Source organism: Centruroides vittatus, unplaced genomic scaffold, assembly GCF_030686945.1.
Source record: "Centruroides vittatus isolate TY-2023 unplaced genomic scaffold, ASM3068694v2 contig_341, whole genome shotgun sequence".
Classification (NCBI taxonomy): domain Eukaryota; kingdom Metazoa; phylum Arthropoda; class Arachnida; order Scorpiones; family Buthidae; genus Centruroides; species Centruroides vittatus.
The window spans coordinates 2,892,577-3,036,755 of record NW_027122166.1 but is presented as its reverse complement, the minus strand read 5'-3'; the positions used below and the strand labels follow the sequence as shown (position 1 = coordinate 3,036,755).

At 29.0% G+C, this 144,179-nt stretch overlaps 3 protein-coding genes across 19 annotated transcripts; all 3 read right to left on the bottom strand.

Moving 5' to 3' along the window:
* Window positions 1-2,069: 2,069 nt before the first annotated feature.
* On the bottom strand, window positions 2,070-8,458 carry LOC136974118 (sn-1-specific diacylglycerol lipase ABHD11-like). Its single transcript, XM_067268927.1, has 6 exons — window positions 8,442-8,458; window positions 8,212-8,368; window positions 7,638-7,808; window positions 6,617-6,799; window positions 5,016-5,206; window positions 2,070-2,272 (listed from the first exon to the last, which is right to left on the bottom strand). Exons 1-6 carry the CDS (start codon window positions 8,456-8,458, stop codon window positions 2,134-2,136), a joined length of 858 nt encoding a protein of 285 aa, XP_067125028.1. The 3' UTR covers window positions 2,070-2,133.
* An 18,710-nt stretch (window positions 8,459-27,168) lies between these two features.
* On the bottom strand, window positions 27,169-85,510 carry LOC136974106 (tropomyosin-like). Of its 17 annotated transcripts, none has more exons than XM_067268910.1 (10): window positions 85,245-85,510; window positions 85,022-85,147; window positions 65,585-65,718; window positions 43,858-43,975; window positions 39,061-39,131; window positions 35,655-35,730; window positions 34,553-34,615; window positions 32,555-32,624; window positions 28,402-28,527; window positions 27,712-27,953 (listed from the first exon to the last, which is right to left on the bottom strand). In XM_067268910.1, exons 1-9 carry the CDS (start codon window positions 85,356-85,358, stop codon window positions 28,445-28,447), a joined length of 855 nt encoding a protein of 284 aa, XP_067125011.1. In that variant the 5' UTR covers window positions 85,359-85,510; the 3' UTR covers window positions 27,712-27,953; window positions 28,402-28,444. The 17 variants fall into 17 exon arrangements, with proteins under 17 accessions (XP_067125012.1, XP_067125010.1, XP_067125007.1 ...); XM_067268912.1 differs by lacking the exon at window positions 34,553-34,615 and adding an exon at window positions 34,445-34,507; XM_067268907.1 differs by lacking the exon at window positions 39,061-39,131 and adding an exon at window positions 38,680-38,750 and having other exon boundaries at window positions 85,245-85,508.
* Window positions 85,511-98,360: 12,850 nt separating this feature from the next.
* LOC136974105 (peptidyl-glycine alpha-amidating monooxygenase B-like) lies at window positions 98,361-140,513 on the bottom strand. Its single transcript, XM_067268899.1, has 22 exons — window positions 140,315-140,513; window positions 127,328-127,491; window positions 127,206-127,260; window positions 127,037-127,136; window positions 126,877-126,959; window positions 126,723-126,803; window positions 115,870-115,918; window positions 113,689-113,756; window positions 110,301-110,467; window positions 103,682-103,732; window positions 103,474-103,526; window positions 103,071-103,396; window positions 102,848-102,971; window positions 102,642-102,758; window positions 102,501-102,570; window positions 102,049-102,191; window positions 101,879-101,955; window positions 101,599-101,799; window positions 101,186-101,301; window positions 100,980-101,076; window positions 100,614-100,868; window positions 98,361-100,537 (listed from the first exon to the last, which is right to left on the bottom strand). Exons 2-22 carry the CDS (start codon window positions 127,478-127,480, stop codon window positions 100,335-100,337), a joined length of 2,589 nt encoding a protein of 862 aa, XP_067125000.1. The 5' UTR covers window positions 127,481-127,491; window positions 140,315-140,513; the 3' UTR covers window positions 98,361-100,334.
* Between the last annotated feature and the right edge of the window lie 3,666 nt (window positions 140,514-144,179).

The window sequence follows — 144,179 nt, the reverse complement described above, 5'->3', positions numbered from 1 at the left end:
TCAAACGTTTTGTTTCAACTAATCTGTTTGTTATTTGTTATTCTTATTGTCATTATTCTTTCTATTAGAATCTGGTGTTATATTATCGTTCGAAGATGTGTGATATGCAGGAGGCTAGGGGTTCTGACCTTCCTGACCACTTCATCTGCGCGGGCTGGCGAAACCCGATATCCTTGTCTGTTGGATGGCTTAGGAGGGCAAAAGTGAGTGGGGAGGTCGTGAGCACGTGGACAGGCGTCTTTCCGGGAAAAGAGATCGACAGGTCGACAGGTTAACAAGTAAAACATTTATTGATTAACTAAGGTTAACATACAAAGATCGGTTACATGTCTATCGACTAGCTATTACTCGAGTATATGCGGTTAAATGCGGTTTACAAATTCTAAAAAGGCGGCTATGAATTGAGCCTATTCTGTTCTAAAGGAGAGAGAGAGTTCACAGAGTTCTAACAAATACCTATGTGAGACTGGACGGTATGGCTGAAGTATGGCGGTCGCCGACGGTATGGAAGATTTGCCGTTGAATGTCTTCTCCGACGGGATTCGAGTCGGAAGCATGGAGGTTGACTGGCATAAGTACAATAATAACTTCAGTGTGTTGACGCGTCCTGAGCGTCCAGTAGCACGCACTTTTATAGCACTAGTGTGGGTAAGCAGTCCGTTGTTGACGATAACTTGCAATTCTTGACAGCTAAGTGTCAACTTTCCCACCTAACTGTTGATAGTTGGAGGAAACCTCTGCTCCGCTTCTCTGGGAGAAGTTTTTTCTAAGAGGGATGTTTATAACAATTTCGAACGGAAAGGAAAGAAAGTTTTCTTTCATTTAATAATTTTCTAAAATCCGCAGTCTCACAAAGATATTTTTGAAATTTGGTTATTAGATAAAGAAAATCGATCTAAAATTATTTGGGATGTAATCAGTCGGGTATTTTAAGTTTTTGGAAAAATATGACGAATAAACTACTTAATACTGGTTTTCTATGTCATGGTGAAACCAAAAAATCTTATTTTTCGGTTGTTTAATCGTAAGACGCACGTTGGTTCCTATCGTCATCTTTCAAAACAAACGAATACAGATTTCAAAAATATCGCGAGATTTTAACTAGAAAAATATTTCGAAAGTAAACGAATAGAGATCTTCACAGACTCTTGGTGATTCCAATTCCATACATCACAAGGAAGCTTGTATTTGTTGGGAGGAGATCGTGGTTTATTCGAAAATTGCATCGCTTCCGCAACAAGAATCAAGTTTAAAGTGAAAGTGACGAGTGCGGCACTTAAAGTGAAATCACTTATCTGATTCATTAAAAGTGGGTTTTGAAAATTACTTCTTTTTCACTAGAATTTCGGTTTTTTAACGCTTCGCCACATTTATTCTCTTCGCAGATCGACTTGTTTAAGTACAAACTATGAAGTACATTCATAAAGTCGTCAGTTTAAAACTAAATTTGATATTTGTTTAATTAAAAATTGATAAATAATGGGTCTTGCATTTTTTGAGATCCCGAACTAGAGTGCGTTAGTCAGGTGCTACTAAGTGTTCAGTGGCGTTATCCATTCGGCCATGGTGTGTCTCAAAATATTTTAGAATTGGGATAAGAATTTATACGATTTTTCTCATATCTTATAAAATAAAAATAATACTTTATTTTAATTTTAAAGTTTACATATTTATATCAATTTCTTGAGTAAATCTATACATTGTATTTCTATAAATAACTGAGGTGTTGACATTGGAAAGTAGCGATGAAATTCTACTTTTCACTTTTTTTGTGTGAAAAAAATAGTAAATGACAATGCTAGTAGCGCTGATAAAAGTAGTTAGTCTAGCAGTAATACAGAAAAAATTGAACACGTTGCCGCTACTTGTCATCAGTAGTGATTATCACTAGGAAATCCAATATTTCCATATTGGATTTCCTATGATGAAGATATTTACAGAAAAAAATGGTTCCTAATATTTAAAATTAAATTTTGAACATAGAGTGTAAGGTTTCAATTTGCTAGTGTTTGCGATCACTTTCTTACGGACAAGGTGATAGCAAATCCTTTTTTCTTTCCCGAAAAAGTTTCAATTTTGGCACTTGCTACCTTTCGCATGTCAATGCCCCAATTTTATAGCTTCGATAGACCACTAAATACTTGATATGTATTCAGAAATAATATTTCTGAGTTCATCCGGTTTGTCCATGTGAATCCAATTGCTGCAATTTTCTATGCATTTAAAAGAAGCATTGGAAAAGTGTTTTTTCAAACTTCCATAATCATCCGATCTGAAAAATAGACAAAAATTAATTATTTTGATTGTTAAATTCGAGAAATACAAATACCATTCAATTTTTTTTTTGAAAAAATTAGTAAATAAATTTAAACATAGTTACTCAAAATTTAACTATATCATCCAAAATGGGCAGACGTTCCATTAAGAAAAAAATCGAAAGTTGCCGAAAGAAACAATTTACTCACATATAATACAATAAGCTGTGAAACTAACAAATCGGTTCAATTAAAAATTGAGATAATCTGTCTTCTATTTATGTTAGTTGTCTGCTCAAAGAGTTATTCTTTTGAGTGATAATTATGTTATTAACAATATTTTCATTCCATTAATACGAGCTAATCGACTGGCTGATATCGCTAATACAATCAGTAGCAAATATTTCAATATGCAAAAATTTGTAGAGGTTTTGCACATTTTCTACTAATTGAGCTGCAATTTGAAAAACTTGTATGCCTAAGAATTCTCACTGTTGTCTGTCTTTCTTGTGGGCATTACAAGGATATCTTTTTAAGTCTATCGTGGAATTGGACAAACCCACAATGGTATGATTGGATAGCGAGAATGGGATTCGACATATCCGAGTCAAACAATCTCCAAAAGATTTACTGATATTTTTATACGATAGACGGATAGAGGTATCAGCCTACTACTCTGGAGTCCCACAGCAGTAGACTGATACCTTAATCGTCTCGACCAACCCGACCTCAATTACACTTTTTAAAATATAGATTAAAACAAAAGGAAAACTCAAAAATATTTTGAAAAAACATAATTTTACTGAATTAATAAAATAATGTTTAAAACAAAAATTGTATGCGAAAGAACTCATTATCAAACAAATTATGCTGATGATATCATTGTAAATGGTGTATTTCTTTCTATCGATTGAACTAAATTCAGAGAAACTCGGAAGAGAAACGTTGTAATTATAGAAGAAATTTTCATAATATTCTTTAATAAATGTCGTTCATTTAAAATTTATTTTGTATACTAGTACTTTCTATATATTAACAGGACTTATTATACTGGTAAATTATGGATGCAGATATTTAGTCTTACAGATCAAAATTAATGTTCTTTATTTAGTTCACCTGAACACATACACTTTAAACATGTGTTTCGGAGTTGTTCGTCCCTCCTCAGTAGGCCTTTAATTGTAGAAAGTGTCATTTAAAGGCCTGCTGAGGAGGCACGAACAAGTCCGAAACACATGCTTAAAGTGTATGTGTTCAGGTGAACTAAATAAAGAACGTTATTTTTGATCTGTAAGACTAAATATCTGCATCCATAATTTCCAGTATAATAAGTCCTGTTAATATATAGAAAGTACTAGTGTACAAAATAAATTTTAAATAGAGTTAAAAAGGACACAAAGGCGTAATAATTAAATGTCGTTCATGTCCATTCGTAAAACAAATGTTATATTCAAAACATATGATCGATATAATACTAATTTATGACAATGGTTTAGTTGTAGTTATTGTAAAAACTACAGCATTTACTAACTGGAAGTGTTTCGAGTAAAGTTTAAAAACTATTACATAAAATAACAATACAACCCCGATTATCCGAGTCCCGATTAACCGAATACCGTGTTATCCGAGGCGAACCTGTACAGATTAAGAGGGTGCACTACTTTTTTACACCGTAATTTATAAAAGAAGCAATAAAACGATAACACATATTACAAAATGATTTTTTTCGGTCACTTTTTATCATTTAACTTTAATTTGAAGCAAATCATTTATATTAAGATATAACTAAAATAATACACATTTTAAACCTTTTTTTTAACACTTTCCGCCCTGTGGGCACTAAGAGGGCCTCTTTTAGTAGGCCCATTATGGGTTCGGCCAGGCCCACAATGGGGCGACCGGGTGGTGAGGGACGGGGCCCGACATATCCGAACGGACCACCCCCGAAAAATTCCTGGGGATTTTTCGACCCGTTCGGATTCGATTCCGGGTCTCCCAGAGCGGTAGGCTGCCACCTTGACCGCTCGGCCATCCGGACGCCACATTTTAAACCTTAGAAATATAGTACTTACCATCTTTATAATAAATGATGTAAAAATAGTTGTCCTTATATATGATTAAATTCATTTAGGTATAAAAAAAAACTTAAAAGTGATATATCTTATAAATCTTTTATATTATTAATTTTGAATCCGAAATTTCCGTGGCCGTCCGTTTTCTCCAAGTTTTCGGTTATCCGAGGTAGCATCGGTCTATATTACTTAGAATAATCAGAGTTCTATGGACGTCTGCAGAGGGGGAAAACAGAGCAATTGCCTCCTGGGATCAAGTAAAATATTTCGCAAATTATAATCCTAAAAGTAATTGAAATATGGATCTTTACACCCTCCACCATGAGATGCATCGACGTGCACTGTGTAATCTACTTGTGAAAAATCCCAAAAATTAAAATTTATTGATGTAATTATTTCTCTCCAAACTTTGCCCACCTGAAAAATTTTCTGCAGACGCCCAAGTAAAGTTTTACTATATTTGAAAATGACTGTCATCTTTCGTCTTTCTTCTGCATTCATTGAATTATTATAATTCATCTTTTATTTACTTTCATGTTAGAAAAATTATTTTTGTCTTATTAAATTACTTAAAAGTGATACGAAATAAATATGATAATATTAATCAAATTAAACGTAATTACTTATTATTTGTGATCATACTAGAATAAATTAATCATTGTTACATGAGTAAAACAAGAATACTTACGCGATTGATTCAGAGGTAGAGGTGTGAATCATTAAAGTTCTACCGTGATAAACGCCGTGTAAAGGATAGATGTTTTCAAAAATTTTATCCAGAATTACAGACATTTCTATCGCCTTCAAGTGTACTTTCCAGTTTATCCCAAAAGTATCTTCTCGTAGATTCGACAGGATTATATCACGAAGTGCCGGAATCTAAAATTAGAAAACGAGAGAAACTTCCATAGGGTTTCAAACTTTCTAACTTGTTAAATTGATTTATAAATAAGCATTTTCACAAAATATTTTCTTAAATTTCTAAAAGATACTTGTGATAGTTCATGAACATGTAAAAATATATACATAGACTACGAGGTATATTCAAGTTATAACACCTCCGAATTTTTTTTCTCGGGACTGAAAGCAGATAGAAACATGCGGTTTGTTTTAAAATACGCCTGCACCCGTTGTGAATGCGTGGCAGAGATGGCAGAACTGTACGGCACACAGAACTCTAGCGGTAGAGGCGAGAGTACGGACTGTTTTTGATTCTTCAAATGGCGACATTTTCATTACAAGAACAGCGTGTAATCATTCGTTTTCTCCATTTGAGTGGCGTGACACCGATTGAAATTCATCGCCAGTTGAGCGAGACATGTGGTGATGGTGTCATGGATGTGTCTAAGGTGCGTTCGTGGATGCGACAGTTCAAAGAAGGCAGAACGTCGCGTGACAACAAACCAAGACAATCGCGGCCTCGCACCAGCTTGTCTAACGATACGATAGAGCGAGTGGAGAAAACTGTTTTGGAGGATTGCCGAATGAGTGTGGAACACATCGCATTTAAAGTTGTCATTTCCGTAGGATCTGTGCACACAATCCTGCACGAAGACCTGAAAATGCAAAAGGTGTCCTCCATGTAGGGTGCCACGAATGCTGACGGACGACCACAAGGCTGCGCACGTGGCATGTTGCCAGACAATGTTGACATCATCACCACATGTCTCACTCAACAGGTGGTGAATATCAATCAGTGTCACGCCACTCAAATGGAGAAAACGAATGATTACACGCTGTTCTTGTAATGAAAACGTCGCTATTTTAAGTATCAAAAACAGTCCATACTCTTGCCGCTGCCGCTAGAGTTCTGTGTGCCGTACAGTTCTGCCATCTCTGTCACGCATTCACAACGAGTGCACGCGTATTTTAAAACAAACCGCACGTTTCTATCTGTTTCCAGTCCCGAGAAAAAAAAATCGGAGGTGTTATAACCTGAATGCACCTCGTATATTAAGATCATCGAGAGGAAGAGATGGGGATTTTTCTTCGGGCCAGAGAAAACTTAGGTGGTGGTTCATATTCCCATAAATTACAGTTTATAAAAAAAATCTATAAAATTGCCTTTCATTAATAAAGAAACACTTTACGTATTTTATCTGTTGGAAAAAAATAGAAAAAAAAGAGTTTTATAAAGGGCAAAAGGGCACTCTACCTTCCGCTCTTCTGCATAATAAAAAATGCGCATTAAGAATAATTTGTAAATTCTATCATTTATTCAAATAATTCGATTTTTAAAACGAAAATTGCATTCTCCAAGTACTGTATATCTTAGAGAATAAACCTTACCTCTATTTTTTCTTGAAAATATTCTTCAAATATCTCTCTTGCCTTTCTAAAAGAGTTAGTTTTTCGAACGAAAAGCATAGCTCGATACATATGAAATGCAATATGGCCTACTCTACTAATTTCGTTTTCTGGATATCTCAATGGAGATGCTTCAATCAGTATCAGTTGTTTAATCAGTTGCGGCTAAACACAATAAAAAATCAAATTAATAAATTTGCAAATAATGAAACGTCGAAGCAATATTTGTCATACTAAAATTTATGCAACAAGTGCTGATTACCTACTAATATAATTAACTGATTGTTGCAAGAAGAGTCGTAACAATGCTTTTGTCGCCCTTGGCAAATACATAAACTGCAGCTTTTTTAAAACTTATTTTAATTACCAGAATTATGAATACATGTATTATAAAAAAATACTTTAATTGCAAATAAAAATTTATTATAGGAAAACAAAACATAATTTCAAAATAAGATATTCAGTATGCGCGGCGTGAGCCTGAATTATGTACAGGTACCTACAACTCCGATGTTCAGATATATATGGAGCCACAAATTTTGAATTAAATTTTTATAAGAAACAAGGATTCTCAGTACCAGCTCTTAGGCTTATCTATCAGGCCGGTGCGCAGCGTCGCCGTGCGCTGACGAGAAATCACAAAGACATACTGGGGCGGCACGAATTATGGTAAAGGGCGCCTGATATTTTGTTTTTTAGTCCTCAACTGATAAATTTTTACGAGGCGTTAGAGGCGATTGACGTCCCTACGCCTTGTATCTTTGGGACTTACCTCGTTGCCAATGCATTGCAACGGCTCTGGTTTCAAGCACATTATTACTTACACAGTATTTAAAATTATAACATTATTTAATATCAAAATAAGTTAATATTAAAATAACTAAAATAATATTAAAATAAGTAAAAAATATTAATTTTTTACCCTATGTTATATTAAACTTCAATCACTTCAGAGTAAATTAATGCAAAGAGTTAAAGAATTACAACTGATATTTGTACGCACTCTCTTGAAAGCCAAATCAATAGCTGCCGTTCCTCCAAAATTGTGTCCAATTAAGATAACTTGTTGGCCAATTTTCTGCAGAAAATTATTCAAGTCTTCGATATTATCCTCGTGGTTAATCGTCGACACTTTCGGGCTATCTCCGTGATTTCGCATGTCAACAGCATAGACCTATATAAAAGAAATTCATTTTTATTTTTTGAATGCTGAAATCCATTATGAAGAGAAAATAATACTTTACTTTAATCTTCTACTATGTAATTAAAGAGTACTACTTCGTCCTAAAATGCTCTTATTTTTATCTAATTATACATTTACCTAAAGAAACGGATCTTAATTGCAAAATATTACTTTCTCAACATTCAGAAAATTATTTTGAGGTGTAAAACATTCCATTCTAGATAATTTCAGATGGCCGAAGCGATTAATAAGTCAAATAACCCAGCAACTTTATGAGAATGGACTCTCCGGGTATGTCGAGCCACCCCATACCATTGTGAGTTTGACCGAACTGATATGATTTAAAAAGTTCTTTTAGTTTCCAAGAAGTCCAAATAAAACAAAATTCGTTTACCTTAGTGGATAAAGTATTTGCTAGAGAGATAGCAATTTCTTTCCAATTTTCTTTATTGTCGAATAAACCGTGAAAAATCACAATTGGTGTGTTAAGAGAACTTCCACTGTTATCTTCGTCACCGTACAAAGTATAAGCCAAATCTTCTGATTCTTCTCTAAAGAAAATTTATATACCATAGAAATTTTCAGATTATTTTAAATTTACAAAAATAAAAAGCAAAGAGTTACCCTGTGAAATCTTCCATCTAAATGCTTGAAGGTGTTTCGGTAATAATGATGTTTGTGTATGGAGGAGGTAAGTTTTATAAAATAATTACATTACTGGCGAAAGTTATTAGAACATGGGGCCTTCCTCGCAGAAGAAACGGATCTTAACCTGTATTAATAATGTACTTAGTGAATTAATTTATGAAATATTATGTTAGATGTAATTAAAGGAAATAATTACAAAAATTTACGATTATTTCCTGAAATTACGTCAGCACACTATTTCATTAAATCATTAAAAAAATTCTAAACTTGTTTAAATAACGTTAATTATATTTTTTTAAATTATTAATTACAAATTATTGTAGGAAATTTATATTTTTACATTAATCATTTACGCATTTAGATAAAAATCATAATTGAAACAGTTTGTATGATTCACTTTCCCACACTTTTACGGATTTATATAATCAAACCTCGATATTGTGGATCCCAGACGGGGTTCGAACTTTAGTAACCTTCGAAATTCTTGTGTAAACAACAAGACTCGGAACCGTTCGAGTAGGTGTCAAATTTCTGTCAAGGGCTTAGCGGAAGACAAACTCTAACACGAGCGCTCATAAATAGGTAGATCATTGACCCGCGAGTCTATAAAATGTTGGCCGAGATAAACCTTTTCGAACAATAAAGGAGGGAATTTTTGATAAATGAAAGATGAAAATCATCGTTAAAATTCTTAGACGTCAAAAATGGCATAACAACGGCCTGAATTATGAGTGCAGGTGTTGGTGTTTTATAAACAATTGCCGGGCAGAGTCGATAAAGAGGTATCAAATAGACACTTCGAATCGGACTTTTCCCGCGACCAGAAGAGGCTTCGTCTTGCACCTGGAGACAAAGGAGAGACCAATCGGGAAGCGAGGAATGGGACAGGGACCAATCAGAAATGCGAATAGAGGGGAAAAAACTATTAAAAAATCTGGTTTTAAGGTCGAAGGACAGTTTCCTCTGGATTAAGCCAAGAGTCTCCTCGTTATTCGGATAACAGTCGTGATCCGTATTGAGTTGTGTCGTCGCTCAAGATAGAACTCCGTTGCACCATTTCCCCGATCGTCCGTCTGTCCAGTGATCTCATCTCGTCCGCCCCAGGGCTGCGACCGACGCCGAAGTTCTCGTCTGGATTAGTGAAGGACTGTCGATTAACGATGTAAGCATTAATGTTAACAAATAAACGGTTTTCGTGTGAAAAACACTTGTCATCCTTTGCCTCCTCCGTCACGATCTACATACAACCCTCCTTTCGGTTTATCTTGGCGCGGGATTAGCTGATCCCATCTAAAAGACGGCAACTTAACACGCGTGCCGAGGAATGGGTTTCCAAGTCACCTATCTCCACCGGGTCGGCAACCTTACAATATAGTTTTCCGACAAAGTGTCATCTTCATAAAGCACGTGTCTGAATGAAATTTCTCTGTAAATACCTCAGAACTCTCATTATCCATGAGTTATTATATGTAGAATTTTGCGTTGTAAATGACATTTTATCACTAAATCAAGTGCCTCATTATTATTTATTATTATCAGTATCATTATTATCATAGTGAAGTATATAGTATCATAGTAATATGATATTTATACCGTTTGAAATACTTTAATTTTCTCGATTAACTGCCAATTTCAGAGGCGAATAAATGGTACGATAAATCAAAACTTGATATTAATAACTGAAGACCTGAGGACTATAACCGGGCTTAGAGGTCTGTCGGATGAAATTAAGTTATAAACAGTTTCTTTTTTAATGATTTTCAGGGCGTGGAATAAGAATCCCCACCATGATTTTGCCTCTAAACCCAACTATCATCCTGTGAGAGAGGTTTCTAATAAGAAAAGAGGCTGATTCACAGAATACTATAAGTGCATTTCAGCAGCAAATACAAGAAGTTTAGTAACGATAACAAAGTAGAACCGGGCTCTCAACAAGTTGCACCGATGGAAACGTTTGGTTCACATTACGTGACAACGAAAGCTGTAATGGTGGCTGCCACGTTTGCTGGTCAGCGATATCCTCGGCCAAGGGGGAAAACCTATGGCACGTTACCCAAAGTGGCACGTTACCCAAAGTGGCACGTTAGGAGAATTCATCTAGAACGTAACATATCATGTGACTTCGATTTATCACGTCTTTTTCTATCATCTTTTGGTTTATCACCTGATCATTCTTTTTTCCAATCAGCTTTTTTACATTTACTCTGACATTGAAGAACACAAGGACCGCTATTTAGAAACTGCAGCTCACAGTTCTACGACTCCATGTCCACCAGAATCATTTAGTAAAAGAGAGAAATGACAGAGTTCAAAATCACTGTTAATGAGACAATGATTATTCGTTGCCAGTATTCCTATTCGACATTAGAAGAGTACGCTACCTCTGTTTAAAGAAAAATGACCATCCTGAAGTAGTATTTCCAAAGAAAAAATATGATGGACAAAACACAGTTGTAAATCCAGCAAAGCTCGGTTATCTTTAGAAGCAGATGGAGTTCATGCCTGCAGAGAAAATGGATTTCTGGACAAGTTTCTTTGCCAAATAACCTCAGTCCAACAACTTCAAGAACCTGGGGAATCGGAGCGTGTAAGAGACTAAAACGAGTCTCCTTTCAAATCGATTAGTTCATCAGCTGTAATGTTACTAAGGCGTAATGCATTTTTCCCTAAGCCCAGGTATAATCGTGTAAGAGATTTTTCGTCTATTTTAAATACTTTTATTCGTGTAAACAGCAAGGAAACGGATATTTCGGTTTTGTATAATACCCAGATTATAGAACTATATTTTGATAAGACTTTACGGTAATAAATGTACTGGCATAAAAAAAAGTTACGGATTTTGACAATCTTCTATCGCTTGTGTAAAATTTCAAAGGAAAAAATAAAATAAAATAAAATAAACCACTCTAAGCCTAGTTATAATGCTCTGATCTTCAACTTTTTGTAAATTATCTTCTTTTCCATTCAAACGACAAGTAGATTAAATGAAAAGATAATTCGTATTCAAGATAGGAATTCAATTCAAATTATGCAGAATTATTATTCGAGATATTAATTATATTATATAAATGCTGACATTTATCATAAAAATTTGAATATTTATCTGAAATAAAATGTTCAATGTCAGAGTAAATACGTTAAATAACTACAAATCAACTAGATATAAAATAATTCGAAATTTGAGCTGAAATATTTAGTTAAAAATTTTCCTTATTTATCAACTTGAAGATAAATAAGGAAAATTTTTAACTAAATATTTACCTTATCATTGAAACACGGAAAAATATACAAGGAAGTCATTTTTCTAATTATAGATATTAGATATTTAAAAAACTCAAGGAAAGACTTAAAATAATTTTAACACCAAAATTGGACTGTAATTATCTTAATTTTTCGATTTTTGAAATTTCATTAAAATGTAAGCTAAATTCACAATTTATTAAAATATATTTTTCGACGGACAGATGGCCAAGGTGGTTAAGTCGCCAACATTGTGGGGCAACCGGAATCAAATCCTGACAGTCGTAAATCCTCAGACGGTTATTACGGTGCCGACTGGGGACACACCAGCGTCCACGGCCAGAAAATATAATAATAACCGTCGATGGTTATATCTTAGACTTATATATGCTAAAAGAGGAGATCGGACCGAGGTAGCGTAACTGGCAACGCGTCCGCACAGTAAGCGGGATTTGCGGGTTCGAGTCCCGCTTCGAGCCGATTCTTTTCTTCCAGATTAATCTAAATTAATTAATTGAATATTATAATTATTAATTTTAATAAGAGACGGCGCCTATTTGACTGGATTGAATTTGAATTTTAATAAGAGACTGCTTTCAATCTCTTTTCGCACGCTCTTTAATAAGTTGAAAATTGTGCAATGCATTTACGGCAGTTGTAGGTGTACGAGTATTTGATTATATCTCAACAAATATATAGGTTATTTTTGAAACATTTAATCCGTTTTGCAGATAAAGCGCCACTAAGTTGAAACTTTGAGCTACAAAAATTCGTAGGTAGTGGCGCTTCAAACTCAAGACGCCGGATAGCGCCTTGGCACTTTTTAATTTACCACTACATCTCTGGTTCTGTGTTTTAGCCGTGGGCATCCACAGGGGGTAGCAAAGCTTTGAGATAAGTACCATACATTAGTAAATTTTTTATTTGATTTTTTTGAATTTTTCACAAATAGTTTATAGCATCAAAACGTTCCATAGCCGAGAGTATAAGATTACATATCTCAATTACTTTTACGGTCATTTGTGAAATATTTTTTTTTACTCTATCCCAAGTCCCTATTCCCTCTATCCAAGGACGGGCAAATGCTCCGTTTGCCCTGATCTGCAGCACTAATGGTCCTAGCCTTAGTTATTACTATACTGCACACGATCCGCACGTAAAAAATTGGTCTTTTTATATCTGCTTTCCATCGATTCCAGCTTATTAAAATGCTGGAGTAGCTGGAACACCACTTTTTCTAAGATGACTGATTTTTTGCTCGTTACTGTAAGTTCCCTTATAATAGAATCGATATTATAAAGTATAATTGTTATTTTTACAACATTAATTTTAAGAAAACAGAGAAGAATATTATTTAAATATATTTATTTTTATAACTTATAATAACTTTACGTGCGTATTAGTGAACATATTTTTTTCTCTGAAAGATCTTAAATTTAACGTACAAATAAAAGACACTAAAATTAATCATTTTATCATAACTGTTAGGTTAAGTTTTTATATTTTCGCAAAATTCGATACATTATATGCGGTCTAGACTATGCAGACAATGCTGCACAGACAATTTTGTGCCAGCGTACGCAGCAGTATGCTGCTTTCAATCTCTTTTCGCACGCTCTTTAATAAGTTGAAAATTGTGCAATGCATAACAACAATACTGTGTTAAGGTTGATTGAAAAACATGCAAAAACGTTAATGAAGACGTTATTGCTCAAAATCGATATTCAAAATGATTCCTGTGCCTATTATATTTATTTTACAGACATGTACTGTATTTTTACTTTGGGTCTTTAGCCCACTACGTATCTAAATTCTGATTCGTGTAATTATTAACGGACAATTTCGGATTATCGACTACATTTTAGAGAATGCTGGATTAACGAATTTCTGCTGTACATCATTTTTTTTATGATATACAAAAATTCACGTGGCTTTATGTCTATTACGAATTTTATCGTTTTTCTACAACATTTTTATTATTAGATTCTTTCATTATTTGCAAACTGTAATTTTCAAATTGAATTGTTAAATTATTTAGCATAAAACCTCCAATTTCACTCCAATTAAAAGTATTATTGCTGTCACTTTGTATATCGCATCTCTTCGTCGATGCCGATCCACTTCCTAATTGCAGAAGACCGGACGAAACCGAATAAAATGCACTTATCACCTGAAAATGTGAAAATTCGCATGAATTAAACGAGAAATTCTAATTAAATTAAAACAGAACAGTAATTTGCAAACTGGCAAGATTTCATTAAGCATACGAAATTAAGAAATTTATTATATAATATTTAAAACGTTAAATTTGATGAATTTAGGTTAGTCAAATCAAATATTGTTATTAGGGTTTCTCATTTCCCGATCTTTTGCTTGATTAATTCTATCCCGGGATTTCCCGGGATAGAATTAATTATTTTTAAGATATACAAAATATCTTGAAATCAAATGATATAATTAGTTTTCATTTTTTAAATTAATTTAATACTTTTGCAACCTCAAAAATCATATTAATAATGCTGTGTAAGATATACATTAAAAATTACCTTTGAATTACGTAAAAATTTTCACAAATAGAAAAAATTTATTAACGTTTGCTGGAAACTGCATACAACAACAACAAAAATGCTTTGAATTGAGTTGAAAATTTAAAAAAATAATGAACTTAGATCAAACTTCTAACTTAAAAAGTAATTTTCATTTTTTAAATAAAACAATACAAAATATTGTATATTTTTATAATAAGATTTTAAAAAGCAAATGGTCAATACTCCCATCACTCAATCTGATTCTTATTTTAGTAATGGAAAGTTCCGCTACCGAGAATGTTCTTTCCGATTCAATTGATATGAGTGGAATCGTGTTTAATGCATTTAAGAGAAGACAGATGTTATGTGTTTTTTCATCTGTAGCCTGGAAGATTTCTAGTTCGTTTTCGAGATTGTAGTACTTCTATACTGTGTTCTATACTCTAGTATTCTTGATTTGTCTACCTTGGCTGCTTTAATAGCGGCATCGAGCTTATGGCCGGATAATTCGGCAATTCGTTTGGCTTTAATAATTAGGTTTATGAAAAAAAACTTCATACTTGCAGACTTCGTACTCGTTTGTATCCTGGCCGAATTTGCGCAACCTGGCGTTACAGCTACGCAGTTATTGAAGCTACTGGGCATGGTTAAAAATTAAGACAGCGTAAGCACAATTATTACAGATATTACAGGTTCTGACAAGTAAAGAATTTTCAGAGTCCTGCCACGAATAAGCTACGTATTGATTATTGACCATTTGTGACGTGCCATAACGAGGGAAAATTAAAAAAAAAGTAATAAGTAGGTTTAAAATTAATAAATATAAATGTATTCTGACAGTTTATGAGTCAATTATACCTTCTATTGACAAAATTTCCACAATCTTAACATAAGTTAAAAAAAAAAAAAAAAAAAAAAAAAAAGTGAACTTTTAAGAAATTCGCGAGATTTCCTGGGATGAGAAGAATTTCGCGGATATTTCCCGGGTTAAAAAAACAACCGTGATCCCGAGATCCCATTTGAGAAACCTTAATTGTTATGAGTAACTCTAATATGCTTTGAGTAACTCTAGTATATACTGTACTTCTACTTTATTTATCTATTAATTTATTGATAAATTAATATAGTGATAGTGCTAATTATGTCCAAAAATTTATGTTTCCTATTTAAATGAGACAAAAATTTAGAAATTAAAAATACTAACTCTTATGATAAAATGCTTCTTGACATAGAAGAACCCTCCCACCGATATCCCAATCGGACATTTCCCGAATCTTTTCATGAAATTTAAGAGCTATAAAATAATTTAATAAGGATTTAAAACACTAAAGATATTGATTTTAAGAGAAGTAAATCCAAGTATTTATCACCTTCAATTTGTCTTGTAAAGTTCTGAGTGAAGAAGAAAATATATTAACTTCGATAAAATTTCCGTAAAGCTGTAATTGAAATACAAGATTAAGTTAATTAAACCATGATATGTATATATTGATTTTAATTAATTTATTAACTTTGGACTTAAAAATGGAATTAAATTAAACTATATCATTACTACATACGACTTTGTATATTTTCTTTTTTTATTTATAAGCAATTTTCAGCATAAATTCACAATATGGTTATAATTTTAGAGAAAGGCTTAATAATTACTGCAATGTATTATTACTCTTCCATAAATTCTTATAATTTATGTTTCATAATTACGAACACTAACAACTAATATAATGCAATACTAATATAAAAAGATCCAGCAATGAGTTGAGTAACTTTCCTGGAGAAAAAATTAAATTGCGTGTAATGTCATCTGTTATGATATTTTAATTTTAAAAAATTCTATATTATTAATTTTTATAAAATGGTAAAAATCTTTTTGGGGGACAGAGATGAGTTTTATTTAAAAAAATAATGAATGTTAATAACGAGTAAAATCTTCATTAAGTCCCACCTCACTCGAAATGACCTTTTATCTCTCCATCCCTCAACCTTTAACTATCAAAATATAATCCCGTCAACCCCCAAACACATAAATCTCCTTGCAAATTTTCATAAATTTTCAGCAAAAGGCTCAAGAGTTATTAAGCTTCAAAATTGTGCCAAGCGTACACACACAGATACACACATACATGCTCAGTCACCATACTTTACCTCTGTTAAATATACTGTAACAGTTGGGAAAGTAAAATAGTATTTTTATCCTCATTTTCTTATTACTATCTTTACGAAAAAGTTTAGGTTCAAAGTAATGGTTATCGCGTGAAAAACAGAATACGGTACATCTTAGTGGGTTTACTCGCTTACGGGTCCCAATGTATGTTAGGTCCCTATAAAAAGTAAACAGATCCACCATACAATTTTAAATTCAATTTTCAAAAGTAAATAAAAACAGAAGCTAAATACTTTTGATACATTATGAGGATCCACATTAGATTGGAATCCAGGTATCTCGCAGTATTATTTAATCAAAAACGAAATTATTTTTTCAACAGTTATATTAACTAGGATACTGTATATACTGGGCTATGACCGAGCCTTGCTTTCTTAAAGACCTAATTTCATTGCTCTGTATTAATAATCTTTTTCTATATCTGTATCGGTTAATAAATTCATGATAAATATTGTGAAATTTAAAACTAAAATTATACATACCTTCGCTATCAGCCGGGAAGAAAGAAAGAAAAAAGCAATAAAAATGGAAAAGAATATTAAACAAACAAGAGCGAAAGGAATCTTCAACTTCATGTTTGTATATATTATAGTATACAAAGAGATGGATATTATGTAAACACACATTAAATATAAAAATGGCAGAACATGTTTCCAAGTATCGTTCATCCGATCAAAACAATCTAAAATTTCAGTGTGTTTGATCAATACTTCATCCAATATAAACTTTTTATTTCTGGATTTTTTAATTGCATCTCTAACAATTCCTGTCAAATAATCCAACCTGTAATAAAGGATTGTACCGATCAAATACATTTGAACAATTATTAATATAACTATAACCGAACCTTCGATTGTTTCCCATGTCATAAACAACGTACAGAATAAGGCAACCGAGTCCGATCCATTTATATCATATATAGGAAACAAAAACATTTCTGCAATAATAATAATGACGAAGGAAATCCCGAATATATTAAATAATGCAATAATTGATATAATTTCAAAAGTTTTTGATAAACTAATTTCATTGTTGTAGCTGCTCTTCTTGTAATAAAAATCGAGTTTCCTTCTCTTACAAATGCCAAATTGAATAGCAGAGTGCAGAAAGAACAAGAAGAATATGTATTTTAGTATTATTAAGTTTTCTCCAAATACCAGCAACCAATCGCTGCAAATTACGCCAGTCTCGAAGATATCCAGAGTGAATCTAAAGATAGCCAAACACCAAAATACTTCGATTAGATTCGTGTAGACATGATAGAAACTGGAAGAAAATTTTCCTGTTTTCCACATCAAAAAAATCTTTGTAACATGTGCAATCTTCAATAATGTTAATGCCAAATACTTTGCAGGCTTGTAAACTTGAAGACATTAAACAAACGGGACATCCATTATACGATCCAATATCCATTTTTATTGAATGTCGATTAGGTCAGGAATAGTCGACTGTAGCAAGAAACGAATGATATTTTTCAAAGAAATATGAACTTTCTTAAAAATTGTTTTGAGAAAAGTTCGCAATTAATCATCAGCTTCAATATAATATCAGTTTTTATTCAAGGTTTAGAAGATTATTTTGTATTTAAATTGAAGTATACTTTATACGGGAGATTATACCTTATATGCGATCAAAACTCTGAGAAATATGGCCCTTTGTTAGGAAAAGTTATGGGAAAATATCGAACAATCGATAGAATTTAACATCGTATAAAGCGCCGCAAGAACTTAAATTTCCTCGATAATGTTTGGAATGTTAAGTGGTCCGATATTAAATTATGATGATGGAAATGTTTGAATTTTTCTCTGTGAGAAATTCACAACTTCAATCGATATTTGATGCTTTGCTTGATTGAATAAATTTTGTTATTCCTCTCTTTGATATTCAAAAACGACTTTGGCTATTTTTTTAAAAGTAAGTCATCCTCGTGGATTATAAAATATTTTCAATATTTTTAATGATGCTTTCTGTTACAAAATACAGTTTGTTTTCTTCAAGTTTCATATTATTAAATACCAATTTCAAATATTTCATCTTTGACATCTTTTCCATAATATGACAAATAAAGATTTCATATCAGAATGAAAAAATAATTCATTTCTTAAATATAGTAGAGCGTCATTTATCCGAATCAATTGGGACTGGGATTGTTCGGATAACCGATTCTGTACGAAAAAATATATTAACCTATCCCATGTTGAAATTTTTCTCCATTGAAATTTTTCTCCATTGCGTGTTGCTTCGCGTTGAATTTTCGTCGATTTTAAGCCCAACGAAAATTTTTATAATAATAATCGTGGCTATTGTATCATTAAAAATTATTTATTTGTTTTGTACAAACAAAATAAATATATTTAAAAATATATACTTTAGAAGTTAATCTAGTATCAAAAACGTTCGATTCAGCACGACAGTCTGACTGGAAAGCTTTCGGTTAACCGACGTTTCTGTTGATCGGCTTTCGAATAAACGACGCTCTATTGTATGACCTTTCTTCTATAATGAATGTGTAATAATATCCTCATTAATGTAAGGTTTATGTTATCTTAGGAATTTAAACCTTCGAATTCACAGTTCTTTCTTTAATTATTGGAACAAATTTGAATGCAAATTATTAATTTATCTACTGTGACATCATTGACAAAATCGATATTTTCATTTAAATATGCTCACCAGTGGCCAAGTTCATAGAACTACCGAACACTCGTAGTTGATCATGGGTTCGCGCCCGATCAACGAGCACGAAGTGGAGTTTTCCGGATATTTTTCACTTATCTGTTTGTTTAAGTTATGACAACGCAACACTTGGGCGATCTGCCTAGGGGATGCCTTCCGGGAGGTCTTTTTAAGGGTAAATGGCCCTTATTCAGGCCTGACAGTGTGGAGAAAACCCGGAAAACTCCACGTGGTCAGCCCATCCTGGCCAGGCGCGAACCCACGACCGTGTTCAGGGAACAAAACCGCTTGGCCACTGGTAGCAGAGGCGTAGCGAATAAAACTGGCGCCCGAGACTTTATTGGCGCCCCTCTCCCTTCCAGAAACACATAGCAGGGATGGCAACATATAGACCGCGGTCGACCGGTCGACCGCAAAGATTTCGAAAGTAGCCCGCGAAGCTAAAGTTGAACAATTTGCTTTCACTTAAATTAATGTTTAAAAATCTTAATTCGATAATTTATTCTTACAATAATAGACTGTCTGTGCAACGTACCCATACAGTTTGTATTTATCCCGATGAACAATGCAAATGAATGTTAACTTTTAAATTAATTGTAGTCGCAACGCATGCGCATATACATGACAATCGCATAAAATGGCGAAAAATCATGTCAGACAGTAACGTGACAGCCCCTGGCTTCAATCCACTTGTTATACCCTACTCACACTGTACATTTTAAGCGGGATTAAGATTTAAGCAGAATTAAGTTAAGTCGCATTGTCGAAAACAAGATTAACTACTCGTTCACACTAGGTAATTAAAGCGAATTATTCGCTTAGCCCTCAAGTAGGTGTACTCAATATTACATTTTAAATAAAATCAAACTTTTGCTTATTTTTCATAAATCATCATAAATTAATTTATATTTAGTAATTTAAAATATAAATAACTTATTTAAAATGCATAAGACGTCAGTTAGGAATTATTAACATTTATTATCAGTGATGTCGTCGTCGTTGGCAGCACGATTCTCTCAATGTCTATGTCCCTTTAGCGATAGAACTGTGATAAGAATGGATTTTTTGACAGAAATTTATATATATATATATATATATATTTTCGTAAACAAGAAATTATATTATTATTTAAACTTCTTGTACCGAAGCAGCATATACATGCTAACAGAGGAGAGTATCGTTTGTTCGAACATTTGTACCTGTACATCTGCTTCCGGCATTATTTTTGAACTTGTGGCGGACCTCGGGGAAAGCTTGAAGCGACTTAACCTTCTTTGAGAAAGAGATTTAAGCTGAGCCGGTTGTTGGTAGTTAAACCGGTTTAACGTTAAGTCAGTTCCGTTCATATTTCATACCTTAAGCTGGCTTAAAATGTACTGTACAGTACAGTGTGAATAGGGTATTACTCCTTGTTTGTGAACTTTAATTTACTTTCAATTTTAGTTTTTTTTTATTTATTCATACAGCGAACAGAAGCAGGTATGTTAGTTTAGTAATTAATGTTTTAAATGTTATTAATATTTAACTCTATTATTTTAGAATGAATAAACCAAGTACAAGCCGAAAAAATAAAAACTTATCATTATTAATTATTTATTAAAATATCTATGAAACATCCTAAAATTGTATGCTCATATTCATAGTCGCCCGCAGACTATATTTTACCGAAAAAGTAGCCCCTAAGGGATAAAAGTTTGGCCACACCTGACATATAGTTTGTCTTGGAGACCATTCGGGCGCCCCTCGCAGAGAGGCGCCAGGTGCATGATACACCCCCTTCGCTACGCCACTGACTGGTGGGCCAAATTTTCACTTATCTAACACCTAAATAAGGGTATTTTCCCATAGAAAATCCTCCCCGTGTTACCAATCTGCCCCGAAATGTCAGGCATGCTTACAATGGGGCAAATTATAATTATGGTAAAAAGATTTTTTTAATACAGTACTCTTTCGTATTAAAACGTTTCATATATATTTTAACCGTAAAGATATTGAAACATCACAATTTTCCTAATCGTTATGAAAAGAATTGGGGTGTACTATAGATTACTCCCTATGGAATTTCAGGACTTTGATTATATATTTGAACTCAGGGGACCGAGACGAGTTCAACGGTACCCTATTTTTGGACCGGAGACGAAAAATAAAGTTATAACACTTTTTAAGTTACCGCATTTTTTTAATGCTCTCATGCAGACGGCACCGTAGTTGCTAGTACAGTAGAGGGTCGAAAATCGGCACCCTGGTAATCGGAATCGCCCGATAATCGGCACGATTTTCAGTCGGACTGTGTCGTGCTGAATCGAACGTTTTTGATACTAGATTTACTTCTAAAGTATAATTTTCATGTTTTTATATTCTTCAATATATTTATTTTGTTTGTACAAAATGAAGAAATAATTTTTAACGATACGATAGCCTCGATTATTATGATAAAAATTTTCGTTAGGCTTAAAATCGACGAAAATTCAACGCGAAGCGACACGCAACGGAGAAAAATTCAACAGGAAGCGACACGCAACGAAGAAAAATTTGAACATCGGACAGGTTAATATTTTTTTCGTACATAGACCGTAATCGGAACAAATCCCTAATCTGAACAACCCCAGTCCCCAATTGATGCCGATTTTCGATACAGACCTTGATTTTCGACTCTCTACTGTATTGCCATCTTGCGGTAAAGTCTGCAAACCGTGACGTCGGACTACGGTCATCTCCCGGAACGTTAAACACGCGATACGAGAGCGGAGAGAGCGACGCGACTTCCGATCATCGCGCGATCGCCATTTCGGTTAATGTTACTTATGGCAGCGAACATGGCGGCCCGACTGACCTCTCGTATGGACGCCACCACACGCCGCCATGTGTTAAACTAGTGATCGATTCACGGTAGTTCTTGAACAAAGTAAAAAAAGGGGGGAAACGTCTACTAAAGGCAATTTTAACGGCAAGCGACGGGACTCCCGATCGCGATAGCGAGGCCGACTTAGCGGAGAGCGACGCGACTCCCTATCATCGCGCGATCGCCGGAAAAAAGTATGATAACTTTTTTATTTTTCGTCTCCGGTCCAAAAGTAGAGTATCGTTGAACTCGTCTCGGTCCCCTGAGTTCAGATATATACCCAAACACACGAAATTCCATAGGGAGTAATCTATAGTATACCCAAGAATTGAATAAATATTTCATTCAATTATACAGGGTGTCTCAAAAATGTACCGACAAACTTTTAGGGGAAGGAGATAACATCTAAAGCAGTGTTTCCCAAACTTTTGACATCTGTGTACCCTTTGTATAATTTTCTTAATGCTGAGTACCCCTCGTCAAAAAAATTGCATATACTTTAAATCAAAAACCAAAGATAACGAGGATATTCCATTTCTATATGCTGCTGCAATTGAAAAATCGAAAAAGCCAAAATAGAAGACTATGTGGAAAATATTGTTCCTAGATATAGCGATATGGACTTTAGGTCTCATTTTCGTCTTTCTAGAAGCACTGTCAAAGTAAGACTCTGCTAAGAATCGTTAGTTGTAGTAACTAGCTACAGAAAAATTGGTTTATTCGGCATTTTTAGCTTTCTATTAATACTAAAGGCACATAACAAACCTTTCCTGTTAGAAAAATCTCACAAAAGCTAAAAATACACACGCGCACATTGTAACAATTCAATGTGTAGATACTGGAGGTTTTTGTGTGACACTGTTGTCTTGGCCATAAGGTGGAGGAATACACAGAATCACAGCACCCGGCGAAACCGCTAAGAAGTAACGAAGTTTTTTATTATTTTTCTATGTTCGTAATCGAAAAAAAGTAAACTGCTTGTTGCACCAGGAACAGCCGAAGCACGGTGCAGCGTGTACCCCCACTAAACTCTTTCCGTACCCCTGGGGGTACGCGTACCACACTTTGGGAAACACTGATCTAAAGAAATGAGAATTGCATAGGAACACATAACTGGAAACGTCACCGTAAGTCAATAGGCGGCCGTACCTTTCACCATCCGGCATGACCGCCACAAACTATCTGATCTTTCTGTAAGGTTCTACTGGCCTTACTTGAAGATGTTCCAGCAAATATGAAACACAACATGTGGTTCCAACACGATGGGGCACCTCTCCATTATGGAATGGATGTTTGTGCGCATTTGAACAGGTCTTTCCCATATTGATGGAATAGCTGTAGTGGACTGGCTCTCTGGCCGTAGCCCACGCTCACCTGATTTATCAAGCCTCGATTTCTTTCTATGGGGGACCCTCAAGGCTATGGTGTATGACGCCTGTGAAGTCTGAAATGGATCTAGTGGCAAGACTCGTCTGCGCTGCTGCTACAATGAAAGAAACTCCGGTGTGTTCGAACGTGTCCGGTAATCAATGCTCCGTCGGTTTCTAGTATGCATCGCGTCTAATGGTGGAAACTTCGAGCATCTCTTGTAACATTATGAACTGGTACGCCATTTGTACTAATTATGTCCAATAAATGTTTCCCATTAATCACTGTCTTGTGCCTTTTCAGATCTTCTACCTCTACTACCACTTTCCACTGACGTTTCCGGTTATGAGTTCCTATGTAATTCTCATTCCTTTAGATCAGGCCTGGCCAACCCAAATTGTTTCGCGGGCCACTTTGATCACGCGTAACATTACGGTGGGCCACAATTTAGGCAAACATGCTTTTAAAAAGTAAAACAAATACAAAATGAATAAGATTTTATTGTTATACCAAGAGTTCGTACTCGCACTTGCGCATTATAACAATGACATATGCAAATTTTCATTTATTTAATTGTTTTGGTATACACATAACGGGAAACAAAAGTTTAATAGATATATCGCTACTTTGGAAGAAAACCGGCATAACTCAAAATAACTAGTTTTGAGAAAATCCCATTCAAAGATTTAACTGAATATCTCTTATCACTTATTCAACACTCATATAACTGTTTCCTAATGGCCAAAAACGCAAGTTACTTTTATGACACTTACACATCAAAATTTAGTACATTTTCATTTTGATTATGACAATCAAAAAATCGAAATTTTTGAGTTGTGCCGGTGTTCTTCCAAAGTAGCGATATAATATCGCTTAGCGAGCCACACAATTTAACGTGACGGGCCGCGGGTTGGCCAGGCCTGCTTTAATGTTATCTACTTCCCCTAAAAGTTTGTCCGTACATTTTTGAGACACCCTGTATATGCAATAGGCTTGCCCCTTTTATCTTCATGAAACAATTTGTAAAAGGAAAGCCAAATCCTGTAAGTTTAAAATTATTTGTATTTTCATCTCCTGTATTGTACACGTTACATGGTTTTACCAAGGAAAGGATCGGAAGATATTAAACAATAAAAAGTTGGTGCAAGTGCATTGCTAATGTTAACAGATTTAATTCAAGGCCAAACCTGATATTTTGCTAGATTCTTTACAAGTACAGTAGAGCATCGATTATCCGACTTAATTGGGGACTGGGGTTGGTCGGATAACCGAAAAGTATGAAAAAATACATTATTAGTATAGTGTATTAGGCCTGGTTTAAATACTAGCCTCCCTTTCATGGCCGAGCCAGTGCTGCCAGCTAAAACATGCAAAAATTTAACAAAAATAATATTAAAGTAGCCAAGACATAACCAAATATTGTAGCGCCACATCACTAGCGGACATTTGAATTTGCCGACTAGAACGCGGTCGGTTAATCCATGCTCTACTGTATTCCTCTTCGAAACTAATAAAGATATTACTTCCACTATTAAAACAATAAATGCAAATCACTTGTAAACATAATAGTAATAGTGTTTTTCGAAATGTCAAATTGGATATACGCACGAGAGGCCACAAATTTAGAAAAGTTTAATTTTAAAAACAATTTAAAATATTCCTGTATTTAACAAAAAAACCAACAGAAAAATAATTAATAAAACTTAAATTGGAATCCGAAATTTAACATATTGTGCTATCGTTATTTATTGAAAACATTGTTATGCAACGTATAATACATTAATGGTCAATTTTTCGATAAAAATGGGAAAAACTATCGTTAATTAAAAAAAATTGACAAGAGCTTCGCTTTATTTCGAATGTTGAGTAACACGCGCTTTACGTTTTTACAATGAAAAATTTCCCATTGACTTAACATGGGAATGACTTTTGACCCACGATCTCTTCTGTCACGACACGCCATTTTATTAATTCAATTAATCTGCAAAATTTTGTTCGAATCGGTTGAGTCGTTACTTCGCAAGACGTGTTTCGGGATCTGTCAACTTGAGTTGCTACCAAGCACTTCAATTGAAGTATTTTTGTTTTGGATTTTGTACCAACATTTTAAAAATTCTACTAAAATGAAAAAATTATTTTACAATTATCAATTATGATACACTCAGATTTATTATTGGAATCTGTCTGTAAAAAATGGTACAGATTGATAATTATTACAGTTGGTAACATTGTAAAGTGAAAAAGAATTTTTTAACACAATAAAAGCGTATTGCAAAACACTAGAACATGACTACATAGATAATAAATGAACTAAATATTTAAAGTATAAACCAAACAAAAACGAAACAAAAACTAAAAAGAAATTAATTTTCTTGTCAAAACGTTCTGTTTCTTTTAAAAAATTAATTAAAACTAAGAAAATTAAATTAGTTACGCTTAAGATTCTCGCTTTTACTATCCAACTGGTTCCAGAAACACATAAAGCGAGCAAAAGTAAATAAATTATCTGTCATGTTATTAATCTTAAATGATGTTACAAAATTTTTTCCTGCAACTAAATTCCTGAGATTATCATGAACTTAGGCGACGTGCATTTATTGCCACCACTTCGAGATTGGAGGAGGGTGTTGATGAATGCTGACACGGAGAGGTCATCAGTGTTTGCGTATACAAAATAATTCATTTATTTTGGAATATTCTGTTGTTAATTGATATTTATTGCACATATGATTGCGCAAATGTGGAGGGGGAGGCAATGGTGTCGACGAATTGTATACAGAAGAGGGTTGGGAGTAAAAAATGAAGCAAAATCTGTCGCCTCAATACGTGCACCCCACCTTATAGATTCAAAGCTGACAATAATAAAGCAGTTCATTCTGTATAAATTCTCTCTAGTTCCAGAAATAACTCAGATGTTAACATTTTTTGGTACATTTGTGTACTATCTTGTTATGAATATTTATGCCAGTTGTGTTCTTGGAAATTATTAAAAGAATTTAATATAAGACATTTCTAAATGTTTATTTGTCTTATCTATCTTTAAATCATTTACTTAACAGAATGAGTGTGGATGTCTCTCTTCCAAAATCTACATTGAAAGTTACACAGAGGATTTGTGAAAAAATTATATTTTGATAAATAATTTTATAGGGATCATTTGTCCTATATGAAATTTTGATTCAAATTTGATAACAATTATAAGACCTTTTTAAGTTCAAATTATTCCTTTCTACCATACCTATTTTGAGTTGACTTATATCTCTCTGTTATTATATAAAGTTCAATTTACAATTTCTTCAGTCTTCTGATATTAACAGTTCAATGGATCAATGATGCCTACTCTCTAAACAAAGGATGACATATTTTGGCTATTTTTTTATAACCTTTCATATTCTATTCTTCTTTTTACCTGGACTTTAACTGCAGCAACAAAGCTCAAATTGGATAAACAATAGAACTTGATACTCCATCTAATCTTTGAAGTATTATCCAAGTATTTCAAGTGTTAATAAGTACTATCCAAGCTCTCCCATGCTGCTTAATCTGACAAGAATGTGCTTCAGTGAGAAATAGTAATTGCAAAGTTAAATTTAAATCAATATACTGTATACACATAAGTTATGTACTCTAAGAGAGTTTCTATTTGTATTCATTTTGGAATTATTTTAAAAATGCATTTGATTTTTACCTTTTGTATTTAGTGATCGTATTGTTTAACATCAATAAAGTGACTATAAAACTTTTACATGTTATATATTTCATATAAAAAGTTATTCTACTATATTATACTTGAATTTAATATAAAATGCAGGTTTCATAAAATATCATTTTGCAATAATCTTGCAGTTTAAAATTTTTTATAATAAACAAAAACGTGAAAAAAGAAACTCTACACAAGAATTTATTGACAAAGGAATGGTACAAAGAAATTTTAAATCAAAACGATACAGTCGTTTTCACACTTAACATATGTAAAAACTGCATCATAATTTTTTTGTTTTGTTTTTTTTTTTTTACTTTTAATAAAGGTAAGCTAACAAGCACAAGTCACTTTGTAATAATTACAAGGCTAATCAAATTTTTTTTTGCATACATTATGAATCTCCAGCATAAAACATTTCTAAGCATCCTTAAAGGCAGTGTTAGTATCAGTAGGCAATAAAAAAATTTCAGTATTATCACACCATTACCATAAACCATCTACTAGACAGACCATTTACCTGAATGTACAACCTTTAAGACTTTTTCTTTTGTGATATTGTTAAATTGGCAATTTTTGTTTTTTTTTTTAATATATATGTATAATATATACTTGTATGTATTTTAATTAAGTATGCAAAGTAGCAAAATTTGGCATTATTGGCATACTTAGTGACACCACATCATCATTCAAATAAAATTTTATAATCACTGAAATCAATACGCTAATCAATATTTAGTGCCCAACAGGTCATTGGGCAATTTTAGACAGATAAAAATATTACAGTTACTGTACTTGTCAACTGTGCCAAATAAAGTGGAATTTATGTATGTATATATATATATAGGTATGTATATAGATACATAGACAGACAGTACAAAGGCTCCTCAATAACCAGTAAGTTCAGCAAAAGTCTGGTCCATTTCATCAGAGATGGTCTTGTATTTTTCTTTTTCCTGAACAAGGTCATCTGAAAATATAATAATATATTGTAAAATTCAAATACCCAAATTAAATAATGGTGAAAAATATATTAAGTGGGTTGGTAAATTAGTGAATATCTACTATACATTCCATTTCATACATTCAAATTAGATAAATTAATTGAGTTATTTAAATTTAATAGCATTTGGCCATGACATACATAGTAATTATCAAGCCATAATGTTCTGCATAACTAACATTTATTAATAATAACAAAATTACTATCATGCAAATATTATTAAAATAAACATTTTACTTTTAATGTATTAACATTAACTAAACTCTCTTATTCTCATGCAAAAACAGTTTTCTAAAATGTTATTGTTTTAAACTATTACTCAAATGGGGATAATTAAATTAATCATTACAGAGACTTTACAATTATGTGTAATGAAATTAATTAATTAGTATGTTAGAAATAACATGCAGCAAACCTTCTACAAGGATCATCACACATAACATATAGGCAAGATGAGGTCACATGGACTGAATATCCTTCAAAGTAGTTTCCACCTCCTCCTGTAGAAGGTGGTTCTTTTCTCGTTCAGCAAGCAAATCATCTGCAATGTATACAGCAGGCAACTCAATTTGTAGATATTATTGTTTTATTAAAAATTACAACAGGAGGAAAATTTATGACATACATTAACAATATCAAAATCAGCCAGTTACAATTAACCAAATACAAATTAATATTACCAGGTTATTTTGCAAAAAGTATATATATACTTTTTTGCAAAATAACCTAATTGATGATAACACATTGATAATTATAGCAATTATTAATTTATATTTGGAAAATCTGTACCAGTGGTTGTCAACCTAATTAACTACTTGAAGAATTTTCAGATTTAATTTTCTAAAGTTTGGTTTCTAATTTCATAACCAACATAATGCCCATCGCATCCTGTGTCTCAGCATTATGCATAATTCTCTTACGTGTGTGATTTCTATGCCCGTCTCCGCACATTGACACACGTGTGAGTAACTCTAGCATGCTCCATATTGTAGGGATGCTATACTCTCTATCACTATATCTCCTATTGCATCTTCCTCCTGAGTAACAGTATAACCGCTAACATATAATCTATATACTATATTCCATACCCACCATAATTAAATATAAATAAAAAAAAACATAAACAAAAGTACAAAATATGACGTGTCCGCAATGTAGTATCAGGCTAAGCTTACGATACTCACTCACACATGCCTATCTGAAGCGTTATTATATCTACATTGAAAGCGCTACGATTTATATATACTCAATGACACGACTTCGTAATAGGTGAAAACCGTAGATTAAATAAGCATCTGCACCATCGCTAGACTGATCTGACTGAGCGACTTTTCTGCCTCCTTCTAGACGACTCTGTCGTAGTCGATGGTTCACTATCTAACCTGATACTATACTACTCGTATTCATACTAATACTTGCGCGACTCTATACTCCAGTGTCCACCTCTGCTCAATTGATAACAGAACTATTACAACCTACATCGTGGTTAGCAACACTCCGAGCACATCACTTCGATAAGTTCAGCTCATATCTTCTAAACGCGGCCTATGTCAACTGAATGAAAGGCACAGATATTATCAGAACAAATTATACGTAGCATATCGTCTCGATATACTCACACGAATGCATATCACGCTCGCATACTAGACAGTCGCTCTAACCTACGCAAGATCTCCTAATTGTGCACTATCTCTACGCAGTCATCATATACTGTATGATTCCTCTTCATCTGGAGCATGCTCTGACTGAGATCGTCGCCATATTATAGTTACTCACATCCACTATGATCTACTACCTCTATTAATATATCCTCATCTCTAACTAACCTGTGCTCACGTGGTGTGTGTACTCATTCAGAGTCTCACAGTTGCATAGAAGCACCACAATAGTACGTTCTATTGATGTCTCTCTCTCTATTGCGTGTTGCTTGTGATCGTGTGTTTTTGATAATTATTTCACATGTCGGTTTAAACTTTTAAATAGCCTAATAGTTAAAATTCATTAAAGATAGTAATATCATCTCAATGACACTAGATGCAGCTCTTAAGAAGAAACCGTCTTATTCTGCTGCACTACCTCGAATCATTCCTACTAGACATTCTATAAATATCTAAATCTGTGTGAAACATCGCGATAAAATTAATGCCTAGCTTCACACGATCTGATAGACTACGCATCCCTTATTACGAACATCTCATGCTCCTTCCTCATAATCTATAGTCCTCTACGATCGCGATCTTCGTCCTCTCAACGAAGACCTACTACTCTTAGTCTCTCCACTCCACTGCACAATATCTGACTCGTCTATGAGTACTAGCTTAAGTATCATCAAAATCACTAGCTTCATCTCTAATTACAATCATTCTCCTCTCGAAGGTCCTTTTTAGTGTGAATCTACTTTGTAAAAAATTACTTATACGTGTACTGATAATTTAAAATACACAGGCTATGCCAAAAAATCACTTCTACTCATCATAATCCTCTCTCTCTCACGCTTGTGTGTGTGGTGTTACCCTGCGTATCCAATATAATTCTACTACTTCTATATTATATTTCTATGTGATATACAGTCTTATATACCTTTTCTTACCTATGTATAGCATTTGTTAAAAAATAACTTCCACAACTCAGAGGGCTCTAGAGCCATGTTCTACTGCTTGAAAGGAAACAACATTTGGACAATAGGTACATCAGATGATGCAATTGCTATTTATTAAATAAAAAATAAATTGCAATTGTACAAAAGTCACCAATAGATGGCACTGAAACTATGAAATTGGGGTCTGAACCTGTTCCATCACTATAGACCAGGGATGGGCAAGCAAGAGTTCAGTGGGAGCCAAAATGTAGGTTTTGCAAAATGCATGGGAACTGCAGTTCTATATTGTCATGGTGGATAGTATGGTAAGGCGCATGATTTTATTATATAATATAAATATAATATAAAACAAATATTGAATTTTTTTAATAAACATATTTTCACAAAATTATAAAAATAAAATTGTAAAAATAATAATAAAAAGCAGAAATTAACACTTTCAGTAAGAGCCGCATGTAACTCAAAAAGAGCCGCATTTGCCCATGTCTGCTATAGACAGTATCTTAACACATTAAGTTCTGGGATCGTCAATGTTGTCAAACAATGTGGGTGGTGCACCATTTTGCATGAATGTAGCAATATTCATGAAAGATTGTGCGCTAGCTCTGTTCAACATATGTTAAGGTGGATTTTAATAGATGAACGGGGATCAGCCATTACTTCCAAACAGCTTGGCCTCCTCCTTCACTTGATCTCTCTCCATGTGACTTCTGGTTACAAGATTTCTAGATGGACCAGGTCTATCATAAAAGATGTGTATCTGTGTCAGATACAAAGGACAGCATTTGTTTTCACGTTCTCTTGATTAAAGCAAACTCGTTGCATTCAGCAATAAAAAACACACTTTTGTGAATAGAGAACATTGTTGAAAACAGTGGAGGACATATTGAACATTTATAATTGCGATTTGAATAGCTCTAACACCACCTATTGGTGACTTTTTGTACAAAAAATTTTTATTTAACAAATGGTGAATGCATCATCTGAAATACCTGTTGTCCAAATGTTTCATTTTGAGCAGTAAAACATGCCCCAGTGCCCCCTGAGTTGGAGAAGTTATTTTTTAACAATCCTGTCTACCTTCTGTTACAGTTGTGATTAGATAGGAATTGATGGGAGTGGGAAAAATGAAAAACTGTAATTTCAAATATATATATATTTGAAATTACAGTTTATATACAGTTTATATTTTGAAATTACAGTTTAATTATTATTATATATATATATATATATATAATAATAATAAACTGTAATTACTGTAATAAACTGTAATATATATATATAGTAAATAAAATATGTTTTTTTAACCAAATATTGTATGATGTTGGCAATATCCATCAGGAACAGGTTTATGTTGCCAATAATAGGAAATATAATGTCTAAAAGTCAGTTTGCCAAAAGAAAATTAATATAATTTTGATTGTACAGTAAAATGAATAATATAAAGAAAAAACATGTTTCACAAATAACAGGAGAATGTCAATGTTTATTGTAACTATAACTGAAGAACTTGTATTGTTTATAATGTAGAAATCTCAGTTATCCAGTTTTACAACTATTGTTGTTTTTTATATAAGTTAAACATTAAACTGGTTTATTAAATTGAAACTACTGTATTCCAATAATATCAGTTTTGTATATTACAATCAAAATTAATATCAAAAACTGTTAATGTTGAAATCAATCAGAATGACTTGTCATCTTATTAAAAACATGCTTATTATTTTTTTCATTTTTATTTGCAAAATTAAAACAAAATCACCTATCATTATATCAAATTCATATTAACAACATTCTACTTTGTTCATAATTTTAATGTGTTTAATAGCTTATGAAATTTTTCTTAAAATCTTATCAAAATAGGTTTTAAATTTTTTATAAACAAAAGCATTAAGTATAAATATAAATCACATGCAAAATTTTGTTATTAAAATAATACATTGTACTTTTTGCATTCTTGACCACTTACCTTCAAGTCTATCAACTTCTTTTTGAAGTTTCTGTACTGATCTTTCAGCGAATTCAGCCCTTGCTTCAGCCTAATAAATTCAAAAACAAATTTAAAATAATAAAATGAACTTAAATAATATAAAATGTTCAAAATGATTTTCAAAAATTATGTAACTTACTGGCATAGAAAAGGTAAAAATCAATACTGAAATAAGATATATGCTGTAGAAATATTTTTAGCCTAACTAATCTTAGATATTCTAATATTTTATCTGGCAAAATTACAATACAGATGTCCAACAGATGTTAATTTCTTTACATGCACAATTAAAAATATTAAAATTATAAAAAATTTCATTTTCTGCCATTATAGAATGTAATACTCCTTTTCAAATATGTCTTTACTAAATTATAAAACATTTACTTTAATTAACATAGAACTCAAATTAAAATAATGAAGTAAAAAAAATTCTTCAAACAACTTCAAATTCTTCATGTTCAGTTCTCTGTGTATATATATATATATATATATATAACACATATACATATATATATATATATATCTTTTTATATACCAGCATTTTCTCCAGAACTTTTTAGGTGATTGACTTACAATGTTAGCTAGTTGACATTGCAAATGTACTTATAAATATCAATTAATAAGAACAAAACAGTGCACATACTAAAATACTCAAGTGTATGCTAATCTGTAGTCTGGTTATCCTTATTTTATTTATTATTATTATTTTTTTTAAAGTAAAAATAAAAATTACTTTTAACTGGTTGGATAATCAACCAACTAAACTAGCTAATACATAACCAATCAATCACTTTTGTTAGACATTCAAAAGTGCCGAAGATGAGGAACTGTAACTTCAAGGATTTTTTTTCTTTGTAATAAATTTTTAAACTCACATTATTGTAAACTGTACAATTTCTTTTAATTTTTATAATTTGTCTTCCAAATATTAGCATAAAATTTTTAGATTACAGTTAACTGAATTTAATAAAAAACAAGTAATAATTATCTATATAAACAGGTAAAAATTAATTCAAGAATATCATCTTAATTACAACAAATCTTGCAATAACAATTTTACAAGGTATGCTGTTATTGTACAAGATGAGATTTTATGAAATAATTTTTAATCTTTTATTATATTGTTGATTTTGAATATTTAAATGATTTTAATTCAGGAAATATTTTAATGCATGTTTATTAAGTAAAAATTAATTCTTTTGTATGCTAAATTATCCTTTAATGTAAGTTTCTCTACAATAATACTTGAAAAAAGTTTGTGAAATAGCTTTTGTTTCAAGTTTATATAGCTATTTATAAGTGAAATTTATAAGTGTCTACAATTATATTAACTAATTCTAAAAAGTTGATTCTAAATGAAAAATATTTATACAAAAATAACAGTGCAACTAATGAATTAATGAAAAATAATATAATAATTAAAATATTACTTTCAATGAATTATAAAAGTATATTTTCCATTAATTCTTGATTAATCTGTTTAGATTTAACTTTATTTTTTTAGATTAGGAATTTTGCTCACATTTTCAATTATTATAAAATCTTATGAATTTAACTAATAATAACTGAAATTATGACATCAAATTAAAAATTTATTTTATTAATTTGCTCGTCAACAAAAATGTGATGTAGCATATATCAATTGCTAAATCATCATTAAAAATCTAATGACAACCACAACATAATATATCATAATATGTTATGTTCTGATATAATTGAATATATGTAAAGTATATATATTTTTTCAAAGTTTAAGTGAAGTTAAGTGACATTCTAATTATGCTGCACTGTATTTTTGAAAAGAATTAAATTTAATATTTGAAAACATTAGATACGAAAACTTTTTCTTTCTTAACTAATACTTCCTACCTCCTGGAGTCTGTGTGTCAACTGACGAATCGTTGTTTCGTACGAATCTTCTTTTTGCAGTGCCTAAATAGTGACAATAAAATTTTTAGAAAATATATTGTATCTCACCTCTTTTAGTTTGGCAGTCACGGATCTGATTTGTGTTTCAAAGCCTTCTTCCCTTTGATGAGCCTGAATAGATAAAGAGCAGAGCCAACCCAATTAGGTAGGCAAAGAAGAAAAAGTAAAGAAAAAAAAAGCATGGATTTAAAAGAACAAAAAGAAAATTCTTAAAATATGAAAATGAATGCATTGGCAAAGAGATCATTTGTCTAAAACAAAAGACAAATAAACAAACGGAAATAAGGCAAAATCTGCAATATTACTAAAACAAAATTTAACTATGTTAAAAATGTGATCTCAAATTATAGCCAAATGCTTTAAAATTAACAAAACAGAAACCGTCCATGCATTTAAGGTAAAGCCTTTTCCTTCTAGGAACTTATTAAAGAATTATGAAAGCAAAGGTGTGAAATAAAGGAAAGGAATATGACTGCCAAATTAACTTAATAAATAATTCATGCATATTTTATAAATCATTATATACACAGTCAATTCCCATTTAGTCATGATGATAAATCACTAAAGAATAGCTTTAATCAGAAATTTGCACTTTAAAAATCTGTTTTTAAGCTTAAAACAAATATATTTTGTTAAATTTCAAATACCAAATCAACTTTTAACTGTAGCCATGAAAATAATAATTAAAGATAGCTGTAAAGTATGGGAATTGGCTATATATGAATTTTATTATAATTAATTTTCATTATAGCAGTTTTTAATTAACAATTAATAATTATTCTGCTATATATAAATAATACAAATTATTGATAGTTAAATAATATTAGAACTATATTAATTTAGTCAATTAAATTTCAAAATATTCAAAAATATTACATAATAAATGTTGGGTTAAAATCAAAACCCCAACCACATTTCATTTTCTGGTAGCAAATGTGGTAGCAATTCAGACTTTTACACTTTGCAAGTCTTGTAATATTGCTAATAAACATTAAAAATTTATGCAAATAAAAGAAAATTCATGCTCAAAATTTTAGCAAAATAATAAAAGACAAAATAACATTGCAAAAAACATGCAAAAATACAAAATGCAAATTTATAAACAAATTTTTATACTTCTCCATATTTATGTATAAATCATTTCCTTTACCTTTTCTTCACTCACTTCCAAGGATTTCAAATTATTGCCAACTACACGAAGTTCCTCTTCAAGCTCTACAATTTTGCTACAGTAAAAAATAATTTACTTATTTATTCAATAATAAATTTTATTACTGGCTAATGAAAACAATGAAATTTTATGAAATTCTCAATAATTTTTGAATTATTAACTATGTAAGTACAGTGGGGCAAAGCAATCATGCAAAATTTATTTTACAAAAACATGATATAATATTTTCAAGAAAGATTAAATTATAAAAAGAACTAATACAAAGGAAATGATTAAAACACACATTAATGATTATATTTTATACATGAAGAAATATTAAACTGAATAATAACTTAATGTGCATTTTATGTAAGAGAAAAAAATCTTAAATCTAAACTATAGGCTTTTTGAGCTACATTTACACTAATTTTTTAATTAATGAAATGAAATTTGGCCTATACATTAACTAGTTGGGCCACTATATTGTGGTAACCTTAATCAGAAATTTATCTTGAATTTAATTAAATTATTTTTAAAAATTCTGGAAAACAAATCAACCAAGAGCAGAACTCAGACAGGCAACATCTGTTTACACTGTACAGATGCATTATTGTCATCTAATTAAACATTTAACATAAATGTAGTCTGAAAATTAGCAGTTTAGATCTATATTAATTAATCCAATCTTTTTTCTTTTTCTGTTTGTATTTTTATTAAAATAATATAGTTAAAAAACTAACATAATTTGACTTCTACATAATGAAACTAAGACATTTTTAAATTTCTAATCAAATATGAATTTAGAGCAATGATTTAAGAAGAGCTTTTTTTATTTTCACATATCTTAACTTTAGATCTTTGGAATTTGGATGATGAAGTGAGAATATATGGTAAAAATTATTATTTCTTTAATTAAAAATTTGCTTTCTGTGTATTTATAATTTAGGTAATTAAATTTTATTATAAACTGTACAAATTATTTTAAATTTATATCCATGAACAAGTTTTCACCAATTTATTTTTCTTTTTACAGGTATACCTCGACTTACGTCAGTAATTGGTTCCAGGAGAGGCGACGTAAGTCGAATTAACTTGTGTAGTTACGACGTAAGTCGTAGTTTCGACTTACGTCGTAACTAAACGCCAATAATGGAGGAAACGCCAATAATGAGCACTTAAAGACCGCTAAATAAGACGACAACACAGATGTTTTCGTGTTTCCTTCTCTAGGATTTATGATGATTATATTAACATTTACTGTAAATGTACATATTTTAATATGATTTTATGTTCTTTCAACGCTTTTCTAGTGATATTACGACTTCAATGTTTATGGCGGACGGATTTAAAGTCAAATAAACTGACTTAAACTTGATTTTTATTTTTCCATATACTTTTTTGACAAACGACGTAAAATCGGGAATGATGTAACTCGAGAGGGATGTAAGTCGAGGTATAGCTGTATTTGAATGAACTTTTTGCATTACATCACCTTAGTATATTTAAAAATTAATATTGTTCAATTCTAGATGATCTGTTAGCTATTCTACTAGAGTAAAGAAATAATAATTATTTTTATTAAAGTAAGCAGATTTTAATGACAAGTAACCCTTTCTATATATTTGTTAAAGAAACAGTAGATCGTGTTATTTAATTAATATCACATTTGTTGAGAACATTCTTTTGAAAGATATAGTTGATTAAAAATAAGCATCAATCATTAAATCTTTTTCCTTCACACTGATTTTGGACTAATAAAAAAATAAAATTTAAAATAACTGTATTTTAATGTAAAAATGTTAATTATTAATTGGAAAGCAAACAGATCTTCATACATGCTAAAAACAATTCAAGAAATCAAGTTTAGGCAGGATAAAATGTTTTATATTGCATAAACCCATCTTGAACTATTTTTAGTGTGTACAAAAATTTGTTTGTTTATTCATGGAGTTGTTAATATTGCAATCTTAATTGTACAACATTTTCAAAAAGTTTATGCAATTTTTATATTTATAAAAATATTCATTATCTACATTTTTCTTCTATGAGAAAAGTTGTTCTTTGTTATTAATTACAGCAAAATTAACAAAATTTAAAAACAAGTTATACTGATTTTTATGGGCAAATACTGCTTACTTTTATGATTGTTTTTTCATTAAACAGTTAACAGTTCAAAGCTGTTTTATATTATTTTTATTTTTTTTCTTTAAACTAAACCAACAATGGAAAACAACCTTCTCACTGAATAAACATATTTTGCTTGCTATATATATAATATATAGGATTGTCCATTTTAATCAATCTGCTGGAAGAACTCGAAAAAGACACATCCTACAAAAAAGTCGTTAAACCAAAAATGTTAGACTTTAAGGGAGCCACAAGATGGTCTATCAGTTTCATCATAGATGGTGCTACAATTGGTGAAAGTGAGGTCAACTTCATTTTCTTACAGAGAACTCTCATTTTTTATTGCATATTATGATTCTACACAAAAGCAAACTTTTATCTAAAAATCTTTTTTGGAAAGGTACACTTATCAGAAGTTACAAGTGTTTAAAGTTCTATACAGTTGTCACACTATACAGTTGTCACACTATACATGTCACACTATACATGGATGAATCTTTTGATATTTGTAAAGTTCAGTGGAAAAAAACGTTTTAGAAAAATCATTAAGAAACTATCATCTGGTGGAATCATTCCTTTTCTCAACTAATGAACTTATAGTGCCATCATGTGTTGAAGCCATCAAGCTTGTGATAAAGAACAGATGTTGATCATGATTCTACCAAATAATAATCGTTTCCTAATGATTTTTAAAGCCCTTTTCATCCTGTTTTTGTAATATGTATATTTTTGAATTATTCCAGTGGATTGATTAAAATGAACCACCCTGTATATATTTATATCAACAATTTAAAAGAAAATAGTAATATAGAAAAGGTTACATTTGATGAGAACATATGACCCCTTGTTTTATAATTCTAAATGTAAGCTGTCATTATTTATATATTATTAATCTCACCTCTCTCCAGCAGCAGCTCTCTCTTCTGCACGCTCTAAATCAGCTTCCAGCATTGCAATTCTGCGTGCCATCTATTATTCATCATATCCACATGCACATGCATAAGCGGGTATCGGGTATTGTTGAAGGTTAGAAGGAAAGAAAAGCAACAAATATGTTAGTATAAACATGTCTACAAATATCTATGTAAACAACACACAACTATAATTAATTTAACATGCCTACTAAGGGAGAGAGTGAATTGTCTTATACATTTTGATTTTGATGTGTTATACACATTTATTAGCAATTAGAAACTGTTAAACATTGCAGGTAAGCATAATTATTTTTATGCTTAACAATAAATTTTTGTTATCTGACATCAATTGGCCAGAAACTTACGATTCCCCAGTTTCTGCACGCTCTTCAGCACGTTCCAGATCGGCCTCAACCATGGCCAACTTGCGAGCCACCTATATAAAAGTCAATATCGTTACAGCCCAGAAATCTGCTTTGCAATGAAGAATATCTTACCTCGCACTTTACTGAATAACCATTACTTTTCTTTATATAATTATTTCGACAAAAATAATTTTTTTTAAGTCAGTTATTCAATACATATCTCAATCAAACATTACAATTAATACATCTTTTTGTTCTAATCAGATTTTTTATTAAAGAATTATAATAAAGGACTTATTTTAATTCTTTTTTTAAAAATATGCATAAAGTGTCAGGTAAACTTAATTAATATATAATATTGAATATTGAAAAAAAATTAAAAAATAATTATTTTAACTCAAGACTTATTTTAATATTTAGTAATTATAGTTAAAGAAATTATGTTAATTTTAAAACTTCATGCAAGCAAATATCAGGACTATAAACGACATTGCTACACAAAACACCCCCTTTACATGAGAAACAAACATATAAACATTTTTTTTTTACAAAATGATTAATAAATAATCAGAATGGAGAATAATATAACATTAAGTTTAGTACTGTGACTAATAATATTTATTCAGAAATAAGCTTTCCAAAAAGAATTAGTTTGTTCTTTAAGATTATTGTTGGAAAATTTAAATATACCTCAAAATTCATACTATAGCTAAAAACAGTTAAAATACTTGTGTAAAATTTAATAAAGTTACACATAGTATATTTCTAAAATTTATATAAGTTTCTACATTCTGCTGAATCCAATATTGTTGTTTACTTTGTGAAATAAACCAAAAAAAAACTATTTAATTCATAAAATCAGCACAGACTGCCAAACTCACAAAACAGGCTAATTTTAAATTGTTTGTTTTTGAATTGCTATATATTGAAAACAGCAAATCAATTGCTGATCTCAAAAAATGAGCATGCCCTGATCACATGTAACATATATAAACAAATTTATGTGATATAACAAGTAATCAAATTTCAATAAAAATATGATAAATAAATGTCACTGAGATGTGTAACTAAGACCATTCTGGTTATTTACTGATTATTGTATAATATAGTTTACACTAAACAATTAATGTTATTTTTAATCATTCATTACTATTGAAAAGCTAATATCTAAATGTTAAATATAATTTTAATTCTAAAACAGGATTTTTAGGTTAGAATGATTTCTTTAACATCACATGTATATATTTGTTACAACTGCCATATCATTGCAGCTGTATTACAACAACAATAATATTAATCTACACATTTAAAGTTAAAAAAAACCCAAAATAACAACTTTATATAATGCTAATTGTATATTCTCTAAAAATTTAAATTTTTCACTTATAATTTAATTATCCAAATATTGATGCAATTTACTGCAGTTCTTTTAATTCACAATAATTTTCCAAATGATGTAAATCATTGAGAAAAGTTTTTAAATTGTGATTCCAATTAATTACTTAAACATAAATTCAAAGTAATGAATTTAGAAAATAGCAATAGTCTTTAAAAAAGATAAATAGTTGGCTTCTGTTAATAATGGTATTAAATTATTTAGATGAATTTCTGAATTTTCTATATTAACTGCAATTACAGGTTTCCTTTATTATGATTTTATTAAGCTATATTAAATTATATTTAAATAACAGTTGGAATATCAATAATACATTATTGGCATACATTGTATTACATATATTATTAATGATATTTTACAGGTATACCTCACCTTACATCGGTAATTGGTTCCAGGAGAGGCGATGAAAGTCGAATTTACTTGTCACTAGGCTAAACCACAAATTACCTTGCCCAGTTCTGTATTTTATTTATAAATGCATTTTTAATAATATATGGTTAATAAGAATCTATTTTAAGCTTACAAACAAATAAATTTTAGTTTTTAATATAGTACAGAAAAAGTAATCTAAATTTACGAATACATGTACATACAGTACATACTTGTAAATGTACATGTTTACAATTTGGTGATGTTTACAGTACATCGTGGACTCTTTATTTGTATATGTGGTTTCTTTAAGACATTATAAAATAAAATGATTTTGTAAGGTTAAATAACAAATACAGTTATTAAAATTATTTTGTGATAGTAGAAAATAAACTAATTTATGTTAAATTTACTAATATTGAGTGGCACTGACAATGATGCCAAATGGTAGATATTGGAACTACCATGGAAAATGCCAATAATGAGCACTTAAAGACTGCTAAATAAGACAACACAGAAGCACAGATGTTTTCATGTTTCATTCTCTAGGATTTATGATGATTATATTAACATTTACTGTAAATGTACATATTTTAATATGATTTTGTGTGCTTTTAACGCTTTTCTAGTGATATCACGACTTCAATATTTGTGACGTACAGATGTAAAGTCAAATAAAATGACTTAAACTTGATTTTTATTTTTCCATATACTTTTTTGACAAACGACATATAATCGAGAATGACGTAACTCGAGGTATACCTGTATATTGATTTTAAAGGATTGTATTTATTTAACATTCAAAAATATAAATTAATAGAAAAAAACACAATCATCAAAGCAATATCTATCAATAATTAGATTTTACTTAAACATTAACCCTTGCCGCTGCTTAAAAATGCTTCTATTGCAATAAAGAAGTTGGCAGTAAATATAAACAACTTCTCTTTTGTTTAAAGATTCCAATATTCATTAATTGCAATTAATATATCATTAAGCTTTAACTCTCTTCTATTCATGAAGCATAGAACTAAGGACTTTTTTATATTGAAATATGAACTACTTATAAAATCCAAAAATGTAGTAGTAAGTTGTAAAATTTTTATGTTATGTAGTACAATATCTGTAATCCCAATACTTCGTCTGTTCAATTTTCTCTGCTATATATCCATAAAAAGTAATTGAAAAAATATCCTGATCATAAAATTAGTGAATGATTCATCACATTTTTAACTATACATAAATATTTGAACTGATAACAAGTTTTTCTATTAATGACTGTGTAGGTAGTAGTTGGTACTTTTAACATTCAAAGAGAATATCTTTATTCCATTAAGTAGGCTAGAGTTTCCAGAGTAGTTTTTTTTTTATTTAAAATACAAAATTCTAATAGAAATTAATTATTATTTAATAATTCAACAGCAGATTTGACACAGTTAATCCTATCTTCTTGATACAGTTTAATTTGGTTTTGTTGTAGTTCAGTTAAATGATCAATAATTGAACAGTATTTCAGTAAAATATAATTATTTAATTTAAAATTTGGATGAAAATGTGATATTAAAATGTAAAATTATCACACATTATCCCTTATCTTTATGAACTTGAAAAAGATAGACTTATCCAAAGTCTCACTGTCTGAACTAATAGTTTGCTTAAATTAATAATATATTTTCAGATCTGCAACTTTATTTTAGGTTACTATCATGTTAAAAACTTAAAATAGTTTAAATTTATTTATCACAAAAAATCTTTTGGAATTAATCTGGAAAAAATATATGAAAGAAGCATTTCTTTCATGTATTTTTTTACAAATTTAATTCCAAAAGATTTTCCATGATATATAAATTTAAACTATTACAAAGAGGTTATATCTATTCTTAAATATTCATATGCTATATCGAATTTCCATATTCCTTATCAGCAAACTGCAAGTCAAAGTTTACTGTTACATCACTGTAACTATCAAACTAAAAGCTGATAATGTTATCAATATATTGTGTTTATATATTTTTTCTCTATGTTAATCTAAAAGAAATGATTACTGTCTGAATAGAGAATTATTTCAACAACTAAAAGTGAAACCAAATAATGAAAAGTGTCTAAACACATTTAACTTAATAATACTTATATAATTTTTACCAGCTAAAATGATTTAGCAACATTTTATTAATTCCATTCCTTAAGATGTTGCCATCTCTTATAAATAAATTTGAAATACATCTATAGTAGAATCTATAATAAATAATATAATGTCTATAATATAAATACTGTATCAAAACTGTTATAAGTAATACAGGAATATATTGAAAAGATCCATTGTACAATTTAAATTTAAACTGAATATGTACTAAATTATTATAAATAAAGAGAACATTAGTTATAAATATCTATGAAATAAATCTAATTTTTATACAATAATTGAAAAATTTCAGTTAGTTTCAAAAATCTTTCTACAGTTATGTGATAAAATCCATGCATTAGTTTCATGGGTTTATTAAATTATCTTTGGAAAAATACGTTATATAAACTAAATCATGCATGATGAGGTACATTAATTTGACAAATGTGGTTAGGTGAATTCAATATCAGACATGTAAAAAGTTTTATTATTCTGGGCAATGTCCTATCACCTCATCATATTTTCTGTCTGCATCTTCAGCCATTGTTCTTGCTTCTTTCAACTGAAATTCCAATCCATTCATTCTTTCTTCATCTGTAATACTCCTGTGTTCAAGCATCTTGCGCATTCTAAGTAAGGAAATAATCATGCTAACATTCTTCATGATCTATTTTTTTAACTTGAACCCACAATAAAGTATTTGATATTGGATAATGCTTAAATTATTTCAAATAATAATACATCGTAGATAAAAAAATATTAACCATTTCAAATAAATGATGATAAGCAATTTCTAAATCAAAATCACATTTCAATTCACTTTCTTTTCAAGAAAATATCTTAAAAACTAGACAATGTTTTTATCAAGGATATTTAATAACTACATAGCATTTACCTTGCTTTTACTTACCTCTTCATATTTTTTATCAGATTCTTCAGCAATCAACCTAGCTTGACCTAGTTGAGTTTCTAATAATGCTATCCGGTCATCTTCCATATTAGTACGGTTTTCCAAGGCTTTTCTGATGCTACAGAAATCATAGAGCAACAAAAACATGCAGACATGCAAATTGCACAAGTTATAATACTACAAGATTATTATAAATATTTTAAAGCATAAAAAATTTTCTATGGTTTATTGTTAGTGGCAGGTTTACTTCTGCTTAAAACTAAAACTTATTCTTTCAACAAGCTTTAAAAACACTACTTCAGAAAGGATAATTCTTTTACTTTCCATTAACTTACTTAATGTTTTTTACTGTATATTATTAAATTACACTTTTCTAGAAATATGAGAACATTAATTTTGACATAATGGATATTTAAAATAGATAATTAGACATGATTCCCAATTATGTAACATATAATGAATATAAAGGTCATTTGCAAACATTTTCATTCATAATGAAATTATAAAAACCTGTTCTTCAAAGACAGAATATATAAAAGATCAAGATTTTCAACAAAATTGGAAGTTTAACAACAGTGAGATCAAATAATATAATCATTGCTTATATATAATATTATATAATAAATGATTCATCTTTTATATAAACTTTTAATACACCATCAATGGTTTATTACAACAAATAATAGAACATAATCAAAACAGTTCAGGTTAAATTAATATTTAATGAATTATAAAATTGATTTAACAACTGAATTGTGATAGTGTGTGTGTGTGTGTGTGTGTTTGTCCTTCATGCATTACCATACCATTTATCCGATTGCCATGAAACTTTGGGAAGTTGTTTAATACACTCCCACAAAGGTTTCTGGCATATGTGAAGACCACCATTTCCCCCCTTCAAAAATATATTTATATATGGATTAAGGCTTTTATGTCCAACAGATGGCGCTAACTTCCGACGACCTAAGTTTGCTTTTCTGTGAAGCATTGTTTTTCTGTGAGAACGGACTAAACCAGATCATTTTCTATCTATCTATATAAATAAAATATAACGTTCGTTTGTTCCTACCGATTCCTTTGAAATTTTGACGCTACGTTGCATTCGAATACGCACGTGTTTTTATATAATACACATGTCGAAATTCCCCCACTGGGGGGAGAGGGACAGGATTAAGGCTTACTGTGAAGAACTCGGCTTCTATTTATACTATTTTGCATGCGTTTTTTGCGTTTTTAATTGCGTTTTAATAGGTTACGTCAACAGAATATATACTAAAAAGAGATTTTTCGATATTTCCTTGCGGGGGAGAGGGACAGGATTAAGGCTTACTGTGAAGAACTCAACTTTTATTATACTATTTTAGACGTGTGTTTGATTGCGTTTTAATAGGGTACGTCAACAGAATATACACTAAAAAGGGATTTTTCGATATTCCCTTGCGAGGGAGAGGGACAGAATTAAGGCTTACTGTGAAGAACTCGGCTTTTATTATACTATTTTAGACGTGTGTTTGATTGCGTTTTAATAGGTTACGTCAACAGAATATATACTAAAAAGAGATTTTTCGATATTTCCTTGCGGGGGAGAGGGACAGGATTAAGGCTTACTGTGAAGAACTCAACTTTTATTATACTATTTTAGACGTGTGTTTGATTGCGTTTTAATAGGGTACGTCAACAGAATATACACTAAAAAGGGATTTTTCGATATTCCCTTGCGAGGGAGAGGGACAGAATTAAGGCTTACTGTGAAGAACTCGGCTTTTATTATACTATTTTAGACGTGTGTTTGATTGCGTTTTAATAGGGTACGTCAACAGAATATACACTAAAAAAGGATTTTTCGATATTCCCTTGCGAGGGAGAGGGACAGGATTAAGGCTTACTGTGAAGAAACTCGGCTTTTATTTATACTATTTTAGACGTGTGTTTGATTGCGTTTTAATAGGGTACGTCAACAGAATATACACTAAAAAAGGGATTTTTCGATATTCCCTTGCGAGGGAGAGGGACAGGATTAAGGCTTACTGTGAAGAACTCGGCTTCTATTTATACTATTTTACATGCGGTTTTTTGCGTTTTTAATTGCGTTTTAATAGGTGACGTCAACAGAATATACACTAAAAAAGGGATTTTTCGATATTCCCCAGCGGGGAAAGGGACAGAATTAAGGCTTACCGTGAAGAACTCGGCTTCTATTTATACTATTTTACATGCGGTTTTTTGCGTTTTTAATTGCGTTTTAATAGGTGACGTCAACAGAATATACACTAAAAAAGGGATTTTTCGATATTCCCCAGCGGGGAAAGGGACAGAATTAAGGCTTACCGTGAAGAACTCGGCTTCTATTTATACTATTTTACATGCGGTTTTTTGCGTTTTTAATTGCGTTTTAATAGGTGACGTCAACAGAATATACACTAAAAAAGGGATTTTTCGATATTCCCCAGCGGGGAAAGGGACAGAATTAAGGCTTACCGTGAAGAACTCGGCTTCTATTTATACTATTTTACATGCGGTTTTTTGCGTTTTTAATTGCGTTTTAATAGGTGACGTCAACAGAATATACACTAAAAAAGGGATTTTTCGATATTCCCCAGCGGGGAAAGGGACAGAATTAAGGCTTACCGTGAAGAACTCGGCTTCTATTTATACTATTTTACATGCGGTTTTTTGCGTTTTTAATTGCGTTTTAATAGGTGACGTCAACAGAATATACACTAAAAAAGGGATTTTTCGATATTCCCAGCGGGGAAAGGGACAGAATTAAGGCTTACCGTGAAGAACTCGGCTTCTATTTATACTATTTTACATGCGGTTTTTTGCGTTTTTAATTGCGTTTTAATAGGTGACGTCAACAGAATATACACTAAAAAAGGGATTTTTCGATATTCCCCAGCGGGGAAAGGGACAGAATTAAGGCTTACCGTGAAGAACTCGGCTTCTATTTATACTATTTTACATGCGGTTTTTTGCGTTTTTAATTGCGTTTTAATAGGTGACGTCAACAGAATATACACTAAAAAGGGATTTTTTGAAATTCCCCCCATGGGGGAAGTGTTACACATTTATAATAGATACATTTTGAGCCACAACAACGCGTGGCCGGGTCAGCTTAATATTTAATGAATTATAAAATTGATTTAACAACTGAATTAGACAGAATTATAAATTTTCTAAAAAAAACAAGAATTCAATTATCAGTATGAAAATGAAAATTTGTATATAAATTTCATAGAAATATCTTATAATATTTCTATGAAAATCAAATATTTTTAATAATCTTAACATTTACAGCATTCTTGCTTTTTTCTTTTCTTTGAATGCTATCAGAGGGAAATTTCTAGATTTAACATAGAGACTTATCTTTAAAATTTTATCCACTAGTAATGCTCCCTCTAATGCAATTTTTCTAATGTTTTAAGATTCTAACTGAAATATTTCAAAATATCTCTAATATTTTTCTTAATTTATCTTCTGGATTTATTTCACAAATTTAACCAATCTTTCAGGCAAAGTAAATGACCTCTAGTTCTAGTAATCTTGTTATGAAATAGAATAATATTAACTCACTTTTCTATACAGTTACTTCCTGTTCTTTATCATTTATAACTGGTCAGAAAGCATTCTTCAAAAAGTTTTTTTAAATATAGTTTCCTTGTCTATCTGAAAGTTTTCTTTGAAAAATTCTTAAGTAATTGCATGGTTTTATGATGGGCAAATAGACGATGAATCTTATCTGAATTCTTACATTAATTAGAAAATCAGTTTAGGCTACATTCACGAGTTTGTTAAACTTCTCTATCTCATGAACAATGGTTGATTCTATGCATACATTTTAACTTAATATTTGGGCCTACTTTTTCATGCTCTAAATTATAAAATTTTGCAGAACATGGGTGCTACAAACAGTTTTTCCACTGAATTTTATGCAATTCAGTATTTGTCGCAAACTCTTTTATTATTATTATAATATTAATTTATAAATCTTAAACAATTTCCCAGACAATATAATTCTGCATTTGCTCATAAAATTACATCATTCTGTTTCATTTTCAACTTTAATTTAGAGTAAGAGAATTTGTAAATAAATATTTTACAATCCACAGCTATTTATATTATTATGGACATAATGCATAGTAAATGAATATTGCCCTCTTTTTCTAACAGAGACAGCCATGGTACTCAAAACTGATTCGTTTTATAAAATTTTTTTTTAAACTTTCAGTTCCAAAAAATCTTGAACTATTCTGAAACCAAACTAAAATAACTATCAATTTATTCCTAGATACAAATTAAAAAAAGTCAAGGTTCATAACTAGTCCTCTTCTTCATTTATGTATTTAAACTTACTTTGTTCATGTTTTCCATATCAATACCACAGGTTAGTTGATTTAAAAAATTATGTTATTTTCTATTCCATAACTGCTCACAATTTCCTTCAAATTTTAAAATTTCATATACTCATCATGGTTTACAAAGTTATTTTGAAAGAATACATTTTTCTTAATATTTCTCTCACTTTTTACATCTGTTGTTTTAGGAAGAAACATCTATAAGATACTAATCAGTTTATTTTCTTATTTTGTTTGCATTATTTATCTGTATATCTTTATACATACAGTAATATACAGTATATATAATATGTACTGTATAATGTTTAATATTTTCTTATAAATATTTTGTATATGCTTTTATTTTATTTATTTATTTATGAACATTATAAATTTTAAATAATGATGATAATCTGATTATCAATAATTAATGAATGGAATGATGACAAATTATAGATAAAATAATTGAATGAATAACAGCATTTGAGTATATACTATTTTAAGCTACAATAAAACATTAATGGCATTCAGTTTCACCTGAATCTAGAACTTTACTTTCTTCTTCAAAAATATTAAGAATACTGTCAGATATCAAAATTTCTCTCTTAATCTAAAATGAGCAAATTATTAAACCAAGTTATTGTACTTTTCTTTATTCACTGCTATATAGAACATAGAATATTGTAGAGATTACCATTAAACTTAAAAAATATATTTTCAAATACAAAAGACAATTTTGTGAAAACCACCGAGAGAAAACTGACATTAAACTATATAATGTAGAAGAACTGCTGTAATGTAAATATAAAGTAAACAAAAAATATTAAGCAAGAAATAAAAAATGTTTGCTCAAACAGCTGGAGTTACATCATCATTTTGGCAATAAGATTTTATTGGGAAAACACGATTAATAAGTTATGATTTCCAGTATTTATTATGTAAAGAGAGCTATGTTTTATATTGCATGCCATTTGTCATTTTTATTTGCAAATATCTACAGATATAAAGTGACAGTATCATTCTCCCTAGATAGCTGAAACTGGAATTATACAACCTTCACAAAATTACTTTCTTTAAATTATAGAGAACAAATTTTCTACATTGCACTACAATTTATTTTTGGTCCTTCGCTGAAAAAGGAAAATCTAATTATGACCATTTGATATTTATTGTTTTTATTGTTCATAAAAAAAGGAACAAAAGACATTCTAAATTGTGAAAAATCTGAGTAAATATGACTATAATATTATTTATTTATTTTTTTTTATTGCTGTTGCTGTCATTATATGTTATTTTAATGCACGGTTTTTGTTCTAAAATGTTCAAATGATTTATTACACAAATTACATTATGTACAAAATAATAATTTTTAGATTTCATCATTATAATAGTTTAGAATTTCATTTCATGTGAAATTATTGATTAGGAATTTATGCATTGCTAATATATTTTTAGTATTTACATATTAATCTGAAACATTTGATTTAAATGTAATTTTTGAAATGACTTTATAAACTAACTCTGATTTTTTTAATGTGTAGTTTAGACATAATAAATATAATAATATTTCACTCAAAATATAACCTAATAACGAAATGATTCATTCAAAATGTAGGGCATGCATAATAATTACAGTTATAATCTAAATTACACTATACTTTCATCAGATTATATTTTAAAAATAATCAAAAATTATAATTTATATTTAGAAAATATGATTTTATCATCTTTTCCAATTGTTCTCACATAGTTACAATTTTATAATTTTCAGAAAATGAAAAGTAAAAGAAATAAATATTAGTTTACTTTTTATATTATTAATTGGGTCAATCATTAACATTTGTAAGTAAATTAATTAATTACAGGGAAAAATCATGCTAATTCTACTTATAAAAACCATTACTTATAATATTTACAGAAGCAGAAATACTTATAAATTCAGAAATAATTACAGTTGCATAAAAATTGAAGTTAGTAGATCAAACAATGATCTATTAACCTATAAATTTAGATCAAGGATATTATTTGTAATCACAGAGAAAGTAATTCCTAAATGATTTTTAAGATCTAAAAAAACACTGCTTAAAGAATTGATAATCAAATAAATAAATAAAAAAAAAAAAGGTTTTGTAAAATCCTACATAAGAGTTATGAGAAAACTGACATTCAGAAATGGGTAAGGACAAATTTTTTAATTAAAAATAATTTATTCTTAAAGGACAAATCCTAAATTTTCAATACCATACACTTGATTTTTGTTGTTGCAATCTAAATTCATTAAAAGTAGTGCAGTTAACTTATTCTTTTCACTAAATTATTTGAATTAGCCTAATAAATTTTTTCAATCAAAATTTTGTTTAGAAAGTCCTTATTGATAAATTAATAAAATTGAAAAAAAGTTATGTATTGAACAGGAAAATGCTTTGATATTCTGTGACATTTGAATAAATTATAGACATTTTTATTCTGTTAAATTAACAAAATAAAAAAAAATTTCCTCAAAATATATTTTTAAAATGAATTTTTTTAATTTTCAAGGAAAAATGATAACATTTAGTATTTATATTTAATATTGAAATTATTAAATATCAACTTGTGTAATAATTATAAAGCATTTTCTTAAATATATAATTTCCAATGACTTAAAAGACCACGAACAAATTTCTAGTTACTACGCAAATTATTTAAAAGTTAATAATATTCAGTTAAGTAAAAACTATAAATAAATCATATAATGTAAATATTTGAGAAAGTAATTTTTCATATTATAAAATATTAGGGAATAACATATACAATTTAAAAATAAATTCAAATGTTCGGTAAAAGTTATGTTTAGAATAAACAAATTCCAAAATAAAACTTTAATTTTCAGAACATAAAAAATGAAAAGGTTATAAAACTATAATATTAAATAAATAAATAAATGCCAGTAATATGTGATAACTACAAATAAATCAAGCTATAAATCAAACAATAAATATTTTTAATAAAAAATTTAAGCATAAACAATAATTGCCAATAATTATATAATTAATTATATCTCCATAAATTCTTGCTTAAGAATATTTATAAAACTGAGTTCAAACAACTAAAAATACTCCAAACAATACTATTATCATCTTCATAGATAAAAATATAAAACATCAAATAACCCAATTCTTGATTAATACCAAACAATCTGACAGTTAAACATAATAGAGTCAATACAATCTGGCAGATTGGCAGATTATTCAGTACTAATCTTCATGGATTTCAAGTACATTGAAAAGTGTAATGCAATAAAGATTAACAGCATCAACATTATATATAATTTAATATTTACTAGAATTTTCCAACATTTCATTTTTACATTTAAGATTTACATTAGTTTCTTACTGTAAGGACATGTAAATTAATCAGATGCTGTTATCCTGAAGATAATTGAATTTTATAGTATTAAATAATATTTGTTGACCCAATCATTAATGAGCTATCAGAATTTTAAAATGAAATAAAAAATTAATATATTACATATGTTTATGTGTTGAAAGATATCAAGTCAAAGTTAACAAATATAAATCAAGAATAAATACACTGTAAGAAAATAAAATATGATTGCAACTGGATTAAAATAATCTCTTATAATATTAGTGAAAAATCATAAAAGTAATATCAGAAGTGTTTTAATGGTACTAAAATCATTTTAAATATACACTTCTGAGTTATAAATTTATATTCAGGAACAAGAAAAGCAGAATAAAGTTGCTCTAGTAAAATAACTACAATACATAAAGCAACATTTTTCTACAGAAATACAAGAAATAAAACTCAAGAACTGTTTAAACAGCATAATAAAATTTTTAACAGTGGAAAAATACTAAGAATTATCTAAATATCTGATTTATTGAACTGTCTTTTGATAAAATTTTTTAAAAGAACAAAGTCAAAATTGTACAAGACACAAGACTGAAATTATTGCAAAATTATATATGACATGTAATTTCTTTTTATTTATGTTATATATAAAATACTAAAAAAACTTATTTATATTGCTTAATGACATTAAGCAATATCAAAAAAAAGCAATGGCTGAAATATATACCTATATTTACATCAATAAACAATGCATTATTTATGTTTCATAATTAAAATTTTTAAGATTTAACATTACTTAAGTTAAATCAATATTTCAAAATATACTTTAATAATATTATGTTCATTTTTGAAATAGTAATTATAAAAATAAATGTTTTGTAGATAATTAACTAAAGAGACTATTTTTGTAAAAAAATTTTTATTACATGACATCAACATTCATTGAATATTGTAAATTTATCTGTTTGTCAAAAATAATATTTAAAGTAAAAAATAATGATGGCATACATCATTAATGAGATGAAACAAAAAAATAAATAAATTCAGTCTGTGTTCAAATTTTTTAAACATAAAAGTAAACATACAAAAAGAGCAAATAAATAAGTTTCAGTTATGTATTTCAATGTTTAAAAAAGATTTAACTCCAATACACTGAATCCATTTTGTATTTCAGCATAATATTTATTTTATTAGTTGTTTTATTTCAAGAGCGTTTTTTAATTTATGACAAACAAAAAATACTTTCTAATTAAAAAAAATTTAATTTACTGAAACATTAAAAATTTGACAAAATAAAAATTTTATTTATAATTAATTAACTAATTATTCTCTCTTTTATGTTTTTTTAAATATACCAAATTTGCAATATATATAAAAAGGCAGATTTAATAAATTGATAATTTCTAGTAAGATATTTCAAAAGTTAGAAAAGTTCATATTATAAAAAATTTTTATATCTACAAAGCTTGATCCAAATTAAACCAATGAATCAAACAAAATTTTTATACAGTCATAACTCGATACTTGAACGGTTCGAAGCCCAAACAAATTGGTACCAGACCAAAAATTTCGAAAAAAAAAAATGCCCCTGTTCCTGAACAAAATTTTGGTACTCAAACAGGAAAGCACATCAAGCCAGTGGCGGCATCAGTTACGAGACAGTCATTGTTTCGCATGCATATTAACTTATGCTGTGCTATATTTTTTGGATTAGCATCTTTTTCTTTTGATTTATTAGCCCTTAAACATGGGTCCCAAGAAGAATAAAAGTGAAAGTGGTCAAGTGGAAAGGAAAACAGAGAACAATCGAACTGAAAAAAAAAAATCATTGCTAAACACAAAAATGGAGTGCGTGTTTCGGATCTTGCTGTCCAATATTCTACGGCTAAGTCGACAATATCGACTATTTTAAAGAATAAAGAAACAACAAAAAGAGCAACAAAAGGAGTAACTACGTTGACCTCAGATACTTGAAGGAGTGGAGAAGTTGCTACTTATTTTTATAAATGAGAAACAGTTACAAAGTGATAGCATTAGTGAGACATTTATTTGCAAAAAGGCACTAGAAATCTATGACAATTTAGTGAAGAAAACTCCTGGTACAAGTACGAGTGCTTTTGTATTCAAGGCTAGTAGAGGGTGGTTTGAAAATTTTAAGAACCGAAGTGGAATACATAACGTAGTAAGGCATGGAGAAAGAGCTAGTTCAGACAAGGAAGGGGCTGAGAAATTTTTTGCTGAGTTTAGTAAACTTATGATGGAAGAAGGTTATGCACCTCAACAGGTGTTAAATGCAGGCGAAACTGGGCTATTTTGGAAGAAAATGCCGAAGAGAACCTATATTACAAAGGAAGAAAAAGCACTACCAGGGCACAAGCCAATGAAAGATAGGCTTACTCTTTTGCTGTGTGGTAACGCAAGTGGAGATTTTAAGGTTAAGCCATTGTTGGTTTATCACTCCGATAACCCAAGGGTGTTCAAAAGGAACAATATTATGAAGAGTAAATTGCCTGTTATGTGGCGTGCTAATTCAAAGGCCTGGATGACACGGCAATTTTTTGTTGAGTGGGTGCATGAAGTTTTTGCACCAAGTGTGAAAGAATATTTGCAAGAAAAGAACTTGCCAATATTCCTGTAAGGTGAGCAGGAGCATTATCTAGTAGGAGAAGGCATTTTGCCTTCTCCTACTAGATAATGCTCCTGCTTACCCTCCAGGCTTGGAGAAGGATTTAGTCGAAGAATTCGACTTTATTCAGGTTAAATATCTGCCACCTAACACAACCCCTTTGCTACAACCAATGGATCAACAGGTCATTTCTAATTTCAAGAAATTGTACACTAAATCCTTGTTTCGAAAGTGTTTTGAAGTCACTAATGACACTCTGTTAACTTTGAAAGAATTTTGAAAAAATCATTTCCATATTCTTAATTGCGTTCATCTTACTGACAATGCATGGAACCAAGTGACATACTGCACCATAAATTCAGCATGAAGGGAACTCTGGCCCGACTGTACCAGAGCGAGATTTTGAGGGCTTTAATGAAGAAATTGTGGATGACATTGTTTCTATTGGACAAAGCATAGGCTTGGAGGTCAACAATGAGGATATTGAAGAGCTCGTGGAAGACCACAGTACCGAGCTTACTACAGGAGAGTTGGAACAACTTCAAAATGAGCAACAAAGGATTTTGGCTGAGGATATGTCTTCGAGGAAGGACGAAGGGAAGGAGGATATCCCAAGTTCAGTGATTAAAGAAATTTGTGCTAAGTGGGGGGATGTGCAAGTTTTTGTTGAAAAATCTCAGCCTGATACCATGGTAGCCAATAGGGCTGTACACCTTTTCAATGAAAATGTCACATCTCATTTCCATAAAATTCTGCAAAAAAACAAGACTGTTGCTTCTGCGCAACAGACAATGTTGCGCAGAAGCAACAGACAATGAATAAGTTTTTAATTAAAGATTTACCTGCCCAAAAGCGACAGAAAAGGGAAGCAACCCCCGAAGTTCCATTACCAGATGTTTTTATGGAAGGGGATTCCACTTTTCGGCAGTAACTCCTGCTCTTCCTCCTCACACCTCCATCCACTTACGCCATCATATCGCAATCAAAAAGGTAAGTTTTTGTATGTTAAAATGACTTCTTTAATGTTTTTACTATTTATTGAGAGTTATACAGGGTGGGCCAGCGAAAACGAAACGGCAGAGTGTTCGTGTTCGTCCAAGCAAAGCGCTCGGACAGGTCGATTTTATTCTCGAGGAGACATCTTTTGCAATAAAGTTTTTGCGATTTTGAATACAACAGACAACAAAAAATTTTAAAAACTCATTTATTTTGTATTAACTAAAAAAGCATTTATTTCGAAAAAAATGATTGTTTAGTTAATATTCAGAATCGCAAAAACTTTATTGCAAAAGATGTCCCCTCGAGAGTAAAATCGACCTGTCCGAGCGCTTTGCTTGGACGAACACGAACACTCTGCCGTTTCGTTTTCGCTGGCCCACCCTGTATATGTGTCATTTACTGCTTGCCTAAAAACTAAATATCATTTATACTCTAATCTGTTATGTTACTAGAGAATCAACTGGGGATTGGAATGCATTAATCCATTTTATATTATTTGTAATGGGCAAAAATGATTTGGAGTCCAAACATATTGGTACTCAAACCTCTTTCTGGAACGGATTATGTTCGAGTACCAAGGTACCACTGTATTTACATGATGCTACTATGTTATTGTTGAATTATTTAACAATCTTATACTTTTGAATCAACTCTGATTACATTCATTTCCACAAATTACTGCATTTATCAGAAACAATACTGTATTAAGTAATTCCAGCTAACCATGTATAGTTAGTTAGTTCCATAATTTGTTTAAAAACTTATTTCAAATTTTCTTCACAATTTATACTGAAAATGAATTTTACTTTACTTGTATACATTCCAGAACATTTCCCAATATATAATAATGTTTCCTATTTTCAAGACAAGGTTTTAAATTCTGTTAACTGGATCAAATGTGATCTTTCTGATAGATTTAAAAATTTAGATCAAAACTGAATTCTACCTAACATGTTTCAAAGTTTTTGAAAATATAGTAGTTAACAGGAAACTTGGTAACTGATTAAACATTTCCTTTTTCTCAATTTTATAATTTCATTTATTTTTAAATTGTTTATACCAGTCTATTAAATTCCATTGTATTCTTATTCTTTAAACATTTAACATCTATAATTTGTTATCTTAATTCTATAAAAGGAAAAAAATGCATGGGAGTTTTTCAATGTAAAATTGTATTGCCTAAGAATACATTATTTCAAACAATGAAAACTAAAATCAAATTCTTCAATATCTAAATACTTTTTTAACAGAAAAATTGCCATATTATTCCAATTCTAATAGGGCATGAATATCAATTCTTTAAATGTTATATCTTAGTAATTTAGATAGTAATTTTTTTATTAACTAATCATCAACCGACTTGTTAAACTATATCAACCTAACAAAATATTTTAAATCAAAAAGAATAGAAATTTAAATATAATCTTTTAAATTTTATTCATTTTAAGATAATAAAAAACTGTCTACATTCTTTCAGAGCAAAGAATTTAATAATTTACTTAACCTCTCTTGCATGTAACTAAAGAATAAAAAAAAAAAAACTGTTTAAAAACGATATAATAAATATTATATTACTTTTGAATTGTTTAGAAATTTTATATTTTGTATTGGACACCTGCAGTTGCACTAATTCTTAGAAGTGAATGTACTTATGAAAAACAAGATTCTATAAGTAATTATAATATAATCTTTCATACTATATATGGAAGTGCCAAAAACAAATGATAAAAGTATTCCTTGCAGAAAAAAATGAAACAATTCTGTTAGAAAGATTATTATATATTTAATAAAATTTAAAGAAATATATTAACAAAATTAAGCTACAAAGTTAATAGAAACTTTGTAGCTTAATTTTGTTAATTAAAATGACATATTTCAACCATTTACTATCAAACATTTTCACACTAAAGCTTGTCATATTAAAACAAGATTAAAAAAAGGTATATAAGATATATATATACATTAAATAAATTTGTTTAATTAATAATGTTTTCTTGTTACTTTGTTTAAATATGTAAAATTATACTACTGTTTAAACTTATGAAATTTAATTGAAATGTTTATTATTTTAAATCACACCATTTATGACTGGAATGTATCAATATCATTTAATCTTTAAAATAAATTCTTATCCAAACTTTTTCCTTAACAGCAATTAATTTTTTTCTCATTTATTTATGCTATTCTGAAATAAACTGTTATGCTATCTATTATTATATGAACAAGTCATGTGGAAAAGAAGAAAACTACATGACAGTATTTGTATTTTTAAAAATATGAAAAATTTTTAAATTGATACATAACAGAAATAGCAGAAGTATTATAATTTTCCACTATTGTTTTCCTGAAATAAAAATAAAATTATTCTTTTCTAGTAGTGAATTTCAGTTAATATACATATATATTCAGGAATGTTAAGTTAAACAGATAAATAGTAACCCTGGATGATTTCTCTAACAGAAATAAGCTTAAACTGAATATAAAGTATATTTTCTCATAGAATATAAAATTTGATTCTGTAGGGAACAGTATCTCAGATTTCTTCATCTTTAAAGCAGGTTTTTTAATTCATTTAAATGATAGCTATTCTTTAAATAAAATATTTCTTATATGACACTTAAATTTTTTCTACTTCCTCAGCAATTGCTAATTTTAATAGAATTATAAAAACAATTTTTGAAATTGAAATTCAATTTCAATATTATATTTAAATATGCTTATTTGGACAGATATTTCACATAACACAAATTTTTATATACTAAAAATATTTGCTAAACTTTGTCTTATTTAAATACATTATTGAATATAATTAATCTGAAAATTAAAAAAATCTAACAAATATTTTTCTGTCTTTAATGATTCATTTTGCAATGTAATCTGAAATAAATTACAAAATTGATTGCTTTAGAATGTATCTTTCAACTCATCACTTTTAAAGATAACTTCATAAATAGAATTAAGTTTATCCTTTGATTATAAGTACAGGTAACCCTTGGTTTACGCCGCAGTTCCATTCCTACAAAAGCTGGCGCAAATAGAATCGGCATAAAATGAACCCATATTTACAGTGAGGTATAGGTTCTACATAAATGAAAAACAAGCAAATAATTTTGTTTATTAATACAATTTAATACAAAATACATATATGATAAGTTTAATTTTTAAAAATGTATTTTATGATAAAATAAAGTGAAGTTTTTATTAAAAAATCTTAAGAAAAACAAATGATATTTCAAAGTTTCAAATCTCTTACATTTTTTGGAAAAAAAATACAAGTATCCATCTTTAATTGTTTAGATTTTTGTTTTCTTTCATTAAGAATTTCAGAATATGGTCGAATGGATGCGATGATGCTCCTTTTTACATTTGCACTTCGTTCCCAATCATTGTCTAACTCACACAGCTGATTGCAGAGACAGAGTTTACGTTAAACGATGTTTAACATCAGAACGGCCTATAGACGTTGGCTGGCTGAACCGTGGTTTAAAACGCGTTGCAAAGACAACGAGCGTCTATTTCTGAACGCCCTCTAAAGGAACTTCGGCAAAACATTGGCTCTTACTTTCTTCGCCATTACTCCCCTGTTTTAGGAGTCATTCAGCCAATCAGGTTATTCATTTGTGACGTCAGAATAGGTTGCCAGCTATATTCCAAAAGCTTCCAAAAATAAAATCTTAAGGCCGTCAACAATGATTGCTCGGCAATTAATGACAATCCTTTTCCATTTTGACATTTAATTTTTGTCGCAATATGATTTAAAATACGAACAAATCCATATTTAGAAAATTTATACTGAATTCAAAATTTGTCTTGGGAATAGATTTTTAAGCAATTATTTTGACATTGTCTCCCTTCGTAATAGTAATAATAAAATATTTAAAATTATTCATTTTTTATTTGTGTAATAAGATTTTGGTAATTATTAAAATTATCTTGTTTGTTTAACAGAACATTCTGACTAGATGATTAACTACAATGACTCAGAAATGCATTAATGTTTTATAACCGACATGATACTTGAATTGTAAATAAATGCATCCGATTTAAATTAATTGTAGTTTTAAGTCTTCACTCATTTGAACATCGGAATTTGAATATTTAAAACAAATTTAAAATATTTAATTTTGTTATTTTTGCTCCAAGCAATTAATTAATGAATAATTTTGTTGATTCGTACTGTTTACAACATTTATCAAAGGAATGATATCCACTTTTATCTAAACTTTTCCATCAACAAAACTATCACTTGAACTATCATCTGACCTTTTGGTTGTTGGCCCTGTGCCAAAGGTTCCTTTCGTTTAAGTGACCCCCAATAATTGTGCCACCTTTTCATTTCATTGACATTTGTTTGAGAGAGTTTAGATTCCTCCCACTTTCTTTCACATAGTATAACCCTCCTTCTTTATGTGCTCACATGTATACGCTTTTAGTTTTTGGATCCATAATAGTTGCCCGATTCTTCTGGAATAGTACATTGAATCCATGATCAGTTATCATTCCAACTGACGGTAGGTTGGTCCTTAATTCTGGTACGAAGAGTGTGTTGTCTAATTTGGCTTGAAATCCTCCTTTTGTTTCAATTATTACACCACCACTTCCTTTGATTTCTGTTGTAGATGAGTTGGCCAAGTTTAATTCATTTACATGAGATGTTTTGACATTAGAAAATCTTGCCTTATCATTGCACATGTGTGATGAAGTGCCTGAGTCTAGACACCATTTAAGGTTTTCTTTCCCTTCATTTGCCATAATACTAGCACTGTATGACTGCTGTTTTCGTGTTGTTAGACTTTTAGTCATAGCTCTAAGTGGTTTTCGCTTGTTTCTATCCCAGTATTCTTTCACCTTATGGCCCATTTTGCCACAGTTATAGCATTTGAATTTGAATGGCCCCTTATTTTCCAATTGTTTCATCCATAGTTTGCTTATGTAAAGCACATCCGAATTCTTCGAGTCATCAGTATCATCATTTCGTTTCACGCCTCATACTCTTCTATTAGTTTTATTTTGAGTGTGTCTGGTGAAAGAAATTTCTCTTGTGTCTCTATAGCAATCCGAAATTGTTCGAATGAGTCCGGTATACTATATAGCAGTACTACTGTTAATAGTTCTTTGTTTATGGAGATTTCCATTTCTCTTAACTTATCTACTATATCGAAAAATTCTCTTATGCGATCTGCCATGTTGTCTCCTTCCTTCATTTTCTTGAGAATTAATTTCTTTAGTAACATAGCCTTTCTTGCAGGACCTTTCGATTCAAAAATTTCACATAGCTTATTCCATATTTCGTGTGAGGTGTCACATCCTTTTGTTTGTTTTAATTCTGCTGGGCTTATGGCGAGAATTATATCACACGTTGTCTTCGAGTCTGCTGTGTCCCATTGTTCTGCCACCATCTTTGTACTTTCATCTCCAAGTACGATTTCTGGTTTCTTTCTTTTTCCGATGATGTATTCCCAGGAATCATTTTTGATAAAGAGTGCCTTCGTCTGTATTTTCCATGTATCAAAGTTTTCTTTACACAGTGGTTCTATTCATATAGCTAGTTGGCTGGCCATTTTTTTTTTTCTGTAGGCTTTGTAGTTCTATTTCCTTTTAGATCCTGTAGTTCTAGTCTTCAATACTTAATTTTCCGTTCCTCGGCCCATAACCGTTGTTGGGACAATGACGAGGCAGTCCTTTAACTTAGTCTCAGATTAAAATAAAGTTCAGTTCTATGTATATTTGTTGATACATCCATAATTTGGCACCAACAGAACAACAGGTTTCTTCCTGGCTCCAGCAGTCTTCACAGGGTGTTGCCAGTCCACATAGAGTTTACAACATCAATACTTGGTTTAGTTTCACATTCTCAACAGTAATTGTTGAAGTTTTTCAAGTAATCAATTAAATTAATAGTAATGAAAGGTTTTTGAAATGTCATTTTATGATGAATTTATACATTAAATATAATTCATATATTTTTATTATTATTATTATTATTATTATTTAAAGTTTTGTATAACAAGAATTAATTAATAAATTTTATATGAAATAATGAAATTGCCATAATAGTGATGAAAATAAATCCTATAAAATACAAATCATGAGCTAATTGTATAGGATATAAACTAATTGCAGATTAAAATAAAATTTATTTAAACTATTTTTTTGTCACTCAAATTAATGAAAAACAAATTTATATTTTGTACAGTACTAAGAAATCTGAATATATCAAATAAAAAGCACACTAATAATTAAATGCTTTGTAATCATGATTAATGCAAATTTATTAGTTACCTTAAAACTTCCACTCTAAAATATCTGAATTTATATCTTGTTTTGCAGAATATAATGTATGTTGATTTCATTAATAAAGCATATTTTTATGAATTTTATTTTTTTTAAATTATCCAGCTATTTTTTTCAAATATAATAAAATTACGAAAAAAATTCAACAGAAATTCAACAATACAGCAGATGTAGTGTAAGTCCTGTAAGTTTTACACAACTAGCAATGTTGCAATTTTAATCTATTGCATGACTACCATACTCAAATTCATTCCATAAAAATATATCAATTTATATTAATAAATGTATCATTATGTAGTTCAATGTAAGTTCATAAATGAATAAAATATGAAAGAATATAATCCCAGTAATGTGGAAAGTTTCAATGTGAAATTAGCCACATAATCCATAATACAACTTTTTTAATTTAAATCTTTTTCTTGCAATAACAAAAACAAAATTCAGATCAAATTCCTTCATAAATTTCTTTTTGTGGAAGTTATTTTAAAATAAGTTTAACTACAATTATTTTGAAATTTTTCAAAATAAGCCATTTTAAATCTACAGATCATATTTTTGAAAATTTTTATAAAATCATCATAAATATAAAATTTTTCTATCTATAATTATTTAAAGATGGTAAACTTTTCTAAATATGTTAATCAGATGATCGAGCAATTTTCATATGTAATGTAATCAATTTGTTCCTAAAATTTAAGAAATATATCGTAATACTCTAAGACAGCATAAATAATAACAAACATTGACATCTTTGAATTCTATGTTCAATCAGTTTTTAAAAAACAAGTTTGTTGCAAAAACTTTAATGTAATTCGAAATAAAAAAATTTTATCTAAAGTATTTTGTCAATATATTTCTTCAAAATTACAAGTTAATTTTAAAATTACCAAAAAAAAACTTATAGAAAGGTTTTTAAGTTTTTTAAAGTAAGCTTTTGATAAGATATATTTATTTCAAACTACTGCTGTATTCTGTATTATAGATATATAGTTAATTATTTTTGATGATAAATAATCATTTTGATATTGACTGTAAAAATACATAATTCTAGAATAATAATTTTTAATTAAACTGTCATTTGTTTATTATTTTATCTGATGAGGAAAATCACAAAATCATTAGAGAACTTCCTGTATTAGATTTTATTTGGTTTTATTCCTAATTTCTAGACTAGTGTTCCGCAACCAGTGTGCCGTCACAACGTGAAAGGTGTGATGTAAACTTTTACTTCTCTTCTATTAATTGTCAAGTTTTATTTATATATTTTTATCACAATTGCTGTGTTCCTTATGCTTGTATTTCATTCTCTGTTGCAAGACTGATGAATAAGATGATGTTTATTTATTCTTTATTACAAGCCATGCATTTTTACGTATTCTAAGAAATTAAATATAAAATAAATTTGCTCACAGGTGTTGATGTCTGTTTAATAATAATGATAATAAGAATGATGATAATAATAATAATAATAATAGGTTAGTGGCATTATGTAATTCTATTACTAGTATCATATCATACGTTTTTGAGAAGAACAACATTTTGGTGTGCTGTGTTGTAACACTGTTCTAGACAAAACAGTTCCACAGATGGTGAAACTTATAGAAAGTTGCAAAATATTCTACTAAGTAATATTTTAATTTAATATGTGAATAAAACATCATATGTTTTAACATTAAAATTTTCATTCAACAAGTTTAAGATATTTCTTATACTGTTTAAGATTATACTATATCTGAAAAACACTATTTAGTGTAAATTCTATTTAGTGTAAATATATTCATTAGGATGATGTGATTAAAGAAAAATGTGAATTACAGTAAATCCCTACTAACTTAGACCCTGTTAACTCTGCATAGCTAAAATTTTTTTGAAAAATTATACAATAATTTTAAAATTTCTTGACAATAGAAATTATGATTAACAAGTTTTCAATATCCAAAAGTCTTTGCGATACAGTAGTCAGTAAGTTACAAAAGACTATACGTTGCTATATACTATACTGTCTTAAAATTTTTTTGAGTTTATTTCCTGTAATAATAAATTCAGCACTATAACCTACTAAAGTTCAGTAAAACTTCTGTATCGAGGTGATCCCAATAAATTAATGTACCTCATTTTCCACATTGTCAAAGAAAACATCTCATTAACTTAGACTTTTGTAAACTTTGATAACCTTCATCCTCCCATTAGTCCCAGTTAGCAGAGTTTAATTTATTTTCAAATCATTAAAGTGCCTTGAAATGATTAAATATTTACTTATTAATGACATCAGAATAAATGTGAATTTATAGTTGAAACAAAATTTATGGACTTAAGTGAAAGCACAAAGAGAAAGAATTAGAAAAAAAAGTAATAACAATAATAATTTACTGTATATAAATGAGTAACAGAATATCAACTATTATTAATGAGCTGTCTATTAATAAATAATAATAATCCCAATAAATAAATTGTAGTGTGTGGTAAACCTTTTATTTATTTTTTAATGAATATTTATTGCATTTACTATTATTCAAATGGATATTTAATTATTTTTGCAATAATTTCAAATCATTTTCTTTCATGAATTTCAATAAGATTATTATACTGATGTACAGTAGCTGTTTTGAATAAATATTAAGTCGTACATATACAAATACTGTTCCGCAAATTTAAGACTTTAATAATTATGAAATTTAAATTGAAAAACAATGTTTTTGACATTTTAACTTGTTTACAATTCTAGTAAATTCTATCAAAATTCCAATTAATATCAATATATTGTTATTATAGTTAAGATTCCAAGCATAGAGTTATTGTTTATTTTAAGAGGCAATAGAATTTAAAAATTTAATACACAATCATCATATTTTAAGGAAAAACAGTACAAAACTTTTATAAATAAATCTGATTCTTTTTGTTGCTTATTCTTGTAAGCTGCAGTAAGCTGTATACTTTCTATTAAGATCCTATACAACTTCTACAAGTTTACACTATATTTCTATTTTATAAAATTATGAATTTAATTATATTTCTATAAATAAATAGTTATAATTGAAATATTAAGAAACACTAAAAAATAATATTTTAGAATCATAGCTTCAAAAACATTAAAATATAATTACATTTATTATTTTCATAAGTAATAAATAAAAAATTTAGAAATTTAAATATGTTAATATAATGAAATTCACACTGACATACAAATGAAACAAATATAAATCAAAGTAAAATATAAATAATGACTATGAAAGATGTTACTAAATATGTAGACAAGATATTAAAATAACATTTAAATTTTTTAATTACTTGTTAACTAAATAAAATTGGTTCATTACATGCTTGTCAAAACTAAAATATTCTTAATTCTGGATGAATTGTTGCAATAAAAATGACATAATATGATTATTTTTATTAAATTGTGCAAACCTTAGTCTACAGAAATGCTGTATCTAGTTTAGAAGTAAAATTTCATTAAAAAATAAAAGGTTTTTTGAGAGCACAAAAGATGTTTTATCTCTCAATAAAATTTTCACTTCTAAATAAAATTTAATGCTTTGCAGATTCTTTGTATCTCCATGGAGTAGGAAAGCATGAAAATTTACTTCAGTTTGTACCTCAGTGTAAATAGATTGTTATAATTTCTATAATTTAATAAATGTAGAAATTGTAAAATAATTAAAATAGACAAAAAAATTATATATATATATATATATATATATATATATATATATATATATATCGTATTTTACGGACTATAAGACTCACCTTAATTTTTAAGCAATTTTTTAAAAAAATACCTATAAGATGCTATGGACTATAAGACGCACCTGAATTTTGGAGGCAATTTTTCGAAGAAAAAAGTGCGTCTTATAGTCTGTAAAATACAGTATATATTTAGTTACAAATTTAATACAATAGTAAAATCTTTTCACTCACTTATTCTAGATATAGTACACAAATTTTTAATTCACTTTACAATATTAAAAAAAAAAAAAAAAATTCAATTTTAGATATCACAAATTTATTAAAATTTTTAAGTCATTAGTTTAATATCTAACAGAATGATGTATTATTTTATACTTAAATGGTAATTGTAAAAAATTTCAGTTTGATTATTTCCAAAAAATTTAATACATACCGTTCACTTTCATCAGCAGCTTGAGAAGCCTCTTCCAATTTCTGAGTGGCAATTTTCAGCCTTTCTTCAGAACGTTCAAGATCTTCTTCTAAGAGTTGTATACGCCTATTCAAAGCAGCAACTTCACCCTCAGCCTATTAAAAGAAATATCAAAATATTCACATATACAATCATTTCAGTAATCCACATAACTGGGTAATTCTTGTAAATAACACACCACACAACATTTTTGTAATACCAGTTGAAAATTTATAATTTAACTTGTTGATATTAAATTTTCAATTGGTGTTAAAAAACAGCTTCTGTATGGTATGTTGCTTATTTACATATACTGTACTAACTTGCTTCTTAAATAGATTCGAACATACACCTAAGCACTAATTTTCCAGTAAATAAACATAAACAAACTTACACTTCAAACATTTTCTTAAATATTGTGTTCTATTCAATTACAATAATAAAGATAAAATATTACAATATAAAAAATTTCAAATATGTTTTTCCTGATTATAAAGCATTGAATCAACACAACCATTGTAGAAAATACTAAGTTTGTTAAAATTATATTGTTTTTCCTAATAGGTAAAACAAGTTTCTTTGATTAACTTCTTATATTTACAAATATGCCCAATTTTGACACACTATTCTTAATTTTCTTGATGTGTCATATTTTTAAGTTTAGTACAACATTTAGAAAATATAGTTACAAATCTAAATCTGTATTTAATTTTTTAATAATCCATCAACTTTTTCTTGGAACACCTATTACAACTTTATCTTATCCTATAAGTTATTTAATCTCAATTCATAACAGAAATTGAAATACTCAAATATATATACAGTAAATTTATTGATATATTGGAATCTATAAAGCACATTAATTTATCATCAAAGTTTTGTTTCAAAATCATATATTGATATGACAATCATCATTATGTTCAAATAAAAAGGATCCTTTCTATTCTCAATTTATATGCATATTGCCAAAAATGAATAACTTTCCGAAACCTTTAAATTCATCAATAAATTTAACTGTTGGTTTGATCCAGTTTAATGTTTATAACATCAAGAATATTGGTTCAACTCTTCAAGTATATATCATTCTAATTCTTAATTAAAAATATATTAAATGTGTTTTTAAGATCATATATTAGGAAACTATATTTTGAATTTCTAGAATTGTACATTTGACATAAGAAGTTTCCATCAGATACAAATGAATGATCAAGAACAGGCCTGGCCAACCACGGCCCGTCATGTTAAATTGTGTGGCCCACTAAGCGATATTATATATCTATTAAAACTCGTTTTCCGTTATGTATATACCAAAACAATTAAATAAATGAAAACTTCCATATGTCATTGTTATAATGTGCAAGTGCGAGTATGAACTCTTGGTATAACAATAAAATCTTATTCATTTTGTATTTGTTTTACTTTTTTAAAAGCATGTTTGCCTAAATTGTGGCCCACTGTAATTTTAAGCCCTGATCACACTAAGCGATTTCCAGCTGCGCAGGCGACTGCAACTATGACGGCTGTTCCCGTTATCTGGTAATCCCCCCCTCAAAAACCGGCGCGACTGCAACCGCAACTAGAAACAAAAAGTTTGTTCTACTCGCGACGGTTGCAAATGCACATCCAATCAGAAAACGTCTTTGTGCCACGTCATACTTTGTGCTGTATATTTCTCAACATATCTTGATTATAACATTTATATTAACTCAGTTTCAGTACATTTAAATGCTATATTTGATATAAATCAAATCTGAATTTATAAAAGTTATTTGTTAGATTTATTTTAAAAAGTTTGATTACTTTTAATAATATACAATTGAATAAAATAAATGTTTATATAAAAGAAAAAAATATATCGATTATAAATGAATTAAATTATTCAAGCTTTCCTCTAAATAGCATCCAAAACTTCTGGATAATGACTGATATCGAATTATGGGCCACTCTAAATTGATATGCCAAACTACAAAACGTTTCGCCTAAATTATATATAAGTATAAATTATATTCATACGGATATATCCCCTATAACCTTTGGCATCCGAAAGCCTTAGTTCATTCATCAGCTGGTGAAAGCAAGATTGTTTAGCCCGTTGATTTTCATTTCGCCAAGTTTCAACCCAGCATGAACGTTTTTTCTTATTTTTCTCTTCGTATATTCTCGCCAGCTTTAACAAAATTAGCACCATTTTTCTTTTATTCATTCCAGAAAAGGAACTGCTTGCTATTTTAATAAGAAAAGTAACTAAAATTCCGTAAATACTCTGAAGTAGAACGTAAAATGTTGGTAAACTCACGAAAGTAGACAAAAACAAGCTACTGTAATTTTATTGGTTTATTATAGGGTCAGATGTTCTGAGTTGCAACATCAACAAACAATGTGTGACCACGAGAAGACATGCGCGACTCACGCTTGTTGCGGTTGCAGTCGCCTGCGCAGCTGGAAATCGCATAGTGTGACCAGGGCTTTACATGTGATCAAAGAGGCCTGCAAAACAATTTGGGTTGGCCAGGCCTGATCTAGAATAACATCTTCACTTGCATTTTAAATGTGTATTAGAATAATTTATAAACGTCATTCATCTAAAAATAGAAAAAAGTATTCCAAGTCATTTTTACTGTAATAATTATTTAAAGCTGGATCAAATAACTTTAACTGAAAATATATAATTTAAACAGAAATACTGAAATATAAAATCAATTAAACTTTTATTAATTTTGAATCATAATCACAATGATAATCAGCAAGTTTTTAGAATTCAATTTGAAATTAATTTAAATAAATTTTTAAAAGTATGTTTTTTTAAAATATTTGTTATATCAATACTATTCTTTCACATATTACAGAATAATCTTAAATAAATTATTTCATTATAATTCTATGAGCAAAACTATCATTCCTACAATTTATGCATTTATCAACAATTTTAATCAATAACAAACATAGGAAATCTAATATTATAAATTAGGACAATAGAATTAAATTCAATTTTTATTATTTTTTTATTTGTTTATTCAAAATACAGTAGAATTAATAAAAAAACAAATGGCAGGTAAATATTTAAAAATTTATATATCAATTGTTTGGACAGATAAAAAGTTTGTATTAAGCAATCTAAAAAGAATAGCGATAGTTTTATAAATTATATTTATTTATTGTTTTAATTGATTAATGAGTAAAATTAGGCTTCAAAAACTTTTTACTAGTCATACTATTCAAAAACTACTTAAGTATGAAAATCATTTGTGCAGACAACTGACAGCTCTACTAGATGCATTCATAGCAACAAAATGAATGAACTAAAAAAAAATACAATAAAATTCATCATATAAAAGTTAAATAAACTTATTATATATTGTTAAAAACTTTTTGAATTAACTTTAAAATTGATTAAAACAATATAAATATTGATTTAACAGCCATATGAGTACTACTGCTACCTACAAGTTTTTAATTTATTTAAAAAAAACTCAGTGATTTTTCAGGAACATATAAGAATAAAATTTAAATATCCAGTAGGAATGATTTACATACTTAACCTGTGTAAATTTATAAATGTATGAATATGCTTCTGTTTAAAATAGTCAAAATTATTTTGCTATCTTCTAAATTACATAAAAAAATCAAATTTGATCTGATTAGTAAATATTTTTCTATTAAACAGAACTTTTTAGTATGTTATATATTTTAATTTTCAAATACTTTTTCATCTCCTTTATGTGATATAGCATTTATGATTAAAATCAATTGAGTTAATAACACACATTCCTATTCAATTCATTTTCATCCATCTGTTATTGTTTAGTGATAGAAGCCACGAACATGCCATTAAATTCTTTAATAAAAGTTTTCTACTTTCATGTATTTCCTGTATACAATTCATTTTGTAACATTTAATCCTAATTTAATAAACATTTGAAATTTTATTCATTATTTTCCAAAACTTATCAAAGTATACTGAAATTTATTATAATTACAACTATTTTAATATGATTATTTGATCTATTCAAGCCATTTGTCAAATTAATAATTATAATTAAATTTAGCAAGAAATGGCACCTAACACCTTCCTCTGTTGCCAAATTGCTTAACATTTAATTAATAATAATAGTAGTAATATAGCCTTGATATAAATCGGCAATCATTTGGCTTTAATATATAAATATTAAGTTTGAATGTTTATATTTGATCTATTCAAGTCTTGCTTGTAATTTTTTTGGTTAATTTTGAAGAAAATACTAACATAATTATGATTAAATGTATGTCTTCATTCAACTCAGAAATTTATATTTGGAAAATAACATTATGATGTAGAGCATGTGGAAACTATATTATATACATAAATTGCATTATAAAACCTAAATATTTCCTTATATTTGCATTTAACTAGTATTAACATAAAACTCAAAATTAACTTCATGGTTTAAAATTACATTATAATTATATTATATAACAAAATCACTATCATTTGATAACTTTTTTTATATAAAAATAATTCTAAATTATTTTCAATATGTAAACAGTATAGTAAACCCTTTTATATTTAAAAATATCTTTAGTAACGAAAAAAAAAAAATACGTATTTTAAAGATTGATAAATTTCAAGTAGTTTCATAGTAAGCATTCTTAACATTTTTATATTTATAGCCTCCCTGATTCTGAATTTAAAAACTTAATGAGGAATAACAGATTTAGCTTAGCCTAGAATCTAATTCCAGACATTGATAATCATACATTAATATTTAAAGATAAATGTTTAATAGTAATTATATTTCTAAGAAATAAACATTAAAATATTTAAATTAAAAAAATTTAAATTGCAGAAAAAAATTCTGATGTAAGTAAATTTAACCTTATCCAATTTTTTTCATTTTTTAGTAAACTTTTTGCACTATTTTAATAATATAGTTTTCTGAGAATGATATAAAATGTATTATTTTTAGAAAATATCTGTCTAAAGTCAAATTTTATTATTATTGTTTTTTGATTAATTATAACTACTCTTTATAAATACATTGATAAATGTTTTCTGATAGTATATATCAGAAATTACAGACATGTAAAGAATTTGGAATTTAATCTCACTGCTTCTTAGATCAGAACCACTTAGTATGTAGAAATTAGGTTAGCAGCTGCTGCAATAATGTGAGTGAAATAAACCAAAAGTAAAAACACTAAATAAAATTTATTTTGTGACAAACTGCTTTCAGGAATGATGAAAGATGATGCACATATCTACTTCCCTCTTTTTACTTAAAGTATATCTGCATTGATTTTTATCTTTTTATTGACTGGATAAAAACATTATGGAACTGTATAGTTAATATTATAGAATAGGACATTCAACTCTGACAAAGCTAATAAAAAAGTGTAGTGCAAATGTATCGATTTACGATTTAAGCTGAATTGTAGTTGAATAATTAACTGTCATGTGTTCAAAGTGTGAAAATTTTCTATTGGCTTCTTTCCTACAGTCCAATATTGCAGTTTTCAAAAGCAACTGTCAAACAACTGTTTATATAAACGAATTTAAAATATTTATGTAGTATTTAATAGATTAATTTTAAATGGATGTAAAAAGGTCATGAATGCATGTATTAATAATAATTATGAGAAAATTGTAACAGTGTAACATTAATATTGGCTTAATATAAACTATGGGATTTAGTATGTCACTATATATTTAGTATGCTAACCAATATTACTTTTTGGAACAGAAATATCTTGATTAAATGTATACATTTTACTGAAAAAAAAGAGAGTCGTGATTTATTATGTTTAATAACTTCTAATGCCAAGTTTAAATTTTCTTTAAAGATAATTTATTTATCATTTAAAATCAAAATACATTGCAAAATTCTAGTTTAAGAATCCCTAATTTCTTCCTGTGTAAGACTTGTACAATCGTTTCCCTATCAGGCTGTTTTCTGAATCTGTTTCAGACTATTTTTTTAAGCGGCAAAACAATTTCAGAATGGTCATTTCCACTTAAGTGGCAGTTTAAAACCAGTTCCCTGACCTTTGGTGCTATTGGCAGAATTTTCATTGTTATTCATCCTAACCGGTATTTCCTGACTGATCGACAGACGGGGAAAAAAAGTAGGGAAGAGACGATAATGTTTCCTATATTTATTACAAAATTACTCGCAAATCACGACAGTCGGATCAACAACACCAAAAGGGGAAATGTTTACAAAATGTACATGATGCGTAAAGTGAATTCGTTTACACAAAAATTTAAATAAAAAATATATATATTTTCATATACTAATCGGATAACAAATTGTGCAACGAACATCCTTTCACCAACACGGCAAAATAGAGTTGGATTGTGAAAGAGCGGTGAACGAAAACGGAAAAAGGAAAACGTTACTGTTACCGGAAGTCGACCCCATAGCGATGCTCCTGTTTTGTAAAGATAACCTCTTTAAAGAAAATAAATAAAATAGCGATTTAATAAAACCACATGGGCGTAGACATTTCGAACAATTTTGCTCAATCCCAGTGGTGAAAATTGAGGTCATTACTTGACTCTCTGAACGAGTGGTGAGTCATTCTTTAGCTAGGAGTAGGTGCAAACCGCCGCATTCTAAACAAGGTTACACACTCGTGCGTGGCCTTTGACTGTTACGACAGCAGGTGAAAATTATGCACGTTTAGCTAACAACGTTACAGCTAAAGTTTACGGCGATCTTTGAAAAATGGTACGATTTTCGCACCAGAACTCGTTCTGTAATCATGAGAAAATGTGTGCACCTTGACTACTGCACACGTCAGTTTTATATAGGTTATAAGATAATTATCGAACGAATTTCATACTAGAATTACAGAAATGTGAACTTTGCAATATCATGCGTCATCGCTTTCCCAATTAACAGGTCATTGGAATGCAAGGCAATTTCCCCCCCCCGTCCTTCTCAAACTGAGCATCCACATCGAACTCGACAAAAATTTGTTTTAAATAGGTTAATATGCAAAATTTATCAATCTACGTTTAAATTATCTTCCAAGATAATATGGGTCAGACGAATATCCTTACTAGGATATTAAAAACAGGAGAATTTAAAGGTGTCAAGTATCTTTGGTTTCAAATGACATAATCCGAAAAAGAAATTTGTAAACTTCTTCCGATATGGATGACTAATAATGGCGATGACGATGTCACAAAACCGCGATTGATGAGTCGCTAAAAAGAAAAAAATATATATCTGATAAAACCGGATATTTTTTCTTTCGGGGAATGTGCACAGATAAAAGAAAAACCGTACAAATTCCAAATGGCCACAACCTTCACTAGTAAAAATTCTTCAGTCGGTTAAACAAGTATTTGTCTAGAGGAGTAATGTCTTACACGATTCAAAAATAAATTACAGTATTACATCGAGGTCATTATTATTAAACAGAATAGAAGGAATTCAGTCCTTATATATTTTTTAAGTTAAGGCTATACAACTTAACATTTAATATGTTCTAGTTTTAAAAAACTGCTTATTTGTCAATTAAAACCGAATTATTATTATTTTCTGATGGGTTTAAATAAAAGACGAATTGTTAATTGCCTCTTTACTTTCACAGCTGCAAACCACATAAAACTGTTAATAGCTTTACTGAAAGTTTTGTATTATCCAAGCTTTCACTTAAAAATTCATAAATTTTGTTTAGTAATATGCTATATGTATTAAATTGTCCGTAATTGTGTCGCAAAATTCATAGGAATATTGAGAGTGAAGGGATTATTTACATTATTTGTGATTAATTTCTAAGTTTACATAATTGGATTTAAAAGGATTATATTTCTAATATAATATTAAACTTTCTATGAATAGACAAATATTATATTAAGCAGAAATTATTATATCACTAGACTGGAAATTCCGGGTTATTCAGGGTGATAAAATAAACTTCAAGCTGGGAAGTTGTGGGGGTTCAGTCACACAATTTTCCAAAAGTAGAGTCAGTCTAGATCTACTTTATTATCTTGGAGTGACTATGAGGCCTATCTAACTTCCTTTTAAAAGAAATATTTTTATACATAGATTCAATAATCATAGATAAAAATAATAATAATAATAATACTAGTGAATCAGAGTTGAAGCAAACTATTTTTAAAAAACCATTCACATGTCAATCTAATTTTGTTAGATTTTTTATGGAAAAATTGACAGCAACAATAAAATTATATCATTCCTAGCTTTAAAAAATGTTAATAAATGTATCATATAATTTTACTAGAAATTTTCAATAATTGCAAAATAAATGTTTTAAAAAAATACATATCAGATATTTATTTAAAAATATAAAAATAATTTGATGGTTTCACAGTTTTCTTTCTCAATAATTGTTTAAAAAAGAAAGTTTATACCTAAACATAAAAGTAGTTAAACTTCAGAGATGCCATAAATATCTTCAATATTTTCAAAGTAAAAAATTAAGATATTAAACTGCTATCACTTCTTACTTGAATCATACTTGAAATGATTTGTTTCCTTACTGTTAAAAAAGGTTTTCATGATGATTATTTTGTTTTATTTTATATAGCAGTTTATGCTATCAGAAATATATTCAAATATCATTTACATCAGTTAAATAATCTTACATTTATGATCAAGCTACTCTCTCCACAGAAATCATTAGATAACTCTCTTGTTTCAATATTTATCATTTAATTTAATTATCATCATCAAATTTATATAATAAAATTTTATATTCTAACTTCCAAATGGTAGATTTATACATCATACAAGAAATAAGTTTTTGTTTACATTTCAGAAACACATTTTTTTTCAAAGCTAAAAATAGCCTTCATCTTTAATTAAACTTATTAATTTAAATTTGCATTTCTTTAAACACTTAAAATGACTAATAATTACATAAGAAGAACTAAACATTCTTTAATTACAGTTAAATATATTTATATTAAATATATTATCTGAATATAATTTAAAATTACTTTTAAATTTTTTTTATAACTTCAATTTTTAAATTAAAATAATTTGAATAATTAACATGAGACAGGAGTTGTTGCTTAGGAATTAGTTAAATTTTTTAAGTGTATCATTTTCCAATGAAAATTTTTAAATAAAACAATGTTTTTCAAAAATATTTCTCAAATCATAAACATTTTTTAAAGCAATATGTAAATCAAAATATATTTTGTAGATCAAAATGACATTTTGAATCTATTTATCTAGTTTCAAGGAGCATTGGTAAAGGACAGTTTACACTATTTTCGACTTTTTAATAGGCTATATATAAGATGTATGTAAATAAGCTATATAAATACTATAGTCTACATACTCTAAAAGGATATCTAATAAAAACAGAAATCTGATAGCTATATAGAAAGAAATAGAAAGATCTTAATTCTTCCAGTTTAAATTTTTGTTACTTATGTTAATTATTACCTAAGAAGTGTGTGATGTACAGTACATCAATTGATTAAGTAACTGTTTGAGTTTCATTTACCATCTGCATTCAAATATCTTTTTGTCTGCTGCCCCAGGAAGTGCTGTAAACAAAACTGGTGACTCCGCAACAGAGAAAGTGTTTTGTGTTCTGCAGTTTTCAAACTCAAAATCAATCATAATGTTTGCCTCACATGGTAGATCACTTTGTCTGCAAAACACATGTTGCACTATGAGTCATTACATTGAGAATCCAACTTTGCAAACTGCAAAACACAAGTTTCTGTTGCAAGTCACATTTTGTTTATGACACTTCCTAGAGACAGCAGACAAATACATTTGTATGAAAATGGATGAAACTCAGACATTTACCCTATCAACTGATGTACAGTACATTGCATACATCTCCAGTAATAATGCATTCTTTTTGAAAGACAGTGTATTATAGTACATTATAACTTCATAAGATAACTGACAAAATACAATAATAATAAAGTTATGCTACAGAAGAATATATATATATCAGGAATGTAACCAAAAATTTGTGTGTGGGCCACATGCATCACTGATGGCTTGTGTAAGCAAAGGTAGGTAGACTACCATAAAAAATGCAATAGGTCAAGATCACTAGCAACACATTATCTACCATACCAAAATGGCAGCTTGTTGCATGTCATTTGCAAACCAGTGATACACATGACAATGTTCAATAAATAACAAAAAGACTGAACAATAAAAAGTATTAAACTTTAACAGCAATGAGGTAAAGAATAATAATTAACCTAGTATGTCAGTTTGATATAGCCAATTTCTGTGGTCAACTGCTTGTTATTTTTTACATTATTTACTTTTAAACTCTATAGGGTGTCAAGTTGGGATCAGCAGTGTGAGGTACTGCAGGTTGCAGGTATGGAAGAGTGTTATAGTGTGGGCAATGCTGTCCTTTTCCATCCTGTGTGGCTACATCCCTGATATATTGTAAGAACACCTAACAATTTGTTTTAATTCACTGCAATATAATATGTATTATATTTATAGTATTTCTTATCAAGTAAATACTATTTTTATAAAACATCAGCACACATTAACAATACATATATTTATTTATTTATCTACTATAGAATTTAAAAATAGCAAAAAGTTTATTGGAAATTGAGCAGTCAATATATCACAATCAATATACAAATATATTCTAGCATTAAGGAGAAAGACACCTTTTGTCTCTACAAAAAATATTTGTAAGAGAAAATAGAGTTTCACAAAATAAACTTCTGTTGGAATCAAAGATATTTCTCAGCATTATTCCTATATTCCATTTATATCTATTTTGTTAGGCTAAACCTCCACTTGCAATTTCTAGTCGCGGCAACCAATAAATCGCTGCAGCAGAAAATCTACAAGGTGCACACATTGTGATAGATAAATCATTGAATTAGAACAGTTTTCCAATGGATGTCATAAGAAACTACTTGTGTGATCGCTCTTTTGCTTCAGGTGGAAGCATCATTATTGGGTACATCCAATAATAAGTCAAAGATTATTGAAAGGCAGTTTTACAAGTTATTTGAATATTTATGTGACACCCTGCAAAGTTTTTCCAGTATTACTGAATGACAAAAAGTAGTTTTGCAATGTTAGCAGTGTTTTAAACAGAAACCAGAACAAGACTGTGACTGCTACAAAACTGCAACTAGACTATTGCAAGTGGGAATGTTCATGCCTGTCTGTGTGATTCATTGGGTAGAGCGAGAGTCGTGTCACAGTGAAAATAGGACCAATTGTAATTTTTTAATCACTGCAATTGTTTAGTCACAAATGTATGCACTTATATTGGAAACAATGAGTTTTATTTTGTGACTGAAAAATCACACGACTAGAAATTGCAAGTGGAGGCCTAACCTTAAAGATGATTTTTTTAGAAATATTTTAAAAGATTATATCTATTGTAAATAAATTCCATTTTATCTAAAGCCATTATTATGATATGATAGTACTATAATAAATAATAAGCTTTAATTTAATCATACACATGTATATAATTATTTAAAATAGTTTTATATATCAATATATATACATACTATACTACACACACCCAAATATATCTATAAGTAATTTTATTGAAAATATTGTCTATCTTAACAGTATATATACTATACAATAAATATTATGACAACCTTATTCTTCCAGTGCAATTATTTAATAGAATGACAAATGTTTTTGGGCAGATTCAGTGTCCAACTTTAGGCCTATATTTTACATATCATCTACTATTGCATTGTAGGATTATTCAATGGCTTAAGGATATTCACTGAGAACCAAAGTATCCACCAGGATTTGAGTCCTATTGAATTTACCAACTTAAATGTACATCAAAGAAATTTTGTAATTCATTTCTGTAGTCCAAATTACAAGTAATTTTTGATAGATATTAAATTCCAATTTTTAATTCTAAATCACCTTTTTGTATTTAATAAACCTTATTTTGCAGGTACTGCAGGTTGTCTGCTTATTATTATTATTATTAGCAGAAATTAATAAAAAAATAAAATAATCAAATTACAACATTAAGATATTAAAATTTAAACCAAACAACCACATTTTTAAATATATAAACTTCATAATTTGTTACAATATATAAATATAAATTACAGCTTTATATATATAGTTTAAATTAGAAATCATGCAGTGTATATATTTATATATGCATATAAACTTATATTGTAATATAAGTTGTACATAAACACTTAATATATTTACTTGCATATCTATATATAATGTATTTCTGTGATTTGTATTCTCCTAATATTAACATATATTTAAAATTAAAATAGGCTATAATTTCATTTTGATATATTGAAACAGTAGTTAAAACTTTGAAGTTTTTGGTATTTTTATATATTAGTATTTTATATTTTAAAGATCAAATTAATCAATAGAGATAAGCTAAAAAGATAAATTTTGTATCATAATATTTTAAATAATGTATAAATGCAAGTTAATTATGAGATAACATTAACAATATAAATCCTATTCTCTTAAATGAGCTTTGCTCAATAGTATTTTTATTAATCTTAATTCTTTGGACTTTCATCAAGAGCTAAAATAAAAACAGAAGTTATATAGAATGACTATACTAAGAATAATGTTTGTAACATTCATCTAAGACAGGCTTGGCCAACCAAAATTGTTTCACGGGCCACTTTGATTATGCGTAACATTACAGTGAGCCACAATTTAGGCAAACATGCTTTTAAAATAGTAAAACAAATACAAAATGAATACAATTTTATTGTTATATCAAGAGTTTGTACTTGCACTTGCGCATTATAACAATGACACATGCAAATTTTCATTTATTTAATTGTTTTGGTATACACATAATGGGAAACAAAAGTTTTAATAGATACATAATATTGCTTAGCGGGCCACACAATTTAACGTGACGAACTGCATGCGGCCCGCAGGCTGGCCAGGCCTGATCTAAGACAAAGTGTATTTAAACAGTATCTATAAGTGAAATCAAAGAGTAAAGTAGTACAATAGCTGAAAAAAAAATTTTTTTTGAATGACAAGAAACTCAAATGATAAAAAAATATTGATATAAATGAATGTCAAAAAGATGCATATTTTATGTAAAGGTAACAAACTAAGTCACATTTAAAAGTTATTTTGTAAGATTCTTGCATGGTGAGTAATTTAGCTCAAAGTTATATGTACAGTACAACAGGCTAAACGAAATGTGATAAAGCATCCTTTTATAAAAAATATTTGTGATTCATTCAATGACAAATTTCTGTTGAAATTCTCAAAATACATAAGCGTAAACTCAAAGGGAGTTGTTTCAATTTAAAAGAATATGGTTATATTGTCTAACATATTAGCTATATGATAACTATTTTTGATACGATTTGAGATATTTGCTAGTTTTACTGTAAATGTAAACACTATTAGTTTACAATATTTAATCATTTTTTATTTTTAGTTTATAATGATTTTTTCCTTTGAGTTAATACATGTTTAATGTATATTTATTTGTAAATATTTTGTTGAATTAAGTTTAACTTTTTGTATAAATGCCTACTCATGCTTTAATTCTCTAAAATATTACTCTTGGAATTTTTTTAACTTGTTAATGGTTGCTGAAAGCAGCTGAAAATATTTGTTTAAACTAAGATTTTTTTGCTAGATTTGAAAAATTTGAATTTAAATTTAACTCTCATTTTCTAGAATCTTAAAATATTTGCAATCATTTTTTTGTATTATTTATATATAATATTTAAATTTGCAAATCTTATAATTAACACTTATTAGTAAGTCAATATTTTAAAAATTTAATAACAAATTTGAATTTAACTATATTTCATTACTTCTATTACCATAACAATTTCTTGCTTAAGCAGTCACCTATCATCATCATCAACCCAGATAAAAATTTTAATGTAATTCTATTACTGAACTTTATATTTAAAAAAAAATTAAATTCACTGATGCAATCAGTTTCTACATTATTGATAATAAATGAAACTGTCTTTTAAATCAAATTTTTAACACATGAAAACTTTGACAAATCAAAATATTCTATTAATGCTAATACTCTCACCCTAATTAATCAGACTATTATTACACTATAAATAATGATTAGAAACTAAGTAATTTGGTACTAGAGGTAGGTGTTAACCTAACGTTTACCTCTAATACCTCTAGCATCGTTCTTGGATTAGTATCAATACATTTGGGATGTTGATATACATTCTATTAATGCTTTTTTTTCTGAAAAATCTCTCATCTTTATACATTTTTTGATCAAAATACTTTATCGTACAACTGTTTACAATCAAATTCTTAAAATTTTTATTGATAAAATTAGAGAAAGAAATCATTGATAATGAATTAATTATGAACTTTGTCATAATCTATTAAATTTATGATGCCCACTCTCTTCCTGATATCTTGTTTATCACACTTTTTATTTCAAGTATTGCATCACATAACTTTTTTAAAGCTATCAAATTTTGTTACACTGCTTCATAAAATACAGTGTGACTCAATCAGTTTATTATTGTAAAAACTAAATTGTCTCCCCACGAAAATTTAGCAGTGTTTCAAATACATTTTATTGTTCAAAATTTTATTATTTTTTATTTGTTGTTGTCATGGCACATATAGTCTCAAAAAATATTTTTATTTGAATTAAATGTACAAACTGCTTTGTGTTGTTAAACTTTTTTGGTTGTTATAATACCTGTCTTATTTTAATACTTTATTAACTACAAACTTTACAAAAAATGTTTAAAATGAGATCATTTTTGTGCTTTGTAAAAAATATTTTATAAATGAAAAGCCAGTTCTAAAATTGTAAACTAAATTTACAAAGTAAGTTTACAATTTTAAACTTATAAGTGTATATAAACTCACTTGTAAGCTTACTAAGTGTACAAAAGCTCAATTAACTGACTTTTGAACTATTCTGTAAATATACTATAAAATATTTATTTTATATACCAGTAATGAGAATAAGGTAGTCATTAGTAACATTTTTAATCATAAGTTATTTTTTCACTCTTTAAAACTGTCATTTTTGAAATGTAAAATAAAAGTGATTAATTTTAACAGGTTATTTGTAAGATTCTTGCTTAAAAAGCAAGAATAAATATAATGCCATTAAAGTTCACTCAGAAATAACACATTGCTGTATTATTGCACTACAATTTCGTCGAGAGAGCATTAATCCGTGACAATTATGAGATATATAATTTTTGTATTTCCTCATAAGTAAAAAAACTATCTTTTTACAGATTCATTCTAGTGTTCAAAAAAATTTATACCATTGTGTTATATAATTATCATCTTATAAGCTATCATTCTTTCTGCTTTATCTATTGTGATTATACCATCCGTAAACAGAATTCCAAGACAGTAAATTTATCATTATATACTTTATAGTTTTATAACTTAACAAAACCAAATTTGCATATTATACAAATTTCACATTATCAAAATTTAATATATATACATTATTATAATATTTTCTTCTATTAAAAATGCATTAATGCTCAAAGAGTAATGATTCCAATTTTCCTCATATCATATAAAATTTAATGAGATCTAAATATCAACTTAAAATTTCATACTTTATGCTAAATTCTAAAATTGTGTATCAATGCTCTATTTTAGAATGAAGAGGAAATCTATTGATTGCAAAGTTGAAAATGTTTAAAATACAAATGATTGATTACATGATTTATTATTTGTCTTTTTATGATACATAATATGTAAGATAATATGAAAATTAAACTTCTTTACAAGATAGCCTCACAGAAACATGTCAAATATTCAAAATATAACTTAATTTGTATATTGGATTTAATTCATTATGTAAATCAATGAATATAAGCATATTCTACTATAAATAAATACCAATTTGCAGATTAAAACAAATATAAGATTTAAAATTAATTTTTAAGTTGCAATAAAATGAATAGAAAAATAAAACTATTTCACTTTGCCTGCAATATAAATTAATTTCATTAAAAAAACAACTGTTAAACAAAAAATAGAATGTGTAAGATCCTCTTACAAACACACTTTATTTATAAGATTTTATTTAAAGTTTGTGACTTTTTTACAGCTTTTTAACATTTTAGTTGTCTTTTCATCAATTATTTTTATGTCAGGATATATGTGTAAATGCTTATATTGTATTACTTGTTCTGATGATCTGGATTTCACTAAAAACCAGATGATACTGGCATAATGCCAATGACACGATAGGAAAGAGACAAAGTGCCCGAACAAAACCTTCATCTAACCAGGTTAAGAAAAAAAACTAAGAATCAAGATAACTATACTGTGATGATTATTTCTAGTTAGAAAGTATCAAAATCATTTATCATGCCTTGATTAAAACCTCCCTTGTTTTCATACCACCTCTGAATAAAGTTACTGAAAAGTTTTTACGTAAACTTTATATCTTTGAAATTCTTTTTAAGTTCAGAATAATTCCCTTTAATCATCAAAGCTGTCTAAACTAATAAAAAATATAATTTAGAGTAATATATATTTTAATTATCCATAACCTATATTAATTCATTTCCAATTTCTTTACGGAAAAAGTAATCAGTTTTTTCACCAGAAAAAACTCCATAGAAATGGGGAAAAAATAATCGATTCACAATTCATTTATACAAATTGTAAATATAAGTTGTAAGTAGAAAACAGCTTACTTAAAAAATTATGTATATACATACATACACACACAGATAGAAAGAACTTCCTGTTAGAAATTTATTAAGAAAACTCTTTAAAATTAGATAAAAGTGTAATTTTATAGTATCAAGCTATTAAATGAAATGTCAATATACTGAATTTACTAAATCACATACCAAACTTCAAATATATTCTATAAACCTTTAATGATATATTGAAATAAAGGACATGAAAATTAAAATCTGCATTTTTCTTTTTCACTTATATAAAGTTAATTTTTTGTTTGTAAAGACAAGTCATTATATTTAATAGATATGGCTGCTATAAAGGCCATTTTTCAGAGCAAGTGGTTCAGATGTGAAACAAGTGCACTTGACTGGGAGTGCCATTTACAGTTTCTGATCAATGTAGATAAGCAGTAAAGATTTTATATCGAACGAAATTGATTGATTTTTTTACACATGATAAGTACCGAAATTGATTGATTTTTTTACACGTGATAAGCAGCTAGCTTTGTATACATAATCTTTTGTTAATGGAGTCTCATTTTTTGCGTGTGTGGTATTTAATGTACTTTCTTTTAAGTATTTTTCGCAATTTTTACGCTATTTTCGGGTTATTAACAGTAAATTTAACGTTTAATAATCACTCACTTCTTCTCGTCTTCTGATCTCTTCTTGTAGACGACTTTGCGAATCATCAGCCGCTTCTTTGGCCAATTCCAATTCTTCTTTCATCCCTCTCATCTTCTTTTTAAGAACTTCCAGCAAAGTTCCTTGCTGTAACGTCGTCATTTTCACCCTTTTAATGCGATCGGTAAAAAAGGAGCAAAAATTTTCAATACTTCGTCCACAAGCACATCGGTCAGGCGGATGAATATAATAGTAGCCAATGGCCGCTTCGAATCTCTGCCGGCTAAATCAATGCGCGCTCTATATAGACCTTAGGCTTTTTTAACTTTTACATTAACAATGGCCGACCAATCGAGGATATTTTAAAAACTTATAACGACGATTTGATTTTCTTTATTTTTCTTCCGATAAATTTCTATTTGGTATTATATTAGTAAAAGAAATCTAATGGGCGGGGTTGCTGGTCACGTGACCGAAGCGGAAGTTGTTGTCTACCTGGCCACACCTGAAACAATGCCACCAAGTGTTTTGCCTCCCCGTTTGTTAAGCGCGAAAATTATATATTTTTTTAAATTTCGAATATTAAGTGATAAAAATTAATCAGAAAAAATTTTGCATTCCGATATCGAGACACGTCGATAAATATTAACTTTTTTTAATAACGTAAACGTTTCGTGCGCCCCTCCATGACGTAAAAAAGAACTATAAAAATTCAAAATTTTGAATGATAAAGATTGATTTTTTTGTGTAAAGAAATTAAATTTATTATAATTTTAAAAATGTTAACTTTCCGGCGATGATTTTACGTACATTTTAAACACGCGTTTTATCATAAAATGAAACTTGACATGCCGTGTTAAGTAATATATATTTTTTTTTAAATGACAAAGAAAAATTTTACCGAACGCGTATAAGACATTCAACGTCATAAAACGCACAGTTTTACGTAACAGAGTAAAACTATTAACTAAAAACTGTGTCATAACCATATCGGTCTATACAATATTATTACTTAATCGACTCTGTCACCATCACATAAAATAACCTTAAAATATTGCAAATTTTTTCAATGGTATTTTCCTAATTTAGCAACTTGTAACTAGAGAAAATCGCCGACATTTTTAACCCAAAGAAAAAGGAAAAATCCACGAGAAGTCTAAATTATGAGAGGAGGGGGTGATAGTAACATCGAGCAAAGTCTTGACATTCCAGACTACGGTCCATACAACCATATATGGTGTGATTACGTCACATGGCGGAGTGAAAGTAGGTACGTGGCTGAGTGGTTGCAGTGATCGTATTACATTCATCCATTTTGTTTTTTTACTCCTACTTTTAGTAAATTTTACAGATTTTCAACATTTGCATCGATTTTAACAATAGCTTTTAACGCATTCATTCATCCTCTTGTGTCTCTTGGATGCGTTCCATTATTCTTTTATCAGTTGTAAAGTTCATTCAAAGCGTGTGTCTGTTGTGTGTGTATGTGTGTGTGTGATGCTCAACTGCACGTAACAGGTTCTTTTTTTCTCTTTCTTTCGTTTCTTTTTCTCGTCTTCTTTAACACTTAGGGAAGAATGTATTTTGCTTATTTTTCGTGTTAATTATAAAATTTTCTGTATTTTCTAAATTGAATTATTTAATTAGTTCCGAAAGCTGTATTTTTTTCAACTTTTTTAATCCGCAAGAAGAAAAAAGTACGCTGGTTTTACTACTGTTTAACTTACCAATTAAGGAACTGGTTATATCATTGTAAAAAGTAAATTTTTTAAATATAATGTTTCGAAAATTCATATTTTGATAAAAATTTTCGATATTGCATTTACAAAAAAATGCAATTTCTTCACCATTTTTTAGTAATGTAACTGCCATAAATTACGTTTCAGTAAAATATTCGAATATTTTACTTTAAAAAAAATTAACGAAATTTATATTTTACAAGAATTGATTTCAATACACGAATGAAAACTTATTATTATACAGTATATTATTGTTATTTTTTTAAAATAAAAATTTCTGACGTCACGCAAATCAGAGCCCATGTTTGAAACGCACTTTTTATCATTGTGACGTCACGACGTTTTGAATGACTTTATATAGTCGCATTTAGTGTTTAAAATATTTCATTTGTTTTTAATAATTTCTTAAATTTATAAACGTAATCGTAATTTACTTACCCCTTGAAGAGCCTTGTCTTTTTCTTCCAGTTTGTTATTAGCCTGAACCAATTGTTCTTGTGCCTGATCCAGTTCATTTTCGATTTGTTGTATCTTTTTCTGCAGAGCACGAACTTCTTCTTCGGCCTTACAAGAGAAACGAATAGAAACAGTTTCAAAAAATTGGTAAATATATCTATCCCTTAAGACGTATATAATGATTTATTATCAGCTAAAAGCTTACTTTTTCGGCTCTAAGCTGAGCATCCCTAGCTTGTAATTCTATAGCATCCGCCCTATCAACGGCATTTTCCTTCTCGAGCTTCATAGATTGCATCTTTTTTTTGATGGCTTCCATGGTCGCAGATAAGTATCCAACTAATGCAACAGAAAAAAAAAATGTGACACACACAGCGGCTGAAAGTACTCTTGACTAAAGCACGGCTTAGATACTTATGACGGGTCCTGCCAAAATTCACAACTGGATATTTAGAGGTGGCGCGTTTATTCCTCACAAAACGGGGGGTAGTCGAAACATTCACGTCGTGTTTCTGTATTTCTGATTGGACGACTGTATTGTGACGTTACTGGGTTCTTTTTGTATATGTTTCCCTGCAAGAGAAGGAAAAAGAGATCGAATTACAGAAAAGGAAACTAAATTGGCACTTATGAATACGGGGAAACTTTACCTGCTATTAACATGGGAAAAATGCTGTTAAAATGAAGAAAAAAGTTCTCTTGTTTTACAAAACAAAACTTTCCTGTTTATTTCGTAAACACCTAAACAAATACTTCTTTGTTTTTTTGTTTGACTTTGTTTATTCTTTACAAAACGTTACAAGCTTTATATTGTTAGGCTACTAAATCAGTTGACAGTGCCTTATTTTCTATATATATATATATATATATATATACACTCCCTACATAATTTGCTTAAATGTGATAAAAATAAACACAATAATATTGGACAAATACGTATTTTCAAATAACTCGTTAATAGTTATATAATGTGTAACATGCAGCTCAATTCGAACGGTTTATGGTAATATATTCTGTCTATATTTTTAAATATACGGGATAAATTTTTAATTATTTTTTTTTACTCTCTTAGAATATCCAATTCTAAATATAATTTACTTTCTCTTCAACATCATAGAGCATATTTAATTCTTAAAGTTACTGAAAGAGAACAGTACTTGTGTCAAAGTCAGACTTACAAGTATCATGTTACAAAGTTATAATTACGTCTAATTTTACTTTTCTAACATCTCAATCCCTCACACTCTGTTATTCTTAACAGGAACACATGTTAATTTCTAATTCGTGACTGTCATGTTGACTTAATGACAAAATATCGCGTCGTTCAGACACAATAGAAAACAAAAGAGCCAATATAATTTAGTTTGATTCAAATTCGGAAACTCTCTATTTATTCCTTCTCCTTTAAACTTGTCTTAAGGAGCTACTTAAAGACGAGCGATAGTGAAATGTGCCAGATCTCACTATTTATAGGTCCATACATATCCAGATGGAAGGACGGAGTTAATAGAGCTTTAAACATAGACTTTTCCGGAAGTTATGTTTGTAATATTTAAGAAAAATTGTAATATTTTTTACCATATTCAATTAATATCGTAAGTTAAAGTTTTTTGAAATTCAACATATTCTGTTTAGAGTCTTTATGAGTGGCTGAAACGATAATAACTCATTTATTACTTAGAATATCTGCTGTAGAATAGCTAATTAACATTCAATTTTTAAATTAAGTAGATCCATATTTTGTGATACTGGAGATAAATTATATATATATATATATATATGTATGTATATGTATATGTATATATATATATATATAAACTATAAGACATTATCAACTAGTCTGTGCTGCCTATCTAGTGTGTCTAAGTTTATATATAGGCTGTACACCTATGCTAGAAGATATGCCCGGCGTTTCCCCGGACGAAAAGTAATAGGATAAACATTAAAATCAAAATAATATTAAAATTTTGGTTATTTTTGGCCAACTCAAATCAACAGCATTATTTTTACCGGGCTTCCAAATTCAGAAGACTCTCTATTCGTTGAAATTATCACTAAGAGTATGATTCATGGACCCTGTGGCGCCTTCATTAATTATTATGCAATGCTTGCTTATATAATAATGCATTTAACTTCAATTATCACAAAGTGTCAAGGAAATGAAATTAGGGGATGTCCAGGTTCCGTGATAGCCTATATTTTCGGCAGGATTTTAGAGAAGTAACTGAAAAATTTGCTCAGAATCGGTCAAACTGTTTAGTAGTGTATAAGAAACATACAGGTGAACAGGCAGACATTATATTAAACTTATATACACAATAAATATAAACATTTTCATGTGACACTACATAAAATTTAATGTTTAAGTTTTTCTTTTCTTTTTTTTTTTTTTTTTTTTCTTGAGACAGAAAGTGTTAAATAAAAGGAAAATTGGAGCAAATAATTAACTACAGTCACATACTGATGTAACCAAGACAGGATTTATACTTGTTGAGGCACCAAGCTATAGCACATAAGAGGCCCTTTCCTCTATCAAATAATAATAAATTTAAAAACGTGAGATTCTAAGTCGTAGCTTGAGGCCCTAAGCTGTAGCTTGTTTAGCTTATGTGTAAATCCAACCCAGGATGTAAATTGTATAAATGAACTTAAACTAAATAATAAACAATACATTTTTGGGAATAAGAATTGTTTATAATTTAGCTTCTAATGAACGTTTGTTTATAATTTGTAACATAAGACTTCATTTTAATAAAAATATAAGCAATTATTTATTGTGGCATCGTCACAATGCTGCAATTTTTAATCATATTTTAAATTTATTTAATTTTTTAATTTATTTAAATTTAAAATATATACTCTCCACCTCAAATTAGTACTGCTGTGTATTGCCTCTGTACACACTTTTTCTTCAACAATAGAGTCGTGCCGGTCATCTATATCAGCGGCCGGCAACCGGTGGTCCGTGCACCATTGATGGACCGGACCGCGAGAAAATTTGGGTGGTCCGTGGAGAAATTTGGACATTGATAAACTGAAGGTTACGCGACGTATCACGAAAGAAATGCAAAATGCTTGGTTGTTTTTTTCACTCATTGGGGATTTTTTATTCGAATCTAAAACCAAATACGAAGTGACTGTTATCAATAAATAATGAACAATAAACAATATTGTGAGTGCGATTGTCTTCCTCCATGGAAAAGCGCATAAACTTATTTCGAACAAGCAGCAATGAACTTTAGACTTACATTAATTTGATATAATTAAACACGCGAGTTTCATATTAATATAGTAAAATTGAACTTTTATGATTATTATTCTACAGATTTTGTATCGTTTAAAAAAATTCATGATAGTGGTCCGCGGGATTCGAAATTGTGAGTTTAGTGGTCCGTGAGGTCAGAAAGGTTGCAGACCGCTGATCTATATAACCCCTTTCAAAGGAAAATTTTTGAATTGAAATAACGTGACTTCCAGTTTGTATCGGAAGTTAATGTATAGTTAGTTAATCGGTGCCTCCTGTCCCTAACATTTCCATATCTGATCTCGGATTTTATCTATCTAACTCTGTTCTCGAGACTAAGGAAGACAGACGGACGGACGGACGGCAGGGGGATTTATAAATTTGCAATTTTTTAAAATTATAGTCCAATAAATCAATTCATATATGTGTTTTGACGTAAATTTAATTATATAAAACTTGTAAAAGAGAATATAAAGTTGCTTTGATATTAAACGAGGTTAACTCCCAGGAGGCAATCCCCTTTAATCCAACAATCCTTAATTTTCTTACATAAAAAGAAAGAATCCAGCAATTTTAATTATTCTACATTGCAAAATTAAAAACAAGTTAAATTCTATTCTATTATTAGATTGCAAGTATTATGCAATTGTGCATAAACTTATTTCTGTCTGTCCGTTATAGAAATATTATAGCTTAGTTAAAAGAATTTCGACAAGGTTATCAATTACTCACTTGTTGACGTTCGAACAATATCCAAATCAATCATTGTCATAACTATATAGGTTTGTATGTGCTGCAGTTATATTCTTGGTAAAACGAACATCTAGAAAACAATTTCTACTTTTTAAACAATATTCCAATTATGTTAATCTCGTAGTTGTGATGTTCATCTAATGATTACGTTTGCATAATTTTGGCTTCAAAGAAAATACTGTAATCCACAGACTCTTCATGGTTTAATATAATTCCAGCTTTAGCAAATTGCTTAAATGAGATTTTTAATACTAAAGAAAATATTATAATCCTTACTTGAAAGGCGCTTTTGTGTAACATTATACGCTTAGTTAAGTTGCGCTTAGTAAGATGGGCTTTTTATTATTAGAATATGTATATACTGTGCTATGAAGAAATTTTTGAAGTTCATTACATGCTGTGTCGTTTATTGGGCCTATATCTTTACATTATTAGCATAATTCATTTATTTCTTAGAAAAACATAAAAATATGCTAAATTATCTCGAATTTTTAAAAATTAATGTCAAATATTCGCAGATACAAAGAATAAAAAAAGCTACTTAAAATTTAATAATACAACATGAATATCACGGATCCTTGTACAAAAGTTATTTATAGAATTCACAGGTTTATATTTTCGTAAGCTTATTAGTTAACTGGCAAAGTCCTAAGGTCTGGTGTACTGCATTACCTTCACCTAGTATATCCTCCACTTAAATTAATAAAGAGGCTGAATTGAATGCCTTGAATAATTAAAAAAACATTAATATAATTTAATAAAATATTTCTAAAATAAATATTGTAGACTTTTAATTGATTATAATTAGATAAAAAATGATTAAACTTATTCAGAATTCATAAAGAATGATAAATATTTAAAATAAAAAAACAAAAAACTTTTAGTATTAACATAAAAGAAGATAAATTAAGTAGACTATTGATTATACAATAGCAGAATATCAAGATCTTAAACATTAAATTATCCTAATAATTAATGTTAGAATCGATATAACATGACAAACGTTTAAAAGGTAGAAAGCCAGGGTTTAACTTCATAACTAATACCTAAATATGGCGAAGAGGATTTTAAATATCACAATAAAAAATAAATGAAAGACCTTAGTACATAGAATAAAGCTTAAACATCTTAAAATGTAACAAAACAAATTCTGATTGATCCCTAAATTATGAGTGGGGTCCTCCAAGCGCTTTTGAAAAACTGCAGGAGGTACTCCACTACGAAAGCTATTGTTAGATCCAACGAAGAGTATATAATCAATTGTATTTAAACACCTAAAAAGTAGATTATAAAACTGAATTAATTTTAATATTTTTAACATCAAATTCAGAATCGAAATAGCGAAAAATTTGATGACGTTATTGATTTGGAAGTAGCAGGTGGGTTGTCGGTACATTCTCTAATTACGTTCGTTTAGATGAAAGGATGGATTGTTCGTTCACAGTTACCTCGCTCAATGGGGGTCTTTCAGTAATTTTGGCAAGAAAGACAAATTATATATTTTTTTTTCCTCTGGCTTTTTAAACTGAAATATAACAAAATATTGTTCGTATTTAAATATATAGTTATAGGATTATTGGATTTCCGTGCTTATAACTCGATACAGAAACATGATTCCTGGGTGATTTAATTTATCCATTGCTCTATTAGATAACATGAAATTTTTTTGTAGATATCAACTGTATATGCTTAGGAAATGATACAATTCTAAAGTTTATTTTCTTGTAAATTTATCTTCAGGTCCAAGGACGATTCCATCAAATATTGTCAGCAATACATTGACGTCATAATTATCTTTCTAAATTTTAATTCTGAGAATTTTATAAGTAAATATAAAAATATATAGCTTAATGCAAACATTTTAATCAATTTAAACTATTTATGAAAGATATAATCTCAGTTTTTACATGAATATTTTTTAATTTAATATTATTTTCTCAAGAGTTGCAAGAGAGTTCTAAAGAGGAAACAAGAACGAAACTCACATTTATTGATACGAAAGAAATAAGTTTTAGTTGTAAATAAAATTATCTTTACCATACTAGATTATATAATGCGGAATTAATAAAAATATTTTTAAAATATAAAACAACAAAATTATTTAGTAAATATTAAGAACTCAAACATAAAAATTGCCACTTGCTTGGAGATAAAAGTATTAATTGCAATTTTTTCCTTTATATTTTATTGTATCGTCTCAATTGGAAATAAAATTAGGATGTAAATATCTTTTAACTTAAACGATAGGAATAAATTATAAACAAGAACAAATGTTTACAAATGAGATACCTTATATATGAAGCAGAAATATATATATATATATATATATCTGTTAAATGCGTCTAAATTATATTAAAAAATCTAGAAAAAAACATGAAAATTCACTTTACATTTATAGAAACTATGATAGGTCATATCTGTAATTACAGAATCAAGCGATAGCCTTACTTTTAATTTTTATGGTAAACAGTAGGCTTGTTTTATGAATTTTGCTTTAAGTTTTAAAGAGAGTGAAAAATGTTTACCTATTATCGATTTATTTACTTTGTATACAAGAACTATAAAAAAAAAATATATGTTTATATATATTTCTGATTTTCCTATTCCTTAATTTATGGCCATGTTTTCTCTTCTTTTATACATAGTTTTTAAATAAATTATATTAAGGAAAATTAAAACGCTTGTTGATATTATTTAGCTCATAATAATATACATATTTCAGCTTAAATACAGCATTAAATGATAAAATTCTAATTTTTCATTCAGAATAGATTCTTAGTAAATAAAAAATATATATATTATAGAGAGAAAAATAATAATAATTTAACTCAAACATATCTGTTATTTAATGACTTATTTATAAAAATATCAAAAAGTTTTATTAGTTCTATCTCGACATTACAAAGTTACAAGTAAACAAGCTTGCAATTCATGACTATTTTAGGTGAGCACACACGACCGATCCAAATTCAGCAACTAAAAACGCTTCCGATAAAAAAAAAAGTAAATAATTGTTTAATCTTTTAGTTACACATCGTACGTCATATAGGCCATTTGAATTATAACACAGATGTAGTTATTTGACCCTGGTCAAAGGAAGTTCATCAAACAATAAGTAAATCAAAATGTAATGGATGAATGGTCTAGATGTGGATGTCAGCCAAAGGAAATACTAATGCCAATGAGTCAGTCATAGCATTTGCGGAGCGATGAAGCCGTTGACAAGCTCACAACAAATCACTCGAACGAACTCACGCTCTATATATAGTAGTCACGGTTTATTCGTGGATAAAAGACCACAAAAAGAATGAGTACTTCACTCCGCCTTCTGTGCCTTGTCTAGTTACAAACAATGACGTCTGTTAGTTAGATTGATAAGGTATTTATCAGTAACAATAGTATATTGTTGATTTTTTTTTTCATTCAATTAACCATATCAAAGTAGTGCGGTTTCTATAGAGTCGATATTCTAAATGTTTAATTAAAGGAATGAAGTAAAATTATAAATATAAATTATCATCTTTATGAAAGAAGAATATATAAAATTATTATTATTATTAAAGGGATATTCTATAGGACTATTTTAGATTATGGATGACTAAGATCAGTTTCTCACTAGTTGACAAAGGTTAGTAAATAGAAAAGGATCTGATGAATGACATTCGCCAGAAACAATCCGCACCTCCTTTATTTTCTTGGAAATATGTAACCAAATATGCAAAAATTCTTGGAATTTTATTTTAAAAACTTATAAAATATACAAGTCTATATATCCTCAAGCAGAATAACCTATGTGAATCATCTGTTTGTAAAAATACAAGAATTTTAAGTACACTTAAATTGTTTATTTAGCTTTTATCTTAATATTTTTCTTAGAATTATATGAATAAAATAAAAATTTCATAGTTTTTCATATCTAAAAGCTACTTATAATGAAAACACAAGGCAAGTTTAGAACCTTGCACCGTTAAATACTTTGTATAAACCCATACCATTGCCAGAATTAAGAGATTAATAATGAACAAAAATATTCTTCTTGACGAATTTGGAACAAGAATTCTTTTCGGTATGCCAGAAAAATTTTTAAGGGTTTATAATTATTCACAGACGGATATAGTATTCAAGTTGGAACCATTTTCTAAATGCTAAGTGATTTATGCCAAAAGAAAACTAACAGGAAAAAAGTTTCTGGAGAATTTTGGCAATTTCTTAACTATTTCAAATGATATAGAAAGGACGAACTGTTTCTGGATGGATCCGATTATCCAAGAAAAAAGTTTTCCTAAAAGTAGCTTGTGTTAAATAAACATATTTTATGTATTTTACCAACACTTTCTCTTCTAAAACTCATTTGTCTTTGTTCAATCAAAGAAATTCTTAATTTTTCTAGAAAACTTTAAAAAAAACTGCGTTTTTTTTATCGCCCGATTAAAATAAACACCTTCTATATAAGTACATCCTTATAAGTAACTTACTAAAAATTGTACATGGCTACAATTACATTTTATTTTGAGTTAAAGTAACTTAAAATTTATAAAAACTTTAATTATCTTGACTTAAAAAAGAATTTATTTTATTTTTAGCAGTAAAAATACTCGTCTTTTAACAAGAAAAAAAATTATCAGCGGAGATAAAGGTTCTCAACCGGTGCCGAAAGTAAGCATAATCACTTTCGATTTATTAACAAGATGTAACAATTAATTTTTTTTAATTATATATATTTTTTTTTTACAATTTTAAGATGTAAATGTAGAAAATTAACTCTAATAAACCATCTAAAGGATAATTATTCATTTTTTTCTTTTTTTTCTGTATTAGCTATATAAAGCTTGGCCTACATTACACCGTCTTCTATTTGCAATTGACACCCACGCCTTACTAGTTTAAAAAAACATCATGGCGACTGCCAAGTCGACCATCTTTCTGCTTTCTAAAGAGATTGATGATGAAAAGAAGCTATCATATTTTGCTACCGAATAACCTTTTAGAAGTTTTCACGTTTATTTTAGTCAGAATTCTTCGTCTAAAAAACTTCCAATCAAAGATGGCTTCCACTTTGGAGAAGAATAAATCATTAAGTTTTATTATGACGCAACATAAATCAGTAATGATAATTCCGTATTTTATTTATTTATTATTATATTTTTAAATTCGAGTTAAAATTATCAGAGCTTGGTATTTATATAAATTAAAAGACTCTCGAGTTAAGATAGATAACCCGCGACATTAAATTCACATCTAACCAATAACCTCTAGGAGAATGTTTATCCTACAAAGTGGAAAATGGTGCAGAAAAACGAACAACACTTCATTCTTCCCTTCACTTAAAAATTATTTCCTGTATTCTGACATGGGAAAGATGCAAAAATAAACATATGTAGATGGTGAAGTGTTGAAGTATTGATATAAGCTACAAACGCGCGACATTGCGTGGGTGGTAAATTATAAACTTTCATTTAAAATATTAAAAAAAAAAAAAAAAACAGCGATTTCTTAAGATGTTTTCAGACGTAACAAGAACAAACGAAATGTGTAACCATCGTCTAAACATATTTACTAAATGTTTACTAGTTATTCTTATGAAATCCGGTTAAAATTGCTAACTTTTAAGTCCTAATTTTTCTTTATATATAGCGCAACTTTATCGAGTTACAAGTAAAACCTTAAAATGAAGTATCTTATTATTTTTTTAAATTAATGATAAATGTTCCCCGAACAAGTATTTCACTTATTCGCCCGTAGATGGTGTTGTGTACTTATATGAAATAGTCTGGATACGTAGAAGATCGCATTCGTTTGAATTGGCGATCCGCCATGTTTAGTCCAGTTATTACTGTTCTATTCCTTAAGTATTAGATATTATAATATTTTATATTAAAAAAAAAATATTTATTTTTCTGCTGATTTGGATTTCGTTCGTAAATTAATTGATATTTTAAATTATAAACTATAAACGTTATAAAGTGAAAAGGACTAAACATGAAAGTAACTTCCTTTAATGCCTCACTCTGTATATTCAAAAAACTAATACTAAATATATTATAATAATTTAAAAAGTTTATTTATTTTGGAAATTAAAAGTTTTCTTATTTCCGCTTATAATCTTGATTAAAATAAATACTTAAATTCAAATTATAATATATCATTAACGATAAGATATCTTAATATCATAGAGATCTACGTTAATATAACTGAAGTCAAATAGTTTAAAATAACTCTCTGGTTCCTTCAAATTATATCAAAGTTTCATAAATTTCTCATTTTAATGAAATCAATATTTTTTTTCAATTCGAATAAAAAAAATGCAATTTTAAACCATGAAATTTTTAAATGGTATCTGATACGAACGTATTTGTTCACAGGTTCTTAATTTACTTTGTTTTTTCTTTTATAATCATATCCATTATGAGTTTGGCCAAGCCAACAATGGAGCGGTTGGGTGTTGAGAAGGATCACCAATGGTTAAGCGGTTCCATTTTCCAAACACTGGTAGTTCGGTTGTGGGTTTACGCCTCGCCAGGACGTAGAATTTTCCGGGTTTTCTCCACGTCTTCAACGCCTAAATATTAGCCAGTTAACCTTAAAAGACCTCCCGGAAGGCCTCACTCTAGGCAGATCGCCCAAGTGTTAAGTGCCAAAACAAACAAAAAAACGTGTAGTGAGAAACGGAACCTGACATATCCAGGACTCCAACCGTCTCCAAAAATTCCTGGGGATTTGTTCAACCACTCAGATGCGATCCCGAATTCTCGAAAACCCCAGGCTACACCTTAATCGCTTCAGCGGATCTCTGGTTTACGTATTCATTCATATATCCCAAAATCATTGACAAGTCCCCTTTTTGATCTATTGCTTAAATTACTATAACTTTTCCGCAAACATAGTAAATATTCAAATGAAAATTTTTATTTTATTATATATAATGAGAAAAATTATGAAAACTTAATAAATTTTATAAAACATATAAATTATTGTTTAATAACACACGATAATTTTCACAATATTTATAATATGTGTATATATATTGGAGAAATTATTGAAATTATTTAGTAACTTATTTTTAAGAATAAAGAAATCAATATAATTTCAGTTGATTAATTATTCTGAAAATTATTATCAGATTTTTTATTAAAATAAATTCATTTTAAATAATTTAATATTGGCGCCACCACAATGAACGTACCGTTTATTGTGGTGGCGCCAATATTAAATTATTTAATCGTCTGTCTTTTGAGAAAGGAATTGAAATTTCAATTTCTTACAACAATGAAATATTTTTCCAAATCCAATGATTAAAATAATTGAATATATTGAGGTAATGCATTTTAATTTCATTTATTTTTGACTCATTCAGCCCTGTAGGTACTAAGAGAGCTTTTTTTTCTATTTCTATTATGACTTCGGACAGGCCCATAATAAGGACGTCGGGTGGTGAAGGACGGTGCCCAAAATATTCCTGAAGTTTTTACTACTTTTTCCGCCCTGTGGATTCCTTTTATAATCATATCCATTATGGGTTTGGCCAAGTCAATAATGGATCGGATGGGTAGTGAGAACTTTAACTGATGCTGGCTGTGGCGCACCTGAATTTTTGTACCCTATGAGACTGCCTAGTGCGCCTATAGCTCGGACTACCTGCTTCCTGGAAATATTTTCCATCTAATTAACACTTAGCAAATAAAGAACTAAGCTCACTAAGAGGGACTATTTATTTGTTTATTTATTGTCCAATTTAAGTATTTGGTGTCAGTACAATATTGTTGTTTTTGCAATTATTTTCCCGGCTCTATTATATACCGGAGGGTGCAAAAGTATGTATATAGTTGATGTGGAAAAAAAACATACAGGGAGAAAATAGGAAGAAAAAAAAACATTTTTATGTACAAATTAAATCACAAATAAGGAATACGAACTAATAAAAGATAATAAAAATAATAATAAACACCAAACATTTGTATTTCTCACAGTATTTGTCAGTCCTTGAAACGCCCAGAAATGCAAAAAAATTCGGGTTCTTTTTTCTGTAGTGGGTCTTTAGTGTGTGTGGGGAAGAAGCACGATTTAGTTACCCTCTTTGAAGCTAAATAACTCCTGTGTTTTTTGTCGAAAATTTTCGAAATTTTGCAGGGAGGTTAGTGTATCGGGGATCGATGCTATTAAATTTTTATGGCTAAAGGTGGATCGACGGAGGTGGGAGATACAGGGATATCTCGAGTAGGATCGGACTTAAATGCTAATAACGAGTAAAATTGTCATTATCGTTTTTATAAATGGCAGGAGGGTATAAAGCCTTATAAAGCCCATCCCTACCTTCAAAATGAAGTTTTTCGTCATTTTATAATAATTAAAAATATAAAGTTTTTAATAATAAAATATAACAGAGGCGTCAGACACGCAGTTCTAAATATTGCAGAAAACTTACACAACTCGCTGGATTTTTTTAGTGTTTCTTTTATAGAGCTTTTAAGTTTTATCAGTAAAAATTAAGGCTCTGTCAAACCCATAATTAAAATAATTGTTTGTTCATAGATCTTAGGTTTTTTGCATATGTTTGGGTCTGTTGCCAGCAGGCTCTGGTTTGGCCAAACCATTTTGCACTGTTATAATTCCACCAGTGATACCATGAATGTGTTGTAATAATCTGGATGACCGACGCAGTCAAGACCTCAGCCAACAGCACTTGGGACCTAGAATTGAATCCAGGCAGGCCAAAATAACCTCAGAAATTTTTTAGGGATGTTATGTCTTGGATATATCGGGTCCCTCCTTTACCACCCGGCCATACCATTGTGGACTAGGGCGGTCTTGATTTAAAAAAAAGCCTGTTAGTACTTGTAGGACGAAGAGTATAAAATCAGCCTAAAGACTAATTTAATTACTGTATAATAATTTATGAACTCCAAGCTTGTTTTGCTTTTTTATATAATTAACAATGTTACTTTTTAATTTCATCTCATAACAGATGGCGCTACACACAATTTTAACTTTGAACTAGTGTTGTAGTGTTTTTTAAACTTATTTTAACTGGCGATTTTTGTCATAATTTACAAAATTGCTCATTTAAGCTTTTCTTATTACTTAAATTTTATATCCTAGTATAATTAAAGATTATCGGTCTTAATAGTTCTCTGAACCTCAAGTTCAAGTGTGAGGGGAAAATCAAGAGTCCAGCCAATTTTGTTAGAAAAATATTCATAAGTTATGATTAAAAAAAGTTATTCTATGTTAACAATTAATTACATGTGATAAATACAGTAGTCATGTGAAGTAATTATATAATTATATTGAGTGTATGGTAATTTAAAATCATTTAAAGAAAACCAATTGTTAGAAAACATTTATTAATCATTTGAATACTTGAAAAAATATCAGTTAATCCCACAAAAGTATATTAGAAAAAAAATCTATTTCTGATACTTTTTGCATGCTTTTCTAATTTTAAAATAAAGATTATTATACAAATGTCAAAAATAAGAGATCCAATTCTCCAAAAAATGCTATGATATTTTCCAGCAATATTTTGAATGCTTTTACATTTTTAAGGCAATTACTTGAAACTTTGCCAAGTTGAAATTCTACAATAATAATAATATAAAAAATTTCACTTAAATAATGAATCATTCTTATAACTGAAATTTTATTTGCCATCAAACATCAAAATTCTGTTTCTTTGAAATATTCAAATTACAATAAACTTTTTTCATTTCTTTTTAAATATATAAGTTAAAATATATACAACAACAACAAAATTATTTTCATGCAACATTTAACATATGCTATACAAAGTACTAGCTGCCTACATTCTCTAAACATAGGAAGAACATATATAATTACAATATCCTTGCAAAAAATAAAAATAAAATTTGTCATGATCTATAACTAAAAAAGAATATAAACCTGTTATATTAGTAAAATTAATAACAATTTGATAATCTGTGGGCATTCAATATTGATAATATTGTCTAGGTAAATCACATAATAATCATATAGATGAATGTTTTAAATTATCAAATTGCAAATTGAAGGCTTTTCAGAGATTATTTAAGAAATTCTCATTAAGTATCAAATCATAAATACATCCTTGAATTTTCAAACAAATCAACAATTTCCACAGCAAGTTACAGAGTATTTTGATAATTTGATCAAAACCTGAATTATAATTCTTTGTGCTGTTTTGGAAATAGTATTGATAATGTCAAACTAGAATATATACACAAATAAAAATCATCTATCTAAATTTCTGATATAATTTTCATAAATTGTAGTATCTTTATCTAAAAATTAAAATTTCTGTATTCTTAGTATTATTAAATTCTGAAATAAGCACACATTAAATTTCCTGTTTCTATATTATTTTTTAAATTACATAATTTAAATGAATCAATATCTAATTTTGTAAATTTGTAGAAACATTTTACATACAGCTGTGATGATGAGATTATTCAACAATGATATACAAAACAATAGCTTATCCTGAACTGATATAGTGTTGAATTAAAATAATTTGACATTGCATTTTTTTTACAACAATAAACATGTTAAAGATATGATAAACAACTTTTAATTTATTATTGCATTTGTATAATAAAAATTTTTTATTAATAAATAAAGTTGGGAGAAATGATAAACTATACATATATATAAAAATTTATAATATTTAAAACATCTTTATAATTAATAAATTTATATAAGTGATTATAAAATATATTTCTTCTATTATCTGTACAATATCCACAACTTTTCTCTTTGACTCTCTGATGAGCAGTTAATCATAAACATCTGATGAATTGTAAAGATTTTTGGTACAACATAAGAAAATTTTATGTTGTAGCAAAAATAATTAACTCTATACCGAATTGTAACTGTGTATGTTTATGGACAATTACAAACATACAGTAACATAAATTATAGGCTATGTTTTGTAAAGAAAAACATAACCATATTTATGACAATATAAACATTTCAAAGTGTAATATACTAACTGCAATGAAGCAATTTTTTTTTATCACAGTAATACATTAGTGTGAAGAGGAAGAATTTAAAATCTCTAATTAAATAAAAGAAAATATATATATAAAAATAATATATATATATAGAAACGTTATAAATGAATTTATAAAGCAATCTTATAAATAATATTAAATAAATACTACTTAATATTATTTTAAGATAAAAATAATGTTTATTCAATTATGTATAGAAATTGAGAAAGTTTTTTTGATATTCATTAACTAAAGTAAAGTTTTCTTTGTCAATTTGCTCTTATATAGCTACAAATTTTTAATATAACTTTATAATTTAAGCTTTCCTTGCAACTACATTGAACTCTTCAACTTCTGAACCACTTCCCTCCTCAATGTCACTTTCTTCCATTGCGACTCGATCAAATCCTTTATGAGGATTTAGCAGTGTTCCTATATTAAATTTATCTTGGGGATGAGGTGTCCGATATCCTCCCAACCATCCTTTCAGATGACTTAAAGAACAGTTTTGGAGCTTTCCTAAATTATTTAACAAAAAGTAATTACAAGAAATGAATTTTTTGATATAATTTTTATTTTTTATTAATATTTTTACCTCTCTTTTTAAGACGGATAACTGATGTTATAATTATCAAGAGTAATACTGGAATAGCTAAAAGTGCCATAATTATCATTGATGTCTTGAAATTATCAATATCAGATTCTTTCTTTTTTGTTGTTGAATATTTATTTGTTGTATGTAGTAAGAGAGTAGATTTCTCAGGTGTTATTTTTTGCGAGGATAATGATGGTGATGAAGTTTGTAATGGCGGCATATCAGTTAAAACTTTTTTTGTTGATTTGTGAGTAACTGAAAAGAAAATAAACTTAAAATTTTAGCACAAAAGTAAAAATTATTTTCTATTTTTCAAAAACATTTATACTTAAAAACAATTTTCTGAATATGAAATAGAAAGTTTACCTTTAAGAAATTTCCAAACTTTATTTGGCATAATTTCAGAGACAAAAACTTCAGTACCATCATGAGTGACTGCTATGTCATGAGGTTGAGTAAATGTCTAAAATTAAAGAAAAATTTTTTAATTACTACTTTTAAAATTAGGATAAATAATTACTATTAGCCATATATTTATATTGATAATGGTATTTAAAATGTTATTGTCTTACTCCTTGTTTTGGTTTAAAAGAATTAAGTAGCTGCCGACTAGTGAAGTTAAAGACAAATGCTTGAACAGGATGCTTATAATAGATGGAAGGACCACATACAGCAAAAAATAATCCTCCTGAAATAATTATTGATCTTTTAATTATGATATTATATAGCTCACTATATAGCATGGAATTAATATCCCAAAATAACAATTCTGTTGTATCATGTTCAGTTGCTCTAAAGTTTATATTGCAACATAAAGATGCTCATTTATCTTATTGTAAAAATAAAGTTGTTTTAAAACTTTCACTACGTACTAAAAATATTTTAAATTACTAATGATGATTCTGTACATATTATATTTGATTTTATTTATTTTATAAGCATAAAAATTTCTGAATTTCTGAATGAATTTTAATAGTTTTTTTACCTTTGCTAGGACTATAGTCTATTGAAAATAATCTTCCTCCAAATTCTTTATGAACAATTTCAAAATGAAAGTTCCCTGACATAAGCGTGAAACACTGTATTCGTCCATTTTCTCTATCAGCAACACATACTAAACCTTTATCTTCAACTAAAGTTATCTTATGAGGAATTGCAAAATCTCCTGGTTTAGGTGGCAAATTCTCTAAAGAATAAAAAGTAAATTTGAAACACAGAAATAATGTATAACATAAATAGAAGCTTAATTTTATTCTCAAAAGTACCTATTTGAATGCTCTGACCCCACTGATTTAAAAATTTTCCTGATGATGATAAACGAACAATACGGCTATTGCAATAACTAATATGTAAACATAAAAGAGAACAATTTAAAAAATTTTAGATAAAAATAGAAATATTTATTCAAAATGTTTTATAAGTTTTATAACCTTACCCATCAGCAACATAAATATCACCATTTGAACTAATGGCAACACTAGTGGGTTTGCAAAAATGTTTATCATCATTTCCTGGTACAAATCTCTCTCCAAACGTTAATACTGGTTTAATATCTCCTGATAAAGGATACTTAAAAATCTGAAAATATGGCTTATAGTTAAAAACTATTATTTTAACTTTTTTATAAGCTTGACAGTAATTACTTTATGTAGATTTTTAAAATACTTTCAATGTATTAATTATTTATAATATTTATTACTCAAAATGAAAAAGTAGTTTAAAAACTTTTATAAGTTTTGGAAAAGTTATTAATAAATAAATTCATTTATATATAAACATAAATAATTATAGTAAATTATTTGTTCAGAATGGATTAAATGAATATAGTTAGATACAAAATAAATCAGCATTTAAATAATCATTAGACAGAAAAAATTAAAAGTATACCTGATGCATAGCAACATCAGTCAACCAAACATAATCCCCATCAAGAGTTAAACCATGAGGCATATAAAATCTGAAAAAAATTAAAGCTATTTTAAGCATATAAGTTACAATTATTTAATTGAAGATGTAAATATTTCATACATGTTGCTTCCCCACTGATGGAGAACATGTCCTGTTGTAGAATCAAGAGTAACAATTGTTGGACTTGCAATAGGACCCTTCTCAGTTAACAAATATCTATCTTCCACATCAAATGATCTAAATAAGATGTTTATTTTTAAAGTGTGATAAATTAGTTTTGTTACATTCTGATGTTTTTATTAAGTTTCAATTGTTTAATAACTTACAATCCATTCCAGACATGATCTCCACGATGAAATATCACTATATTATTATTTGAATCAATATCAACTGCTGTTACTTGACCAAATTTTCTATCTTCTGCTGGCCAACTTGCAACTTCTTTATAAGCTAATGTTAAACAATTTTAATTATTTTTCTTTTCTTTTAATAATTTTAACATAACTTTATAACATAATTAATTCTGAAAAATTGATAAACACTTCTTACTGAATTCACTATTGTAATCATCATCATCTTGATAATATTTATTGGAATGAAAATTTTCTATTTCTTGTATTGGATAAGGTCTATAGTAAGCATCCGTGAAGGCATTGTTTCCTTTTTTAGAAACTGAAGTCTTTTGATTCCATTGATTGGTATGAACATTTTCTTCTAATGCAGGATTAGGAGGAAGTGGAACATCACTATCAGCAGGAAGCTCATTAACTAATTTAGGAATCTCTATATCTAAGCAACGAGCAAATGAACTACCATCATTTGCATTTGTATAATACATTATGTATAAATTACACATTTCATCATTTGCTGTTGACCTGTTCATAAAAAAACAACTCATAATCAAAATTACTAAGTAAATAAAATGTTAAAAAGGTTTAAATTTTTGTGTTACCCCATATATATTGGTTCATTACTTTGAGTTGAATTGTAGGTGCATCTTGCAGCCTAATAAAAAATTTTCTATTAAATTATTTATATTAATTATAATAATTATATTTTTTTAAATAAGATTTAACAAAAACATAAGTTAGAAGACTGCAATTATATAAAAGTCATAAAAAACTAAGTTTTAATTACTTGTTAGATAATATTTTACTTACTAATACATCACCCTCTGATACTGTATAAACTTGATCCATAGGATAAAATGTCTAAAAAATCATATATTATAATCAGTTAAAAAGTAGTAAGATACTGATTCAATATAACAAAACTAAAATATCAAAACTGTATTTATGTAATTTATATATATAAATGAGGATGTTTGTTTGTTCGCTATACACTCATAGGCTGTTCAACCAATTGCTACAAAACTCAGCAGTTATGTTCAACTATTTCTAACATTGATAATGTCATACATCCCATTCCAAAATATCAATTGCATTTCTATAAATCAATTAATTTCTATCTATATTTGATTTGCTGATTTACATGTAGTGCCATCAATTGGCAAAAAATTTAACAAAATAATAAACTAAATATAATTCTAACAAAAAAGAATATAATTTTAAAAAATATGTTATATTCATTTAATTACTGTGACAATGATATACAGTGGATGATTGGATAACAAACTGTTCGGACTGCAAACAAATTGGACAACAAACACTTTCGCAAAAGATTTTTATGTTCAGACAACGAACACATGTTCATATAATGAACACCTGGCAGAACAAAATACAAGAAGAAGCAATGCTGCATTTAAGATTTGTAAAACTATATTTTAATGGCATTTATACATGGTTTATGGCAGTGGTGCGCAAACTATTTTCATTTCTGACCCCCCATTTTATGTAAAATTTTGTTGCAACCCCTAGACAGACAGTAGACATTTTTTTAATCGTCAACGTAGTTAAAGTGAAATTATTTCTGGGATTTGCACTTATGTTTCTGTCTTATTAAAGGTCTGAATAAAGTACATAATTTTATGAAACAATGGTTTTATTTATGCATGTGGGTATAAATATTTATTTAATGAAAAATACTTTACATCATAAGAATTCAATTTGAGGTATGCTATTCTATTTTTATAAATAATATAATTTTATTTTACTATTTTACTGGTAGCTGATATTTGTTGAAGAAAAGCCTTATATTTTTTATTGTCAAATAAATTTCTTTGAATTTGGTGAACCCAAAAAATGTTCTCAAACCATGGGTCACGACCCCCAGAAGGGTAGTGATCCATGGTTTGCACATCACGCTATGTAACAAGACTTTCACAGTTGTATACATAACCTTTTTTTCACTAGTTAATTTTTGTTCTCTGAATTTTTGTAAATGCTTTTCTGAACTTTTTACTTAAAAACCTGATAATATTATGGGACCTAAAAAGAGTAAAGTGTCAAGAACTGTGTTCACTGTAGAAACTAAGCAAGAGATAATATCTGATATTGAAGGCAGATGACTTCAACAGGTCTACAATAGATACAATTTTAGCTAAAAAACATAATCAAAAAGACTCAAGCAGATAAAGGAGTAATGAAAATCGCATCTGAGAAACAAAGATGTGCCATCTATGAAAAAATGGAGAGATTGCTTTAGTTTGTTATTACATGTAAATAAATATAGTAAGAAAGTATATAATTTTTTATTTATTTTTGGGGGTCTCCAAAACGAATTAATCAAATTCCCACAAAAATCTATGGTAAATCGATAATTGGTAACAAACAAGTCAGGTAGTGAACATGGCTTTGGAACAGACTATATTCGTTAACTGATCACCCACTGCAGTGAAAAATAGACTTGCAACATCATTACTGAGATAGGTAGCATATAGCACTTGCTGCATGGAATCAAAAGTGTTATCCTATATATTTGTTTAATTTTTCACATCTAACAACTTGGGTTTTTTCATCTCTGAACAGTACTTTCTTAATTCTGATAAATGTCCTCCAGTAGCTGAGTGGCTAAAACAACTGAACACTGGTAGTTAGTTAGTCATGGGTTCACACATTGCCAGCGGCCTGGCCATGTGGAGTTTTCCAGGGTTATGTTAGTAATACAGTAGAGGGTCGTTAATACAAACGATTTTCAGTCGGACTGTGTCATGCTGAATCGAACGTTTTTGATACTAGATTTACTTCTAAAGTATAATTTTCATTTAATTGTATAAATATAAAATTGCAACGTTTTAACAAAAATACTTGTTTACGTTCTTCATCCGTCGTTCGCTCCAGTTGACAGTCCACAATTTCACAAACACGGAGGCAACCTTTCTTTTGAGGCTACTGCCTCCACAATAGAACGTAAACAAGTATTTTTGTTAAAATGTTGCAATTTTATATTTATACAATTAAATGTAATACCGTCGGCCATGTTTTATATTTATTTTTACTTGAAAGTGTATTTTATGTGAAAATGGCAATAGGGTAAATGTACCAGTTTTGGCCAGTGTAGTACCAGTTCTGGCCAGAAAACAAATTTAACTTAAAAATATAATGACAAATGAAACAAACTTTTATTGTTAACTGTGTGAACAGTTAACAATAAAAGTTTGTTTCATTGGACATATTTGAATATGTGGTGATTATATTTCTAAGTTAAATTTGTTTTCTGGCCAAAACTGGTACATCTACCCTAGCACCAGAAAACGTTTTTACCATTTTTACATTTTATTGCGGAGGTAGTAGCCTCAAAAGAAAGGTCGCCTCCGTGTTTGTGAAATTGTGGACTGTCAACTGGAGTGAACGACTGAGGAAGAACGTAAACAAGTATTTTTGTTAAAACATTGCAATTTTATATTTATACAATTAAATGTAATACTGTCGGCCATGTTTTATATTTATTTTTACTTGAAAGTATAATTTTCATGCTTTTATATTCTTCAATATATTTATTTTGTTTGTACAAAATAAAGAAATAATTTTTAACGATACAATAGCCTCGATTATTATTATAAAAATTTTTGTTAGGCTTAAAATCAACAAAAATTCAACACAAAGCAACACGCAATGGAGAAAAATTTGAACATCAGATAGGTTAATATATTTTTTTGTACATAATCGGTTATCCGAACAAATCACTAATCTGAACAACCCCAGTCCCCAATTGATTCGGATTAACGACTCTCTACTGTACTTAAATAGGGTACAGCTTTCCATAAAAGTTTTCCCGGGATGAACCCCTCCTTGGAAGATCACTCACGTGTTGCATTGCCATAACCAAACTAATTTTAATAAGCGAGTATTTATTGAGACATCATCACAATGCAGAGCTACAACTTTTCATTATAATATTCTCAATTCTTTTAGTAGTGTCTTGCCCCTGTACATCATACTTTTCCTGTTAGCAATAGTCATGCTGGTCATCAATCTAACTTCATTCAGTGGAAAATTTTGAATCGAAGTACAGTAAAGCATCAATTATCTGAAACAATTTGAGACTGGGGTTGTTCAGATAACTGATCATTTACGAAAAAATATATTAAACACAAAACTGTACTGTATATAATCTGTATCACACATCTTACAAATACATACCTTACATAATGTAGTACATTAAACTAGGCCTAGAGTTTAGGTTGGCAAGAAGTGGGAGAGTGACGCAATGCCACAGCACTAGTGGGAATTTGAATTTGCCGACTGGAATGCTTTTGGTTAACTGATGTTTCAGTTGATCAGTATTTGGATAATCAATGCTCTACTGTAATGTGACTTCCATTCCAAACCAGAACTTCATATATAGTTAATCTGGGCTTCCTGCCTCTAAGCTTTCTACATCTGGTCTCAGCTTTTATCTATCCCACTCCTTTCTCAAGATTAAGGAAGGACAGACACACAGGTGAACAACAGTCAGAATTTATAGGTCTACAATTTTTTCAAATTGCAGTCCAATAATTTTTCTATAAACACAATATTTATGAGAACATACTTCCCACAGTTTATACAATCTGTTGCCAAAATTTAAACAGTTTATTATCACATAAAAAAATTATTCTAGCATTTTTAGCATTTTTTTATTTAAACAAGTCAAATGAAATATTTCGACATTAAGGTTAGCAACTTCGATTACATGCAGGGGTCATCACAACCTATCCAACATGGATCACTTTCCAAATATTAATACTAGACCAGTAATAATTAGAAGTCATTGATCAGGAAGTCAACAACTACTTTTGGTTGAATTACTTCAACTCCCTTCTGCAACAGTCCCTTCTTTCTATCAGACCAGAAGTATGGTGGCATTCAATAGAAAAATTATGTAATGCAAGATTACCATAAGCACAAAATATATTTTAAGTGGTTTTGAGGGTACCAAGTGTAAATATTTGGTCCATTTTTTCCCGAAATTTGATTTGTTGGCAGATTACCATTTGATATTTGGCTGTGAATGGAATAGTTTCTTACAGTTAGAAATTAGGAAAAAAATATATCTTAAAAAATTTTAAATATCATATTTTCAATTGGAGTCTACTTGACCAATGAAACTGTGCCATTTCATACCATCTATATCATATCATCATACCAGTATCGTGATAAACATGACAATGGTGGGCTGAAGTACCAAACTCTTTATATGGTTTTTGTTTTAATGTTTGTTATATTATAGTATTTGATTTATATAACTACAAAGATTATCTTACATAAGAGTTTATCACACCAAGTAACCAATCTAACATATTTTAAAAGTTCTTTATTCCTCTAATGCACACAATTTAAAGAATTTTTAAAATGTGTTAGATTGATTACTTGATGTGATAAACTCTTACATAAGATAAGCTTTGTAAATATAAATCAAATACTATAATAATAATATAATAATATAATATAAGGGTTAGAAGTGCAAAATAATCTTAATCTTTGCTGTTGTTATTTTTTGTCCAAGCAATGTCAGGCTCATCTGCTAGTTATATATAAAAATAAATATTCCTATTAAGGCTATATCAAACTTATTTTCTGAATGACTTTATTACATAAAGTCATTCAGAAAATAAAAATTAGTTACATATACTAACTATACCTGCATAAATGGTAGGACCAGAATACATACAAACAGTGACCTCAATTCTCATTCTTTGCTTATTAGTTAATCATCTTGTCTTCAAATGAACAAAACAAACATCCCATCAATTGTGAGAGACAGTCAATGATCAGAGTTTTAAATGTTTATTTGGCTAAAATTAATAAAATTTATTTGGCAAATTTGTGAAATTTACAGACAAAATATGATGAGAAATACAAGAAAATGATGTAGATTGTTTAATGAAGGAAGAATAAAAGTGTGCAATGAAATGTTCACATATATGAACAATAGATTGTCACTACTACTCTGTTTGATTAAGAGAAGGAGATTTGGGTAAAAATATGAGTCACCGTTTCTGGACTGAATACAAATATCTTACAAATTTCTTGTTCTTTACAGCAAAAAATCATCTTGGAACACACATAATTTCACAAAATGTATGCACAATGGCTATCACAAATGCTGACAATTTCATAAAACAAATCATATTTTGACAGCATTGAATTTTTTTACAATTGTATGACAAAGTGATGAATTTTAGATTCATTTCTAATAGGAGATAAAACTTGGGTTGTTCATGTAACACCAGAAAGTAAACAATAGTCAATGTAAAGGCATTGTAGTGGATCATCAAAAGCAAACAGTACAGAGAGAATATACATATAAGTAATCCTTATAATTAAGTTCCATTCTGGAATCTTGATTATAAGTCAAAAATAAAAATATAATGGTGAAAGTCAAATGTGATTCTCAAGACAACACAATTTTGTATATTTATGTAATACATTTATTTAATTCATTTATGTAATACCATATATGTATGTATATTGTAATAAATTACTGTGCACATAAAATACAACACAATAACACTGTTTAGATATATTACACCTCAAATCAACAATATTTTTAATCAATCAATCATAGCATTTTACTAACAAATTCATGAACACAAGATAGTCAATTATGTTTAAAAAAAATCTTCTAAATAAAAAGGGAAACTTTGTTTGTGGCAGCACTGTATCTGTGTGAGACCTTTGTAGACAAGCTGGATTTGTGGTGTTGTTGAATTTCATCTTCTTTTGTCCCAAATTTTTTTGGTAAATTATCTTTATTTTTATTTACATACTTTCCTAAAAATCTGTTCCATTGTATTTTATAAAAAAATTCACAAAAGCCCAAAAATTTCTTTCAAATGACTATAAAAATTAATTTTAGCAAATGACTCTGTGACATCACTGCCTGCAGACAAATCTGCCACTGAAATTATAACAGGCAATTCAAAGCAAGAAAAGACTTACTTAGCTCTAGAGTTTTGCTGAAAAACAATGTAAAGTTCCATAAAAACATCCATTCTACAGCCCTGATCTTGCATCCAGTAACAACTGTTCATTTCTTAACCTGAAGAAATTTTTAGCAGTACAGCAATTTAGCAGTGATAATGAGGTGAAAACAGCAATTCAAGATGGTATCAAAACATTGGAAGCAGACTATGTCAATAATGGGATAGAAAAACTGGGATGGAATAGGATAGAAAATAATATTTTGATATGTTTCAGATTCAAATACAGTTATGTTGAGAAGTAACTTAATTAATACATGTGTAAACAAATGGCAATAAAGAAATATTTTTAATCTTTTTATTTACAGTTTATCAGCTCTTACCTACTGGACACCCACATATATTTTCCCAATAAACAATTTCAGATTTTAGTTATTAAATTATTTTGAAGAGACAAAATAAGTAAATATACTAACTTGAGGCCACTGTGGATTTCCTTTCGCCAAGAAAGTCCAAGCATTATCTTTTATGCTGTATTTATATCCAGAGATAACGACACCATATTTATGAGCATGAACACGATATGCAAAAGTATGAATAGGTTGTCTACCTCTAAAATAACAATTTACATCCACATGGTATTCTAAACAAAAAATTTTAACAGCATTGAAACATTTACTTACAAGCTAAAATTCTTGTTACATTGAAAATCATTTAGATCAGAAATCAGGACTTTAAAGTCATATGCAGTTTATTAAAATTAACAAAAGCTGTAGCTCATTAAAACTACATAGAATAAAAAAATTTCTTAAATTTTCTGATAATATAACAACAATCTTTTGGTTTTGATGTTTAACTTATTATTATTCTTATCCATAAATTTTATTTACAAAAAAATTACCATGTTTTCTCAATTGTAATGCAAACCTTTTTTGGACTTTTCTAGTCTCCAAAATTGAAGTGCACATTAGATGCAGCCACTTTTGTGTCATTTGTTTCTCACTCCACTCAACATTTGTGCATATTATGTTGTTGGTATAGATGAGGTAACATCTCTCTTGCTACTTCAGTTTGAATTTTAGTTTTGGATTTGGAATAGTTTACCATTCCAAAACCAAAACTTTTCACTTAAAGTTAGCTTCATAGTTGGTGAAGATCTCTATGAAGCTAAGTTTAAGTGAAAAATTATCTACTAAATTTAGTCTGTTAACTGAAGATATGTATACAGATATATCGGTATGATATTATGCATCTGGTAACTTTCATCCTTATGCTTACTGACATGAAATCTCACTGTTAAAACATTGATTGTACAATAATTTTGACTGATTTGGTAAGTCCACAGATCCAGTATATTTGTAAATGGAGTCATAAATGAATATATTTGGAAATGTGAACATTGTGAAGAACTGTAAACATGACAATAAAAAACTTTTCAAAAATATGTTTATCACTATTTGAATACATTAATTTCCTACAGCTGTGTGTTTGTGATATATGATGTACTGTACATTACATTTGCAAGCTAACTTTTTCAAGTTTCAACATTTTGAAAATTGGGTGTGCATTACATTTGAAGGCATATTAGAATAAAAAAAAAACATGGTACTAAAATAGACTAAAGGCTCATTCAGACATGTCTAGTAATTTAATGGAGTGGCAAGTAATTTAGTATTGTACTGCGTGTGGACAGTGAAAATTAGTCAAGTAGTTTACTAAAACTATTTAGTTTAATACATCCATTTAATTCTGTTCTTCTGGTCAAGAAACAGCCCTGCCATTGTCAAAGCAGAGTTGTTTTCAGTAAAGTTCATTAGATGAATATTATCTACAGTCAGTGGAGATATTCGAAATATTTAACAAAGGGTTTGCTAGCAGAAAATTTTTCCCTAACAATCACCGACAAACAAAATGGAAGTTTTGGCTAAAAATAAATGCAATACCTTTTCTTGCGATATATCTAATAATCAGTGGCGTATTTGGAACGTAAGGGACCCTGGGCGAAGACCAGGTAACAATAGTATATTAGTGCTGTCCACCTTTTTTTTTTAGGCAGAGAAATTTTTCGAAATACAATATCCTTTTTATTTCGCTGTCCATAGCACGACACATGTTCCACAGCCATCTTGTATTATCTCGCATGCGTGAGATTGTGGGATCTCTCTTATGATTGGATCTAGTTTCAAGAACTCTCTTGAATTGATCGTGATTAAACCTCGTTTCAGTTGAGATTGAAACGGTAGAGAGAGATCGCACCAAGACAGTTCCCGATCTTGCTCACAATGTAGATTGAAATGCTTGGTGCAAACGGGGTATAAGGCTCTAGTTTAGTAGTGTTACAGAGTATAATACGTATATTTTAATATATTTTTTAAAAGAAACAAAACCACTGAGAAATGTTACATGTGTTTAACAAGGTTTGGAAAACTGAAAATTTTACCAATGGGTTCGGCCGAACCTGTGCAAACCCACTGAATATCACCACTGCCTACAGTGTTATTTAGTGCTACAGAAATACATCTATTGTCTGTCCATCTCAAACACTTATTCTTGATTTACATAAGTACAATAGCTAAATTTAGTTATTTGTATCATGTAAACAGTTTCATTTAGTACTTGAGCAAACACAAAATTTAGTGACTTGTTTATTCAAATAATATGAAATCAGTTCTATTTATTGCATGTAAAATCAACAAGTGTAGACTAATTAAATGAAGTGTCTTTTTGATAAAATTATTAATGCCAAATAATTGCCAGATTATATCAGGCTATATTAATGCTACTATTAATAATCAAATGTTAAGTAATTTGGTCCAGAGGTAGGGGTTAGGTACCATTTATTGATAAATTTAATAATTAATTTAAAGATTCTGAAAAAAAGAATCAGCCCAAAGAAGGACTCAAATCCACAACTCCCATATATGCAATTGTGTTGCCAGTTTCACTATCCAATTTCCATCTGAATTTCACAATGCCTACAGACTCAATCCACAGGATACTAACTACTTGACTAAATTACTGGATATGTTGAACAAGCCTTAACAGATAAAAAAATTGAAAGGTTTAGTGCAGTTAAGAAACACCAAATATCAAAATTTGAATAAGTCGGCTTAGAATATACAAGATAAAAAGTTTTGCTAAGAAATTGAAGTATGTAATATTTAGAAATATATTTAAATGAATATATTTTATTTAACAATTGCAAAATACAGTCAAACCTGTTTTTATGCGGGGGATAGGGACCGCATTAAAAAAAACGCATTAAAAAAAATCTCACGAAACTTCACGAATGGCTGTAAATAATAGTTTTCGCAACACAATTAAAAAATATTTTTTTTATGCGGTCAACAGGGACCGCATAAAAAAAGTCTCACATAGAAAATAACTCAAAACTGTACGAAATAAAATTTATTGACAACAGATGTCAGCACTTGACTGCATCGTCTGGTCTATCGTCTGTTTTACATATTTTTGTCCAGGTGGTGTTTTGTTGACTTAAAAAGTAAATTATTTCATTTTTCGCATATTCATGCAATAATATTACTATAATAAGTGCATTTATGCTATAATAAGTTTATTTAGCTATAATAAGTCAACGTGAGACATGACGAATCGCACGAGACTAGTCGCCAACTATACCGCACAAATTAAAAATTTGCATTAAAAAAATCGCACAAATAAAAATCGCACATAAAAAGAGCGCATAAAAACAGGTTTGACTGTACTATATAATTTTTTATTATTTAAAATTATATATTGCAGCTCAAAAGTTTATTTTTAATTTACTTTTTCTTACTTTTGATTCTAAGTCTTTAACCCTGTTCTAGATTAATTCTTTTTAGTTAAAAAAAATTATATGCTTACTTGGGCTTTTAGGTGGAATCATGGCACTTCCAGATAATAAAAGATGTATTCCAGCAATATATTTTTGTCTGGAAACATATTTATAAAATTAATTTATAAATAAATTATTTCTTTTTTAGAATAATTATACAATAAACATTAAAATATACATACTTATAATAGTATAATTAGAAAACTTTTAGTAGTCCTTATCTAAATCAATAATTACTAATTTTCTAAAACTAATAATGTCACAAAATTAATTATTGACTCCATTATATAAATTAAATAAAATATACTTTTAGCCTCAAAGTTAACTATACATTAAACAGTTAGCCTATTAGTTACAGATATAATTAAAAGGGCTAATCACATCTTGATGTGATAAGCCCTTTTGGTTATAGCCGTAACTAATAGGCTAACCATTTAATATACCATTATATAAAGTTGATTCATAAATTAAAGCATTTCTAAAAAAATAAAATGAATTTCTTTCTTACAATATGATTTATTCAACTGCAAGATTTCTAATATAATTTCATAATTTATTTTCACTTCAGTGTTGAATTATTGTATATCTTTGCTTTGATGTTTTAGAAAACTTAAAAACTTAAATTTAACATGAATATTCTGTTAATTCTGAAAACAATTAGAAAAATTTAAATATGTTTTCAACTAATGAAAAATTCAAACTTCAATTCCATATTCTTAATCTGATTAACAACTTCATTTAAATTTTAATGTAATATCAAGAAAATTTATAAACAATTAAAAAGTTTCACTTCTAAACTTTGGAAAAGTAATATTATCTTCAAATTTTATGAAAAAAGTAGAAAAATTTTGATCATATATTTCAAAATAATAATGTGACTTGCTGTTTCAGTATTTTATAAATGCTTTGATGTAGAATTTTAGTAGTAATAAAAACAATTATTTATTGTGACATTGTCACAATGCCATGCTGCAATTTTTAATCATATTCTTAATTTATTTAATTTAAAATATGTTTTCCATCTTAAATTAGTAGTGTCTTGCCCCCATATATTCATACTTTTCTTATTAACAACAGAGCCATGCCAGTAGTTTATGTAACTCCAGTCAGGAGAAAATTTTTGAACTGAAATCACATTACTTCTGGTTTGCATTGGACATTCATATATAGTTAATTGGGCATCCTGTCTCCAAGCTTTCTACTTCTTGCCTTGACTTTCCTCTGTCTAACACTGTTCTTGAGATTAAGGAAAGACAGACAGACAGATGGACAACAGTGGAAATTTATAGGTCTACAATTTTTTCAAATAATTTGCTCAGTAAAATCTGAAATGCTTAATATAAAATTTTAACTTATTAAGAATCAATGTGACAGTAAATTAAAATTAAATTTTCATCTTAGTTATATGGAAGTTATATTCAAAAAGAACGGCTATTTAATATTTTAATAAATTATTATAAAAAGTTTGTTTGGAATTTGAAAAACAAAAATAAATACTTAAATTAAACTTGAATTTATGACTATTTACAAAAATATAAAATTTTCGAGTCATTCTACTTCCTGTTTCATTCCACCACAGAAGTAACAGTGTATTGGCTTGAATAAAATTCAGTAGAACAAATGGTAAATTATAAAAAAATTTTCACACAGTTAAAATTGATCGAAACGCTGACCTTTTATTTGAGGATTCGGCGTCCTTTAAAACTAAAACAATGATTACAACTTTCAATTACAACTACCTTGCTCTTCAGCACAATATGTATGCAAATGAACTTTAGGATTATCCAAAACCGCCACCAGAGGGCCTGAACCAGTAATATATTGTGCTGAAGAGCAAGGTAGTTGTAATTGAAAGTTGTAATCATTGTTTTAGTTTTAAAGGACGCCGAATCCTCAAATAAAAGGTCAGCGTTTCGATCAATTTTAACTGTGTGAAAATTTTTTTATAATTTACCATTTGTTCTACTGAATTTTATTCAAGCCAATACACTGTTACTTCTGTGGTGGAGTGAAACAGGAAGTAGAATGACTCGAAAATTTTATATTTTTGTAAATAGTCATAAATTCAAGTTTAATTGAAGATGTCCTGGGGTGTTCATGTTATCATGTGTGCTTGTATAAAAATAAATACTATTATACAAACATAATTATTATTTGAAATAAATTAATAAATCCATGCGACAAGTTGTAAAAGTATGTTTGAAACTCACCTTTTTCTTGTCATGTGAAGAGTTATGCCACTATTATCACTTGCTCCCTCTATTTAAACAAATATCATTATTAAAATCTAACTTACCAATTAAAATAGAATTAAAGTATTAAATTCACAAGATATATAAAATATTAAGTCAACTAAATAAACGTGGAAAAAGCCAGGTGTTTAATAAATAACACAGTCTTGTGTTCAATACTCAATACATAGTAAAACGCAGTTTCAAAAACAGATAAAATTAAAAGTTCATTTAAAGCAAAGAGAATATTTATCTATTTATAAATATGAACAAATATAAAATCAAATTACCATCAAGATTTTGTCTTCAGTTAAGTAAAAATTACAGTCCAATTTAAAATAACAATGAACACTACAAATACCTAAGATACCAGCAAGAAAATTAAACACAAATTATGAATGTTTTCACTCGTATTAAATGGACATAGTCAGGCAAGCAAACTGCTGTAAAAAACACCAGGGGTTGCCAAACACATGTGAAAGGGTGAAGGTGTGTGATGTAAGGAGAGGGGAGGGGGTTTACAGTTCATAGAACGATTTCCATGCAGAGGGGAAGGAGTAAATGTATCGAAAATTTACAGCTCCGTTAGGGCAGGTGTCCTTGTAAATTTCCACCTGTTCTTGATGTTTCAGCACGTGGTTTAGATTCGTAGTGTTTGTAGTTGTAGTGTTCATTGTTATCTAATAGCAACCAGTTGTTAAGTAGCAGTTGTCCTATTTAAAATAGTGTTTGAACACTATTTTATATATGAAATTATGTATCAATAAAGCAATTTACAAAAAATTAATTTATTTGAATGATAATGAATCCCAAAATGCACTATAATGATAATATTAAAGGTTAATCCCTCTTCTACTGGTAACTTAATATAATCAACTCACAGCAACCTTTGATTATCCAGTAATATATTTAATTGAAACAAACGTAATAACATGATAATATTAAATTTAATTTGTTTCATAGAAGTGTCAAATAATTTTTCATTGTTAGCAATTGAAGGACTAAGTGAATGATGCATCCTGGAAAACTACAAAATCAAGTTATTTACAAATTTGGGTTTGTTGTTTTACCCTCATATACCATGGTATACTTAGGTATGTGGGTAGGGTAAAGGCAGGGGAAAACAACAAGGACTTTACATGAATTAAAATGGATGAGGAAATAAAATTTATTCTGTGTAATCACAACATAGTAGGTCTTGATACAAGAGACAAAATTATCGTAAGGAAACCCACTAAGGGTTTCCTTACGATAATTTTCAATGGCAAACGTGTATATACATAAAAATAAAAATATATACAGTCAAACCTGTTTTTATGCAGTCTTTTTATGTGCGATTTTTATTTGTGCGATTTTTTTAATGCAAATTTTTAATTTGTGTGGTATAGTTGGCGACTAGTCTCGTGCGATTCGTCATGTCTCACGTTGACTTATTATAGCTAAATAAACTTATTATAGCATAAATGCACTTATTATAGTAATATTATTGCATGAATATGCGAAAAATGAAATAATTTACTTTTTAAGTCAACAAAACACCACCTGGACAAAAATATGTAAAACAGACGATAGACCAGACGATGCAGTCAAGTGCTGACATCTGTTGTCAATAAATTCTATTTCGTACGGTTTTGAGTTATTTTCTATGTGAGACTTTTTTTATGCGGTCCCTGTTGACCGCATAAAAAAAAAATATTTTTTTAATTGTGTTGCGAAAACTATTATTTACAGCCATTCGTGAAGTTTCGTGAGATTTTTTTTATGTGTTTTCTTTTAATGCGGTCCCTATCCACCGCATAAAAACAGGTTTGACTGTATACAACGAACTTAGTGGTCGTTCGACCCCCACTTTCATATCCTCTGTATGATTACAAGAATAGTTCCACGTGTGATGAGAACACCACAATTGTCTATGATGTTCAAAAAAAAAAAAATCTTACACTTGTCCTTATTAGTTCCCTTGTCACTGAGCACTCATTCCTTGTCGATGATTGTTAAATTCATGTGGAGGGAATTGGATTGTCTTTTACTTAGTCCAACTTCCTAGCATCCAAATCCTTTCACTGGTGACCGATTTTCTTCTCACTCGTGTCAGGTATGTAGCAGGCAGGAGACCCCAAATGAAAAGAATGCTTTCCCGTGGTGAAACATCTGGATTTATACCTCCCACCATTAGGGAGTACGTCATTCCCACGTGGTCCAACCCTCACCCAATCAGAGGATACACAATATGCAGAACATTAAAATGTGATGTCCCGATACAAAATGGAATAGAATGAATTTAGTATAATATATGACCTGATACAGAACAAACGAAACATGCACAAAAAAGAAATTTTACAATAATACTAGTGCTGTAGCACAACATCGTATATTATCAATCTGTCCTCTAAGAAACTTTCAGGATTCAGTTGAATACCCCACAGTTTGTACACCCATATTAATAAAACATTGCAAATTAGAGTACTGGTGAATTGAAACATAAATGCTCCTTTTTCTCAAAAACTTCATAATTTGGGATACGACAATTTTTTACAAAAACCAATTAACTCTCTTGCAAACCTTGTAACCGGTGCTGCCAAAGTTCGTACACTAATGTTTTCGGCCCCTCACTAGGTCCTTCTTCAAGTGAAAATTTATTCTATTTTCTTTTTTTGACCGTTAGATCAAAGAATATCCTCTTTCTGGATACAAATTCGAATTGTCCGATTCCGTATCCATGGAAACCGCGTGCCATCAACATTCCAAACTTTACGTAATACGATCACGCGCTTATCTTAAACTATCAAAACGCAATCCAATTGCATCTTTATCCATGTCAGTTCCCTGTAATGGTCTCTCTAATCATTTTGCCTCCGTTGGTTCGAATGGCTGTCTTGAATTAGTGCCTGCCATGCCAAAGATAACTTCATCTTGTCCTTCGAATTGATTGGTTGGGTGTACCTGAAGGCTTTACATATCTCCATTTGCTCTAGCCATTTGTTCTAGCCATCATGATTAGAGAGACCATTACAGGGAACTGACATGGATAAAGATGCAATTGGATTGCGTTTTGATAGTTTAAGATAAGTGTGTGATCGTATTACGTAAAGTTTGGACTGTTGATGGCACGCGGTTTCCATGGATACGGAATCGGACAATTCGAATTTGTATCCAGAAAGAGGATATTCTTCGATCTAACGGTCAAAAAAAGAAAATAGAATAAATTTTCGCTTGAAGAAGGACCTAGTGAGGAGCCGAAAACATTAGCGTACGAACTTTGGCAGCACCGGTTACAAGGTTTGCAAGAGAGTTAATTAGTTTCACCCCGGTGTGTATAGGTGAATTGTATTTTTACAAAAATTTTTGATTCTTAATTTAATTTTGAATTACATATACAGGCGATCCTCATTTGTTCGAAATTCAGGGGATGAAATATTTGCAACTTTAAATTATCCTTTTTGAATTATCCAAGATTTACATATTTCTGTATAATATACCAAATGCTACATAGCTGATGTAATTTATTAAGTAAATGAAATATGGCTACTTATACAGAATGCTATTTTTATTAATTTATAATTAATAATAAACAGCACTATCTGGTGAGAATCTCACAGGTCACCAGATAACCAGATTCTTCTCATCCTGGGAAATCCCACAAATTTCTTAAAAGTTCGTTTTTTTCTATTTTATGTTAAGGTTGTGGAAATTTTGCCAATAGAAAGTATAATTAACTCATAAACTGTCAGAATACATTCATATTTATTAATTTTAAACCTACTTATTAGTTTTTTAATTTTTCCTCATTATGGCATGTTACAAATGGTCAATAAACAATATGTGGCTTATTTCTGGCAGGACTCTGAAAATTCTTTACTTGTCAGAACCTGTAATATCTGGAATAATTGTGCTTAATGCTGTCTTAATTTTTAACCATGCCCAGTAGCTTCAATAACTGCATGGCTGTAATGCCAGGTTGTGCAAATTGGGCAAGGATACAAATGAGTATGAAGTCTGCAAGTGTGAAGTTTTTCTTCATAAACCTAATTATTAAAGCCAAACGAATTGCCGAATTATCCGGCCATAAGCTCGATGCCGCTATTAAAGCAGCCAAGGTAGACAAATCAAGAATACTAGAGAGCAAAAGAAGTACTACAATCTCGAAAACGAACTAGAAATCTTCCAGGCTATGGATGAAAAAACACATAACATCTGTCTTCTCTTAAATGCATTAAACACGATTCCACTCATATCAATTGAATCAGAAAGAACATTCTCGGTAGCGGGACTTTCCATTACTAAAATAAGAATCAGATTAAGTGATGGGAGTATTGACCATTTGCTTTTTAAAATCTTATTATAAAAATATACAATGTTTTGTATTGTTTTATTTAAAAAATGAAAATTACTTTTTAAGTTAGAAGTTTGATCTAAGTTCATTTTTTTTTTAAATTTTCAACTCAATTCAAAGCATTTTTGTTGTTGTTGTATGCAGTTTCCAGCAAACTTTAATAAATTTTTTCTATTTGTGACAATTTCTACATAATTCAAAGATAATTTTTAATATATATCTTACATAGCATTATTAATATGATTTTGGAGGTTGCAAACATATTAAATTACTTTAAAAAATGAAAACTAATTATATCATTTGATTTCAAGATATTTTGTATATCTTAAAAATAATTAATTCTATATATATTCCACTCACCAGACTGGTTTGTTTAAAAACAATAGTCACATCCAAAACCAATAACCAGTGCAAAAACTTCCAAAAAGCAAAAGTTTTCGATTCCCCTTCTGGGATCTTCGTCAGGCTAATTTATTTCTTTCTGTTAAAACTGGATTCGAAGAATTTTAAAACATTTTAAACATTTTAAAACAACGAAGATCACAGAAGGGGAATCAAAAATGTTTGCTTTTTGGAAGTTTTGGTTGTGAGTACTGTAATTAATTCTATCCTGGGATTTCCCGGGATTCTGGGAAACAGTTCACTTTTATCCCGGAATCCCAGAACAAGCAAAAGACCAAGAAATGAGAAACCCTAGTGCAGGTTAAGCTACATCTTGATATCGCCACTATAGCATAAGCTAGTGCAGTGATATCATAGTCTGAGAAGTGTTCTTTTGGCAAGGCCTAGGGTCATCATCCCATAATCCTTGAATAGTGAACAATGCAGGGATTTGTTAAGCAATGCATCATCTGTACCAGAATCTCCATGCATAAGGAAGAAATTATACTGTCTTTTGGTATTAGATTTATTTACTTGATGAATTAAATAACATTTTTGACATTTCAAAATGTCATCCTCAAGTGAAGAAAAATTATGTTCAGTTTCTTCCTTATATTTGGTGTCATATTTGAATATATGAATTTTTACAATCATGTAATCTGTATGCAATGTTACCTGACAATGATGTCTTGTTTTGACATGATAATGCACCATGTTATTAGCTGAGACTAATTCAGAATAATTAGAAGAATATGACAATGAATGGCCACACACTGCCTTGGTCCCCAAACTTACCAGCCTACAACCCTATTGAATATGTTTTGGATATGATGGAACATGTGGTGAGGTTGTCTCCCAGCCTCTGCAAAATGTGCACAAAATGACAAAACTGCTTGAGCAGACATGGGTCCATTAAGAATAGAGGATGTTTGACATCTGGTAGAGTTGTAAAAATATGCTTTTTTCTTTGTCAAAAGAAAAACACGTGTAACAAAAAAAAACGAAGCGGAAACTTTAATAATGGCAAAAAAATATCTACAGGTTCTTTTCTAGGATGCCAGAATATTTTCTATCCCAACAGATGGAAACAATCATATGAAAGAACAAGGTGGTACATACAAAATCCCGAATATATATGTTACGTGACAAAAGAGAAATAATTAAAATTAATCTTACGCTAATATTAAACTATCAAAAATACGAATAAAGATAAAAACTAAGACTAATATTAAACTATAGTAGGAGAATAGGGGACAGGAAGGAAAAGTAAGAAATTAGATAGGGGGTACCCAGTGTTGGTTCTTGAGATCTTCGAAAAACGGCCCTTTTCTTTGTAATGTCCGTAGCAAAGGTTTTACACAAAGGAACGAGGGTATTTCCTTTGTTTCTTTCAGTTCAATCACTCGTCGACAGTTTGGATTTGATAATTTACCGTTAACTCCTCGAATCTATCACAGAGATCTTTATTCAGTCTCTGAAGCTCTACCTTTCTTTCTTCTGCACGCTGCCAACAATGCACCAGAAGCTGGTCTCCTTCCTTTCTCTCTCGAGTCCGAATTCCGTCTCTCTCAGGTTCACGACCCTCCTGCCCTCTAGTATCGTACTTGTCCCCTCAGAGGTCGCGCACCCTTTCTTTGTTTTAGGGGATATCTGATGGCCATAAAAGGAAAGGAATTTCAGAGACATTCCAAAGAGGGAAGACAATAGATAAAGAAAAAAAAAGGGGAGAAAAGCACGTGAAATGAAATAAAACTAAAAAATAAAATATATAAATTATATACAAATACATGGCGTACAGCCACAAGTCCATGCCCCAGCATTTGCAAGCCATGATCACCCAGAAAAGAGGAATAATCTGTTACTAGCCAGGTGTTCCTAATGTAATGATTGTTCAATGTATATGGCTATAACTGGCTTTAAATTCATAGTTCACTTCTTCAGCTATACACTTATTTGTTAAACACCACAAACAGCTTGGTAGCTTTTTGGATTTTGAGCTGTTTATTACTTTAGATTAAACAAACCCAAAGAATGAAAGAATCCATTCAATTCTGGCCAATGAAGCTGCAGCTAGGTAATAAAGGTTTCTAGATTTAAGCCTTGTAAGGGAAGCTACCAGTTACGGGCTTAATGAATATAGTAAGAACTTTCCCAAAGAAGTAATTTTTTGAAAAGTCTTACTCTTGCTTGATAGTTAATAATATTGGTTCTGGATTTGGTATAAAAAGTACTGGCATATTCCAAGGTCTCAACAATCTGCTCACTGGATAGTGTTTTACTGGTGAACTGTGGATCAAGCAGTTTGCTCCATTTTGATATCTGAGTCATTTCTGTTTTTATAGGAATTGTCACCATATAATTTTCTATGATGAAATTTCTGTGTGGTTGTTTTTATCCGTTGAACCAAAGAAACTAATTCCACTTTGCAGACTTGGCACCTAATCCACCAAAGTTTCATTTTTTCTAAGGGTAATGTAGTAAAATGTTCCCTAATAGGTTCTTGTTTTCAACTGTTCATGTTTTGAATCAGGAATAAAAACTGTAACAAATGTTTGCAACTTTTTACCTTAATTTAAAATTTAAAACAGAAAAGTGGTATAAATCTTCAGTTTTTCCAATCAAAAATATTTTGACTTTAAAAACTGAGATGTGTTTTTTACTTTCTTTTTCTTTTCTGATAATTGGATAGTTTATAAGTGAGAAACTTTTCAAATTTATTTTTCCATGCCAGATTGATGCTATTCTGGTAGCCAGTAATCATTATTTAAGTAATTATTTCCCAGTTTTGTAAAAATCATAAATACAGAATATTAAAACAACACAAATCAAAGTTTAAAACCAAAAAAAACACAGTACTTATTTTTTTTGCTTTTAAAAAACTGCTTTTTTTCCAACCTTGTCTAGTCCTGAGACATAATACAAAATAGACAACAAACCAACACAAACACCAACATCCACCTAAACACATAAGGAGTGTCAAGATGTTGACAAAAGCAAAAAGTTCTGAGGAGTCAAAATTTGACCAATCAACATACTTCCCCAATTTTATATTCTATAATAGCCAGGAAAGTAAACTAGATTTATTTTTAAGTAGTGCTGAATTTTTAAAAATTGAAAACAGACATTTAACTGTACAAAAAAGTGATAATTTAACAAATTGGAGAAATACAAGTGTCTATATAACATTATTTATTTATTATTGTATCTCAGAAATAACACTTGCTTAATTTTATTCTCTCCTCATGAATTCTTTTCAGGGAGTTGAAACAAAATATTAACACTTCTAACACCTCCTTTGTGTGCATAAAAAGTTTTGTTATTCTAACAAAACTTTTTATGCACACACTTCAATAGCTATATTTAAGCAATTTTGTTAGAATAACACAACTGCTTAAATGTGGCTATTGAAGCATAAAAAATTTAAAAAATACTATTTCTCACTTAAACATTTAAAAAAATTATTTTCCATTTTGCATGGTTTTGCATGGTTCTATGAAAAGTTGATATAGTTTCACAGTTCAAACTTATATTATTGTTACTGGTAAAAAAATTGTTAATAAATATAGAAATTTACTGCAATGCTGTAATAAACCTTAAAATGAATATAATAACTATAATAAAGCTTAATAGTAATAAAGTAATGATGCAATATTAAGTTTCATATAGATGTTATCATGTCACATATATAAAATATAAAACATATATTTTATTTATGACTAGCTGACCCAGCCACGCGTTGTTGTGGCTCAAAATGTATCTATTATAAATGTGTAACTCTTCCCCCGTGGGGGAATATCGAAAAATCCCTTTTTAGTGTATATTCTGTTGACGTCACCTATTAAAACGCAATTAAAAACCAAAAAACCGCATGTAAAATAGTATAAATAGAAGCCGAGTTCTTGACAGTAAGCCTTAATCCTGTTTCTCTCCCCGCTAGGGAATATCGAAAAATCCCTTTTTAGTGTATATTCTGTTGACGTAACCTATTAAAACGCAATTAAAAACGCAAAAAACCGCATGTAAAATAGAATAAATAGAAGCCGAGTTCTTGACAGTAAGCCTTAATCCTGTCCCTCTCCCCGCTAGGGAATATCGAAAAATCCCTTTTTAGTGTATATTCTGTTGACGTAACCTATTAAAATGCAATTAAAGACGCAAAAAAATCGCATGTAAAATAGTATAAATAGAAGCGGAGTTCTTCACTGTAAACCTTAATCCCGTTTATCTCCCCCCCAGTAGGGGGAGTTTCGACATGTATATTATATAAAAACACGTGCGTATTCGAATGCAACGTTGTGTCAAAATTTCAAAGGAATCGGTAGGAACAAACAAACGTTATATTTTATTTATATAGATAGGTAAAAAATGATCTGCTTTAGTCCATTCTCACAGAAAAGCATAATGCCTCACAGAAAAGCAAACTTAGGTCGTCGGAAGTTAGCGCCATCTGTTGGACATAAAAGTCTTAATCCATATATAAATATATTTTTGAAAGGGGGGAAATGGTGATCTTCACATATGCCACAAACCTTCGCGGGAGTGTATTAAACAACTTCCCAAAGTTTCATGGCAATCGGATAAATGGTGTGGTAATGCATGAAGGACAAACACACACACACACACACACACACACACACAGACATACATTCGTTTTTATATATATAGATGATAATTTTTTATTAAATCTTAAACAACATGGACAAGTAATAAAAATAGCAATAATGATAATTAAATATATTTTTGAGGTTTGTTGTCATCACAAACTTTAATATGAAAATTGCTTATATAAAGAAGACTTATGCTTATCACTTGTATATATAAATAAAAATTTAGAGAAAAAAAGTTAATGGAAAAAATATGCTTTATTCATCAATGTATTTTCAGTTTCATGAGCATGTTCTGAAATGTACAGTACATAAATATAATTTACAAAATTAATGATTATAAAACTTGTACATATAACTTAGCTTTTCTTAAAAATATTTAAATTATAATAGTTTTAATATGTAAAATGTCATATACATATGTCACATATTTTAAACTAAAAATTCCAGTTTGTCAGTATTACAAATGCATTTAACCTCATAAGTTAACCTTGATATAATAGCTGCAAATGTAAGAAAAAACAACAGAAACAGGAAAACTGGACTAAATGATTGCATATGTATGTAAAAATATTTTATTTTTTTTGTTATACTAATGATTTTTCATTTTGACTTTAATGAATTCTTATTTAATTAATGACAACAGTGTTGTTCTTATTGCTATTGAACATAATATTAACAAAAATTTACTTGCTATTATAAAAAAAAAAGATTGAAAGAACTAACAATTTTTAATATTTAAGTTTAATTATAATCTACTAATTAAAGTTTTTAAAATGTTTATTGTTCAGAAATACTAACAATTTTAAAAGTTTGATTCATGAAATAAACTTGTCATAGAAAAACTTATTCATATTAGGAAATTGAGACAACTTATAGGAAATTAATTAAAATACAGTAGAGCGTCGAAAAGTGGAACATTGGTAATTGAAATGGCCGGAAACTGGAACGATTTTCAGTCGGACTGTGTCGTGCTGAATCGAACGTTTTTGATACTAAATTTACTTCTAAAGTATAATTTTCATGTTTTTTATATTCTTCAATATATTTATTTTGTTTGTACAAAATGCAGAAATAATTTTTAATGATACGATAGCCTCGATTATTATTATAAAAATTTTCGTTAGGCTTAAAATCAACGAAAATTCAACACGAAGCGACACGCAACGGAGAAAAATTCAACAGGAAGCGACACGCAACGAAGAAAAATTTGAACATCGGACAGGTTAATATATTTTTTCATACATAATCGGAAATTGGAAAAAATCACTACTTGGAACGACCCCAGTCCCCAATTGGTTCCACTTTTCGACGCTCTACTGTATTCAAATGCAAGTTTGAATATTTTAATTTCCTATAAAAAGTTGTCTCAATATGAAATTGGCACACAAGGTGAATTTAAAAATATTCTCTAAAATTATTCTTAGTAAAATGACACAAGTTTTTTAGATTTATTTAAACAAAGAAAAAAAACAGTTCAGTATAAATATGATAAATTTAAAAATATATCAAACCTGGTAATGGGTTTGCATAATGGAGCTGAAGTATAATATAATGAATAGAACTGTTTCCACCAACATGAAATCCTACATCTGTTGAAAAATGAATATAATAAAATGAACAAGTTTTACTAAATATGAAATTAAAATTCAAATATTCACTTAACTGGAGGTAGAGTAATTGGTGGAGCATTTTTAGCCCAAGCATACATGATAGTCATTTTCTTGCAAAGTGCACTATGTATACAATTCCTAAAATATATGATTTTAGAAAATTTTTTTTTAAACTAATAATAAAATTGAAAAATTATTCTATTCATTTTTCTTACCAATGCTCAGGATATATATAATTAGGTGAATATAAAGAATTGCATCCAAAGAGTATCATGTGATGAGCCCTAAGTGCATCAGCAGATGGTTCAAATTGTACTGTAGATAACAAAGATTAATGAAAAATTTGAATTTAGTGTAGTTATAATTAAAACGTGAAACACTTACTAATATAGGCATCATCAGCATCAATACGTTTGGTTGTACATATATATGAATCATGCTGTGAAAATATAACATTATTAATTTTAAAGGAGAAAATTTTATATAGCTTAAAATAGTATACTTACTTTAGTTGGTTTAACATTTGGCATGTTTATATTTATGGCAAAATGATCTTTTTGCATGGGTGGTTCTGCTCGTGTATGAACATTTCCAGTTATATGTTGTATGAGGATCAAAAGCAAGTAAAACAACAGTAACAAAAATCTATCTTTTATCATACTGAAATAATCTAAGGAAAGAATAAAATAAATATTCAGTTTCATCTATTTATATATACATACATTAACTTTATTTAATTTTATTTAAATAATATTTTAACATCTGTATACATATATATAATTTTCTTCATTTTCTTACACTTATGACAAAAGTATAATAAATTGATGGAAAAGAAATTAAAAATAAAAACTGCAAGAACTGGTAATGCAGTATTAAGATAGTAAAATCAGTGCATAAAAGTTAGCTGCATTACTAATATAATTATAACCTATAATTTATTAAAACTTATTCAAATAAAGTATTTCAGACATGACAACTATGTCAGAATCGTTCAGTTTCATTAAAATTTTCAAAATAATAAATTCTGATTACAATAAAACAAAGAGATATTAACAATAGATAAATTTTAATTTGATAGCATATAAAAATTTAAAGTTATTTATGCTAAAAATATAATGCATATAATTTCTTTGGATTGTATATTTACTCTAATTCAGAATTTTTATAAAATTAAACTGTCACTTGCAGATGTCATAAGATGCTGTCAACTTACCTCAGACTAAAAACTAAAAGAAAGCACAAGTGCATCTTTCAACCAAAAACCTTTGGACCTTTGAAATATATATACATATATATATATTTTTTCAGAGAGAATTAAGACTATGTAATAATGGATCAAGTTTATTGAAAAATAAAAGGAGTACGTTGAAAAATATTTTTGTAAGATCACTCATTGTTGTTATGATAAATTTTATAAGTACATTAAAAGAAATAAAAAATGCTTTAATAAAGTCTAAAATAAAACAAAGAATAAAGTTCTTTTGGGCACGTTACTCATTTTCATATACACATGATCAGAAAAAGCTAAAAATAAACTTGAAAATAATTTTAATATTGAAAAATCTAAATTTAATTTACATTCCCTTTATTACAGTCTTCTAAGTTGAAATTTGTTATTTAATAAATTATTTTAAATTTTAAACATTTATTTAATTGATATAAAATGGATTTACACTCTAGAATTTAAAAAATGAAGCTTGATGATAAAATGATAAATATGAAAAAAAAAATGCTGTCATATTTAGTTTTGAATTTGTTAACAAAATGATGGAAAGTAATTCCATCATACATAACAAGGAGAAACATTACTCTATCATAAGATCAATCATTTTAAATGTAGTAAAACCTTCTAAGTTGAAATGAACTAGCTCAAAGCTATCTACAGGTCTTGGGTACAGTAAACATATAGAGTTTCCATATAATGTGGTCTCATTAAGTCAAAATTACCAGCACTTTTAACTCAAATCTATTTTCCTGCATACCTTTCATTCTTTGATAGGTCCACAATCTTCATTTTCACTTACATTCCATATGAATTACAGATGATTAAGATAAACACTTCTGTTCCATGCCAAATGGAACCCCATGTCAACATCCTTTTGCTCATACAGTATGTTAATGGTGTTCTGATTGGGGTGCAAGGGGATGCCTTGGCAATGCACTCAAAAGCACCATAAACTGTTACAATTTTGTAATCATTTTGTGAACAGGTTTTTGAGAAATAGCTTTATAAAGGAAAATTTACAGCCACAGAAAAATTTGAGAAAATCTGGTATTAAACTTGTTAATTAAAAACTTTACTTCAAATTGGGAATTTTTTACCCCTTAAACTTCACCTTAATAAGGTTTTTACTATATATAATTATTTTAATTGTAAAAATTTGCTTTGGGAAAACTTTCATATTATTTGAAAAATAGTGCAGTTATTGATGGATAATATGTGCTGATTTTAAGGTTATTATATTGCTTATGAAATTACAACAAGTATTTACAAAAAATTTCTGCTTTTGTATCTGTAGAACAGTCAAGAAACAAACATTATGTTGTTGAAGATTGAAGAAAGAGGGAAGAATATATACCTGGAGAAAGAAATGTGAAATATGTGCCACTAGAACACCCAAAGAAGATTCTTCTCCTCCTTTCGCATTAAACTTGGATTAATGAAAAACTTTGTGAAAGCCTTAGAAAAAGATGGAAGTGAGTTCCTTCACCTTCAAGGAATTTTCTCAAATCTGACAACAGCAAAATTAAAGGAAGAAATTTTTATAGTATCTGAAATAACTCCTTAAAGACAAAATCTTTGAGTCAAAGCTCAAATCTGCTTAGCATTTATTGAAAACAATGGTGAGTGGATTTCTGGAAAACAGAAAAAAACTATCAATGTCTAGTGCCAAAGCTACTGAGGTGTTACAAAGAAAAGTACTGCCTTTATCCTTAAAGATTCATCTGCATTCTCATCTTGACATAGTTCCACAGATTTGGGTGATGTGAGTGATGAACAGAGGAAACAGTTCCATCAAGACATTTTTGAAATGGAATTCTTGTTACCAGGAATGATGGGACCCAGCCATGCTGAGGATTATTGCTGGATTCTCAAACAAGAAAGCAACAGTGAATATAAGAGGGAGTCGTTGGAATAGAGCATTTATGACATCTTAAATCAAGACTTGAATTGAAATAATATGGCTTCCAGTGCAAACCAGAAGTTCATATATAGTTGATTGGGGCTCCTGCCCCTAAGCTTTCCACATCTGATCTCAGCTTTCACCTATCTAATGCCGTTCTTGAAATTAAGGGAAGACAGACAAGCAGATGAATGACAGTGGGAGTTTATATATCTTCAATTTTTTCAAATTGCAGCTCAAATATCTTAACTTGTCTAGATAAAACTACATTTGAAAGATAAGAAAATGCCATGTAATAAAACATGTATTACATTCAAAATTACTTCTTGATTAGTAGAGAGAAAGATAGAAAAGCATAGATTAATCAAACTCGGAAAACTGCATACTTGGCTAGTAGTGAAGACAGTAAACAAACAGCAGAGTTATGATGGAAAGTTACATACAATGTCTGCAAACCAATGAAGATGATGCAGATTCTGTAGATTCAGAATCTGCATCATCAGAAAAGAATTAGAAAAATTAGAAATTCACCAATTTTCAAAATGCAGAATGTCTCCTTTGCATTTTAGAAATAATTGGTCAGAAAGGAGAGATATAGTAATGACTATAGTTATTGATCTTTCTAAAATGTTTGTTATAAATGATTAAGCTATTTTCTATTCTTATTTTTCAAAATAGAAATCATCATCAAATAATTCACATTAACAATTAACAGTTGCCATCACATAAATCAAATTATTATTATGTAAGCATTGCATAACAGAAAAATTGTGATGATATACATGCAGCTAGGTTAACCACCTCTAAAGCTCTGTAAACCCTGAGATTATTCTAGATGTGTGACCACTAACTACACTCTACTGAACATGTGACCTAGCCACAGTCTGTTGGTGACATAACTAGCAGCTTTGTCCTGACCTTCACTCAGTGAAGCTAGATAAGTCTGAATATAGGAATGGAGTTGTGCAACCAGGATCAGAGGGTAAAGGACCCCTTTCATCTACATTCAGACAAAGGAAAAATTAAATATATAACATATTTATTAAAAATATGTTCTATGTTCTTTCTTACAGGTCTCCAGACCAATGCTTCCACTAGGAATCTTGAGCCTGAGTCCTATTTTTTGTATTCCACACAAATTAGTGCAAATATACTGTGAATTCTTATTTTTTGATCATCACAATAACTCTTTTGAATTGAGTTTGGATTGCATGAACCTTTGGTGACATTGTTATATATTAGTCTATAAAAGTTTATTCCTCACTGAACAAGAAACTTAACACCAGAGCCACTTTGCACAGGCTTGATTGTACAATTCTAAAAATCCACATAAATATATAATGCAAGCATCAACACTTGGATTGTTGAAGCTAGCAATTTTACTATTTCAACATAATGTTTTGTTCAATATTTTGTCATTTCATAATCCAAATCAGACACTTAATTAGGAATGTCTTTTGGCACCCCATTGATGATAGCACCTACATGTGTTGCATGTCTGCTTGCAGGGGAGCCCTGCTCTGGAGTATTGTGTGTGCATTCCTAAACTCAATGCGTTTTTTAAACTGCCTTAAACAGAAAATAACTTTGTTTGTAATGCTTAGAAACATTTCATTGAGATTCCACTGACTGATGACAGTATTCCAATAAAATAATACTTCACATATACTTGACAAATTAAAATTATCTTTAACATTTAAGTAGAAAAACAATTATATCATTATGCATCATATCATACTGTCATAATACCATATTATATCTAACATAATAAAATTCTGTCAATAATATAAGCTACCAATTTAAATCATTGATGATTGGTCTACATCAATGTTCCCTCTAATTTTTATTGTAGATGAGGGGAACATATACTTCTCTGAGCAAAAAAAATTTTTGCTGAGCAGATTCTGAGCAAAAATTTTTCTGAGCATATATATATATATAATCTTATTTTTTCCTATAAAAATTAAAATAATTAATCATAAAGTAGAGCTTAAAATTCATTTTAAAACATACTTCTATAAAAAATATTATCTTTTGTCAATGATTTAATGTATTTAATCAAAATATACATAGCAATAATCATGTTGCAAACAGAGTGAGAAATAAGTAAACAATTGAAATCAGTGTGCATGCTCGCCTGCATGGCACATAAATTCTCATGTGAGGCAACAATTTGAGCAGTGCGTGCAGCCGTGCATCTTAGAGGGAACATTGGTCTACATCATTCATACATCAATCGCAACAGTTTCGATGAAGTACGTAAGTAAAAGCTTGATGAACACGACATAGAAACCAGTTTAAAATGATTTATAAGTAACGAGAGTTTTGAAAATGTAGCTAAAGCACTTTAAAAACATTGAGTTTAGGAACATATCCTATCCTATCTCTTCTTCAGAGTAGTTGTATGAATATATTCTTAAAACAAATTTATTTTTCTATGGTTTAATAGCAGTTTTCTATGCTTCTGCATGTTCTCCTTTAGCCTTATGTGGAAATGAATTAAAGCTGAAGACATGACCATAACTTGAATGTAAAGTACTCAATGCCCATTAAATTATTATTATTCAATTACAGTTAACAAATTCTAATACATTAAACTCAACTTGTTTTACTATTCGAATGTTATATCCTCAGGCATATTGTATACTTATGTGCAGTAAAAAAAGAATTATTATAAAGAATAACGTGCTCAAAAATTTCATTATTAAGTATTTTTACTTCTTGTCTGTATACACTCAAACCTGTTTTTGTGCGGTCTTTTTTTGTGTGATTTTTTATTTGTGCAATTTTTTTTGTGGTATATCAATTTGATTGAAATTCATATACTGCACAAAAAAAATCACACAAAACAAAATCGCACAAATAGAAAAATCGCACAAAAACAGGTTTGAGTGTATCTTGATGCAGCCTAAATTTGGCTAATTTTCAGATTTATCACACCTTGCAGGTCAAGTGATGAAAACTGAGTCAGAGATCAGATCCAAAAATTATTATGCTTTTATTGACATTGCAAATGCATTTTGGACTTTTTTGGATCTGATCTCTGACTCAGTTTTCATCAATTAACCTACAAGTTGTGATAAGTCTGAAAATTAACAAAAATTTAGGCCACATCAAGATAAGATTTCATTATTATTTTATTAGTAAAAATTCCAAAAATACCTTGAGAGCAAGACAAGTTCTGGCAATAATAAATATAAGTATAAATGAATAATGCCATAGCAAAGCACTGTAAAACAAAGCCTTAAAGTGAAGCCTGTTTATGGTTTTGTTTGTTCACTTAATCTGACTTTGCAAATCTGTTTGCAGATAAAAACAATATTTTGCAGTATCATATGAAATGTCAGAAAGTAATTTATTTATAGTTATTGCTTCAGTTTTTTAAATGGCATGTAACTTCAAACATGAATGACTGCAATACTGATTGATCATTTGGTTATGGTAGACTAATTTAAGCATTAAGATTTTTTATTTTCAAACTGTGTTCTGCCTGCAGGCCTATAAACATTTGAGACTGTATTATTGTAATATACTGTAACAAAACAGTCCACTCTATTTATTTTCATCATAATATATGCTATATCAGTGAATTCACTAATTTGTTATAATAAATCTTGACATTAATGTAAATACCATATATTATGTAATAATTGGTTTTTGATATACTTTTTTCAAAAGAACTGTATAAAAAATCCAACTCATTAACTATTTTATAAATATAATTAAATACATATTTCATGCAACAGTAAGTTTACAATTTCCTTATCTGATGTCATTTATAAATAAGGTTTATTCAAAAGTTATAACACTAAAGGTTAACATTCTCTAATAATAGCATGAGAACATTGACCTCATTTTATCTTATTCATTAATATACAATAAGTTTTTAAGTACAAAAACATGAATTCAAATGCATCCCAAAATATATATTTAACTGAATAACAAAAATTTAGGATGTAACTAATTTCACTTTTCTTTCAATAGTGTATATAACAGCTAAATTTTTAAATGGCATTATTTTATTTGCTGTCATATAAGTCATACATTTTAACTGTTTGAATATTATTTTTTAAGTATTACAAATTTATATATTTGTTGCAAGTAATATTAAACTGTAAATTTAAATCAGTAAAATAAAAATATGCAATTAGAAACATTAATAATAAATGATTAAACTATATTTTATTAGAAATGCCAGCTGTTTCTTTTTTATTTTTTTTAAATTGATAAATTTTACATCATTGATCATTTGCTCTTATAATTTAAAAAACTTCAGTACATTCCATGAACAATATTATAAACTATAAATAAAGAGCAGAAACTTGACACTTATAGCAAACTTTGAATTAAAAAAAAAAACCATTCTAATAGAATTATTTCACTTTATTTATATAGTTAAAAGAAATTTAAATTTCATATAACCTATTTAAATCTATTTTTATCCAAACTAAAGTGGATAAAAATAAGTATGATTATATTTAATCTAGAGATTTTCTAAGTAATCAAAAAATCATTAGGTAAACAATAAATATTATTTATTAATTAAATATAAACAATAAATATTTTAATAATATATATAATTTAACAAAAAAAAAATTTAACAAGTCATCCAACATCAAAAACATTATAAAAAATGTATACTGGTAGTAAAATTGTTATTTTAATAAACTGTAAGGTAAGGAAATTTAAACAAATCTTCAACACAAACCTAATAACTGGGGCAAGTCTAATTAATTTTCTACAGCGAATGTTTTCGGACTCCACTCTGGGTCCTTTCTCAAGCCTAAATTCTAAATTTTGAATGGCACACGATTCGGAGTATTCGATTTGTCGAACACCAATTGGAAGAGAATTTAGGCTTGAGAATGGACCCACAGTGGAGTCTGAAAATGTTCGCCGTAGAAAATTAATTAGATTTGCACCGGTTATTAGGTTTGTGTTGAAGATTTGTTTACAACCTGGTGTTTTTAGAAGTTTATAAGGAAATTTAATAATCATCTTTTGTTCTACAAAATATTTATGCATCTCATCATATCAGATTTTTTTTTTTTTTTTTTCTGTATTAAATTAATGCTTTAAACCTGATAAAACAAAATAAACATGTCAATCAAACTAAATGATGAATGTGACTTGATAGAATTTTAGTTCATACTGGAAAGTAAATTTGTTAGTGAAGTTATTTCATCTTTATATAAATAATAAAAACTTAAAATGTGAAAAATCAAATATTAAATTTCTTTGTTATTATTCTATTTGGAAATTACTTCAAATAAATTTTTTGTGGATGTAGTGTGAAAAACAGTATCATTTTATATCAAAAATAAAAATAAATTGCCAGTAAATATCAATTAAATGTCACAAAATTGCATTTCAGTATCATGTTGCTCTATTAAATATCTTTGTTTATGTTTTGAAATTGATTTTGATAAAAAAAATTTGCAACAAAACACTTCAAAAATATTTTAATATTGTAATTTTTAATAAATTATAATAACCATATAACATCTCAACACTATTTAGCTAAATTTAATAATAATGTTATATACTAATTTGAAATTTCAGTTCTTTAATCTTATCTTTATTTATTTATTAATGGAAATTCATCAAGAACTTATTACATTTATACATTACATTGTTATATACTACACTATATTACATATATACATTACTTTGTTATATACTATATTGTTTCAAATTTAAAAACCATTTTATTCCACATTTCTGAACTTAAATTTGGGATGTGTCTTAATTTAATGCACTTCTTAAATACAGAGTATTCTTTGTCACTTTACAAGAATCTATTTGTAATGACAATTTTACACTATTTCCTATTTATTTTATATTTTCTATTAACTATAATTTAATCTTTAATAAAGTATTAAAAATAAAGAATTTATTAATGTTTTTTCCTCTTTAATAGACCAATAATTACATAATTAAAAAGCATTGTAAGCTAAAAAATCTGTTTTATTGGAGCTCAATAACTGTCTTGTCACCTCAAGTACTTCTGAGCAACCAAGTCAGTTGTAAGGAGAAATAACAGTAAACTAGCTTGACAACTTATTTTTATAAAAGCATAATTTTTTAATACTTGATTGCTTCTTGTTCTTTGAAAGTAAGCACAAAATTGCTATGTAGAAATTATCATATAAGAACACTATCTGATGAATAAAATAGACCTTATTTTGTACAATGGAACAGATATGCATTTTGGGCTATTTGCTCCTCTTCAGTCCTCATTGCACAAATTGTTAAAACTGAAGAATAAATTACAGTAAAATTAACAATTATTTACAAAAAATATAATTATAATTAAAATTACAATTAAAACATGCCAGGACAAAATTCATACTTTACAATATTGAATTTACAGAAGCAATCACAAAATCTTTGTATCTTCTTTTAACGTCCTTTTCGCACTCGGGAAATAACTGTCTTTACGGCGGAGTCGACCTTCTTTTGTAGGCTACTCTTCCGCCTCAATATGTAAAACACGGTTAAAAATATCCCCAAGGCTTTCGGCACAATCATTAAATTTAATTTACAAAAAATATAATTATAATTAAAATTACAATTAAAACATGCCAGGACAAAATTCATACTTTACAATATTGAATTTACAGAAGCAATCACAAAATCTTTGTATCTTCTTTTAACGTCCTTTTCGCACTCGGGAAATAACTGTCTTTACGGCGGAGTCGACCTTCTTTTGTAGGCTACTCTTCCGCCTCAATATGTAAAACACGGTTAAAAATATCCCCAAGGCTTTCGGCACAATCATTAAATTTAATTTACAAAAAATATAATTATAATTAAAATTACAATTAAAACATGCCAGGACAAAATTCATACTTTACAATATTGAATTTACAGAAGCAATCACAAAATCTTTGTATCTTCTTTTAACGTCCTTTTCGCACTCGGGAAATAACTGTCTTTAACGTTAAAAGAAGATACAAAGATTTTGTGATTGCTTCTGTAAATTCAATATTGTAAAGTATGAATTTTGTCCTGGCATGTTTTAATTGTAATTTTAATTATAATTATATTTTTTGTAAATTAAATTTAATGATTGTGCCGAAAGCCTTGGGGATATTTTTAACCGTGTTTTACATATTGAGGCGGAAGAGTAGCCTACAAAAGAAGGTCAACTCCGCCGTAAAGACAGTTATTTCCCGAGTGCGTTAAAAGAAGATACAAAGATTTTGTGATTGCTTCTGTAAATTCAATATTGTAAATTAACAATTATTTATATCTTACATACAGTTAAAACTCAGAAAAAATAAGATTACCCAAAACAATATTTAAATGTGACTGTAAATAGTGTTCCCATGTGATAAGTTCTACATAGCAATTTTGTGCTTACTCCCAAAAAAGATAATTTTTTAAACAGAAATTTGATTATTATTATTATTATTATTATTATTATTATATATGTTGGGTTATGTGAGATATACTAGGTTAACACCAGTGGCTGTGTACTATGCCAGACCAAGTCAAGGCATAGTAACCAAAACAAAAATTAAAGAAGTGTATCAGTGTGTGTCTGTATTCAGAAATTTCCTCACAATATGACATATATTGAATATAGTGGCCTTCGCCCAGGCTTTTGTGTAGTGTGTGTGGTATGACACCTGTAGAGGAGAGAACGACAGGTACAATAAGCACCCTATCCATCCTCCACAGATGCCTTATTTCCTGGGCAAGTTCTGTGTACTTCCTGACTTTTTCAGTGCTTGTGTTTTGTAAATTGTGAGTGTTTGGAATGGATATGTCTATAATGTATATGATTTTATTGTGTTTGTCAATGAGTGTGATGTCTGGTCTGTTGTGGTAAATTGTTTTATCTGTGATTATGGCTCTGTCGTAGTACATTTTGTGCATGTTGTTTTCTAATACTGTCTGTGGAATGTATTTGTAGTATGGTTCATGGATGTCTACTAATTTGTGTTTCTTTGCAAGCTCTTGATGTATTATATTTGCTACTTGATTATGTCTATGTAAATAATCTGTCTGTGCCAAGAGCTTGCAACTAGAAGTGATGTGTTGTATAGTTTCTGGCATGATGTGACATTTGTGAGTGTTGTATCTCTGAGTATGTGTTTTCTGTAGTTTTTAGTATTTATGACCTGATCCTGTATGGCAGTCATGAATCCTTCCGTCTCCCCAAAGAGACATCCCTGAGCTAACCAGATGTTTGTCAACAAAATCCTGGGCCAGGTCGTATGAATGTCTGCCATGGAGTGCCTTTTGAGCCCACGATTGCTTAATGATGTCATGCTTTTTATATGTTGTGTTGTGTCCATATGATGTGAATGAAAGTTTAATGGTATGTTATTTGAGTCTGCTAGAGTTACTGCTTTATGTAACTGTGATGTTTCTTGCTTTTTGTAGAAAAACTCTTGCAATGTTTGTATTTGTTTGTAGTGAAGGTTAACTATGTCAATCAGGCCACGTCCACAATCTTTACCTGGAAGGGTTAGTCTTTCTATGGCAGATTTAAGATGATGTTGTTTATGCTTAGTAAGTGTTGTTCTTGTTTTTGTTTGGAGTTGCTCAAGATCTGTGTGAGTCCAATGTATAACTCCAAAAGAATATGTGAGTACTAGGACGACACACGTGTTTATTGCTTTAACTGTGTGTTTTGCATTTAACTCTGTTCTGAGAATAGCATTTAACCTACTTTGGTATTCTTTAATTAATCTTTGCTTTATTTGTGCATGTTCTGTTAGTTTGGCCTGTTGGAATCCTAAATACTTGTAGAACTTGCCCTCTTCCATGGATTCAATAGTGTTCCCATTTCCAAGTGCAAAATCTTCTTTCTTCAGGATTCCTTTTTCTATGTGAAGTGTTTTGCATTTGTCTAGGCCAAACTCCATTTGTATGTCCTTGGTGTATGAATGTGTGATTTGTAGGAGTTGATGAAGTTGTTTTTGTGTGGATGCATAAAGTTTTATGTCATCCATGTAAATGAGATGTGACAGTGTAAACTGTGTTGTTTTTTCATGTCTGATATTGTAACCATATTGTATGTTGTTTAACATGTTGGATAATGGGTTCAGGGCTAAGCAGAACCAGAGAGGACTCGAGGAATCTCCTTGAAAAATTCCTTGCCTAATGACTATTTGGTTTGTTCGTATGGAAGTGTTACTAACCCTGAGATGCAGTGTTGTTCTCCAGTGCTGCATAGTGTTTTGAAAGAATGCAATGAATGATGGATGTATTTTGCACATGTGTAGAATATGTAGCAGCCAACTGTGTGGAACGCTGTCAAATGCTTTTCTGTAGTCTATATATGTCATGTGTGTGTTTCTGTGTTGTTTGTGTGCTTGCCGTAGAATAACCGAATCTATGAGTAAGTGTTCTTTGCATCCCCTGTGATTTCTAAGGCAACTTTTTGTTGTTCCATAAAAATGTCGTGTTCTTCAACATGTCTGTATACTTTGTTTGCGATACAGGATGTCAATAATTTGTAGTGTTGGAAGACATGTAATTGGTCTGTATTGTATGGGTCTGTGGTATTGTTGTTTTTATTATTATGTTGGGTTTAGTGAGTTATACTCGGTTGACACCAGTGGCTGTGTATTAAGCCGGATCAGAGTCAAGGCATAGCATCCAAAACTAAAATTAAATAAGTGTGTCAGTATCTGTATTCAGGAATTTCCTAACAATGTGGCATGTATTCAATTTATTATTATTATTATTATTCTACTAGTACAGTAGCACACAGAAAAATAATCATATATTTCTTTTAAACTATATTTTTAATTTCATTTAAAAAAAAAAAAAAAAAAAAGTGAAATCCATCTTAAATTCAATGCAATAAAAAATATCACATAGTTATAAATAATACAAATACTCTTTATTATGTACAGTACTTGAATAACTAAAAGATAAAGCAGCTAAACATTATTATTATTTAAAATATTTTTAATCTCACATTTACTTATGATTTTTACTTAATTCTAGAAAAAAAAAGAAGCAAAATATATTTGTGTGAGTTTCTAGAAGAATTATGCTAATTTTTCTTTTAATAAAGATAAATTCTGATTTAAATTTATTACAGGTTTATGCTGTACACTTTAATATGAAAAAATGCAAGACAGAGGTTACCTGTAGGGGTAATTTGCTTTTGTGTACACACATACACAAACTATCTTAATGTGACTTTTAATATCAAGCATATGTTTTTCAAAGTTACCTTTATATAATCTAAAAACACACATTTGATAAATTTATAAAGTTTAGATAACAGTAATTAAATCTGTTACAGATCAAGAACAGATTTCATTATTATTTTCTTTTCAATTCTTAATATAATTACATAAAATAGATTTATCATCAATTCAGTAAACGTTTTTAACTTACCTGGAAGAGAAATACGCCGTTTAGAAGATCGAAATCATATTTAATGGAAAATATGTCAAATTTGAACGCAATCTTTTGTTTCTTCACGATCTTAAATAACAGAAATAACTTTTATAATTTAAAAACGTCAAATTATATTGCGATAAATCACCATAAGGCTTGTTTTGACATGGTGTTGCTTTCGTAATATCCAGGTGGCGCTTTTTCACATGAAATCTATGGACAAGTAGCTAAAGCCCAACGTCAACACAACTACAGTGCAAATTTTAAAAATAATATACAAATTTCGCTTAATAATAAGTTTATAAATTAATATTTGGAAATTTATTGTTATACCGTCAATAAAGTAAGGTTTCATTCTGTCTTGTGAACACTGGACAGAACGAAACCTTACTTCGGGGTTCGTGTGTTTTAGTTAAGGCAACGCAACACTTGGGCGATCTGCCTAGGGGGAATGCTTTCCGGGTGGTCTTTTTAAAGGTAACTGGCCCCTATTCGGGCGTTACCGACGTGGAGAAAACCCGGAAAACCACGCGCGAACCCACGACCGAACTCCCAGTGTTCGGGGAACAAAACCTCTTGGCCACTGGTGGGCTCAACACCGGGTTTTTTCATTTAAAATGAAATTTTCTGTTAATCAAAATGTATCTATAATTGCCCATATTTAGTTTACATTATTATAACTTCGAAATAACGGGACTTTGGAAAGGTTTCTAAAGGCAATTATCATTCCACTTTTAAATGTAAATTAAAGTTGTGAGTGTAAACATTCTATCGTCATATTACTTGCCACTTAAAATATAGACAAAAAGAATTAGGTTTTGTGAATTAAATAAAACAGTATTATTTTCCTTTAAAATAGCAGCAGGTTACAACAATAGTTACTTAAATTAATTAATAATTTTCACTTACACAAGAAAAGCAATTAACATTAAGTCAAACTTTAAACCAAATCGAAAAATAAAATAAATTCAAAAATAAAAGACTAGATCTAGTATTAAAAAATCCAGCAATGAGTTGCGTAACTTTTCCGGCTGTAATGAGATTTTATATTATTTAATTTATTTTTAAGAGTTAAAAAAAAAGCCCCTTCTATCTCCCCACCCCGCGACCTTAAAAAACGTATGAATTGTGGCCAGAGAGATCTATCGAATATAAGTGGTAGTTATTATCTTCAGTTCATCAACACTATGTAGATCGTGTTCGTAAACCTTTTCTTTCAGTGTACCCAGTAAAATGATCTGACGTAGAGGCTCAAGTTAAAATTTAAAATAAATCGCTACACGTTTTAATAAAATTTCTCTTTTATAACTTACATAATATAATGTATCATAACAAATATATAAATTACTGAGTCAGTAGTTAACTTCACATTTAAATTATTTTTCCTGTATGTAGCGTTTTTATTAACTTTTTCATTAAGAGAAGAGACCTGGTCTACCTAGGCCCGTTAAAAAAAAAAAAAAAACCAGTAACGAGTTACTCAATTTTCCCGGCAACATTTAAAATTTTGGTGGCGCCATCTGTTATCATATTTTATTTTTAAAATTTTTATATTTTTAACTATTATGGAATGACAGAGTTTAATTTTTAGGGTGGAGATGAGTTTTATAAAAAAAAAAAATTGTTAATAGTAATAACGAGTAAAATCGTCATTAAGTCCGACCCTACTGGAGATACACACGACTCCCATTATCTCCCCACTCCTTCGACCTTTAACCACCAAAATGTAATAGCATCAATCCCCTAATTAACAAATTTCTCTGCAACGTTTCAGAAATTTTCGATAAAAAGCACAAAAGTTATTAAGCTTCAAAGAGGGTGAACAAAATCGTGCCACACAAACACATACACGCACATTAACATCCATACATACAGAAATTATCCCCGAATTTTTTTGCGTTTCTTGACGTTTCAAGGTGTCCTAAGTCCAATAGTTTAAAAATCTGGGAGGGGGTCATTTTTCGCCGGATCCCTATACTTTCCCTTTGTTATAACAGTCGGGAAAGTAAAAATGACTTTGCTGCACAGTAACTTTTGGAACATCCTGTAGCATAGATGAAGCATTTATTTTTAAGTAATAAGAATAGAAAAATGTGTTCAATTACAAATATTATTTAAACAAATATTTAATTAGAATATTCAAAAGAATATATATATATATATATTTGATCATAGAACGGATAAATATTAGTATTTATAAAATTTCTATATAATCTACCAAGAAACATGATTAACTTGTCATTTCAGATTCAACAAAACTTAGCGCAGCTATTTCTTAAATATCGTACAGAGCTTGCTGTCGTAACTATAAATAAACGCGATATTACAATAAAATAATACAATTTAACATAAGAAAGAAAGCAATAAAATTTTTAATAACACGAACAAAGCAAATAATTCTTCCGGAAGAACAAGTTTTTGCTCGGGGTAGAGAATTAGCAATTTCAAAGTTATTTTCTCATTAAACAGCCTATCGTAGTCAAGTTTTCGATCGATGAGTGTACTTCAAAGCTCATTGAAAATCTATGTGAGAAGAAATTTGCGTGGAAAGAAATGCTGATAGAAGCTAGAAGCAATAATTAAAAATGTATTGGTTTTATATTCTGTTCCTAAACGCAATGATAAAATTACTAAAAGCTGAATTTACATAATTTTTTTCTTCCTTATCTGGAAAATTTAATTGAGCAATTCGAACTAAATTTTTAATAGTTGAAATTCTTAACTGATTGCTGGAAATTAATTAGAATTTTAAAAAGTAAATTTATGAGAAATCGATTGTTTCTCTGTATAAAAATATGCATTTTTTAAAAAGTATTTGATGATACACAGTACTTTATTCTTCTTTAGTTTTTCTAATTAATCAGTATTTGTCATTAGAATTAATTTATTACCGATTTTCCATTTGTAACTATAATTTATATATCTCTAGTTCTACAGTAGTTGCGTGTAGTCTTTTACATTGAAGATAATGCATTTTCTTTGTGCATTAAAAAATTCTAAATTAAATTTGTTTTAACCAGTAAATTTATCATAAAATAACACGAAGAATATAAAATCTATTTAAAGTGAAAATAAAAAATTTCATACAATTTAAAAATAAATTGTTGAAATTCTTGGATTTTGTATTTATATAATGAAAGATTATTAAAAAGTAAATATATTGTTAATATTTCCAGATGCGTTAATGAAAATAGTAAATAAATTGTGTATTTAATATTATTCTGTTTTGCTTATTTTGTTTACCAAGAAATAATCCTTATTTTAGAATAATTTTTCAAACTTTTTCTTTTCAAGATTCAATTACCTTGGGCTCTCAATCGCTATGCCAAACCAATCCCAAAATGCTTCCCACACCCCTGAGACAGACTACCAGGAGAGTCAATCAGATTAATCAGACAAAGGATCAGAAAACAGACCATCTAATCGCCAGACAAGCAGTGATAGCTGCAACGACATCTTTCTCTACCATCCAGAGACAGATGGATGCCTCATTACAGAACCTTGTCTCTTCTCGTACCGTGCCCATCAGTGGCCGAGTAGATAAAACTATCGACTACTGATAGCTAGTCACGAGTTTACGCTTTACCACTGGTCGTGGAGTTTTTCGGATTTTCTTTGTCTCTAACATCTAAATTGGAGCCAGTATCCCACAAACCAAATCAAACCAACCTTTCCGACTATTGGCGGTCGACTATCAGAGGCAAATTTGCACGCACGGTGACCACTTCGCCATTAGCATTCCAACATTATCGGCTTTGTTTGCAGTGGTGTCATTAGAGAAGTACACACCTCTACGACTGGCAACGAATCTTTGGGAACAGATGACTACCATGTTAGTGTGGAGGTGCTCACCGTGACTGGC

What these genes read in the sequence shown, in the direction of transcription:
- LOC136974118 (XM_067268927.1), bottom strand. An exon ending in TTGATTTGGCTTTCAAGAGA is followed by an intron (nt 6,800 to 7,637) that starts GTGCGTACAAAT and finishes TATTGTGTTTAG; the next exon opens with CCGCAACTGATTAAACAACT. An exon ending in TCTACCTCTGAATCAATCGC is followed by an intron (nt 2,273 to 5,015) that starts GTAAGTATTCTT and finishes TCTATTTTTCAG; the next exon opens with ATCGGATGATTATGGAAGTT.
- LOC136974106 (XM_067268910.1), bottom strand. Translation starts at nt 85,358, where the DNA reads ATGGAAGCCATCAAAAAAAAGATGCAATCTATGAAGCTCGAGAAGGAA. An exon ending in AAGACAAGGCTCTTCAAGGG is followed by an intron (nt 65,719 to 85,021) that starts GTAAGTAAATTA and finishes TTCTTTTAATAG; the next exon opens with GCTGAGGGTGAAGTTGCTGC. An exon ending in GCTGCTGATGAAAGTGAACG is followed by an intron (nt 43,976 to 65,584) that starts GTATGTATTAAA and finishes TGATTTCTGTAG; the next exon opens with CATCAGAAAAGCCTTGGAAA.
- LOC136974105 (XM_067268899.1), bottom strand. Translation starts at nt 127,480, where the DNA reads ATGATAAAAGATAGATTTTTGTTACTGTTGTTTTACTTGCTTTTGATC. An exon ending in GGGTCAGAGCATTCAAATAG is followed by an intron (nt 101,800 to 101,878) that starts GTACTTTTGAGA and finishes TTTATTCTTTAG; the next exon opens with AGAATTTGCCACCTAAACCA. An exon ending in TATCCGTCTTAAAAAGAGAG is followed by an intron (nt 100,538 to 100,613) that starts GTAAAAATATTA and finishes TAAATAATTTAG; the next exon opens with GAAAGCTCCAAAACTGTTCT.